The sequence below is a fragment of the Eleginops maclovinus genome, chromosome 24, assembly GCF_036324505.1.
Source record: "Eleginops maclovinus isolate JMC-PN-2008 ecotype Puerto Natales chromosome 24, JC_Emac_rtc_rv5, whole genome shotgun sequence".
NCBI lineage: Eukaryota > Metazoa > Chordata > Actinopteri > Perciformes > Eleginopidae > Eleginops > Eleginops maclovinus.
In genome coordinates this window covers 10365561-10505368 of record NC_086372.1, presented here as the reverse complement: position 1 = coordinate 10505368, position 139808 = coordinate 10365561, and the positions used below count along the sequence as shown (strand labels likewise).

Here is a 139808-nt window from a genome sequence, read left to right as displayed (position 1 = left end):
TAATACATCCATAACAAATCTAACAATATCAAAATTAATCTGTTAGCGTTTTATAAAGACTTTATTTCCTTTTGGAAATCACTTCTATCAATCGAAATGACAATACAAAAACATGTTTTGTATATTAGAAGTAGATGATTTAATTTGATGTATTAGTCTTTATATTAGATGTCTTTCCTGTTCTGATTCGTAAATAAAAATTGAAAAAAATGTATGCACCTGATCGTATTAGTTTATTATGAATATTTGGGAGCCACCACAGTGAAACAGCCCCTTTAGAAACAGTAAGTGTGATTTGATCTCACGCTGATGATGTTATAATACTGGGAGGGAGGGTGTCGGTCCAGCTGTATGAAAGGAACCGGGACTGCATGAGATGAACAATGCTAAAAGAACCGCGGAATACTTTTAAGACAAATTGAGCTTCGATTTTAAACATATGGAGTTTGTTTATATTGATTCAAATGGAGCTGAAAACACATTTCACCCGGACTTCAGCGCTGCTCCTCCTCTGGATCTGCATCAACTCCGGTAAGTGGGAAGGACATTCTCCGCATCTTAAATGACATTTGAATAAAACTGCATAAAAACAGTTTGTTGTTATATCAAGCCTCTCATGTTTCGTGCTTTACCATACCATACCTGTGGTATGAAACACGTTTATGAAATGTACTCAGGAATATATACATTTTACATTTGCAGATACTTTTAACAATCTAATAGTCATATTTTTGAAGTATTGTTCTAAAAAGGGTGTATTCAGTCAAATATGTTTATTCTGTGGTATTCTCGGAGTGATTTTTATATTCCCATAGACTTGGTTGTTCTGCTGCCTAAAATATAGTTTGTATTGACTGATTTATACAATATATTTGTGGAACTCTTCATGGTATTTGCACATTCTACAGTATAACATGGGCACTCTTGCAGTTTTGAACCCCCTTACTATTAAAAAACATACAATTGTATTACTGTTGTGGACAGTCCATCGGTTTCCTGCTGAAAACCATGGCCTCAGATTTGGAGGTGCTGATCCTCTTCCCAGCTGCTTCACACTCAACCACGAACCAATCCAGTGAGTGCTGAAGGTCACAGACCGACGAAGCCATTAGGACCACATCATCTGCAAAAAGCAGTGGTGCAATCCTTAGCCCACCGAACTGCAGACCCCCTCCCCCACGACTACGCCTCGAAATCCTGTCCATGAATATCACAAACAGGATTGGTGACAAAGCGCAGCCAACCCTCACCGGAAATCGGTCCGACGTGCTGCCGAGGACCCGGACACAGCTCTCGCTTTGGGAGTACAGAGATTGGATGGCCCTGAGTAGAGACCCCCTCGCCCCATACTCCCGCAGCACCTCCCACAGTATCTCCCTGGGAACCCGGTCATACGCCTTCTCCAAATCCACAAAGCACATGTAGACCGGATGAGCGTACTCCCAGGCCCCCTCCAGGATCCTTGATAGAGTGAAAAGCTGCTCCGTCGTTCCACGACCAGGACGAAAACCGCATTGTTCCTCTTCAATCTGAGGTTCGACAATCGGCCGGACCCTCCTTTCCAGCACCTTAGAGTGAACTTTCCCGGGGAGGCTGAGTAATGTGATGCCTCTGTAATTGGCACACACCCTCTGATCCCCCTTTTAAAAAAGGGGAACCACCCCCCCGGTCAGAGTAGTTTTTAGGTTGTGAATAAGATGTATAACAGGGACATATAATGAAATATGGAGTTTGTGTGCAGTGATGGACAAAAAGTACATTTTGGGGCGTAAGTGATCCAAAATCTTCTACCTGAAACATCATTTTTTCGGGTATAAATAGTCACTATATTCACAAAAACTGGCATTAAACACCTTTTGGCTCACCGTTTTTTGCACAGGCTAATCCTAAATTGCTTGCTGCTGATGCCAGGTCTCGCCTGCCAGAGAGGAGACAGAAGCAAGGAGAGATTACTGAAAGGAGGATTTCTTTATTCCTTTAACCTGAATGACAAATCAAATTAACACGGACACAAAAGGTTGAACACTTGGAATCAGAGAGGTGAATCTGATGAGTGATGGCTGCCGGGAAACTTGGCTTAGTGTTGATTTTTAAGTTCAATTATCTCTTAGTGACTTTGCTGTGTGGCATTAAATTAAAGTGTAGTCGATCGCAGTTTGACCTTAAGACATTTTATGAACAGTAAAGATAAGATAATTGCTTTTTCTCCGGCGAATAGACACTGATTTGTTCCACTGTAATGTCTGTGGCTTAGCAGAATGAAGGGGAAATAAATTTAAACCTTGGCAGGACAGGAAGGTGACGAGATAAATCAGAAACACCAGTCAAACTAACACGACAGCAGGAAAGAGAACAGATATGCAAAGTTGGAAGAAGGAAGATATTTAAAATACTCAATCCAATTACTAAAAGTAATAAGATTATTCTGTAGGTCTAGCATACACTGAAAACCCTAATAGTAAGAAGGTAATCAGGTTATATGACCTCTATATTATGATACTTATAACCCTTTTTTTTTTACAGGTAACTAGTAATTGTAACCCTCCCTACTCTGTAGTTCTGGTTACAGACCTATGCCTCTCTCTCCTCAGGGCTGGCTGAAGACTGGACTCGTCTTCACATGGAAGATGCTCTCTTCCGGAGTTTGTTCGGACGATACAGCAAGTGGACGCGTCCGGCACGCAACATCTCAGACGTGGTCATCGTGAAGTTTGGCCTCTCCATCGCACAGCTGATAGACGTGGTGGGAACACACACATATCTGTAGATTAAAAAATAATAAGCAATGATTTTATTATGCAAGACTCTATTACGATAGTTACATATGTAACTACGGTTCTATGAATTCTGGATGACTGCCAGACGCAGTGCTTAACACTGAATGTTATACATCTCGAGCATGCGCAGGTCGAGTATTTAATATCAACAAAGTCCCATGTGACCTGGGTTGACGTAGGGCAGCCCCGCCTTCATCAGCCCAAGTCACCACCAGAAATGTCCCAATGGAATCTTCTCGCAAAGATTCCGAGTGACAGAGAACTCTGGCGGTCAGTAAGAATTCATAGAACGATAGTTACGCATGTAACTATCGTTCTATGAATTCTTACTGACCGCCAGAGGCAGTGCTTAACACTGGATGACTATTACCAACATAGTCACGAGGAATCCAGTACCCAACTTACCGGGAGCAGCCTGAGGGTTCCTGAAGGACAGCTGTCGCCACTGTGCAGGACGCAGCAACACTGACCTGGTAAAAACGGGCTAAGGTGCATGGTGAAGCCCAGGAGGCTGCTGCACAAATGTCACTTAAAGGTACGCCTTGTAATGCTGCCCAGGAGGTTGAGACACTCCTGGTGGAGTGGCCTCTAATTTTAAAGGGCAAAGGCAGACCTCTTGATCTGTATGCCTCCTCGATTACCTCAACAATCCACCTAGAAAGCCTCTGTTTGGACAGTGCGTGCCCTTTCTTAGGGCCCCCGTAGCAGACGAACAGGCCATCAGAGTAGTGAAAGCCAGCAGTTGCCTGTATATAATATTTCAAAGCCCTCACTGGGCAGAGCAGCTCTGCCGAAGCAGCTCCCACGTTCTGCAAGCCAGAGGAGTCATAAGCTGCTAGCTCTATGACCTGATTTAAGTGGCTGGAAGGCAGCCTCTTTGGTAAAAAAGATGGGTTAGGCCAGAGTGCTACACCTGTGCCACCCGAGTACCAGCGTATGCACTTTTCACTCACTGATAAGGCGTGAAGCTCACGCACACGCTTGGCTGATGCCATCGCTAAAAGAAAAGCAACTTTTGCCGAAAGCCATTTAAGCACTACCTGCTCAAGGGGTTCACAGGGTGGGGAAAGGAGGGCTTCCAGCACAAGAGGCAGGTCCCATGAGGGAACCTTGAAAGCCCGAGGGGGGTTTCGCCGTTGGGCACCTTTAAGAAATTGACCTACCAAAGAGTGCGCCCCAACAGCCTGGTTATCAACCTTAATATGCCTGGCTGAAATAGCAGCCACATAGATCCCCAAGGTGGAAGCCGAGAGTCCTCTTTCCAGCAACGACTGTAAAAAACGCAGGATTATGGGCACTGAGGAAGCCTCAGGCACTTCCCCGCAAGCCCCACACCGCTCTGCGAATAATTTCCATCTGTTGGCATACAGCGCCCTGGTAGAGGGGGCTCTTGAATCAATGTCTGAATTACCTCATGGTCACATGCCATTAAGAGTGGGTCATGCCCTTCAGGGGCCAAACCCATAGTTGTAGGTGTTCTGGTGTCGGACGGCAGATGTTGCCCCCCAGCTGTGAGAGCGAGCCCTGTCTCCTGGGCAGGCACCATGGATTTCCTTCCAGTAGCCTGTACATCGCTGGAAACCAGGGTCTCCCTAGCCAGTTTGGGGCAACCAACAGAAGCCTGTGGTTGCCTTGGTGAACCCTGTGTAGAGTTGCCTTTATCAACGGAAACGGTGGAAAGGCATAATGGAGCCGATCTGGCCATGGATGGGCCAGGGCATCCTGTCCCAAAGGACTGGTTGCTTCCATCAGTGAGAACCAGAGAGGGCACACTGTCGTGGACTCTGAAGCATACAGATCCACCTCTATGCCATATTTGCCCCATATTGCCTCTACCACCTCTGGGTGGAGTCTCCATTCTCCCGAAGGAGGTTTCTAGCGGGAGAGAAAATCCGCCACAACGATCTGTGGCTCCTGAGGCTGCAAAAGTAAGAGAAGGCCCAGACAAGGAGTTGCCTCGCAACTTGCAATGATGGGGACGACCTCGTGCCCCCTTGATGGTTGGCATGGTAGACAGCTGACTTGTTGTCGCAACGTATCAACACTGCCTGTCTCTCACATATGGCAGGAATTTGCGGCGTGCTAGATACATAGCAAGGAGCTTGAGCACATTTATGTGATGTGCCCTCTCCTGAGCACTCCAGAGCCGCTCACTGCCCTGGGTTGCCATACTACCCCCCAGCCACAGAGCAAAGCGTCTGTCACCACCACCTCGCGGCGTGAGGGGATTGACCCCAGTGTGACACTTCTGACCAGGTACGCACTGTCTCTCCATGGCTGTAATGCGTTTAGGCATCGGCTGGACACCCTGATCTTCCTGGATCTGTGTAACTGTGGATCTAAGTGGAGACTTTGGAATGGCCGCACATGGAGTAAACCCAGTGACACTATTTGTGTCACTGACATCAGCATCCCCAACAGCCGGAGAAAAAGGCTGTGTTTCACCTTCCTGTCTTCTTGAAATTATTTTATTTACTTATCGTTTATTTGGTAGGGACAGATACAATATACATTGACAGACTGAAAACAGCTATCCAATGCAAGTATCGTAGTGTTTATAGCGAATGCTAGTTTGCAACACTCAACCCTAGAAGGGCTTTTATGGAACTAGGAAATTACAACCGTAAAGTAAAATAGAGCTGAAAAGAATACAGCAAGATACAATAATGCATACTTTAGAAATGTTAAAACTAGACATGGGAACATGTTTGTTGTTGGATTAACCAGGATTTGGTAGCTCTCTTAAAAGTGGTGAAGTTAGCAGCAGATTTCCAGTGATCAGGTAGCAAGTTCCAGGACTTTGTTCCTTTCACAGAAAAAGCTGTCTGAGCAAAAGAGGTTTTGCAGAATGGGACCTTACAGTCCTTACAGTTGCCACTGGAAGCTGCTCTGGTGGATCTGCAGCAGCTCTGTAATCTCTGGATGTATTTGCAGAGAGACTGAGGAGCAGGTCCATTTACACATTTAAACTCAAGCTTTACATAATGTAGGTCAATCAAATGAGCAAAACTTAAAGTCTTGTATTTCCTTGAAATGCGGCAGTGATGATACCTTATTTGCTTTTTGTCCAAGATTTTCGAGGCCCGATTGTAAAGACTCTCTATGGATTTGATTACAGACTGGTTGGCCTGGGACCAAGCCGCCAAACCATAGGACAGATGTGAAAGAATCATTGAATTAAGAAAGAGAAAGGCACAGTCAGATCTCAAGCAATGTCTTATCTTAAAACAGCTGAGGTTCGCCTTAATCGTTCTGCAAATCTTTTTCGCAGGACTTTTTAAATTGAACTGAGAATCTAAAATGATCCCCTAAATACTTCATATCTGATACTTGTTCAATGGGCTCACCTTTTATTCTGAGGTTCAGGGATTCTGTTGCAGGTAGCTTTTTGATGGAAAAACAGATGGACTTTGTTTTCTTAGTGGTTCGTGTCAAACGGGAGGCATCAAGCCAAGCCTTTTCTACGTTTTTGGTGAGCTTATCTGCAACAGCATCACAAGTTTTGCCAGATACATGGACGACGGTGTCGTCAGCATACATCTGAAGACCTATACCAGGGCATACTACTGGAAGGTCGTTAATATACAAACTGAAAAGGATAGGACCCAAGATAGTTCCTTGGGGGATTCCAGTCCACGACCCTTTAAATAAGAATCAAACCATGCCAGTGAGAGTTTAGAGAAATTGTACATTGACAGTTTTGAAATAAAGATGTTGTGATTGACGGGGTCAAATGCCTTTTTAAATCCAGGAACACTGCACCCACTGCATGTCCTCTATCAAGTGACTGTTTAATGTTTTCTAATAGCACACAAGTCGCTGACTCTGTGGAATGGTTGTGTCTGAAACCGAACTGTAGAGGGTGCAAATAATGGTTTGTCTCGAAGTAATGTAGCCGTTGTTCTGAGACAACCTTCTCCAACACTTTAGACAGGACTGGAAGAAGACCTATTGGTCTGTAGTTGCTAATCTCTTCAGCATCCCCGGATTTTAAAATAGGAATTACCAAGGCGTTTTTCCATCCAACTGGAAATTGACCAGTCTTGATGGAAATGTTAATAAGATGTGTAAGGGGCGGAACCACGATGCTACTGTGTTCTTCTAGGAATACAGTATCTAGGTTATATATATCCTTAGAGAAAGTGGTGTTTAAGTTGTTCATAGCTTTCAGGACCACTGATTGGTTAACCTCCCTGATAGCAAATGAGTTGACATCTTCATCCGAAGCTTCAACATTCCTGTTAGCATTAGTAGGAGGGAAGTTCATGGCCAGATCTTTAACAGATTGAATGAAGAAATCATTACATTGGTTAGCAACCTGTACAGGATCTGAGATGATGTCTTCCCCAGCTCTGAGTTCATGTTGGTAGGAGACACTGACCTTTGGTTTTTAAAGGTATTTAGTTGGTTCCAGATTATATTACCATTCCCTTTTGCCTCTGATAGAACCTTAATGTAATCATTTGCCTTTGAAATAAGCAGTTCCTAATAACCTGATTTCTCAGCCCTTTGAATAATTTTAAGTCAGTGTCTTTTTGAGTTTTGAGGAAGGTCTTAAGTGCATAATCTCTTCGCTTCATTAACTGACGTACAGTGTCACTTAGCCTTTTTGGCTTTTTACGTTGTTTAATGAACTTGAACAATGCGATCGATAATGGATATCAATTAATTACAGCATTCGAATGAAATTGAGTTGAGTATGGCCTCTATCCGCCTTGGAGCTGGTGAGGCTAGCATTTGGATGGAGTCCAGGGACATGCCCAGGAAGCCAACCTTTTGACTGGGTACAAGACAACTCTTGGCATGGTTGACTGTCAACCCCAACCGTGATACGTGGCCCAGTAGGGCTGTTGTGTGTTGCTCTGCCTGTTCTCGGGTCGGAGCGCAAATCAGCCAATCGTCCAAATACAGGAGGATTTGGATGCCTTTGGCTTGTAATGGGGCAAGCGTCGCCTCTATTCACCTTGTGAAGACCTGTGGGGCTAGAGATAGGCCAAATGGGAGCACCTTGAACTGATAGGCCTGCCCTTCGAACGCAAAGCACAGGTACTGCCTGTGTTGGGGTGCTATTGGGACATGAAAATATACGTCCTTTAAATTGATGGATGTGAACCAGCTTTGCCGTGTCACAGCCTGAAGCACATCTGCTGTCCTCAGAATGTGGAAGGGCAACACTTTTAGAAAACTGTTCAGCCCTCGTAAGTCCAGTATAGGGCGAAACCCACCCTCTTTCTTTGGAATTAAAAAATAAACCCTTCTGCATCGGATGCGCCGGTCGTGTGGTCGTGCGGGATTGATGTGGCTGCTGAGGAGAGTACGAGGTGCTTGGATAGCCACCAGCACGGGCTGGCAGCTGAGCGCGGTTGAGGGCCATAACCATTTGGCGGTCGCTGTCTGTATTGTGGCGTGGGTCTCCGCAAGCTAGCAAACTGCTGCTGAGTCTGGTTTGCCTCGATGCCACGATCCAAGACTTGCTGTGCTGCCGGGCCAACAGCTCCCCCAGAACTACAGGTAGAGTCCAGAGGACTGCACCAGCCATACGTGACGGCGAGCCAGTGTGAGTGTTGACATTAGTCTATGCAGCTCTCTCATTATGAAGGCGAACGCCTGCAGAGATGCGTCATTGAGATTCTGAACAGAAGTATCTGTACTGGAGGACTGGAAGGACTGGGAAAGGGACAATAACAGATAGGATAAAGAGTTCCTTATACGGCCCATCCGTGCAGCTGGATCATAACACTTTATTAGAAGGTCCTCAGTAATGCGACACTGTGGCCTTGGGCAGAGAGCATCAGGCCTCAAGACTTCCTCTGGTGCAACAATTAGGGAGGCAATGGCTAGCTCTATTGGGTGCATCCGGTCCATGCCTGCTGGCATCCTGCATGGAAGGCAAAGCCCTGCTGTCACTTGTGTGGTGAGAGAGGGATTTGGGGTCTGGCCAGCACTTGTGGAGCCTATGTATGGCAGAGAGGGCGGAACAGAAAAAACAGTTTGTGGCGGAACATGCCTAAAGAAAGCGTTAGCTGGAGTGCTTGCCTTTGGGTCGTCATCCAGCCCTAAGCGTGCCAGTGCCATACTGACAATAGTCTTAATTGTTGCTGGGGCAGCCTCTGAGTCTGCCCTAGAACCACTTCCTGTGTGCTGGGAACAGCTGTCAGAAGCATGGTTGGAAGCATCTACTTCTCCCTGTACGGACCTGCCCTCAGGGCGCCCTTGTAGACAGGGAATCTGCGTCCCATTCTAGTGGGGTAGGAGCTTTAGCCTGCGGGATATAACCTGCTGAAAGTTAAGGAGCGATGACTTAATCTCAGAGAGTTCAGATTCTGACATATCCACTTTAGGCTTTCAGTCTTCTTGGCCTTTTTCCTAGGAGGGACCCCCCTAGCTGTGAAGCGCACCCTTACCTCAGTTCTGCTCCAGACAGGGGTAGCTCACAGTCAGCCTGCAGGTCTTCCACCCCAGCAAGTCGGCCACCTTCAGCCCATGTGGCATGAAACTGCAATTCATGCATTGACCGTCATCAACCCCCCCTCAGGTGGACAACACCGAGGCCTGAGGGGCACTCATCATGTCCATCTGCAGCTTGCAGTGCAGCCTTGCAGGTCCGGCAATCATGTGAGCCTAGCAGGGTGGGGCTCGATCTCCGTAGCCTACCCCCTAGTGGAAACCACGGGGCTCTTACGTGCAATAGTTATGTCAACTATAAAAAGGGTTACGCCACCCCAGGTCACATGTGACTTTGTTGATATTAAATACTCGACCTGCGCATGCGCGAGATGGATAACATCCAGTGTTAAGCACTGCCTCGGGCGGTCAGTAAGAATGAAATAGAACCAAGAGTTAATCCCAAATAATTCCACATTTTTTCTCACTGTTTGGCTCCGAAACAGGATGAGAAAAATCAGATGATGACGACCAACGTGTGGCTGAAACAGGTATGAAAGAAAGGATCAGATATCTAACTACAAAGACAGTAATACCACGTAAAAGTCCTACTGTTTGATTTACTGTGAATAAAAGTGTCGTTATACAAAACTAAAAGGACTCATTACGTTTGTTAATGAAATGTTGAATGTGTTTATCATTATGTGCTAAAGATGGAGCTTACTGAAATGTTGAATGTGTTTATCATTATGTGCTAAAGATGGAGCTTACTGAAATGTTGAATGTGTTTATCATTATGTGCTAAAGATGGAGCTTACTGAAATGTTGAATGTGTTTATCATTATGTGCTAAAGATGGAGCTTACTGAAATGTCGTTTTTTATAATAGTCAATCCTTTGTGTTCACTACTTTTGAATTTGGCCGGTCTAGTATGAAAACTATCGCACTAAAAGGGTTTTTCTTTGTCCTAAAATGTGTGTATTTGTTGGCAGGAATGGACTGACTACAAGTTGCAGTGGAGTCCTTCCGACTTCGACAACGTGACGTCCATCAGAGTCCCGTCTGAGCTCATCTGGGTGCCAGATATTGTGCTGTACAACAAGTAAAAGCAGTCACACTCTTTTTGTGTAAAAAGTTACTAAACTTCACATGGACACTAAAGTTTAAATAAGGACATTCTTAACTGTTTCTAGGTATTTTTCGACCCCTAAAAAGCTGTTTATTATCATTTGTCGGATATGAACTCATCACATAAAGCCATCTCAGGAAACTTAAACAGACTCGACTTTGACTGTCTGTGGGTGGAGATGGAATTATCTGTAGTGATCAATTACCCGCTTGATCCATAACAACGTCCTCATCTGCTGAAGAGCGTGAGAGGAGGGGAGGTCACTTATGAGCAGCATTTCTGCATTTCAATTCGGAACACATGCAATGATCCTGTGGAATAAATGACCCCGCTTCTATTGCCTCTGCGCAGCGATGTTACATCACACAGTTTCAGTCTGGTTTCTTTTCCCCCGAGGAAGTATTACTCCTTAGATCTGTCTGGATGGAGACGAAACTTTCTCCTCCTTCAGCGTTTGTGTAAATGAGCTTGCATCATGAATACAAGGCATTAGCATTCAGTGATCAATTATTAAACATCGTGTAAAAGGGGAATAGCTTGAGGTTTATAAATTCACCTTTAGAGTTTGGAGCAAAAAACAACTGAAAAGCACCTCATCAGATTTCAGTTTTTTGTTTCTTTTTCCAGTGCAGATGGAGAGTTTGCAGTCACCCACATGACTAAGGCCCATCTCTTTCACACCGGTCTTGTCCGCTGGGTTCCCCCAGCCATCTACAAGTCCTCCTGCTCCATCGATGTCACCTTCTTCCCCTTCGACCAGCAGAGCTGCAAGATGAAGTTCGGCTCCTGGACGTACGACCGCGCAAAGATCGACCTGGAGCCCTTTGAGAACACCGTGGATCTGAAGGTTTTTGACCTTTTCAGTTTTGACATTTACTGGCCCCTCTTTGCTCTGTGAATCCTCCTCTCATCTCGGTTCACACATGCTTTTCCAAGGTTTTGTTTTGCAGTAGCATGAGACCTAAACACTGGCTGCTTCCTTCTTTAATGTACAGAAAACTTCTCTGTGTGTTGCTGTTGCATTGCAGCACTAATCAGGAGGAAACCAAATGCATGATATTAGTTTTGAGTGGAAACGCCTAACCCTGCAGGGATTTCTCAGGTTTAGAATGCTGAGGTTTCTGAAAAAAAGTTGTGACTTTCAAAGCTTAAAATAATGTTTTTGGCTTAACTTTTGGTTTTTGAATTTCACTTTTCCATTCTTCCTGACTGAGAAAAAGACTTGGGCCTGCTATGACGTCATTTGATATAAATGAATTGCAATGAAATTTGGAAAATATATCTTCCAGGTTCCTATAAGATGAGTTGTACGGATTTCTAGCGCCACTATAAGCTTCCATCTTTTACATTTCTTTGTAAATATCTCAACAAATATTGGAGGAAAGCTGGTACAAACATTCTTGTTTCTCCCAACATGAATAGTAAAGCTTTACATTTGATCAAGGAACATTATCAAGTAGGACTCATCCTCCGTGGACCATGATTGCTGTACAAAATGTCACTGAAGAGTTGCAGAAACAAACTTTTTTAACCCTAAAAGACATATGTAATTCTAGGATTACTGGGAGAGCGGAGAGTGGGCGATTGTCAACGCCGTGGGCACCTACAACACCAAGAAATACGACTGCTGCCACGAGATCTACCCCGACATCACCTACTATTTCATCATCCGCCGCCTCCCGTTGTTCTACACCATCAACCTCATCATCCCCTGCCTGCTCATCTCCTGCCTCACCGTGCTCGTTTTCTACCTGCCGTCCGACTGCGGCGAGAAGATCACGCTGTGCATCTCCGTGCTGCTGTCGCTCACCGTCTTCCTGCTGCTCATCACCGAGATCATCCCCTCCACCTCGCTGGTCATACCGCTCATCGGCGAGTACCTGCTCTTCATCATGATCTTCGTCACGCTGTCCATCGTCATCACTGTGTTCGTGCTCAACGTGCACCACCGCTCCTCAGCGACGCACACCATGCCGCGCTGGGTCAAGAGGCTCTTCCTGTCGGCGTTGCCTCGCTGGTTGTGCATGAAGCGCCCGGCACACGGTGTCAGGCCTGCAAGGTGAGAGAATCAGTGGGCGGCCATGTTAGTTTATTAAAACGTTAGAATATAAAGGTTTTATTTCTTAAAACATAATCTACACAAGGAGCTAGATATTGGTACTTATGGACAAAAATCCTGAGGACCAAGCAAAATGGCACCGTTATGGTTTGATTCATTAAAACATTTCACGCAAAACCAGTTTGAGGAGGTATTTAGTTTTCAAATTGGCAAGTTTACGAGCCTGACAATTGAAATGATGAAACAGCCAACCTTTCTATTTGTTGGAATTTCTTGAACGTGTTGTCACTGAGAATTAAGAAATGTAAAAAGCGGTTTAGCATGAATAACTATGTATTTTGTAGAACAGACAAATCATACACACAATAGTGAAGTTGTTTTAGAGTATTGCAACATATTTAACCTAGCTCCTGATTCAACCTGCATTCACTGGCCACTTTGATGACAGCAGCTTTAGGTACTAACTCAGTCACTTTTAAACTATTCGTATTCGCCTAAGCAACACTCTCGAAGTAAAACATACTTATTGACATGTTTTCTTTTTCAGGCGGCGTCACCTGACCACAGGCCCCGCCCACTGCTCATCCACCTTAGAGTCTGACATTGATATCCATGGTTACCAGAATGTTGGCAGCAGTTGCCGAGGCGGCCAGCATCTCCACTCTTTGGGTACGGGCGAGGAGATTCACTTCTGCAATCTCCACGTAGATCATTTGCAGATTTCCCCTCCTCTCTCTCCATCTCTCGGTTACCTCCTCCTCCCGCAGAGACACCCCTCCCTCAGGGTGGACTGGGAAACCACTCCTGTGGGTAATGGGTCAATCCACACCCCTACTGCCTCTCTCCTGACTCCAGCGGTGGTGTCTGCCCTGGAGGGGGTGACCTACATCGCGGAGCATCTCAGAGCCGAGGACGCAGACTTCTCTGTGAGGGCTGAAACACTTTTCTCTTTCATTGTACCGACGTGTTGGGCTTCTTGAAGATTAATAACAGTCAGAGACAAGCACTGATTGGTTTTAAGGACACGCCCCAGTCACACATGTGAGGGTGATTATATAATCAAGAGAAATGTCCATGTCTAATCTACACCATACGTAGAGATTTGAATGAATATGACACTGACAAAGTGAAACATCAGCTGTATAGAGTTTGTAAGTGGTTTTATTTACACTGTAGGGGTCAAGAAAGGACAACAATGACTAAAGCCACTGCCAACAAAGTGTCAACTAAATAAACCCTCCAACCTATTTTCATTTTCCAAAATCAGCAAACAGTTATATCTCTGTGATATATTGTAAACGTTTAAATCATCCAAATATCCCAAAAGGTATGTCCTTTACACCAACACATTTGAATTAGATAGCACCTTTCAAACAAATGAAAATAAGCATGTCACATATCAAAATGTTTAAAAATCAACACTACAAAAACAGTAAGATATCATTTAAAGGTAATATTAAAACAAGTGCTCATTATAAAACCATGGTGTTATAAGACTGACGATGTTTTAAAAGTCAATGAGAGATCGCTCGAATCCCACTTTACCGTTGTTTGTGTTGACAGGAAGTGATTTGTTTTTCCGTCTCCTTCTTTCGGGATGTGTCCTGCAGGGGAAGGAGGAATGGAAGTACGTTGCCATGGTGGTAGACCGGATCTTCCTCTGGATGTTCATCATGATGTGTCTGCTGGGGACCGTCGGGCTCTTCCTGCCGCCGTGGCTCTCTGGGATGTTTGAATTAAAACACAAAAAGTATTAATTATTCTTCCAAGGTGGAAAGAGTGGCATGTCTGTATGAAAAGAACAAATGTTTCCTACAAAAGAGAGCGTTTTCTTTGTCCTATGTTTTGAAATGTTATAGTTCTGCTTGATAAATGTGTTGATTATCTATCAAATGAACTTAAAGCTGCTATCTGTGTTGCTATCTGTGTCCTTTCTAAAGATATATTTTATTCAGTGAAGAAAACATTTGAAAACTGATGTGTAGAAAACTGGAAATACTGAGTAAAGGATTTACAAAACAACTCTTTTTACGCCACACTGAAATAAAAATCTAAAAGATAAGAACAGATAGGATAAGATAAGATGTACCTTTATTAATCCCCGTGGGGAAATTTGAGTGTTTAAGAAGCAACAGAGAAGGCAAGTTTATTTATATAGCACCTTGTTACGACTGAGAAAACGGGATTGAACTCAAATGCACGACTCACACCGATTTTAACAAAAAGAGGTTTATTCAAACCAAAGATCCACTGTGAGGGACAGAAAACAGCATCAACACAGAATCCTCTTAAAGAGGAACAAACACTGGGAGCAGGAACAAACCAAAGATCCACTGTGAGGGACAGAACAGCATCAACACAGAATCCTCTTAAAGAGGAACAAACACTGGGAGCAGGAACAAACCAAAGATCCACTGTGAGGGACAGAAAACAGCATCAACACAGAATCCTCTTAAAGAGGAACAAACACTGGGAGCAGGAACAAACCATAGATCCACTGTGAGGGACAGAACAGCACCAACACAGAATCCTCTTAAAGAGGAACAAACACTGGGAGCAGGAACAAACCAAAGATCCACTGTCAGGGACAAAAAACAGCATCAACACAGAATCCTCTTAAAGAGGAACAAACACTGGGAGCAGGAACAAACCATAGATCCACTGTGAGGGACAGAACAGCACCAACACAGAATCCTCTTAAAGAGGAACAAACACTGGGAGCAGGAACAAACCATAGATCCACTGTCAGGGACAAAAAACAGCATCAACACAGAATCCTCTTAAAGAGGAACAAACACTGGGAGCAGGAACAAAAACAAAAGACACTAAAACACGACGTGGCTCGAAGCTCTGAGGCGTATTCGTGGCTTAATGACTCCGGTAGAAATTCACCATGAACAAACACGAACTGGCACGGGACAAAGGGCGACGAGGACAATAAATACACCAGGTAATGAGGAACAGGTGGAAACCATCAGGGGCGGGGCGGCCAATCACAGGAGAGGGAGTCTGAAACGAGAGGGAAGGTTCATTCAAAAATAAAGGGAAAAGTCACAAGACCAAAAGACTTCAATAAACTTAACATCATTTCCCAGATATGACACACCTTTCAACACAAGGCAATTCAAAGTGCTTTACAAACATGAAAGACTTTCAGAAATAGTGCAGCATAAACACACTCTACAAAGACAATCAAAAACAGTCATTTCAGAGCAAAGATGATGAGACAACCACAACAGGAATACAAGAATACAAGATACAGGAATACAGCAGTTTATCCTTCAGCAACAGGCTGCTGCCCCCGCGGTCTGTCTCTGTGAAGCTGTCTCTGTCTCTGTGAAGCTCCCTCTGTAAAGCTGTCTGTCTCTGTGAAGCTGTCTCTGTCTCTGTGAAGCTGTCTCTGTCTCTGTGAAGCTGTCTCTGGCTCTGTAAAGCTGTCTCTGTCTCTGTGAAGCTGTCTCTGGCTCTGTAAAGCTGTCTCTGTCTCTGTGAAGCTGTCTCTGTCTCTGTAAAGCTGTCTCTGTGAAGCTGTCTCTGTCTCTGTGAAGCTGTCTCTGGCTCTGTAAAGCTGTCTCTGGCTCTGTAAAGCTGTCTCTGTCTCTGTGAAGCTGTCTCTGTCTCTGTGAAGCTGTCTCTGGCTCTGTAAAGCTGTCTCTGTCTCTGTAAAGCTGTCTCTGGCTCTGTAAAGCTGTCTCTGGCTCTGTAAAGCTGTCTGTCTCTGTGAAGCTGTCTCTGTCTCTGTAAAGCTGTCTCTGTCTCTGTGAAGCTGTCTCTGTCTCTGTAAAGCTGTCTCTGTCTCTGTAAAGCTGTCTCTGGCTCTGTAAAGCTGTCTCTGTCTCTGTAAAGCTGTCTGTCTCTGTGAAGCTGTCTCTGTCTCTGTGAAGCTGTCTCTGTCTCTGTGAAGCTGTCTCTGGCTCTGTAAAGCTGTCTCTGTCTCTGTGAAGCTGTCTCTGGCTCTGTAAAGCTGTCTCTGGCTCTGTAAAGCTGTCTCTGTCTCTGTGAAGCTGTCTCTGTCTCTGTAAAGCTGTCTCTGTGAAGCTGTTTCTGGCTCTGTAAATCTGTCTCTGTTTCTGTAAAGCTGTCTCTGTCTCTGTGAAGCTGTCTCTGTCTCTGTAAAGCTGTCTCTGTCTCTGTGAAGCTGTCTCTGTCTCTGTAAAGCTGTCTCTGTAAAGCTGCCTCTGTCTCTGTAAAGCTGTCTCTGTCTCTGTGAAGCTGTCCCTGTCTCTGTGAAGCTGTCTCTGGCTCTGTAAAGCTGTCTCTGTCTCTGTGAAGCTGTCTCTGTCTCTGTAAAGCTGTCTCTGTCTCTGTAAAGCTGTCTCTGTCTCTGTGAAGCTGTCTCTGGCTCTGTAAAGCTGTCTCTGTGAAGCTGTCTCTGTCTCTGTGAAGCTGTCTCTGGCTCTGTAAAGCTGTCTCTGGCTCTGTAAAGCTGTCTCTGTCTCTGTGAAGCTGTCTCTGTCTCTGTGAAGCTGTCTCTGGCTCTGTAAAGCTGTCTCTGTCTCTGTAAAGCTGTCTCTGGCTCTGTAAAGCTGTCTCTGTCTCTGTGAAGCTGTCTCTGTCTCTGTAAAGCTGTCTCTGTGAAGCTGTCTCTGTCTCTGTGAAGCTGTCTCTGGCTCTGTAAAGCTGTCTCTGGCTCTGTAAAGCTGTCTCTGTCTCTGTGAAGCTGTCTCTGGCTCTGTAAAGCTGTCTCTGTCTCTGTGAAGCTGTCTCTGTCTCTGTAAAGCTGTCTCTGTGAAGCTGTCTCTGTCTCTGTGAAGCTGTCTCTGGCTCTGTAAAGCTGTCTCTGGCTCTGTAAAGCTGTCTCTGTCTCTGTGAAGCTGTCTCTGTCTCTGTGAAGCTGTCTCTGGCTCTGTAAAGCTGTCTCTGTCTCTGTAAAGCTGTCTCTGGCTCTGTAAAGCTGTCTCTGGCTCTGTAAAGCTGTCTGTCTCTGTGAAGCTGTCTCTGTCTCTGTAAAGCTGTCTCTGTCTCTGTGAAGCTGTCTCTGTCTCTGTAAAGCTGTCTCTGTCTCTGTAAAGCTGTCTCTGGCTCTGTAAAGCTGTCTCTGTCTCTGTAAAGCTGTCTGTCTCTGTGAAGCTGTCTCTGTCTCTGTGAAGCTGTCTCTGTCTCTGTGAAGCTGTCTCTGGCTCTGTAAAGCTGTCTCTGTCTCTGTGAAGCTGTCTCTGGCTCTGTAAAGCTGTCTCTGGCTCTGTAAAGCTGTCTCTGTCTCTGTGAAGCTGTCTCTGTCTCTGTAAAGCTGTCTCTGTGAAGCTGTTTCTGGCTCTGTAAATCTGTCTCTGTTTCTGTAAAGCTGTCTCTGTCTCTGTGAAGCTGTCTCTGTCTCTGTAAAGCTGTCTCTGTCTCTGTGAAGCTGTCTCTGTCTCTGTAAAGCTGTCTCTGTAAAGCTGCCTCTGTCTCTGTAAAGCTGTCTCTGTCTCTGTGAAGCTGTCCCTGTCTCTGTGAAGCTGTCTCTGGCTCTGTAAAGCTGTCTCTGTCTCTGTGAAGCTGTCTCTGTCTCTGTAAAGCTGTCTCTGTCTCTGTAAAGCTGTCTCTGTAAAGCTGTCTCTGTCTCTGTAAAGCTGTCTCTGTCTCTGTGAAGCTGTCTCTGTCTCTGTAAAGCTGTCTCTGTCTCTGTGAAGCTGTCTCTGTCTCTGTAAATCTGTCTCTGGCTCTGTAAAGCTGTCTCTGTCTCTGTGAAGCTGTCTCTGTCTCTGTAAAGCTATCTCTGTGAAGCTGTCTCTGTCTCTGTGAAGCTGTCTGTCTCTGTAAAGCTGTCTCTGTCTCTGTAAAGCTGTCTCTGTCTCTGTAAAGCTGTCTCTGTCTCTGTGAAGCTGTCTCTGTCTCTGTAAAGCTGTCTCTGGCTCTGTAAAGCTGTCTCTGTCTCTGTAAAGCTGTCTCTGTAAAGCTGTCTCTGTCTCTGTGAAGCTGTCTCTGTCTCTGTGAATCTGTCTCTGGCTCTGTAAAGCTGTCTCTGGCTCTGTAAAGCTGTCTCTGTCTCTGTAAAGCTGTCTCTGTCTCTGTAAAGCTGTCTCTGTCTCTGTGAAGCTGTCTCTGTCTCTGTAAAGCTGTCTCTGTCTCTGTGAAGCTGTCTCTGTGAAGCTGTCTCTGTCTCTGTGAAGCTGTCTGTCTCTGTGAAGCTGTCTCTGGCTCTGTAAAGCTGTCTCTGTCTCTGTGAAGCTGTCTCTGTCTCTGTGAAGCTGTCTCTGGCTCTGTAAAGCTGTCTCTGGCTCTGTAAAGCTGTCTCTGTCTCTGTAAAGCTGTCTCTGTCTCTGCAAAGCTGTCTCTGTAAAGCTGTCTCTGTCTCTGTAAAGCTGTCTCTGTCTCTGTGAAGCTGTCTGTCTCTGTGAAGCTGTCTGTCTCTGTGAAGCTGTCTCTGTCTCTGTAAATCTGTCTCTGTCTCTGTAAAGCTGTCTGTCTCTGTAAAGCTGTCTGTCTCTGTGAAGCTGTCTCTGTCTCTGTAAAGCTGTCTGTCTCTGTGAAGCTGTCTGTCTCTGTGAGGCTGTCTGTCTCTGTGAAGCTGTCTCTGTCTCTGTAAAGCTGTCTCTGTCTCTGTGAAGCTGTCTGTCTCTGTGAAGCTGTCTGTCTCTGTGAAGCTGTCTCTGTCTCTGTAAAGCTGTCTCTGTCTCTGTAAAGCTGTCTGTCTCTGTAAAGCTGTCTGTCTCTGTGAAGCTGTCTCTGTCTCTGTCTCTGTAAAGCTGTCTGTCTCTGTGAAGCTGTCTATGTCTCTGTGAAGCTGTCTCTGTCTCTGTGAAGCTGTCTCTGTCTCTGTGAAGCTGTCTCTGTCTCTGTGAAGCTGTCTCTGTCTCTGTGAAGCTGTCTCTGTCTCTGTGAAGCTGTCTCTGTCTCTGTAAAGCTGTCTCTGTCTCTGTGAAGCTGTCTGTCTCTGTGAAGCTGTCTCTGTCTCTGTAAAGCTGTCTCTGTCTCTGTGAAGCTGTCTCTGTCTCTGTGAAGCTGTCTGTCTCTGTGAAGCTGTCTGGCTCTGTAAAGCTGTCCCTGTCTCTGTGAAGCTGTCTGTCTCTGTGAAGCTGTCTCTGTGAAGCTGTCTGTCTCTGTGAAGCTCTCTGTCTCTGTAAAGCTGTCTCTGTAAAGCTGTCTCTGTCTCTGTGAAGCTCTCTGTCTCTGTGAAGCTGTCTCTGTAAAGCTGTCTCTGTCTCTGTGAAGCTGTCTGTCTCTGTAAAGCTGTCTCTGGCTCTGTAAAGCTGTCTCTGTGAAGCTGTCTCTGTCTCTGTGAAGCTCTCTGTCCCTGTGAAGCTGTCTCTGTCTCTGTAAAGCTGTCTCTGGCTCTGTAAAGCTGTCTCTGTAAAGCTGTCTCTGTCTCTGTAAAGCTGTCTCTGTCTCTGTGAAGCTGTCTCTGGCTCTGTAAAGCTGTCTCTGTGAAGCTGTCTGTCTCTGTAAAGCTGTCTCTGGCTCTGTAAAGCTGTCTCTGTCTCTGTAAAGCTGTCTCTGTCTCTGTGAAGCTGTCTGTCTCTGTAAATCTGGCTCTGTAAAGCTGTCTCTGTCTCTGTGAAGCTGTCTGTCTCTGTAAAGCTCTCTCTGGCTCTGTAAAGCTGTCTCTGTCTCTGTCTCTGTCTCTGTAAAGCTGTCTCTGTCTCTGTGAAGCTATCTGGCTCTGTAAAGCTGTCTCTGTCTCTGTAAAGCTGTCTCTGTCTCTGTGAAGCTGTCTCTGTGTCTGTAAAGCTGTCTCTGTCTCTGTGAAGCTGTCTGTCTCTGTAAAGCTGTCTCTGTCTCTGTGAAGCTGTCTCTGTCTCTGTGAAGCTGTCTCTGTCTCTGTAAAGCTGTCTCTGTCTCTGTAAAGCTGTCTCTGTCTCTGTGAAGCTGTCTCTGTCTCTGTAAAGCTGTCTCTGTCTCTGTAAAACGGTCTCTGTCTCTGTGAATCTGTCTCTGTCTCTGTAAAGCTGTCTCTGTCTCTGTAAAACTGTCTCTGTCTCTGTAAAGCTGTCTCTGTTTCTGTGAAGCTGTCTCTGTCTCTGTGAAGCTGTCTCTGTCTCTGTGAAGCTGTCTCTGTCTCTGTGAAGCTGTCTCTGGCTCTGTAAAGCTGTCTCTGTCTCTGTAAAGCTGTCTCTGGCTCTGTAAAGCTGTCTCTGTCTCTGTAAAGCTGTCTCTGTCTCTGTGAAGCTGTCTCTGTCTCTGTGAAGCTGTCTCTGTCTCTGTAAAGCTATCTCTGTCTCTGTGAAGCTGTCTCTGGCTCTGTAAAGCTGTCTCTGTCTCTGTAAAGCTGTCTCTGTCTCTGTAAAGCTGTCTCTGTCTCTGTGAAGCTGTCTCTGGCTCTGTAAAGCTGTCTCTGTCTCTGTAAAGCTGTCTCTGTCTCTGTAAAGCTGTCTCTGTAAAGCTGTCTCTGTCTCTGTAAAGCTATCTCTGTCTCTGTGAAGCTGTCTCTGTCTCTGTAAAGCTATCTCTGTCTCTGTGAAGCTGTCTCTGTCTCTGTGAAGCTGTCTCTGTCTCTGTAAAGCTGTCTCTGTCTCTGTAAAGCTGTCTCTGTCTCTGTAAAGCTGTCTGTCTCTGTAAAGCTGTCTGTCTCTGTGAAGCTGTCTCTGTCTCTGTCTCTGTAAAGCTGTCTGTCTCTGTGAAGCTGTCTGTCTCTGTGAAGCTGTCTCTGGCTCTGTGAAGCTGTCTCTGTCTCTGTAAATCTGTCTCTGTCTCTGTAAATCTGTCTGTCTCTGTGAAGCTGTCTCTGTCTCTGTAAAGCTGTCTCTGTCTCTGTGAAGCTGTCTGTCTCTGTGAAGCTGTCTCTGTCTCTGTAAAGCTGTCTATGTCTCTGTGAAGCTGTCTGTCTCTGTGAAGCTGTCTCTGTCTCTGTGAAGCTGTCTCTGTCTCTGTGAAGCTGTCTGTCTCTGTGAAGCTGTCTCTGTCTCTGTAAAGCTGTCTCTGTCTCTGTGAAGCTGTCTGTCTCTGTGAAGCTGTCTCTGTCTCTGTAAAGCTGTCTATGTCTCTGTGAAGCTGTCTCTGTCTCTGTGAAGCTGTCTCTGTCTCTGTGAAGCTGTCTCTGTCTCTGTGAAGCTGTCTGTCTCTGTGAAGCTGTCTGGCTCTGTAAAGCTGTCCCTGTCTCTGTGAAGCTGTCTCTGTGAAGCTGTCTGTCTCTGTGAAGCTCTCTGTCTCTGTAAAGCTGTCTCTGTAAAGCTGTCTCTGTCTCTGTGAAGCTGTCTCTGTCTCTGTAAAGCTGTCTCTGTCTCTGTGAAGCTGTCTGTCTCTGTAAAGCTGTCTCTGGCTCTGTAAAGCTGTCTCTGTCTCTGTGAAGCTGTCTGTCTCTGTAAAGCTGTCTCTGTGAAGCTCTCTGTCCCTGTGAAGCTGTCTCTGTCTCTGTAAAGCTGTCTCTGGCTCTGTAAAGCTGTCTCTGTAAAGCTGTCTCTGTCTCTGTAAAGCTGTCTCTGTCTCTGTGAAGCTGTCTCTGGCTCTGTAAAGCTGTCTCTGTGAAGCTGTCTGTCTCTGTAAAGCTGTCTCTGTCTCTGTGAAGCTGTCTCTGGCTCTGTAAAGCTGTTTCTGTCTCTGTAAAGCTGTCTCTGTCTCTGTAAATCTGTCTCTGGCTCTGTAAAGCTGTCTCTGTCTCTGTGAAGCTGTCTGTCTCTGTAAAGCTGTCTCTGGCTCTGTAAAGCTGTCTCTGTAAAGCTGTCTCTGTCTCTGTAAAGCTGTCTCTGTCTCTGTGAAGCTATCTGGCTCTGTGAAGCTGTCTCTGTCTCTGTGAAGCTGTCTCTGTCTCTGTAAAGCTGTCTCTGTCTCTGTGAAGCTGTCTGTCTCTGTAAAGCTGTCTCTGTCTCTGTAAAGCTGTCTCTGTCTCTGTGAAGCTGTCTCTGTCTCTGTAAAGCTGTCTCTGTCTCTGTAAAACTGTCTCTGTCTCTGTAAATCTGTCTCTGTCTCTGTAAAGCTGTCTCTGTCTCTGTAAAACTGTCTCTGTAAAGCTGTCTCTGTTTCTGTGAAGCTGTCTCTGTCTCTGTGAAGCTGTCTCTGTCTCTGTGAAGCTGTCTCTGTCTCTGTGAAGCTGTCTCTGTCTCTGTGAAGCTGTCTCTGTCTCTGTAAAGCTGTCTCTGTCTCTGTAAAGCTGTCTCTGGCTCTGTAAAGCTGTCTCTGTCTCTGTAAATATGTCTCTGTCTCTGTAAAGCTGTCTCTGTCTCTGTGAAGCTGTCTCTGTCTCTGTGAAGCTGTCTCTGTCTCTGTGAAGCTGTCTCTGGCTCTGTGAAGCTGTCTCTGTCTCTGTGAAGCTGTCTCTGGCTCTGTAAAGCTGTCTCTGTCTCTGTGAAGCTGTCTCTGTCTCTGTGAAGCTGTCTCGGTCTCTGTGAAGCTGTCTCTGTCTCTGTGAAGCTGTCTCTGGCTCTGTAAAGCTGTCTCTGTCTCTGTAAAGCTGTCTCTGTCTCTGTGAAGCTGTCTCTGGCTCTGTAAAGCTGTCTCTGGCTCTCTGTCTGTAAAGCTGTCTCTGGCTCTGTTGCTGCTGTAGCACATTTAGATTCCCCTTCCGTGGGACCAGTCAAAGGATTCTGGTTCTGATTCTGATCGGATAGTCTCCTCATTACTTTTCCTTCCTAGTAAAAGTTGTTTCCCTGTAACCATGCTGCTTCGATTGTTTCCAGTGGGCCCTGAAAGGAGTCAGCTTCTCAGAAAGTCCGAATAAAATCCTGATTTCACTGTCCAGGATGAGGCAGCTCTTTTCTTCACCCAGAAATAAAAGGAGAGCATTGTGTGATGTTGACGCGACATTTTACACAGTCCTTGGTCAAATATTATTTCTTGTATATTTTTATTCATACGGAAGATTGATCAAAAATGAGGAGGAAGTCGTTCCAACATTTAACTTTATTTTCAACGTAATTCAACAATTCAAAGTCAATCTAAATTTGGACTTCCTAACTTTATTCCCAACAGTCTCAACATTTCAACTTCTTTCTCTTCTCTAACTTTGTAATCTGTTCCTCTTTAAGTACAAAAGTCCTCCGTTTATTGGAAATATATAAATACATGCAAAGTCTTTACAAGTGTCTTTGTATAAATGACACCAGAAGTTCACTGGAACTTAAATGACATTTCGGCCCCTCAGGCTTTTCAAAGATCAACTAAGGTTAGTCACAGCGACCGTTTTTGTTTTAAATGACACACCAGAGTCACACACATTATGGTGATTATATAATATGTTCAACTACGGGCGAGATAAAATAAAACCAGGTGACAGAAAAGGATACATTTCTAATGGATAGAAAGAAAAGGTTCAGCTGTGAATGATCATCAGAAGCCCATAGATCACCGTAACACATTATAAAACATGGTAAAACATTAAGAGATGTGCAGACTCTTCCTATTTAGAGTACAGCAATGCTTTTCGGGTGCCATACATGGGGCTGAGCAAGAACACGGCATCGGTGAGGGCTGTGGGGAGGAAAGGGAAGAGCTGGAAGAAAAACATGTCCACGGTGGAGACCAGCAGGTATCTGTATTTTGGCCGTGAGGACGTGATGGCGTGCAGCATGGCGTCGATCACTATGTCGGCATCTTTAAACCCCGACTTGCACGTGGACATGAAGTACTCATTGGCCTGCTCGATGTACTGCCGGTTGAAGTTCTGCTTACGTTCGCCATCAAATTTCTCCCAAATATCCAAACCGTTTTCATCTTCAGGATGTTCGTTGCCTGGCCGAAGTTACCCGGCTGGATGATGCTGACCTGAAAAAAGAAAAGAATATGTAACATCAAGACATTTGCTTTTAGTGAGAGTAACATTTAAGTGTAATGCTATTAGAAGTAGGGGAAAATACAAACTTGTGTCTTGCCAATAGTCATGCTAAATTCTAAATACTAAAAAGGGCTATGGTTGGCATATTATTGTGTCCATCAACTTAACTGTAAACCTATATTTTTATGGGGAATTTTAGATATTTTAAACTATTATTCAATAATTTGTTATATTTTTACAAATTAAAAGTCTTTTCTATTATTATTTGTATAGTTTTCAAAAATAGGAATAAATGCTATTAATTGCTTCTGTTTTCTGAATCATTTTCTGTTTTTATTTGTTTGATTTGGATGCTTCTTTTTTGTAATTATAGCATTTAAACTGAGCATAATACAATACAATACATTTCAATCATCCAACCGGGTCTCCGCACTGCGCTGCCATGGAAGCACAGTGTCCGAAAAGAGCGATCTGTCTTCATTGCTTCTGGTTTCATACTCTAATAAAACTGAGAAATACCCTTGCTATGCCAGAATTCCCAAAGGTTTTACACACACATTAAATTACCTTCACTCCAAAACTGGCCATTTCTACCCGCAGACAATCTGCAAACGCCTCCAGGCCTCTCTTGGAGACGCTGTAAGCCCCCATGTTCAGGCAGGTAAAGAAAGCAAAGATGCTCGACATGAAAACCATCCGACCTGAAACACAAAACAACAACTTCAACTTCACAATAGCAGTACGTGCAAACTGTGCAGGGTTCTTGATATAAGAATGTGGGGTTGAGGTGATATGTGGGTCATTTTTTAAGCTTACCTTTAGCAGCACGAACCAAAGGTAGAAATGCAGACGTAACCCTGATGGAGCCGAACAGATTTATGTCGATCATGCGTTTGAAATCTTCGATGGAGCTCCATTCAATCTCTGCCCAGTCCGTGATTCCAGCATTGTTCACAACCGCCCACAGGCCTGAGGAAGAGGGAACATTGTGCTTCAGAAAGAGAGGATTTGAAGAACGTGTGTAATGTGCGTATGTTTTATAGAGCACTTATTAGAAACCAGTAGACGTGCAGCCACGATGACATCATTCAAAGGACATGGGAGGTAATCATAATGAGACTAAAACCCTGATTCAGAAATAACACTCAGAAAGAGACAGTCATTGTATCAGAATATTTTCGAGCACATTGTCCTGTGAATGAATATTTAGAGTAACTAGAACAAAACAGAAAACGATAGTTATGAATGATCTAATGTCGTGCAATATGTTAGTTTAGGCAGAATTGAGCCTCCACACACATCTGGAGAAAGGTCCTTTTTTATTTACCAGTAAAAAGACGACAGGGTTGTAAAAGAATGTTTACGAAAGAAAAAAAATAGAATTATTTGATAATTCCCGATTCAAAATCTCCTTATGGTTAGAGAGGAATATCTCCTTCAACTGGAAGTAACAAAAGGCCAGTTGAAGTCAAAATTAAACAATATTTGGTCATCTTTTGTTATTGTTTATTAACTTAACTCCCATACACATTCCAGCTGCAAACATTGAATCTTTTGAGAGTTTAATAACCTCACCTTTGTCTGGCAGGTTCCTGAGGACCGTCGTCTTCGCCTGTTGCACCTCTTTGTCGCTGGTGACGTCCAGTTTGAGGATTTTCAGATTACAGGAGCTTCTTTTGGCCAGACTGTGGGCGCCCGCTCCTTCTGGAGCCAGGCACCCTGCGAACACCACAAACCCTTTGTCGTCCAAAACGCGAGCCAGCTGGTGTCCGAAGCCACTGTCGCAGCCCGTTATCAGCACCGCGTAGCCATAACCGTCCTGCACATGGCTGCTGCATCGGCGGGAAACCAGCTTGGCAAGGACGAAGAGGAGCGCAGCAGAGACAGAGGCGATGCCAATGATTTGGCCGATGACGAAAATTGTGTTCATGCTGGAGAAGTGTCTGGAGACTGTCTGACAGAACTGACTGGGCACATTATAACCCCTGTTGTTCATTAAATGTGTGAGGGACGAAATACAATTGGTTCAGCTTTTCATGTGACTACAAAGACACCTCTGTTGTCAAGAAGTGGTGGTTTCTTTTGCTGGAAAAGTTTGGTAAAATGCCCATTTCCCCTAAGAATAAAAACTCTTATCTTGATGAATATGAAAGATTAAACCCTATTAAGAGATGACAGCCATTAGACGTGAGAATTGTGGCATTGCCAAGACCCATAAATGATAGTACTTATTCCAGAACATGTTGGCTTACTCCCATGATCTTTGAAGAGGCAACACTTACACTTTTGATCTTTATTCATGGTTTGGTTCGGCGTCTTGAGTCCAATTACAGGAAAGATTTAAGATATTTAAGACATTTCAGACTTTATTGGAAGAACCATTATTGGGAAGGCTCCTTCCTGCCCCAAAGTTAAGTGTGGACAACAACCGTTTTAGAATAACTGGATCTTGATAACTTTTATGATTCAAATGTTGATTTAACTTTAAAACGGTTAAAAAGTGTATTTGCTGACAATGGAGCGGATGTGTTGTTAGCCTACCTGGCGTTAGCTCAGATTGCAGACGCTAAAAATGACCAGAAAAATGGAGTGAGCTGGTAGCTGGAGAGGTGCCAGTTCTCTTCCTGAGCCACTGCGAGGTGCCTTGCTGAACCCTGAATGTTGCTCGCTGGCGCCGGGTACCTGGCAGCCTCCCTGCTCTGCCATCTCTCCTGCATGTGTGTGTGGTTGCTTGAGCATGTATATCCTCCGTGTGTGTAAAACGCCACAGAGTGGGGAAAGAAATTTCCCTTCAAGGGATCAATAAAGTTAATGTTACGTAGTTATTAAGTGTTACACAACAACTGGAGCCAGGTACTTCCTCATGTCCTACTGCACTATGATTGGCTAGCTCATTGACTTGAGTGGTTTGAATGGTTATGTGGCTCCCTTTACTGCTGTGGTTGTGGGGAAACCAAGTCTGGGACAAGGTTCCTCTTTGGAAAAGAAAGAAAGATGTACTTTTATTAACACCGTTCTGCATCTGACCCATCCTAGTGTTAGGAGCAGTGGGCTGCCATATGTACGGGCGCCCGGGGAGCAGTATAGGGAAGGGTGCCTTCCAGTTCCCAGGCCAAGCCCCTAACCACTTTGCCCCCACCACCCCTACAAACCTTTACAAAGTACATTCTCAATACATAATAGCTGTAGAGCAACCAGAACCAGTCAGATTCCTTGTATTTGTACTTATACTTGGCAAATCAAGCTGATAATGTCTTAAGGTGTTTCAAGCCAGCAATAATTCTAATCAACAGCAGTGTTTATAAAGAAATGCTGGCAGGGAAATTTGATAACCTCATAATGTATCATTGGACTTCACATAACCCCTGAAGCAAAACAGAGGTAGCAGTCATTGATTCAAGATTACCGACTAAACGGCTGCTGTTCTGTGGTTCAGACACAGCAGCTTTGTACAATAGCCATGGACTGATTTTGAAAGATCCTTCTTTGGAAAAGGTTCCCTGTGGTCAGACACTTAGACACCAGGCCTAGGGAGGTTTCCTTCCCCTAAATCTTTCCAAAAAGAAACCAGGGTGGTAACCACGGAAAGCAGGTGATCCCCTTCTTCATCTCTTTCACCACAATCCTGTGATGAATGAATGGTTCCTGGAAGTCGCAGTGATTCGAAGAAAAGCTGCCCACCCTAACGTCATCCGGAATAAAACAGTGAAGCTCAGAAGGCAAAAATACACGGAAGATCTGTTAAGACGATATGGGACTTACTAACCCTTCTACTGAGGAGGAAAAGTATATTTGATCTATGGATTTTAAAAGTATTCTATTTTGCAAAAAATGTCAACTTCTCCACCCATATCAGCAGATTTAATTAATGTCAAAAACGTTTCAGACAAAGACAGCATGGGATAGTTAGAATAAACAGCTTCAGATGTTTTCAGAAGTTTTTAATCTGAATAAATCCCCAGAATGCAGCACAGTATGTTTGAATGTTGAAAATAACAGGTAAATACAGAACAACATGTATAGGAGTGGTCAGCGGTAGGATGGCCATTCCACAGTGTGGTTCTCCCGCAGAGAAAAGTCACATGTGGATTCACAGGAAGAGCCCCGGCGCCCCGTGTGGTAAAGAACAGTCAACTAACATGTGGCTTAATACTCCAAAAGGGAGGAACACTACTACAAATAAGTGTAAAAATGCAAAACATATGTTCCCCTTTTGAGAAAATTGTTATACAGAGGATTCTTCTCTTTAAATTTGGGGTAAAGATAACAGTTTGGAAACTGAAATTGCATAGAAACCAAATATGGAACGAAGAAGTGAAGCCTGCAGAGTTATTGTCCTTTTAGCTTGAGCCTTGTATAAGATCCTTCTTTGTTCTGTTATTCACCTATACGTAGACACATATCCTGTGGATTTATACAGCAGGGTTTAAATATTCAGTGAAGGCTTACTTCCGAACTGCATGGATACACATTGGCTGGCAACGAGAAGAAAAACAACGCGTCTAAATACTGTGGCTGGAGAAGGGAAATCCTGATTGTATATAACTGGATTATAACGTGTGATAGTTAAGATTTATCTGTTGATTAACGGTGTGTAGCATAAACATAAATGCTTCATTATATCAGTGCTTGATCAGGGCTGAGGCAGTGCTGTTCATTTACATATTTATAAGAACAAATAAAAAGCTGCTGTCGGACTCTTGTATGCATAATATGGCATAAGCATCTAATACAGTACTTAAAAACAGTTGTACCAGGGTGGTAGAAATAGTGAGTTACTGTTTATCAAACGTGTGAAACAGTAACCAGCTGAAGCCTTCCCAAAACACAGCAGCCATATTGTCCCATAGTATTCCGGACTCCCTGTTCAGGTTTCCACCTTCCCGAAGGTGCCGTCAGGAGGTCGGTAGTGTTTGGGGAAGGCTTTGAGTTGCAGCGAGTTGAACGCGTACTTACGGCAGCCGACGTTCTTCACCGTGTTTTCCCGCCTGCAGCCCTCACTGAGGAGACACAACCAGGACACGAGTGAGGGCAGAATAATAAACACAAACAATATGAGAAACTATGAAAGGACACTTACTTTGCTGCAGGGTTTCCCAATTATCAACAATCAATGAATTAAAGGAATAGTTCCCCCCCAAAATGATCCGCTACTCACCCTGTGTTACATTATTGACACACACACACACACACACACACACACACACACACACACACACACACACACACACACACACACACACACACACACACACACACACACACACACACACACACACACACACACACACACACACACACACACACACACACACACACACACACACACACACACACACACACACACACACACACACACACACACACACACAGGTGGAGGCAGAAAGGGTTTATTACAGCGTGGCGTTCAGGGACACACTGACTGGAGCAACATGGAGGCACAGGCTGAAGCTTTTTGACATGTAGCTGATAACAGAGGAGGAGCACTGCCAGAGGTTAACGTCTGATTCATTTTTACAAGACAGATATTACAATTCCTGACCTCTTCTGTACAAGTTAACTTTGACAGACTGAAATAAAGCTAGGACATCTCTAAGCTTCAGCTGAAATAAACATTTGAATTCTGAAGGAAAACTTCCTCACAATAACTTGCAGTTAACATCGTTACACACATTGGTTGGTCCTTATTGTTCTAGTAAATACATATCCTTTTAAATCATATGTTAATTGTTACAATTATCAACTAACATATAAGCTCAGTTGTTAACAGGAGGGTTCAGATGTTTAAAGTGCAACTTGAGAATAATGAATGAACAGAAACCGCTGCATATTCAGCTGTGGGATAAAGTGACAGCATGGCCCAAGCATACTCATCACACGTTATAGATGGATATATTCATATATAATCGCTGCTTTGCAAGAAATGAGGACAATATATAGCAAACGTTGAAGGCAATACATAAATACACCGTATGTACAACCATACAAATATATTCATCAGGAATCATAAGAAAGAAAGTAATAGTTCCTGCTGTCTTAGTTATTACACAGCTGTGTACGGGGTTACTCCACCTTAAAGCCAAGTCAAGCATTGATTTGATAGAAAATAATTCCTGTTCCTTCACATCCCTGCAGCTCACTGATTCATGAATGACATATCTGTGTATTAGATGCATTTATAGATCACTTGTTTCAAATATAAGCTTCTGTCTCACAGAGGTAGTTCTCCTAAAGTAATACAAAATAAAAAGTGAGAGTTAAAGTACTTTCAAAAGGGAGTGGGTCCACTTCTGGGAAATGTATTGAGCAATCGAAAGCAAATGATTCGGTGAAATATAAAGCTTATATTCTCAAAGCACTTCACAAAGTCTAGTTCCTCCTTTCAGGTTACAGCACAAAGACATGTATGTATTAATAAGAAGCTCATACATGTTCAATGTTCTGTCCCCGAGTCTCAGTACTGAGTGTAGAGAGAGTGTTGGAGTCCGGGGGGGTCACGAGGTGAGCTCCCACAGGAGGATATTTTTGTCCTGATCCATTTTCTTACTGGGTCGATGTTAATGAGAAGGACGCTTTCATTCAGCTGCAGATTGTTATCTTTCTAACTGCTGAACTTGACCCCTCTTTGCCGTCAGTGGGGTTTGTTAAGAAGTGCTTCACACATTTCTTGTCCTTTTCATTCCCGGACCTGTACTTCAAAATAAGCTTCTTATATTTCACATTAAATATTCAAATATGAGTGTTCAACAGTATTGGGGTTTACACCCTAGCAGCTGGGAAATAAGAGCTTGGCTTTACCGCTCATATATATTTTTTCCACAACAACTAATCACATACAAGAGCTGCGGGAATACACGTATAATACATCCCAAATAGGAAGCGCTATACAGCGGGGTGATGTTAAAGCTGGATAAATATTCGACTCATCGTTAGATTGATTGAGAGAGGTATACAGCAACTGACTTTGATAGTATATTCATTATTTCAGTCACATTTTAAGCAGAAACGCAACTGATCGGATTATTTCAGTCAGTCAAATGTGAGAGTTTGCTGTGTTTCTTTCTTAGATTGGTTAGTAAACTAAATATATTTGGTATTCTGACTGTCAGCACGGCAAGAAAAGCTATTTGAAGGACGTTAACGACAGATTGCTTCCCAAAAATTCAAAACAAGATGCATTAGAGGTGGCCTGCATTTAGACAAATAGGTCACAACTTTCCAGGCTTAAACTCTTTACAAACAAATCCCACACACCTGAATTCTTCCATTAAAACCTGACTTCACGCATTTGGCACAAGCATGGATACATTCCTCATCTGTTTATCTTACAGCTCAAGTGCAAAAAAGAAACATGCTACTGATTATGGCTGCAATTTGAGCCAGCCTCTTGTAAACGGACACACATAGATGCTCTAAAGGATCGCCCTGAATATCCTACATTCAAACATTTGACCTTTGACTTTGTTTTGGGCGACTTTCACTGCATTGTCATGAAAAGCTAGCAAATGTTTATTTATCTCAGAGGAAAAAACGCAGTTTAGTCCTTCATTTATCAGTATTCTGATATATGGGGACACCTTATTTGAGAGATCGATTCCTTTCGACCCCAGTAGAGGCTAACGTTAGGATAGATTTCATCAGGAAAGCATATATTAAGCTGCATGTAAACGGAGTCATTACTGACCCAGATCTAAAAGCAGGAAGACTGAAATAAATAAAAAGAGCACTGCCTGAAAATATATACTGTATGTATATAAGCTAATGTGAGCTTTCTCTTTTTGGCACAAAATAAAAGCTTAGTTTGCTCCACTTCGAGCTAGGTGCAAAAGCACATGGAAGACAATGATAAGAGCGGAAATTAAATAAGATCCTTATTGTCCCGTTACCGTAGCTACGATCACCATAACTCTTTCCTGAAGCAAGATTTATACACACATACTCTGAACGCTAATATACATATTCACAACTCTGGCCTACAGACATAGAAACGTCACTTTGAGTACAGTTTGTTGGTGGAGAATAAGGCAAAGCAACTGATCCTTAATCTCTCCGTCAGAGGGCGATGTAAACGGGTTTTCTTACGTGAGAGTGAAAGACGTTGATTTGATCCAATAAAGTTCTTTTTAGCTACGACTTTGACTGAAGCCACACTAAGCCGGCTGCATTTGTTTGGTCCTTTTTTTAAAGAACAGTCCCCAGGGTGGATGCATCTGGAAACACCAGCCTTACGTTTATGTCATTATGTCTATATTATATTAGGCTGTTTTGCTTAGCTGAAAACAGACCTTAAATGCTGCTAAAGTGTGTAAAAACGAACAGAAATTGTACAGAAAAAGGGATGTTTCTGGAAAACGATAATGCACCCAAAGATAAAATCGAAAGTAGAATTAAGATCACACGTATCCGTCTGGAAATCTGTTTTCAGATTTGGAAGGCTTACTGTCGTGCCGACGCGATGTGATGTGGAGCTTCAAAGAATCAAATATGATCCTGGCTTGTAAGCTTGCAAAAGGAAAAACTACAAAACAGGAAGTGCCCATTAACCACAGAAACAAACAAAAGGGGTGAGATTTTTCATTGATGACAAATGGGGCATCAGGTGGGAAGTCCTTGGTGATTACTGTGCATGCTTAACACACACACACTCACAGGACAGTGGCACAGTTTCAGAAACACCCTCAAGAGTCCGTGTGGAGTATTTCCACGCTTCCACAGTCCGTCACTCTCCCACAGAGAGCAGTTTTTACGCTCAGCTGCAGCGGAGTTTGGCGAGGAAATACGCCACACTGAGAAAGATCCACACCACCAGCAGGTTGGGGCTGAAAGCCAGCAAGGGCAGCGAGTACAGGAGGCTGGGGTCCAGCCGGAGGTCCCGCACCGGCAGCAAGCCGCTCAGGTTCTTCTGGATCACTCCCTCCCTCGTCCCAATTCTGCCGAGGCACGGGGAGGAGGGAGGAGGAGGTGTGGAGCGGCAAAAAAAAGGTTGGATGAAAGGGAAGGTGGTGCAAGAGCGGGAAAGAGTTGAAAGGCAGGTTTAAGAGAGGAAATTAAAAGAGGAAATAAGCAGGACAATGAAAGATGGGGAAAAGCAAGGAGGGAAGTGTGTGTTGCAACAAAGCCCAAATCAAAAAGGTGGCATGTATACATGCACGGTGGGGAAATGGAAAAGTAACAGGTGATACCGGCGAATAATCACAATGACAAAGAAGCCACAGACAGCCGTTTCCATGGTGTGAATATTCATAAGATATAACAACAAGTGGGAATGGATTACAAACCAACCAGAACAGAAAAGGAGCCAAATCATGAAAAAGAGGAAGAGGGAAAAAAAGAGAAGAGACAAAATTAAGAAAGATGTTTCCACGTCTTTCAGAAAAAGGAAAGGAGATAAGTAAAAGAGCTATGGCTCACCATGTTTAGATTATTTATGACATGGGGTGAGGAGGGAGGGAGGGAGGGATACAAGAGCAATGAGCTGGGTTCACTTGGGAAACCGAAATGCAGAAAAACATCCTTTAAATGTAGGACTAGGAGACATTTGGAAGTACCTTGGACTGTACACAGGATGTGTTTGCCAGCTGATCAGAAAACCAACACACTTTTAGAAGTATTGAGTTTTAAGAGAATGCTAACATGCAGTCAGTCTCTGGTTCAGATTGAACTTCACAATGTATTTAAAGGATGCATACATTAACAATAAGCTTCTTATTAAGGGTAAGAGGGGGGACGGAGGGTAGATGTGGAGGAATATCTAACATGCGTCACAGCTCAAAATCATTCCTGAGAGCATGAATAAATGAAGCGCTCTAATGATCAGAAAGCAGTTTTCATGCTCGTCGGCTGATGAGGAGAAGAGGAGACAGGGAGAGGAAACGGTGAAGACACGTCGTACCATGCCAGTATTTGAATGACAGTGCAGCTTTAGAAACACGTCTTTTGTACATGAAACTCCACTTTCAACACATTTCCAGACAAGAACATTCACACACTTGAGTTTCAAATCAGCTCATGGATCTATCTCAGCAAAGTTTGGGGAACATACGTTCCTCTGTTAGAAAGCTCTTTAAATGTTGTCTTCAGATGTTTGCACTGCGTCTTATTTCCTAAATAACGTTAATTCAAATCTGTTGAACACTTGAAAATGTAAATACAGCTAAATATTTTATAGGGCTTTTTTCAAATCTTAGTCATGCTTTCACCCATTTTCTTTCCGAGTCATCTTTTCAAATATGCAACATGTACTTTTATTTACAAAAAGACATTTGTACTATGCATGTATGATTTGGCCATGCTGCAAGCAAAATCCGACAAAAAACTGAAGCACCTTAAGTAAACACGGACTCAGCTGCAGAGCAGAGCCAAGCTAAATGTTTTAATGCCACCTTATTGTAACATCGATGAAGAAAAGAAGGAAAGAAGGAGGCAGCAAACAATAGGTGACGCCGATAGAGCATCAAGTGCTCCGATGATACAGATAAATAAAACACTCTGCCCGCCTGTTAGGGACTCCGAAACCTCACGGAGAAGACAGACGAGACAGCGATGGAAAGACAGAACTAACAGAGCAAGAAGCACTCACAATCCAAAGAGGATCCCCTCACTTTAAAAGCAGCTCTTTAGAACATTGTCTCAAAAGAAGGTGACCTTGCTTTTTGACAAGAGTTTGGTGAAGTAAGCTGCCAGGTGAATGTCAAAAGGTTCAAGGATCCTCTTTACATGAACCGGCAACTTTGATCAGTTTGCTTCACAGAGGAAATCCCACATGGGCAAATCATCGTCTGTGTCTGGATATGTTTGTTTTCCTTTGACCTTAGTGCCTTCAAGAATATTAGGCGTAAAATACTTTACAATTTTTGCCCGTGTGTGATTTGATCATTTTCATTCAGGAACTGTGAGGGCGTCCTACCTGCGCATGCAGTCGAGGGCCTGTGTGAAGACCTGCGGCGCCATGCCGTGCTCGTGCTGCAGGATCAGGCACTGCTCCAGAGTCACCGACATGGCCGTGCGGTCTTTGGCACTTTTGCAGCTGGTGAAACGCACGCCGTTCAGCCGGCGGCAGATCTGAGGCAGAGAGGGAGAGAAGGTGTAAGTGAGGGACCCATAGCGGCAGAAAATCACATATTGAGCGTTTCAAAGGGAGGTTCTCAATTCCGGATTAATTAAATGATATTTGATGAACAAAAAAGCAGAATCTCTACCTCAGCGGCCTGCCATAGGATGTCTACGTTCTTGTTTTTCCGGGCATGGACATTCTGCCCCAGGAACCTCAGCAGCTCAGGGAGACACGTCTGAGAACGAGACCTGGGGAGGCCTGAGGGGGGTTCGGAGATGGAAAATATGGAACAAAGAAGAAGACTAAATTAAAACGAACCAAAGTATCTGTAGAAACAGCTGAAAAAGGATGCTCCTGGCCTTGCTGTTGTCGTTGGTATTTGCTTAACTTTGCACACACTCTATTACTTACAGTCCTCAGGCAGCACTTCTTTGAACTGCTCGTAGTATGAGTTCAGTCTGGAGAGGCTCTCCACGTTAATGATCTCCTGCAGGGATGTGTCTCCAAACCTGAACAACAGGAAGACAGCAAAATGTTTCCTTCGTGGCTCAAAGCACAACATCCTGCTCAAACCTCAGCCCTCTTTTCCTTTCCTCCTCACTCACTTCTCAGCGAGCGTCTGCTGCTCGTTGATGCCGACGTTGAAGTGCACGGGCTGGACCCTCAGCAGCATGCCGCTCTGGATCTCCCGCGGCAAAGCGTCGAACATGGTCCCTGGCAATGGGATGCGGACATTGAAGCCGTCCCGGTTCCCTGTGATGATGGGCAGCATGTCGGGGGCGGAGCTGCCGGTGGCCTGGGTCACCTGAAGTGAGCAGGCAGGGAGGGAAACTAAATAACTTTCAATTCCCGCTGCTACACATTCAACATGCTAATGAGACTTCTTCCTACCTTGAAGGTGACATTGCGGAGATCCATGATGCCGACACTCATGTCCTCCAACATGGCCAACTCCTCTCCTGTGAACACACGTGGGTCACAGTGAGCTCCTGATCTTCTTAAAGGTGTGTTTGTTTATGTGTGTGTCTGTGTACCGTAGGTGCTGAGCAGGGACTCAAACTGAGCGAGCAGGCCGATGGTGTAGAGCTGTCGGAGAAATCCATTGTCACGGAGACAGTTCCTCAGTTTGATAATGAAGCCGCAGATCAGAGCGGTGAGCTGCAACACACACACACACACACACTCTATAATTTGTACAAAATGAAGACGTCTATCACATTTATCAAATACTGTCACTGTTTTAAAAGTTACTGTACTGGGAGATACAATACTTTTAAACGATATTTCATAATTCTTTCAACCCTTTTGCCTACTTTAACTACGTTGCTCCAACATCCTTAGAGGTTAAAACACTCCACTTCAAAACCAATATTCTCACGGCTGTCCAAAGGAGGCAGGAGAGATCGCATGTCTACAATATCTACAGTAAACCTGCTGAATAATATAGAACTGTTACTGAAATTCTTATTCTTATTCTTTAGTAGGATCCCCTTTAGCACTAGCATAAGCGTTGGCTATTCTTCCTGGGGTCCTCACACACACACAAAACAAACAGTAAACAAAACAAAAAGCAAAATAGAACAACTCATTTCCTCATATGAACAATGGTCATCATCACAAGGCCAACCCACAGGCAGTTACATGTTACTCTGTAATGCTCATAGAATGTTTGAGCAACCTTTTAAAATGTACTTGAGAATTTTCCTGGATTATGTGGACTGGTAACGAGTTCCAGCTGACCATGGCTCTGAACATGACTGTTTTCTGTCTGATATTTGATCTAGGTGTGGGTCATACGAACCTTCTTTCTATTGCATGTCTTGTGTGATAGTTATGTTGAGTGTGTAATATATGAGGTAAGTGTGTCACTGTAATATTCCTGTAAGTGGACCTGTCTGACACTCAACCATTTAAGGGTCTCCAACATTTCAGTCTCTCTGGTTCTGTAGGAGTACTGCAGTGCACATCGTGCTGCCTTATTTTGAGCTACTTGTAGTTTGTCTAGATCTTTTTCTGCAGCACTAGACCAGATAACAGAACAGTCATCAAGCTGTGACAGAACCAAAGCATCTAGAACTTGTCTACTGACATCTTTTGGCAAATATTTTACAATTCTTTTAACAAGTGACACACTTCCCATTTTACATACATTATCAATTTGTTTAGACCAAGATCATTTTTGATCCAGAGTTATACCTAACAGTTTCGTTTCCTTGACCTGTTCAATTTCAATATGGTTTAAATGTAATAACAACGTAGGTTCACCTTTTAACTGATGATTTGATCCTATTATTAAAGATTTAGTTTTCCAGCATTAACTTATTATTTATGACCCACTCTGAGATCTGTTCTAGATCCTTGTTCATACAGTGACTCAGCTCACTTGTAGATGAAGCTGCTCCATATATTGTCGAGTCATCTGCATACATTACAATTTTGGATTCTTGTAGCACTAATGGTAGATCATTTGTAAAAATAGAAAATAAAAGTGGCCCCAAAAACTACCCTGAGGAACTCCACAAGTGACTGACTTAATCTTTGACAAACCTCCATTAATAAAACAGTTTGACATCGATTGGTCAGGTAACGTTCTACCCACCTCAGCGCATTCAGATTAAAGCCATATTGTTTAGCTTGTGCAACAACAATGGATGATCAATGACATCAAAGGCAGAACTAAAATCAAGTAGTACTGCACCCACTAACTTCCTATCATCTACCTCCACCTTCCAGTCACCGGTCATCTGTGTTAAACAGTACATGTTGAATGGCCCGGCCGGTAAGCGTGTTGGTAACCAATGTTAAGATTGTGACCTTAAAGTGTTTTTGTATTTGGTTAAAAATGATTCTCTCCATTATCTTTCCTAGTGCTGGTCACAAACGTATTGGGCGGCTATTTGTACCAGAAAATGGTCCAGCTGGATTTTTTGCAAGTGGAATCATTTTTGCTATTTTCCACGCCTGTGGGCAAACACATGTTCAATACTCACATTGATGATATAGCAGATAGGCTCTGCAACCACATCAGCAACATATCTAAGAAGTGTTCCATCTAAATGATCCACACCTGTTTCTCATTACATTTACCCAGTAGACATTCAACATCTGCAATTGTCACTCTCTCTATTTTAAATTTACAGCTTCTTATTTTCCATAATAAATAACAAGCTGCTAGACAAAAAAATCCCCTTTCTTTTTTGAGTGTTGGCTCAGGGAAATTAATCGTCTGCAGAGTGGGAGTGTTGAGGGTCTGCAGGTTTCTTTCCTGGCTCTTACTGTCTACAGTTAGCTATAGGCACATGAATACTTCATACTAATATGTGACAGGTGCACCCTCCAGCTGTGCAATATACAGATTTATGAACTCTTCCTCGATTCCCTGGCTGTGAGTCGTTCCAGCAGGTAACTGTGTGCCGTGTGTTAGTGCTGACCGTCTGGCAGAAGACCACGTCGCGGCGGTACTGCAGCGACAGGTCCATGGCTATCGTGGGGGCGCTGTCCTGCATCAGGAGGAACACCATGGACTTTTTGGCCTTGTCGCTCATCATGGCGACACACTCGGTGAGGGTGGTGAGGAGCGGGTACAGCGCCTCGCTCCACTCGCCTGGAAACACGCAGACACACAGAGCGTGGGCGTGAATACATTACAGAGGTGAGACTAGACACAATGCAATCTGACTTTATTGAACTTAATGGGATATTAAGTTCATTCTCATTAGAACATTTAGGGATTGTTGGGACAGAAACAGAAAACAAATGAAACAGAAAAGCAACAGGAAAAGCAAACGTGGAGTTACATAATGTCAACTTTAAGGGGTTTTCTGGGTAGAGTGCCTGATTTGATTGTTTGATGGGAACATGTTCAAGCTAAACCAGGATGGTAACATGCTCTTAAAAAATGTATTGGGATACAACATTAGGTGGTTGCATATTCAGCAATCAAACAATAAAATGAGATTGGTACTGGGTTTTTAGCTAATAAAAACATCTTAACAAGACAATTAAAGAAGGGAAATGACATCATGCCCTAATCCCACACCATACTCAAATATTAGCTGTTGAACCAGAGTCGCAGAGAAGCATGGCACGGGGGCAGCTCTTACCTGGGTACGCCTCCTCCACACAGGGGCTTCCATCTGAAGAGGGGACGGAGGTGCAACATGCATGATTAGCTGCACTGCGAGCCACGGGGCAGCAGAGACACACACACACACACACACACACACACACACACACACACACACACACACACACACACACACACACACACACACACACACACACACACACACACACACACACACACACACACACACACACACACACACACACACACACACACACACACACACACACACACACACACACACACACACACACACACACACACACACACACACACACACACACACACACAGATAACACTCTAAACCAGGGTCACAGATCTAACAACAGCCTATGTTTTTGAAGCTGGATTTGTTCTAGTTTTTAAAATAAAGGTGCTTAGTGGTGGCCTGCTGAAGCCTTTCGGAACTGCTAGCACCATTTTGAAGTGAAATTCTGGATAGAAATGTGACCCTGGTTCAGTGCAACATGTAGAGTAAGCACAAAATCTCAGATCCAACCGCCGGCTGCGTTCAGTCACGGAGCAGCACTAACAGAAGCAAAGCTAGAGAGTAAACATGTCCTGCTTTACGCTACAGAAATGCTGCAACAGTGTGGACAAACCAATGAGACAACAACAACAAAGACTGCACACTTAAACAAACTGCTTCACATTAGACCGGTTCCTCTCATGATAGGTTACAGATGAATAACTAGAAAACACATTTAGAATCCTGACATTTTGAATAAGAATAATAAACCTACAGGTGTGTTGTGCAGAGGAGAGGGCGGGCAGAGAGGAGGAGGTTGGTGGAGGTGAAGATGATCGTGGAGGTGAGGATGAGGATGATGAAGATGGTAAAGAAGCAGAGTCCTGTGATGAGCTTCTCGGGTTGATCCAATAAGCTCGTTTTGCTCCTTCATCTTTTCAGTCACACACAACAATGTCAAGTAATGCTCTTACATGCAGCCAATGTGCACTGTTGTGAATGACTAATATCTGAGGGTTTTTAGAGTAATGGTTTTTATTCGTCGTAATTAATAATTATAACACATTAAAAATATTACTGAGCAAGCCAATTAACCAAATGTGAATAGATAGAGAATAGTTTGGCTTAGACAGATTTAACCTACAAGATTGTCAGATACAAACCAAGCAAAACACAACGTATTTGTCACATTCTTCAGCCTAAAAGCTAAACAGAAATCCAAAGAATTAAACTAATTGAAAAGTACATTTGGGGTGTGTGTTACCTTTCTTGCTGGCACCTCCCTGTAGCTCAGTGAGTGTGCTGTCCTGACTGCCGACACTCGGCCTCCTCTCCTTCTGCAGCAGCTTGTCCACACGCTGGATGATGCACTCCAGAGATTTATCCACGTTCACCCAGACCTTCTCCTAAAACAGCACAGACAAGAAGCATCGTAATCCATTTTTCAGAGCCGTGCAAGAAAGGCCAAAAGGACTAATGGAGTAATTACAGCAGGGAGAAGAACAGAGCTTGAGGGGAGAGAAGATGCATGAGAGATGAGATGAATCACCTCATCATGCAAATCACGGCGCACGCCACAGTTTTTGCTTGACAGATTTGATGTAATGCAAGCGTAGAGCTCTATTACATCACTACAAACTCTTGTCTGTGGCTGCCTGGGGAAACAGAGGCCAACCACTGGGGGTTTGGAATAATTATGTCACATTTACAACTGTGTTTAATAGTTCACAGGTTTACAGGTTTACATATATGCATGTTCTTGCGCATTAACAAATAAGGTTACTCATTAATTGACTATTATATGAATAATACACAACTAAATCCTTTGCTTTTTGTTATTCCCAATGAACTCACCCACTCCTCTTCATGCCAGTCCACATGCAGCGAGGACCGGCTGTTGCTGCCGCTCCACTTGGCGAGCAGCGTGTCCTGGTCGTTGCGCAGGACTACTTGTTCCGAGTCGGCGGAGGGAGATGCTTTGGAGGCGATGTACTCGGGCCGCGCTGCGTTCAGGGCCTGAATGGCTGATGCCAGCAGCTTACAGTCGCAAACGGTTACCAACTGACGTGTCTTAGAGGAAAAGGCACATTTCAATTCTCAGAAATAACATAAAAGCACTCACAATAAAAAGGCAGTTCTCCCTCAAATGTTTCTCCTTACCTAATGCTTTATTTCTAAAGGCCTCTTTTTCAATATAATGGAACTAGATGGCGCCACAAGGAGAGTGATTTTGAAGACGAACTGTCCCTTTAAGCGCTCAAGAATGACAGATTTAGTAAAGTACCTTATCAGCCAGAATAGCGAGCGTCCTCTCCAGTCCGCTGGCAGATCGGTCTTTGGCGGCTCGGGACAGCCTCTCTGCGTAGTAGCTGACCTGCGTCTTCAGTGTGTTGATGTGGGCGATGATCTCTTTGGCTCTGACTATGTCCTGGGGCATGTAGACGATGGACTGCGAGCTGGAGAGGGCGCTGCTTAAGAAATCAAAGACGTGTGTTCTTTAGCAGAAGTATGCTGATGACCCTCTCCTATATGAACTGTTGACTAAAATAACAATACCCTTTAAATGTCTACTAACAACATAGCCTTAGCATGCACATGCCTATGGTTACCAATGGCTTAAGGGCTTCAGATAAACACAACATTACATTTCAAGTAACGAGGGGTCACTTTATAAATTCAGATAGACCTTCAAGAGAATTTAAGTCATTTTAAATAACGCTTCGATGTTGGCTTTATGTTTTCTGAATTTATAAAATGAGCGATATTTTAACAAACTTTGTGTGCTGTGTTACAAATATGTCAGTGTGCATTGCAACATACATTGAGGTTATTTCAATACTGTTCATACCAAATGCATCATGTGACATTCATTCAGCCTAACCTACTGACAGTTCATCCAAAATGTTTGAAACTTATTTCAAAAAACAGTGAATGTGTTTGTTGTGGAGGTACACAGCAGTGAGAGACAAACAGCGTACAAACAAATGAGGACAAGCAAAGCAAACTCACCCTTCCTCCTCATATACGCTGATCAATAAAAAGTAACAGAAACAAAATTACGAGGAAGCCGTGGAACTGAAGAGTTAAAGAAACAATGCATTTGTGTTTTTGAGTAAAGAAGAATACAGGGAAGCCAAATCAAAAAAAGATACATCCACACAAAATCATTTCTTATGGAGCAAAGGTTTTAAAAATGTCCGTAAAAGAAGGAAAACAGAGCGGAATCTTTGCTATTAGGGGAAAACATGCAACTGAGTTTTGTTTGTCCTTATTGTTAATGTTCTGTCCCCTCCAAACTTACTGTTTCTTGGCCTCCTCAAACCTCTGGATGAGTTTCCTCAAACCGTTGTTTTTGAAACCCTGGCAGTGAGCCGCCGGCGCTCCGATCGTTATCACATCGTACGTGTGTTCTGGGGAGGAAAGAATCTCACTGTATTCAAATATGAAATTCATATTGAATATAGAATATATTTATATTGTAGGTAAAAATGTCTCTTATTTATTTAGTTGATAATAGTTTTAAAATAGTTCTGTTTATGTATGCATTAATCAGACTCCGGATACTTTGTTCATCCAGGGGGGAAGCACAGTAAAAATAATAAGATAAATAGAATTACATCTGTTGTGTAAGCATAGGAAGCTGAGGCAAAAATAAATGAATAGAATACAAATATTTTCAAACATAGGTGCAGATGAGTTTTTCCATGTTACTCTGGAGGATTTATGTCTCACCGAAGCCCAGCTGATCCTGCACCCTCATCCTCTGAACGTGGAGGTTTGTGGGCATGAACTCGAGCTTCCTCTCCGCTTTCAGGTTGCTGGCTTTGAACGATGGACCTGACGTGGAACACACAAAAACAAGAGCATGGAAAAAAGTGTGACCTGTGGCGAACAGATATCTGTAGTGTTTTGTTGAAGGCTACGGAGAAACGTCTAACCTCTGTAGTTGTTGAGGTCCGACAGTGTTTCCTGGTATGTGAGTATTATGGACTGGTACTGAGAGACAATCTGTCGCCGCAGATTCTCCCAGCAGGGGGACAACTCTCCCAGCTCCTCCAGCTCACACACCCTGCAGAGGAAGAGGTTGAATAAAAATCGGCATCACACAACGCTTCTGATAAGCATCTGAAATGTTCCTGCTTTTCAGTTAGAGTTCATATATCTGGAACAAACTCCCAAAAACTGCAGGTCTGTTGCAGTACCTGGCTGCGTCCTCCTCCAGAAGCAGTTTGACAAACTGTCGGGGGATGTTTAACGAGAGGACGCTCTCGGCCATTTGCTCCAGCACCCGGAGGTGGTTCCCATCAGTCGAGGGGAAGCGGTACATCCTGGACATGGTGCCTCCAAACACTGGAAAATTGAAAATTAAATTTGCCTTGAATAGATTACGATGAATCTTTTATGATGTTGTTCTAGTTCTGCTGACAACTTTAGATGAAATAATATGTTTATTAACTGAGCTGTTCTATATAAACGCCTCAGAGGCAGTGAGGTAACCAGCTGAAATAAATGACACAAATCATTTAAAGAAAACCTCACCAAAACGATCCCACACAAAGCTTATTGTACCCATTGGTGTTATTTTTGGATGTGCAATCTATCTCCGAGGTAAACAGATCTGTCCCACTCACTGAAGACAATCAGTATATTTCAGCTGGATAATCAGATTCCTGGTCTGACGGATCGGTAAACATGGAGCCGTGCAGGCGACAGAGGTGGAGGACGGGAAGAAAGGAAACCATTTTTTTATAATTCTTTGGTGCACTTGTAATACTATGCTCATCTATATTTGTGGCAGTGTGGGATCATGAGAATAAAAGCCTTCACTAAATACAGATTTAAAGTCCTTTTCACATGAGTTTTGGGACTGCTGCCTGGATGTTGTTATAGCTGTCCTCTTGTCTGTGAGAAACATGTTTCCCCTTTGGATTATCTGCTTATGGCAAACGTTTGAGGTCATAATTATCATTTGTTTTAAACTAGTGTTTGTAAATGTCATACCTGAGCGCAGCAGGGGGTCTTTGCATAGCGAGGCGTACTTGATTCTGACTCCCATGGACTCTGTGAGGCTCTCATCGACCGGCAGTACCGTCTGCAGGACACACACACGAACAGGTGTTACACAGAGAGTCAAAAAGCACCTTTATCAGCCTGTACACTCCTTAGGCCTACACTCACAAACCCAATCCACACACACATGTCCTGTAAGTGCCCTGTGGGGCTGTGTGACAACTTTATCGTGACATATACAAGGTTAAGTGTCTTTTGTTGAATTATAAACCACTACACATAAACACAGACAAACAGGAAACACATTTTTCACATTAGTCGAGAGAGGATGTCCGTCAACTGCCGGAAATCTGACACTAACACGAGAAAAAAGACCTGAAATAAAGCATCATCTGGTCTGTTGTTTTCCAGGCACATGGGGCCAGCAGACAGAAATGAATCCTTATCCATTTCAGATTTTATTCCAGCTGAGGTTCAAGGTTGAGTGTTTTTATGTTTCTTAAAATACAGAAATAAACGGTTTAACCAAATGCTCCAGGAGGACCGTGTCCCTCACCCGCCCGTTGATGCCGTCTGGCAGCCAGCCGGCCGACAACCTCTGATCTGCTCTGTCCTCCATCTGCCAGGCAGCGACGGTGATGTTCCCCACGCGCTCGTTCTCTGCTGATCTGTCCATTCAAACACAGGTACAATGAATTCATCGTTTACTCTTTACTGTGAAACAAGGGTGAAGACAATAAATCAACAGGGATGTAAAGCAAAAGTACCAAAACTATATCATAGAAGAACGCACTTCATTTTTGTTATTACTAAATGATGAATCAAATCACAGTATGTATCAATGTCTACATTTTAGTTGTTTACCCTTTTTGCATGTGTGTGCGTGCGAGTGTGCGTGTTACCTCAGTTCAAGCTGCAACCTGTGGCTCTTCTCTTGCAACAACTCCTTCACAGGAAAAAGTGCCGAGCCCAACATATACATCTGGAGCCAGAAAACAATGGTCATTTCAGAGGTTTTCCTTTACTAATTCCACCTCCAGAAAACAGACACGTATCATTTTGCTGAGCATTAACGCCACCAACACTTGTGTTGCATAGCAGAACTTCAGAATCGTTTAATCCAAAGAAGACACTTGTGTCTAAAAGTACTCAGATTTAATGTGTTCCCATTGTAAAGCATTACATCTGAGGACCCTGTGAGTAAAGAGCTGCCTCTTCGTACCGTGCCCTGCGAGCGGTCCTTGACGTCGTACACGGCGAGCTTCACCTGCGTCTGCTGGTTGATGTTGGACTCCTGGAAGAAGGCGATGCTGCTGAGGAAGATGGGGTTACTGGTGCCCTGCAGACAGAGGCAGTAACACATCAGCATTACTCAAGCCTCCGTTTTTATTCAACTTCTTGTGCTAGAAACGTGGTATTCATATCTACAGCAAAACAAACATTAAGGCCGTGTAGGTGGATACAATAAAACCCCTGTGACTTTAAGAGGTTGATAAGGCGTCCAAAGAGTCTGACCTCTATGACCTCGGTCTGGGCGTGTTTGGTCCAGAAGGCCTGCGGGGGTGTCGTGCAGCTCACTGCTACAAAGCTGTTTGGTTTTCTGTCCAGAGATGGAGTCATCAGGTCTGTGCAAACTGGAGGAGAAGCACTGCATGAGCCAAGCTGCGCGCCATACTTTTTATACACATGAAGCACTTTTATATTACTTCTTTTAACATTGAGGATTTCAAGTTGCTCTCATCATCTAAAAGCCAAAATGTGTGTGAATGTTACTCACCCACGCTGAACTCAAGCACAGGCTCATCTGGGTCCTGACTGTTTCCTGGAAACCAAACCAAAGTCATTAGATATTAAAGAAACATTTGGAAATAAATCAGCTTTTTCAAAGACTTCTCAAGGGCTGCAGGTACCCTAAATGTAATCATGTGCAGCACGGATTCATATTGATGAGAGCAGTAGACCACCATGATGAAGGAGATGCGTATGATTCATCACACTGTGATTGTTTAGAATGTTCCTCTGAGCTATAAGCACTGCAGACTCTTAAACTGACTCTGATATCCACTGGGATATGTTAGCATATATGACATTACATCACAGTCCTCTGGACTCATTACGCTCCCGTGGTTAAAGGGGTGATCTGCTCCCACACAAGTGTAATACTCAGCGTGTGTCAGAGAGTCCTTTTAGATTTAGTGGTGCTGCAAGTGGCTGAGAAAATAACCTGCTCCTCACCAGCGAGAGCGAGTCCGATCATCTCATTGGACAGCTCGAAGGTGCTGGCTCGGTACACCGACCACGGCCTCTGGATCCGGGAGCCGCGCTCTCGGACCCCCGCCATGCCTGTCCGGGAAGAGCGGGCGACGGCAGGAGGCCTGAACACACACCCTCACACACACCCTCACACACTCCCATGTGAGGTGCCCCTCTTCCTGCGTGGATCCACAGCTGCTCCAGAAAGCAGCGTGTCCTCTATGAATAAGAGCGATACAATCAAGCAGGTTTTCAGATGACATTTTGAAAAGTTAAACAAGTTATTTTCTCAGAACTTAATAAAGAGAGGAATGAAGAATAAGAAACCGGTTGTTATCCATCTGTAAGGCAGCCTATTAAAGAAATGTAAATATATGAATATTAATAGACTGTAAAAGAGAGGGCACGTGTGTTTAGCATGCAACTGAGCATCAAAGGTGTATGTACAGCATGCGTCAGTGAAAATAAAAAAGTGTGTGCGTGTCATCCCACATAAAACTTAGAATTTGCACGTGCCTGTTTATTCTCAGCATATCATGATGTTGCTAAGAGACTGTAGGTTTATCCTTTAAGTCCTCCACATTGTTTTTGTATTCCTGCTTCTCTTCCTCCTCATTGTCCCACTCTTTCGGTCCCTCCTCTCTGTCCCATTTTTTGAAGAGCAATTAGCCTATTTGCAGCAATGGGACAGTATCTATGTCTATCTTTGGTAGCTGTGTGCTCTTTATATCGTAGGAAAATGTGTTGAATTGATTTAGGTTAAGGTTGGAAATAGCCCATGCCACAGATTTAGCATACATTCATGGCGTCTCCAAAAATGAATGATATTTATCATACGGTTTAAAAACAGGCCCACAGAGGGATCTCATTTTTAAAGTGGTTCTGGGTTACTGTTTGACGGACCATATATGTGATACATGGCCCACTTTGGTCAGCTCAGATGCATGCGCATCCTGCATGAAACAACAAAACTGGGATCGACCGAAATGTAAAAATGCAGGGGGAAAAATAGAAAAGCCTGCAGTGAAGGGAACGTCTTGTTGTTTGTGCAACAGCATGAGCTGTGACAGTGCTGGAGGCCCCACAGACACTCAGTCATCAGCCTGAAGGGCCTTTTAGATGAGCGCCAGAGTGTTGATGAGCGCTGACACTGGCATGTAAATGCAAAACAGCTCAAAAATAAAATGATAGCTTCCTAAAAACAGCAGGACAGAGTTTATGATTTTAATAAGATAGGTCAGAGGGACAGCTCAAGGTAAGGGATTGATCACTGAATATCCCTTAATTGTCATTCTGTTTTTTTAAGATAACAAATGTCTTCCCTTTCTCCCTTTTTTAAAGTTGTTCATGTTATTGTTGTATAATTTGTTTGAATAACGGTTACTTTTTATTTGTAATGTATTTATTTGATACTTTTTATAGTAGAATAGCTTTTGTTGCTTTTGATTATTCAAATTAAATCATTTTAATTCATGAATAATTTATAATAATATTTATAATTTATAATAATATTTATAATTTATAATAATATTTATAATTTATAATAATATTTATAATTTATAATAATATTTATAATTTATAATAATATTTATAATTTATAATAATATTTATAATTTATATTTATAATAATATTTATAATTTATAATAATATTTATAATTTATAATAATATTTATAATAATATTTTATAATTTATAATTTATAATAATATTTATAATTTATAATAATATTTATAATTTATAATCTTTTATTTTTTTATTTGTATTTTATTCATTTTTATTATATTTCATGAAATTAAAATAAGTGTGCTATTCTTCCTTACACGTTTGCATTGGTGCTAAACATTATTATGTTTTTGTTCATATATTTAAATTATCCACGATCATGAGCAGTACTACTGTGACTTTCATTCCATCTCCCCATGTATAGTTACTGACCTATGCACATCGACCTGTCCATTAACATTGAAATTCAACTGCTCATCCTTGTATGCTTATAAAGATATGAATAATCAGATCTGTGTGTTCATTAATGTGGACTGCCAGTCTCCTCCAGCTCTGTAATCATGTAAGAGTTTGGAGGACAGCAGAAGAAGCTGTTGAGCTGAGTCATGGGTATAAAGAACCCTCGATAACCATGTTTACCACAAAGAGTTTCACATTCAACACAAGACAGAAACACAAGCTCTGTATGTTTCTGTAGCTGTTGTGTACTTGTCTGCTGATACAGAGACAGTCAGTCTGTCTCCCCGTCCCTCCAGATGTATAATCCCCAAAAATACACACACCAGCGCTTAGCCTGGTTCCTCTAATGTTGATACATCAGCCAAACTCTGCAGCACAGCAAAACTGCCCTTAAAATAAGTCTATAAAGTACAAGTAATGCAATTAAAATGCTACAGGGTATTTTGTTTTCCAGGCTTTGATACCTGCCTGATGCATTTCTTGCGCGGTTCAAACACATATCGTGAACACCTGCAGCAACCAGTGCAAAGAATTTGTGTTTTTCTGAATGTACTCCAGGAAAATCCCGATATCAATGCATCTCTGGCCCTAAACCAAGAAGGATATTTCCAGTGCCTCAGCCAACTGGAGTTACTTTTTCCACTCCTGAAGCCAAAAAAACACTATTGTTTGAGGGAATTAAGTCGAGCACTTGCTTCCAAGTTTCCTTATCAAAAACAGGTTCTTACACATCAGTCCACGCTTATTACGGACATCAACTTCCAGACCAAGTGAACATGTCCCAACTAATTATCGTCTACATTGCATTTACTGAGCTCAAATCTATAACTGCATTGTTATGCCTTTGTGTTTGAGCCACAGGAGGTGACAGATTAACACCTCAAATCAATTAGGTATTTCGGCAGGCATTGGGAATTTATTGTCTTGCCAAAATTAAAGAATCAAACAGGAGGAAGTGGACCTCTTCTCTGGCAGCTCAGAAACTCCACTGAGGGGAAAAAGCTGCCATATAAGGCAGCTCCAAATTTAGCATGGCGTGTGAGTGAATGTGTGTGTGTAGGTTTGTGAGTCACATGAATTAGGGCACAGAAATTCTGGGCCAGAGCTCCTCACACATAAAACCAAATCCGGGATTCATAAAGTGGATTTTAGCTTATTAATAGGGGAATAAACAAGCTTCAACATTCATTAAGTTAAGAAAGTACGCATTTACTCAGTTTCTACTCTTATCTGGAGCCACTTTGAATGCACAGGTCATATGCTTTTACCTTTCATCTGGTATTTAAAGGTGGCAGCGACTGTCCTCTCTAGGAAAAGCATTGGATGTTTGGGTAAAACGTATAAAAACTGCCAACATTTTTCTCACAAGCTAGCTGTAACTGGAGCTCCAAGTGCTGAGAAAGACCATGTGATGCCAGAGAAAGCTCCAGAGCAGCAACTGAACGGGAAATAGTTTTTAAGGTCAGGGATAAACTTTTACTCTGTTTTGGAGAGCCGTGACGAATGACTTGTTTAAGTTGGAGGACTCACGACTCAATTCCTCAGTGCGGAGACTTCCAAACATTTGAGCGTGTTGTGAAATCCGATATTTAAAGACAAGCCTTAAGAAGGTGAGCCACTTATAGCCGACAGTATCCTGTGTGAAAGATCATTAAATGTAAGTTACATGAAGATCATGTAGGTCCTAACACAACGCCCCCTGATTTGTGGAGGCGTCAGGGAGAAGTTACAACTTAGTTGAACTCTTTACACCAATTGTTTGCCTTGCAGGCTGTGCTCACATATTATAAGCACATGCGTGTGGTTGTGTTTTAAGCTCCTGTCTTCGTTTAAAGACACAGAAGGTGAAAGTGAGACAGAGCATGTGAGAGTGAGAGTCTTGTTAACCCTACATGGTGAAACCCAGTTTTACAGCTTCCTCCTTGCCAGGAGGCCTTTCACACACTGAAGACAGGGCATCACACCACACGTTTCTGAGAGAGAATGTGTCGGCCCACATCTCATAGCTAAGGACTAAATGTGGTTTTTACCAGGCGTTTTTCACACAGTAATAAACAGCTGATATACACATGTATCCATTACCACATTTATACATCAGCAGAGGAGGCAGCTGATGGGGAAAGCTAAAGCGGCACAAGAAATAAATGCATTTACAAATATAACAGCAGTTCATTTCACTGTTTTTGCTACAGATAGACGGGAAACACTGAAACACACTGCTGTACAGATGATTACTGTCCTGATTATTCCATTATAAGACCGGTCCAAGATGACGTTTTCAAAGTCCTGTGAAGCAGTGAGGGTCATTTTACCCTATATTTAATACAAACCAAACAATTAGACTGTGATATGTTCTAGTTGCAGCACTGGTAACATACTATTCTGAGAGTATATGGCGCCCCTGATCATTTTCTACTTACAGTTTATTAATGGGGTGAAGGAGAAGTGATCCAGAGTCACTGAGGATGAAGCAGAACTTGACAATCTGTAAAGACAAAAACAGCGCTATACATTTATTAGTACGACTTGTGTGTGCAAACAGTTAATAATGTCTTCTATAATTCATTACAGACCTATTGTTTGTCTGTCCACATAACTGCATCTTTGTGGGACATTCAGTTGAACGTCTGTTGTTGCTACAACAGTAACAGAAATAAAAGCTAAAGCGTGGATCAGTCCAAAGCTGACTGGCCCACAATTACAGTGGTGTTCCCTATTAGTGTGTGTGTGTGTGTGTGTGTGTGTGTGTGTGTGTGTGTGTGTGTGTGTGTGTGTGTGTGTGTGTGTGTGTGTGTGTGTGTGTGTGTGTGTACCCGGTGTGATAGACATTAGAATAAAGCATGAATAATTTCTTTAGAGGGACAGAGCAGCTGTAACCCTTTCACACAAAAATGAGCATCGCCCACAGCTTCAAACACAGGACGTGTGTGTGTGTGTGTGTGTGTGTGTGTGTGTGTGTGTGTGTGTGTGTGTGTGTGTGTGTGTGTGTGTGTGTGTGTGTGTGTGTGTGTGTGTGTGTCTTGCTCAAGTTAGCATTACTTCCTTCTGTTGTCTCAGGAAGTGTCTAAACGAGTCGGTCAGGCTGACAGTAACCTTCAGTCGGTTTTGTGTTGCACACACATCTGGCTGCGCATTATGATCTGTGTATTTGAACAGTAATGGAGGACGTAGAGCTGTATCTTAAGTACAATAACTGATAACACACTGTAAAAACACTGTTACAAGTAAAAGCCTTGAAGATATCGCATAAGGTTATGTAAGAACAGAGCCGTTTAAGATAATGTGCCATCTTGTCAAAGCTGTTGTGTGGGAGGGTGGATATTTGTCTGTCATCACAAGGGGGCAGCCCAATACGTGTCAAAAGATGTTACTGCTCTGATATCTTGCTGCAGTTTCTCAGCCTTTAAGGAGAAAGGCCATACATGTGTTTCCAAATCTCTTACAGTTGGTGTTATTCAAGGGTAACCTGAACACCCACATCTAGCTTGGCAAAATGAGCAGGTCGTTGGTGTGACACGGCGTCTTTGTGAAGCTGGATTCACCATTTCTTCGTAGCATTAGTATCTCAATGAGAAAGTTTATAGAATCTTCATTTGGGTCGAATTTGTCCACCCCTTGACCAAGGAGGTCAAGGGTCAGAGGGCTTTTCTCACCAAGCACCCATCATTAAAAATGAATACACTTTCATGGGAGTATAAAAGCAGAGGATTCATTTCAGACAGTAAGTGCCATATTTCACTTGTCAGGATGTTCACCTGCATTTATTTTACAAATGTAACTTATCAAACCACAACATCTGCAAACAGCTGTCAGAGGCTGCAAAATAATCAACATAGCAATATTTGCAGGTGCCATAGTCAAATGATGTCCTCTCAGATCCTTTCAGTATCATTTTCCAATTCTAATTGAAAATAATAATGCTAAATGATGCATATCTCCTATATCAGTCTAAAATAATCGCAATTAGTTATTTTTGCCGAATCATGCATCCTACATCTGTCCAATAACAGAGACCTTTAATAACTAACTTAGAGGAAGGAGAAACTAACAGATTCCCACTATGACAGCATTTTAATACAAAAGTGGACCAGAATAAACCTGCTTCTGCATTCACTGGAACTTAGTAGAAGTGTCTTTACATGGTACTGAAAATGTTCCACAGCACAGAATGTGTTGCTAAAGAAATTCCAGGATTGGTTAAAAGATGACCTATTAGCATACAGCATGATTGTGCATTTTCTCTCAAACACCCAAACCCAGCTAAGATGTCATCCTCCAGACCCAGGGTCACCGTGATGATCCGGGTGATGGCTGTCAAAATGCCGGTTAAACAGATGGGGGTTCACACACACCTACCCGAGGACGTCTGCTGCAGATGGATGTAAACAAACTCACGCTGCAGACGGCGTCACGAGGCACAGGGACTGCAGCCAGCCCTCCCTTCTTCCTATTCCTCTCTCTTCCTCACCCATAACCCTCCAACAGCTCGCTGCTTCCCAAACGCGCATGCCAATTAACTCTTTGTCTGCCTGGTCTGCAGCAAAAACAGCCTCTTCCAGTAAGGACTGAAGATAAAACAGGACTAAACGGAGGACTGTTGCATTAGTTTTAGCCTAGCTTTAGCTTAGCTGGTGCCAGCTTCCAGACAAAAGACAACTTTTAGCAATAATTTGACTACCTTTACTTCCAAATGTTCAATGTGTAAGTGAGGCAAGACACACACACTATAACCTGTCTACAGATTGATGTTCATCAGGAGCTCTCAGCACAGAATCAGAAAACAAATACAGCTGGACTTACAGCAGCTATCTTCTGCAGTGGAGGTGGATCGCACACACACACACACACACACACACACACACACACACACACACACACACACACACACACACACACACACACACACACACACACACACACACACACACACACACACACACACACACACACACACACACACACACACACACACACACACTTTGAGGCCTCTCTTTTTCCCCTGATGCTCATCAATATTTAATCTGGGTGTTGCATCAGAGCTCGCAGCATCAGTGTATCTGTTGGTCAGACCCTCTTACCACTCCTAAAGACGTCTTGGATGTTACGCAGCTTTTACTAATAACTAACCATTGATTGATTTATTGATAATGAAAGTAATTGTTAGTTGCATAATGAACTTTAATGATCAACTTTTTGAGATATGCGTTTGCACCTTCTGAGTTTAATCTGATGAGACTGATGAGTAACAGGCGATGTATTTTAGGTGAGGGGAATGACACACAACTCGTCATCACTGATCTGATTCCCCACGTTATGTCAGCTTTGTGCTTTCTCTTCCTCCATCTTTCAAAAGCCGACGAGCAATAACAGCTCGCTGAAGATACACGGTATGACGAGAGCAAGAGATGCAGAGGAAGACACAGATAAGGAGGAATCCTCAGGAGTCTGCTCGACCCTCCAGAGCTGAGGGGGAGAGTTTGATGAGTCACCACACACACACACACACACACACACACACACACACACACACACACACACACACACACACACACACACACACACACACACACACACACACACACACACACACACACACACTTTTTTATAATACCTGAAAAATGCTCAGCCAAACTCTTCATCTCAACTTGCCTGTTCTGACCAAACTAGCGAGTAAGTTATTAATTACAATTAATCCAAAACCATGTTCCTTACATTATTCTGTGGCAGGACTTCAAACAGCTAAGCCACTGATATCACCTCCTCCTGCGTTTCTACAGGAATGATTGCTATCCACTGTGTAGCCTAATTTATGCAGGAGGAACTGATAGTAGTTGGGATTTCCAAGACTGAGTGTACAAATATTCAGATAAATTGCAAACAGATGGTGCGTAACAATTACGGAGACTTAGTTTTGAATTTTTGTAACTTAGGTTTAGAACAAGGGATCTCAAAATAAGTGACTGCTGGGTTGAATTTAGGGTTAGGAGAGAGGGACCCTACACGAATAGCAGCCATAGGTATGTTATAATCCGCTAACATATGACTCTAGATCAAGCTCGGGTCATATGATGACACCTGAGGCAGCTCTACTCTGAACAAAGGCGGGGAAATTAGGCTAAAAGCTCCCAAAGCTATAGCTTAGATTAATATTCTGTCACATGCTGATCCAATCGTATGATTTCAGGCTTTAAAGAAACGATGTAAACTTGACAAAGGTGGCAACAAACACCTGTGTTCATCATTGATTCATCTGCAGGATATTTTCTAGGTGACTTGCGGGGATTATTTAAGGTTCTTTGTCAGATTTGTCAGTAAACATATTTTAATTTCATATTTGAAAGGCTGACAGACAGACATCATGTTCTGTCATTTCTGCACTCAAAATTACTTTACTGAGTACCTTATGTTTAGCAAATATAGTAACCATTAAGTTGACTTATTGCTGCAGACCTAAACTTGGCAGAACGTTGCTTCCATTTGCGTCTTGGAAAACATCTAACCCTCAAGTTTGTTGGTTTGCCTTACAAAACTCCCACCTGAAGCCACTTCCTGAATGAAAGTTTCACAGTAAGGGCCTGACTTTCAGGCAGGCCACTCTCTTCCCCCTTAAAGAGCACCACCAGCTCTTGGAAATCGATGACCTTGGCTCCTGCACAGCAAAACTCAAAACCACTGTGATGGTTAGGAGAGAGACTGCAGTGAAATGTGTGGACAACATGCAAAACTCAAATGTCTGCAAATCCAGTCAGAATACACACACACACACACACACACACACACACACACACACACACACACACACACACACACACACACACACACACACACACACACACACACACACACACACACACACACACACACACACACACACACACACACACACACACACACGTGTGTGACTTGTAGGCTTGGAGCTGCAACATCACTGCAATGCCACAACATCAGCAGGTCCAATCATGATGTTCACACACTTGAAGGAAATTGCACCCTTTCCTAAGTTACGTACTGACAGTTGTAGTCAGCTGTACTTACATTCTTTCTGTCCATGTTTATAAGTTACGAGGTAACAAAATATGTTTAAAATGTGTTCAGTTTATCAACATACGTAGTAACAAAACTAGACACAGCTACCGTTTCCGAACTTACCGGAACACCAACAAAGCTGCAACCGTTAGCTCATTACCCGACGATAGCAGTCATTACTTTACGTATTTTAGAATTACAATTAACCCTAAAGTCGACACCTACCTATGCAGTTGCGTATGGTGGGGAATTGTCCTTTCCTGGATAAAAAGGCAACTGTTGAGAGGTGGGTGTCCTCAAACTGCCGCACTGTCTCTGCTTCTTTCTGGGTACAGCCGCAGCGTCTGCCGTTGGCCACGCCCCCTACGTTTGCACGTTGCTGTCGTCATCACGCACACACTACGTAACGTTTTCAAAACAATAATACATGTTTTTTTACACCTAACTTTTTAGACATTCTTTTTTGTCCAATTCTCTTGCATTGTTTACGCTGATAATAACGATAGCAACTTAATAGTTGTATTATAAATAGCCCCAAATTCTTGTTTATCATTTCACTGCAAGAAATGCAATATCATATGTAGTACATGACACGTGCAAGTATTCATCCTTATATTAGTTTAATAATACTCGAGGTTGCTAACAGAAGGGATGATGGTAACTGTCATACTAATCAAACAGGAGCTTATTCAATATCTGTGATAGAGCCACTGTTCCAAATCAGAGTGGCCTTGTATTGCCATCGTGTGGGGTGTATATGGTATTACAGGGTTTAACCACATCTATTAAAGCTGTGCAGAACTACTGTACAGTGGCAAGAAAAAGTAAGTGAACCCTTTGGAATAACCTGCATTTATGCATGAATGTGCTCCAAAATATGGTCTGATCTTCACCTAAGTTACAACAATGAAAAAACTCTTCTGATTGAACTAATAGCACATAAGTGATCATTTCCCTTGTGTCTGCAGATTGTGAACCCCTGGCCTAGATTTGAACAGAAACTAACTGAGTTAGCAAAACTTGTTTTAATCATTGAAACCAGATTATAAGTGTTCTAGCTTTTTTGACTTAATAATAATCACTTTTTAAAAACAAAGCTGACTCCTAACAGGGGGCGTTTCATTGGGTCCTCTATTAGTGGATATGTTAACTGAATCACCTGCAGTGGTTAGTTCAGTTCTCTCATTTGACTTTAATGGGCTCCTCCCAGAATAGGCAGGGCACACAGGTGATGTGACAAGCAGGTTCTTCAACACTCTAAACCAGATCTGAGTTACGCCTCAAACAGGATTATGTTTAGATTGTATTTCAGAAAGACTGTCTTCTTCTTTTAGTGGCTACAGACTAAACAACAGAGATAAGACACACGGGAAACATTTCCGATCTGTGGACCAGTGGAAATGGGTACCTCTGTTTTGTGTAGAGCAGGGATCCAGAGAGGAGTCTCCTGCATGCTTCTGCTGATGTTTATTTTCTGTACTGGAGGGATATGTGAGCTCCAGGAGTCAAAACCTTCACGGCCAACCAACCTCAAACCTGTAGAGAATGAATTCAACCAGCCCCAGGCATACCCAGAAGAGGAGAGGGCCAGCCTTCCTGTGTTTACCATGGACTACCCCCGGATCCAGGTCCCCTTTGAGATCACACTGTGGGTGCTGCTGGCATCATTTGCCAAAATTGGTACGTGTGGATGAATCACTTTTGTTTTGTGCATAAACTAATAGGTTTGTTTCAGGATCTGACAGTGGTGGAAAGTTACTACGAAAACAAAAGTACATGTAATCAAAAACTGCACAGGACAAACTTTTGAAATCCTTCTATCATGTGCTGCTAGCTCATACTTGAAATGCACACATTATACTTTTAAGTGCACTACATTTATTTGATGAATAAAGTTACCTAACATATTCAGATTGATTACACAAAATGCATCAACAAATGTTTATTATAGGTTAATAACATTTTAGGAATGCCAGCTCCACCTTTACACGCTTTAAAATGTTGGTGATGAACACATTCTGTCAGGAGTACATGAAACATCATTTGAAATGGCCTGAATGCACTGATGTAAAGTAACTAAGTACATTCACTCAAGTACTGCACTTAAGTACAACTAGAAGGTACTTGTACTTTACTTGAGTATTTCCATTCCATGCTACTTTGTACTTTGACAATTCAGAGGTAAATGGCATACTTTTACTCCACTATATTTATTGAACACCTTTAGTTACTTACTGTACATACTGCATACATTAAGGCTGGTACCTCTATGCTTTCCTTTAAGTAACATTTCGATGCAGAACTTGTATTTCTATATATTTATCTAAGTTAAAGATGCAAGTACTTCGTCCACAACTTTGCAACTTTGAATAGAAGCAGTAGATATTTTGCAGCACCCTTGAGTTTGGGGTTAAAGGTCAACACATGAGTAATCTGTTCTCTCTATCTCGTCAGGTTTCCACATTTACCACAAAATCACCATCTGGATCCCGGAATCATGCCTCCTGATCGCCATAGGTCTGATTGTGGGTGCCATCATGCACGCAGTGAAAGAGGAGCCCCCCGCAGTCCTTACCTCCAACGTCTTCTTCCTCTACATGTTTCCTCTCATCGTCCTCGACAACGGTTACTTTATGCCCACAAGGCCGTTCTTCGAGAACATGGGCACAGTCCTGTGGTACGCCGTGGTGGGGACCCTGTGGAACAGCATCGGTATCGGGCTGTCCCTGTTTGCCATCTGCCAGTTTGAGGTGTTTGGAGTTCAAGATATCAACCTACAGGTCAGTTCAAGCCACAGTGAAAGGTCAAAGGTGAACATTTTGGGCGAAATGTGTGTGAAATTCATGCATGGGAAAAAGAATGTTATCACCAGCAATGCAGCGCTTCAATTATGCTCACTTTTGAGGGGAATTCAGTTTACCTCCCTCTCAGGTAGAGAAAGTTGCATTGTCATCTTTAATAAAGCTGGTGTTCCCAATGTGTTTTGCCCAGGACCCTTACAAATAACAATAGATATGTCTAAATTGGTATATCAGTAACCCCCCCCCCTTGCTTGATCTAAATACTAAAAAGACATTGAGTGAAAGTTTGAAAATAACAGAGAAATCCCCAAAAGAAAAATAATGATTTTATTTGAATTAGTGGATTCAAAACGTGTCTTGAGGAGAGGCCTTCTTTGATATGTCCAAGATAATGTTTTACACTCTTCTTCTCTGCAGGAGAATTTGCTTTTTGCCTCCATCATCTCGGCCGTGGACCCCGTTGCTGCTCTGAACGTGTTTGAGGACATTGGAGTCCACGAGCAGATATATATAGTGATTTTTGGAGAGGGACTGTACAACGATGCTGTCACTGTGGTGGGTTCAGGAAGTGTGTATTCAATATTTAAGAAAAATAAATTGTTGGGTCATTAGTGACTTTACAGCAAAGAGCTGCAGCTGGATTAAGTATTATTCTGATTAGATGAGCTTAGGAATAAACTGGTGATGTGAAGGTTTTTGTTTTTTGACTCTCCAATGTTGTTTTCTTTCCTTATTATATTATCCTTATAATATTTCAAGGCTGCTTCATTGGATTTGTTGGACTAACTTGAATGTTCATACAGTTCCCGAGATAATGATATCCTCGGGGGAGTTTAAGGCACACTGAATGTCGAAATGTGTGTATGTGCATGTCATCAACTGTGTTATCTGACAATAACAAGTCTGAGTAGCAGTGTGACCGTGCGTGTGAATGAATCTCACAGCTTCTAAACCTCTGAACTAAAGAGAAACACTTTGCAAAAAATCCCTCAGCCCAAGTGTGATCTTTTTGTGGAGGGAATAAAGGCTACACGTCATAATATCATTGTTGAGTGGAACTTAAGCATAATCAGCTGCCTTTCTTTTGATTCTACTCCAATTTAACTCAACACTGATTTTGCACAGAGGTTGCACCAAAAAGAATAGTGTGGAATAAAAGGGTTTCCAGTGCACAGACACAAGTCATATTCAGCCTGACCTGAACGAGTTTCGGAGTATATTAGGAGTGGTTGAACTTGCAACAGTTGTCTGTGAGCTCTGTTTGTTTTCCTGATGTCCTCCATTTGTCTTTTTCTCTCCAGGTTCTTTACAACATGTTTTCCTTCCTGGCCGACATGCAAGTAGTTGAATCCACTGATGTTTTTCTGGGGGTGGCCAGGTTCTCCATAGTGGCGGCCGGAGGCATCCTCTTCGGTCTCCTGTTTGGATTCGTGGCTGCGTTCACCACGCGCTTCACTCACAATGTCCGTCAGATCGAACCCCTCTTTGTCTTCATGTACAGCTACCTGGCGTACCTGGTGGCAGAGTGTTTTGCCATCTCCAGTGTGTTGGCGTAAGTAGGCCACTCAAGAGGAGAATGATTTAGATTTTCTCTAAAATTGATGACATTACATTTTGCCTTGAGTTTCCTTATGATAGTCAGCCATGTTTTGTCCCTCTCTGCAGCATCATCACATGTGCCATCACCATGAAGCACTATGTGGAGGAGAACGTATCGCAGAAATCCTGCACCACCATCCGCCATGTTGTGAAGATGCTGGCCACCGTCTCCGAAACCCTCATCTTCTTTTTCCTGGGTGTCGTTACAATAACCGAGGAGCACGAGTGGAACTGGGCCTACATAGTGTTCACGCTGCTGTTTGCCTTCATCTGGAGAGGGATTGGTGGGAGACTTAAAATCCATTTGAAAACTCTCCTCCTGAATAAGTGTTGTTTGTCAATTTCTCTGAATGTCTTTCAGGCATCCTGGTGCTGACCCAGATCATCAACCCGTTCCGTACAATCCAGTTCACCTTCAAGGACCAGTTTGGTCTCGCCTACGGAGGCCTGCGAGGGGCAATCTGCTTCGCCTTGGTCTTCACCTTGCCCGACAACATCAACAGGAAGAACCTGTTCGTCACAGCTTCAATTGCCGTCATTTTATTCACGGTGTTCTTACAGGTGAGCCTCAGAACCTTTAAATTCTGCATTTATGTTCAAAGTATGTATGAGCTCTTTCTGTAATAACTTGGACAGCTGATTGTTTCTGTTTTTGCAATTTCTTGCAAGTGGAAACCTCTTGGTGTGAAAACTGAAGCTAATGAGCATTCGGTTCCATCACAACATTACAATTAACCCTCACAACAGTTGTGACGTTGTACATTTAAACAAAGGCAATCACACATTTCAAATAATTTGACATTATGTCACGATTTTTAGGTGGGAAATCTCTTACATACAGTCTATGGTGACAGCACCAAACATGAGTGGCAATAATGTTGTTGTTTTTCAAACGTATTTTCAGGGCATCAGCATCCGTCCCATAGTAGAATACATGAACATCCGGAAAACCAACAAAGACCTGAACACCATCAACGTAGAGGTTCATTCCAGGGCAAGCATTTCCTTTAGGAGATTTAAATAGCTATTTTTAATTCTGTCAAACACCACATGTTTTAATGATGCTACATTTCTGTTTCATGCAGATGATGGAGCACGTTGTTTGTGGTATTGAGGACCTGTGTGGACAATGGAGCCATTATTACTGGAAAGACAAGTAGGATCTATCTGTTCAACACCCTCGTACTTCCTTTTGTAATTGTATTAAGTATTTATTTGGGTCTCATCCACATTCATCATTCATTCGCATATTGGCTGTTTTAATTTCTTTGTCTTTTGTAAGGTTTAAGAGGTTCAATGATCGTGTTTTGAAGCGCATCCTGGTCCGAGACAACCGGGCTGAGTCCAGCATCGTGGCTCTGTACAAGAAATTGGAGCTGCAGAATGCCATTGGGTTGCTGGACTCACCTATGGGAGACCTCAGCGCAGCACCATCCATCGTTTCTCTGTAGTATGTTCAACAATGTGTCTTTTATTACTCAAACGGATGTAATGTCTTGCCGTAAAGTGGAACAGTGTTTTTCCTCCATTAAGGGAATGTTAGCTTTTATTACGTTGCTAGAAATAAAACAGTTCCAAGTTTTCACAACCCAACAGCTAGACTTACAGTGGGGCAAAAAAGTATTTAGTCAGCCACCAATTGTGCAAGTTCTCCCATTTAAAAAGATGAGAGAGGCCTGTAATTTTTATCATAGGTATACCTCAACTATGAGAGACAGAATGAGAAAAAAAAATCCAGGAAATCACATTGTAGGATTTTAATGAATTTATTTCAAATGATTGTGGAAAATAAGTATTTGGTCAATAACAAAAGTTCATCTCAATACTTTGTTATATCCCCTTTGTTGGCAATGACAGAGGTCAAACGTTTTCTGTAAGTCTTCACAAGGTTTCCACACTGGTGCTGGTATTTTGGCCCATTCCTCCATGCAGATCTCCTCTAAAGCAGTGATGTTTTGGGGCTGTCGCTGGGCAACACAGACTTTCAACTCCCTCCAAAGATTTTCTATGGGGTTGAGACCTGGAGACTGGCTAGGCCACTCCAGGACCTTGAAATGTTTCTTACGAAGCCACTCCTTCGTTGCCCCGGCGGTGTGTTTGGGATCATTGTCATGCTGAAAGACCCAGCCACGCTTCATCTTCAGTGCCCTTGCTGATGGAAGGAGGTTTTCACTCAAAATCTCACGATACATGGCCCCATTCATTCTTTCCTTTACACGGATCAGTCGTCCTGGTCCCTTTGCAGAAGAACAGCCCCAAAGCATGATGTTTCCACCCCCATGCTTCACAGTAGGTATGGTGTTCTTTGGATGCAACTCTGCAGTCTTTCTCCTCCAAACACGACCAGTTGAGTTTTTACCAAAAAGTTCTATTTTGGTTTCATCTGACCATATGACATTCTCCCAACCCTCTTCTGGATCATCCAAATGCCCTCTAGCAAACTTCAGACGGGCCTGGACATGTACTGGCTTAAGCAGGGGGACACGTCTGGAACTGCAGGATTTAAGTCCCTGGCGGCGTAGTGTGTTACTGATGGTAGCCTCTGTTACTTTGGTCCCAGCTCTCTGCAGGTCATTCACTAGGTCCCCCCGTGTGGTTCTGGGATTTTTGCTCACCGTTCTTGTGATCATGTTGACCCCACGGGGTGAGATCTTGCGTGGAGCCCCAGATGGAGGGAGATTAGCAGTGGTCTTGTATGTCTTCCATTTTCTAATAATTGCTCCCACAGTTGATTTCTTCACACCAAGCTGCTTACCTATTGCACATTCAGTTTTCCCAGCCTGGTGCAGGTCTACAATTTAGTCTCTGGTCTCCTTTGACAGCTCTTTGGTCTTGGCCATAGTGGAGTTTGGAGTATGACTGTTTGAGGTTGTGGACAGGTGTCTTTTATACTGATAACGAGTTCAAAAAGGTGCCATTAATACAGGTAACGAGTGGAGGACAGAGGAGCCTCTTAAAGAAGAAGTTACAGGTCAGTGAGAGCCAGAAATCTTGCTTGTTTGTAGGTGACCAAATACTTATTTTACCGAGGAATTTACCAATGAATTCATTAAAAATCCTACAATGTGATTTCCTGGATTTTGTTTTCTCATTCTGTCTCTCATAGTTGAGGTATACCTGTGATAAAAATTACAGGCCTCTCTCATCTTTTTGAATGGGAGAACTTGCACAATTGGTGGCTGACTAAATACTTTTTTGCCCCACTGTATTATTGCAGTCTATCTGCTCCATAACTGCATTATTGCATAAGCTAAATGCATGAAACTAAATCTAATTTGGGTCCAGCTAATGTTCTGCTTCTCCCATCTCCCATCAGATGAATATTATCCCAATTGCCCATCTTAATGGATGGATTTTACATTTCAGCAGCTTTCACAGTTTATTGCTCTCTCCTCCTTCTGTCAGTGACGAGAGAATGGAATCGTCTCGGCCCAAGAACAACTTCCTGGCTGCTGACGTGAGGAAAATGCACAACATACTGTCAAAGAACATGTACAAGATCAGACAGAAGGTAAGTACACCTGCTGAGAGACAGTTTTTGGGGTGAAATACATTAAGGCTGTGTTGATTTAATTCCATTTGAATGATCAATGACTGCATCTATCATGAACAATAACACATTTCAGACTTTGGATACAAATATATGGTTAACATGTTTTCCAGACAATGGCGTACACCAACAAATACAATCTGCCCGACGACACCCAGACCAAGGAGATCCTGATTCGCCGCCATGCCAGCATCAGACGCAGCCTGCGTGCTGAAAGTTTCCGTGAACTGGTAGGTTTGGAGGACATTAACTTTGCTTTATTGTCCGCCTAGCCGCTTAACATTAACTCTTCCCCCTTTTTCCAGCCTGTGCAAAACATTGCCAAGTCTCAAAAGTACTACTCCCTCCAGCCTGGAGGTAGTCTGGAGACCGCCTTTGTACGAAGAAGAAGTCATGGTGAGTTTAGACTGTTTTACACCAAGCAACCGTAGCAGTTAATTGACCTTCAACCATTCTTACTCCACTGGTTTCCAAAATAAGTCACAAAAATTGCTGACCTTTGTTTTCTGACATGTGGAGGTGGTGACATGGACCTATCAAGCCGACCTCTGTCCTCTGATGTCTCGCCACGCTCCTCATCCCGCTCTCTACTCCCAATGAGGAGGCTGAACACCATCAAGGAGTCTGGAGGAGCAGTGGAGCAGCCTGCTGTTTCCCCCCAAACACACACAGATCAGATAGACGGAGATAAAGACCCCCATGAACCCATGCAACCTCCCCAGCTGCTACCACCGAAAGGCTGGGTACAGGAGGACCACAATGGGGAAGGAAACCCTCTTATCAGACACCTGCCACAGGGGTCTTGGGGGTCAGTGAGATTATAACCGCTCATAAAGAGCTGCCCTGGAGGAATACGTAAAAAAAACACAACAATTGTATTTATTTTTGTATATGGTTTTTTATTGTTAGTTCTATTAGTCAATTAAAGGGAGTCAGCAAAGTCAATGTTGCTTGAAAATGTACTGTCATAAGAATAAATGCAACACGTATCAATTTGAATGGCATCTGTTTACTGTCAGGGTTGGGGAAACAGGACCCAAGTGCAGTAAATCCAGGGGAAGCAGGTAAGGGTCAAAAACAAAAAGCGAGCTTTATTCCAAAGCTGTTGACGAAAGCACGAAGCAAGGGGAACACAGGACATGAAAAACTTAGCTCCAGACATGAAGGGCGACAGGAACAGGCAGGTATCATGGACAAGATCAGGGAAGAAATGTCGATGACCGAACAACAGACAAAAGGGAAACAGGGACTAAATACACATGGGTAATCACAAGACCAGAGACAGCTGGAAGGGGGAGGAGAAACACAGGGGCAACAGGTGAACACAATGACACAATCAGGCACAGGAGGGAAACGCAGACAGGAAGTGAAGCTTAACATGAAACAAGAGGGGAAAACATTTCAAAATAAAACACAACACAAAGACATGACAGACACGATACAAGGATCATGACAGGTGGTCTGGAGGAGGGACGCATGACCAAGGCCAAAAGGGTGGGTGGAGGTGGTCCGGAGGTGGGATTCGGGCAGGCGCCCCGGGGGCAAAACAGGACGAGGAGGGTGTCTCTGCAGACGGCCCACGGGCAAGGCAGAGCGTGAGACAGAGCATGGATAGCGCTTGTGGCAAGGGAATTCCGGAAGCATGGGCGGAGACAGGGGCGGAGGCAAGGGCATAGACCATGGTGAGGGAACTCTGGAGGACGACCTGGAGGACAGTGGAATAGCTCCGGAGGGCGGCGAGACAGTTCCGGAGGACGGCCTGGAAGGTGGCGAGACAGCTCCGGAGGATGGCGAGACAGCGCCGGAGGACGGCCAGGACGACGACAAGAGAGCTCCGGGGGATGGCCAGGAAGGAAGCAAGACTCCTCTGGAGGACGGGCTGTAGGATGAACTGGAGGACGACGACACGCCTCTGGAGGACGGGCTGGAGGACGTCGGGCTGGAGGCCGGCGGGACCGCCCCGGAGGAAAGTAAGGAGCACCTGGAGAATCAGGCGGCAGGGCCACCGAGGAGACAGGAGCACCAGTCGGAGGGACCCCCGACGGGACATGAGCTTTTGTCGGCGGGACCCCAGTTGGTAATGGCATCTGCGGGACCCTCAAAGAGGCAGGAGATGGCTTTGGCGGGAACCCGGTGATACTGGCGTCAGCGGGACCCCCGAAGAGGCAGGTGCAGGGGCCGGCAACACCACCGATGGGACATGAACTAGAGTCGGCGGGACATGAGCTTGAGTCGGCGGGGCCCCCGACTGGACAGGGACATGGGTTGGTGGGACCACCAACAGAACAGGTGTCAGAGGGACCACCGACTTGACGGGGTGAGGAGTTGGCGGGACCCCCGGCGGAACAGGTGACAGCGGGACCCCAAACAGAGCAGGGCCGCCGACAGGGGCATGCGAGGCTAGAGTCCACTGGACAGGCCAGGCCGGAGTCAAGGATGGAGTCGACAGGACAGGGGAAGCAGGAGTCGACAGGAGAGGCCGGGCCGGAGTCGACAGGACAGGGGAGGCCGGAGTCGACAGGACAGGGGAGGCCGGAGTCGACAGGAAAGGGGAGGCCAGAGTCGACAGGACAGGGGAGGCCAGAGTCGACAGGACAGGGGAGGCCAGAGTCGACAGGACAGGGGAGGCCAGAGTCGACAGGACAGGGCCAAAACTTGAGCCAGAAGCATGGCTGCAGGAGGCGTGGCTGCAGGAGGCGTGGCTGCAGGAGGCTTGGCTGCAGGAGGCGTCACTGCTGTGACACGAGGTTTAAGGATAGGGTGCAGGCTTTCTGGGGAAGTGAAAAATGTCCTTAACCCTTGTATTATGTTGAAAAAAAATTACATTGATTATGTTGCGGGTCATTTTGACCCATACTGTGTAAATGCACTCAAAACAGTCAAGAAAACAGGTTAAACCAATAACAACTTTATTTTAGATTACACAAACATTTAGAAAAGTGACATACAATACATTTCTAATTCCAACACTATATTTAAGAACTATTTAGTCTAATCCTCTTGTCCTCCTCCCGGGTCAAAATGATAATTCTTCCCTGCTTCTTTCCTCCTGCCATGCTCTCTCCTTCCTTCTTCTCATCCTGTTTTCCTTCTCTCTGTTCATCCTCCTCTATTCCCTTCTTTTCTCCCTTCCTTCCTTCCTTCCTTCCTTCATTCTTTCCTCCTTCCTTCCTTCTTCTCTTCCTTCCTTCCTTTCTCCCTTCTTTCCTTCCTACCTTCTTTCCTTCCTCCCTTCCTCCTTCCTTGACCAAAGAAAGCACAAGGGCTACGTTTTTCCCTCTTCATGAACACATTTCTTTTTAACTTTGACTTCAACTGTAACTTCATCCCAGCAAACTTCAACTTTTCAATGTTCTCCACATGATGGACAGAATGTTACTGTGTGCTTCCTGCAGATGTAATTCTTGCATTTCACACAAGAGGTACTTGTTTTACTGTCCTCTCGGGAGGGACAGACCTGGCATCTTTTCCTTTTCTTTCCACCTGTGTCCACTGGATGTTGGTTGGGTGAGGTTGGGTTGGGTGAGGCTGCAGGTTGGTCGGGTGACCTGAGCTTGACCTTTTCAATGACAGCTGCAGCTGCTGGGGATCGAGCTGGCCTGGCTCGCGTCTGGATCTTGGGAGTGATAAGTGCTTTGCCGAGTTCTTCCAGGAAAAGCCGACGTCTGTACAATTTGCCGGCATTCCATTTCTGGTTGATTGCAGTCCACAGGACATAGGCATTGTAAGCAGACATGTCCACAATGTTGTAGAAAATCACCAAAGGCCAACGGGCTGTCTTGCGCTGGCAGCTGTATGTTGCTGTGACTTTGTCCAGATTGTCAACTCCTCCTTTGGTGGAGTTATAATCCAGGATCATTTGTGGCTTCATGTCTTCTCTTGTGCTCAGGGATGCAATTGTACTCATTACAAGAACATTCTTGTTTCTCTTTGGGCAGTATGAAACAACTGTTGCTTTCTCAGTGAAAGCAAATATTGAGGAATGCAGAGGTCTGCCCTGCATCTTCAGAATTTCAGTGGGAAGTTCTGGCTTATTTCTTCTGACTGTTCCCAACATGGTCAGCTTTCTCTTCTGAAGTTCATCTCAAAGGCGGTAGGATGTAAAGAAGTTGTCACATGTGATGTTATGACCTTGCAGCCCTTCACTCATTTCCAGCACCACACGCATCCCCTGATTCTTCTCAGATGTTCCTCCAGGTAGCTTTCCAGTGTATACTTGCATATTCCATGCATAGCTGGATTTTGCATCACAGGCTGCCCATATTTTGATGCCATACTTGGCGGGCTTGTTGGGCATGTACTGTCGGAAAGGACAGCGCCCCCTGAATGGAACAAGGCGCTCATCTACAGTAACATGGGGACCAGGATTGTACAACAAAGGTAAAATTTCAACCCATTTATCCCACACATCTCTGATCGCAGCTAGTTTGTCTCTTTCACGTCGACCAGCTCTGGTGTCGCGGTTGTCAAAGCCGATCACACGAGATATCATGTGGAATGTCTCCAGAGACATTGTTGCATGAAAGATTGGCCTTCCATTCTCTTCATTCCATAGACTTGCAGTTGTTTCTCCCTTTGACCTGTACACTCCAGCTAATAACAGAACTCCAATGTAAGCATGCAAGTCAGTCGGATCCAGTGGTTTCCATTTCTCTTGAAACACACGTCTCCCCTCCAAGTTGGTCATTTCCAGTATAATCCTCTCTATTGGTGAGGATATGAAGAGCTGAAATGCTGATTGAATCTCATCAACTCGTGTGACAGCAAATCTTGTAGGACCGGGAGTCATTTTGACCACATTGGAAGATGACAGTCTGCCTCGGCTTGGGTGTGGTGATGTTGACCATTTTATATTACCGTCCTTAGATGCCCATGTCCCCTCTGTGGATGATGATTGCTGCATTCTTTGGTTTTCATCTGTTGGAGGAACAACGGCAGACTCGTCCTCTGAATCCTCCTCATCGTAGGAAAATTGACAATCTGGATCAGCAATAACATTGTCCTCTGTCTCTGAAAGATCCTCTGGTTCTGAAATATCTTCCTCTACATCACTATCCCAGTTCAAAATCTGTGATAAAGCCTCCTCAGCTGCCGTCCTCCTGGAGCTCATTTTTGGTGAGTTTGTCAAAGAGATGACATGAGAACAGTGACAAGGACAAGTGTGAGAAAGTTCCCTCTCTTCACACACCTGGCTCTGGGTCTCAGAGGCAATCAATATACAAACAATTGTACATCAAAGTAAAAAGTACATCAAAGAGACATGTTTATTTTGGATCTGAACAGCTATTTATCCATATTAAAGGGTCTGGGTCAAAATGACCCGCAACATCATCTTTGTATACAAACTCTGCACAGACATTCCACTACACATCAAAGTGTCCAGATTTTACACACCAGTTCATGACCCTAGATGATGAAAAGTCACCAAATTTCATCAAGAAAAAGAAAGGATAACCAGTACTTTGGTCAACACAAAAACTGAAATGGGTCAAATTGACCCTTAACATAATACAAGGGTTAAATAGTCCGGTAGTGAGCTTTCTAACCATGGCTTATCTGCCAATTCCCGGCATGCACGAAGAAGAGCCACATCCTGAGCCTCTTTAGAACCTGCTCTCCTCCACTCTCCATAAATACATTAAATCTGGTATGAATACTCCACAATAAAATCCTCAAAAAATACTGCTGGATCCATGTCGGGTTCGGTCGTTCTGTCAGGGTTGGGGAAACAGGACCCAAGTGCAGTAAATCCAGGGGAAGCAGGTAAGGGTCCAACACAAAAAGCGAGCTTTACTCCAAAGCTGTTGACGAAAGCACGAAGCAAGGGGAACACAGGACATGAAAAACTTAGCTCCAGACATGAAGGGCGACAGGAACAGGCAGGTATCTTGGACAAGATCAGGGAAGAAATGTCGACGACCGAACAGACAAAAGGGAAACAGGGACTAAATACACATGGGTAATCACAAGACCAGAGACAGCTGGAAGACACAAGTGGGAAAACATTTCAAAATAAAACACAACACAAAGACATGACAGACACGAAACAAGGATCATGACATTTACCTTATACAACTTAGAGGTACTCATTTTGGATGCCAGTATGATCTGATTGTACTCTGGTGTATATTTTGACAACATAAGGAGCTTTGCAGAGTCCTACAGATGTCACAGAATAAACATATACAAACCAATGATGGTATTATACTAATAGGAGCAGCTTTTTCAATCATCTTTCTTTGCTGCTTGCTACACTTACAAACCATGTCATCATTGTGTCTTATTTATTTCTTCCTCAGTTTCAGATATAGATCCAGTCAGAGTACCGGATGCATTGGGATGTGGAGTAATATTACACGTTTGTTTTTTACCATTTTAAAAGCACATCTGAAACCAGGCAGATGCCCCGCAGCTCTCATTACACTCAGGATGGAGGACACGAGCACTAAACACTCTCCGTCCTCGTTTGTTTTAACGTCCTCTTTTATTATTCCATCCGACTGTCTGACAGCCGTCTACAGCAGGCGTCGGATTTCAAAGTTTCATCATCATATCTTACTATCTGCCAGGAACTGAGAGATAGAGCTGCGAGGTATTTGATAATCCTGTTTCTAAAATGTGCATCAAATAATCTGTATTCCACTTCACATTCAGCACACAAGCTGCATTTTTAAAACCACTTCCCAACTAACTTACATCATATTTAGGTAAGAGTGGTATTTTATTATTGAACTTGGTTCAAAATTTGAGTCAAAAACGTAAATATTTTTATTTTAAAAAAGGGAAAACCTTTGCAAACGATATAGCAAAAATATTACGGCGACAACTAGAAGTTCAAATGCAAGATAATAAGCATGCTATGGAGCACATATTAGCATACAGTTAGGGTCAAAAACAGACCAGATGAAATGTTTGAATGAAATACAAAAATCAGTATAGCAAGTTGCTGCATTAAATCAACACAGATCATCAAAGCCAGTATGCTGTATATCATACCTGCTTTTCCCTTTAAGCAGAGAAAAAGTCATGTTCTCGAAATGACGGGCACCCTTTCCTGCAGATGTAATTATAATGTCCTGTGGAGATCGTATTGAAACGCAGGAGACGTTCATTACAGTTGAGCACACGAATGCGTGTCTCGCAGAAAAAGTTGCATGAAAAGAAAATCGGGTCTGTGCTCACCTAGCAGATCCAGCATACGGTCCATGAGCTCAGACGGTTTGCTGTCACCCAGTCCCTGAAGGGAGAAAAGCCTGCTGGCTCTCTCAGCATCTGACAGTTCAAAAGTGTTCAACAGGTGGGCTTTAAGTGATGCATACTTCTCAGCTGCGGGAGGATTTTTAAGGAGGCTCACCACTCTGGATGCTGTTGAATTTCCAAGAGCTGATACAACGTAGTAGTAACGTGTAGTATCAACGGTGATTTCACGCAACGCGAACTGCGCTTCAGTCTGGGCAAACCATGCTGTTTGAGGGTAACAGCGTTCACCGTCATTTTCGTGCCGTGTTGTGTCTCTGGATACGTCCAGCAAACAAACGTCGGGGTCACCAGTGTGGAGATGTACTGAAACGCAGGAGACGTTCATTACAGTTGAGCACAGGAATGCGTGTCTCGTTTAATCACACAGTCAAAGTTAACCAAACAAGATGGCGCTGTCCTGTAACCCAACCAGCATGGGCTCCACGTCATCGGAAACACAGATTCATTAAAGGGACCACGATCCCTTTTTACAGTCGTACTTTCAAGCATAAACCAACGGTCATACTTACAGGCATGAAACAACAGTGTGTAGAACCACACTTAAGAAGGAGGTGAATTCTGTATATTACATTCACTACAGTCCTGGCATTAGAAGGAACGTTTCATGAAGTGAAATGTAAACGCTTCCTAATGAGACTTTAGAAGGCACTCGTCTTCATCACTCTCTTCCTGCTTAGCTGCTCGTATCAAAGATGTTCCTCTGCGATTAGATTCCTTATTCACTGAAAATCACCACAGTATCAAAGTCACAGTTTAATGCACGCAGTGGAGAGGTGGCATGATGGTGAGAAATGCCATCCATTTAAATAAAGACGGATTTGGTGTGTGCTAGTGCTATGGCTGTCTCTCTTCCCACAGTCTGGTTTTAGAGATGCATTGCTCTTACGGAGCGTTCCGACTCAATCTCCATTCATATTAAAGGCCATTGTTCTTGTCTTAATTAGTTTTGTATTTAAAGGTTTTATGCTCAGCAAAGTTCTGCAGTTTTCAAAACGCACATGGCGAACAAATAACATCTAAACACAGAACTAGCAATTTCACATCGTCATATTTACGGCAGCTATTAATCAAAGTCATTCAAAATAGAAATAAAATCAATCAGTTTAAAGCATCTGTCGTAATGTTCCGCCTGCTTACCTTAAAGAAGACAACCCCTTAAAGATTTACCATAACTTCACTTACTGAATTAAACTACCAATAAAATAAAGGGCAGTAAAAATAAACCGGGTTGATGATTGCTTCCGATGATAGACAATAAATATAATTAGTGGCACGGGAAAATACAGCCAGCTTATCAAACATGAATCAGGGTCATAACTTTGTAATAGAGTCTGGGACAGTTTGCCCTTTATCCTAAATACAAACTTTAAATCATTCTTACAAACTATAGGATCGCTTTGATTTCAACAAAATGAATGTTGTCAGAGACTATAGAAACACACCGTGATATTCCTACCGGTGCCAATAGATCTAGTTAATTAATAATGCAAACTGTAATCAACAAATCAACCCTGTTTGCTGAGATAAATTCCCCCTGCAGTACATCAAATAAATAAAGGGAGCTCCACTAACCCAGATAGATGCATTATAATAATGTATTTTCTGAAAGGGGCAATAGTAGTATTGAGAGGATATCATCAGGAGGAAACTGTATTCTACACTATTGTATCCCGATAAACAGTCAAACATGTTACATTATTGGAATACGAATCTTAATTTGCTTTCAACTGATTCGTTTATCATTATTTTATAACTATTGTATTTATCTATGTTTGTTTCTGCTGTTCTTTTTCTCTCTATTTATCTCCTTCTCACTTCTGTTTCTCATTCTCTGAAAAACATGTTCATATAATATTTTGATATTTGAGATGAATGGAATAAGAGGTTTCTTTGAGTTGCTTTAATCATACTGCCTGGAAAGAAATGAGTTTTCTGTTATGAACAACGATCAACAAATTAGGAGTAAAATCTATGATTGGTTCTTCCTGCATTGCACATTTCTCTACTTGATGCTTCCAACGTTCACTCATCTGTCCAAAGACCTTCCATCCAAACACTAACCCTCCTGCAGCTGTAAGCCACTTATGAATAAGAACGCTATCTTCAGATGTGAACAGGCTCAAACCAAACGCCTGCAAATACTTTCGCCTGGAGCACATTTGCATTCTGATGAAGGAACATGTTGGTACGTGGGAGGCACGCTGGCAAACATCCTGGATTATGAACTGTCTGTCAGCAGCACACAGTGAGAGAGAAGAAGAGAGAGGAGGACAGCATTTATTTCCAGAGAGAAAGAAAATAGATGTTTGAATTCATTGCCTATGGTGAGGATACAATGATGACCAGCATTCTTGAGTTATAATCATCACTTGGGATTCTATTTGATCAGAAAAACGAAGAGGAGTGAAGATGAACCAAACTGCATCTGTCTCTCATCAGATTGAGTGTCAGCCGGTCAAGGATAGTAAGGTAGGAAGCATTTGTCCATGTTGTATTTCCCCACTTCTCTGCATCACAAACACAACATAACAAAGTGTCCACTTTACATGTTCACACTGACCAAGCCTGAAATCAGTGGTTGCATCCATCAGGATAGAAAACCATTGTTTTTTTCATGGCTTTCCGAGTATGAAAGGTAGGGTTTGATATCCAGGTTGCATAAAGTTTGTGTGCAAATGCCTTTTAAAACCGTTTTGAGATTTGAGATGAGTAACACTTTCTGCAGTCTCATGTCTCTCATGTATTACAAACATGCTTAAAAGGCACTTCCATCTGCCTTACACGGAACGGATGCTCAGAATGCGTTTTAACAATAATCATTACATCTCTCTCCATTTCTCTGAAAGCATCAACATGTTTTATGGAGTCTGTTTCATTAACCATTATACCGTCATCACTGCGACAGTATTGTGCATGTTGCCGTGTAGTGCTCTAAGAGTATAAGGGTGCATCTATTTTACAACACACTTTATAAAATCATTCCAATCCATCATTTCTTTTTGCACATTGCACTCTAACGGTAGTACAGGAGTGTCCAAACTACGGCGGGGGGGCCAACTGAGGCCCTCAGCAGAGTCTAAAAGCATAATTGACATACATCTTATTGATTTTGCTCACTTATAACTTATCTTATGAGGTAACATACCTCACCTCTAGTGAGGGGCCAAGCCCTTTGTATGTTTTTCTGTATGTGTGAAAAAAGTCTGGACACCCCTGCTGCCTAACCCTAACCCTAACCCTAACCCTAACCCTAACCCTAACCCTAACTGCTCATAGTATTCCTATACTGGTTTAAAAAGTCACTGTATGCAGTTAGTAATGCTAAATATTCAGGGCAAACTTTTGGCAATATGCAGTTTACATGCACTAATGTATCACACACTTTAGTGTTGCAGTGTATATGCAATACCTTTGACATTACTTTCCTCTCTTCAAAACCCCATTTCACACACGCTAGCTGTAAATGTGGGCCTGAATATATGGAAGCTTCATACGTATCAAATTCTAAATTTGAGTTTGAAGAAAAACTCATTTAAAAAATGCTTTTGGCGATCCTGACATTCTGTGACATCATCACATTCTGTGACATCATCACATTCTGTGACATCATCACATTCTGTGACATCATCACATTCTGTGACATCATCACATTCTGTGACGTCATCACATTCTGTGATGTCACAGAATTTGGGATGGCTTTGAAGTGTTTTAAAGAGCTTTTCAAGTCAGATGAATCAGTTAATTGTTAACTGTTCAACAAAAACACAGTCATGAATTCACAAATGCGTCGTGCAGCTGGAAAGTATACCTTTAGAGCTTCAGAGATGATTGAAAGGGAATCAAAGCAGGTTGATAAGAAGTTTGTCGCCTGCAAAGAGGTGTTTGTGCCAAAGCCCCCAGTGGAATTGGAGGGAAAAGACAAGAAATCAGTCAGAATCGAGGAGCAGAGAAAGGTGTTGCTAAAAAAAGCTGAGGATAAAATGAATGATCAAAACCGGGCACAAAACCACAATAGCATAGATAGTGGGTTGAGGAAGAAAGTTATAGACAAAGAAAATGAGGAACTTATGGAGGAAAAGAAAAGGCAACAAGAGTTGTCTGACATTCAGAAATCCAAATACGCTGACATGGTGCGGGCTCAGTGTGAAGACGATATGAGAAATGATTTGGAGATATGCTGTAAAAAGCAGTTAGAGAACCGCATGGCAGCAGATTCATGGATAAATGAGATGAGGGAAAAGGACCAGCAGAAGCTCAAAGAAAAGCTGGAGAAGCAGAAGGGATCAGAAAGACGCCGAACACTCGAAGCGCAGTATAGAGAGGAGGACAAACAGGAAGCATTGCAAAAAGCACATAAGAATAGGATAAAAACTAAAAACCATCTGGAAGAAATCGCCAGAGTGGAATATCACAAAGAGAGGAGAGCTGAAATGTCAAGGGCAGAGGTCGAGAGAGTCAACCGTGATTGGATGGAAATAGATTTGAGAAATCTGCAAAGAAAAAGGGAACAAGCAAACAGGAGGTCAGCACATAGAACTGATTTATGGAAAATTGTGGAGCCCTTAAAGAAGGAGCAGGCTACCACGACAGCTCCGAGGGAGCAGAGAATCCCTAGAGACATAGAGGCCACCCTAAAAAGACTTGAGCAGCAAGACCTTAAAGAAAAGGCTGCAGCTCAACAGGCTATCGCTACAGAAAGACAGAGACAAATACAGGACAAAAAGCTCAGACAAGAGGCAGAGCACGAGAGAAACTTAAACTGGTTTCAGTTTAATATGGAGAGGGATAAGATCCACCTAGAGCTAGATAACATGAAGGCCAAAAAGGCCAGGGAGGACAGGGTCGCAATGGATAAATGCAATGAAATTTACGGGGCACAAAAGCGTGCCCACCTGTTAGCGCAGAAAAAGGAGGATGAGCGTTGGGGGACTCCTGCTGGAAGGGCAGGTTATTTCAGCATGTTCAAGCTTTGATAGATGAGTGTGTTTTTTGTTCTGTGTTATATTATTTATGTTTGTACTTAATACTTATTTTACTCGTCCAGTAACTTGTTATGGATGGGACTCCGGGTTTCATACATTTAGTTTATCTTTATAGCAAAAAAACAATAAGTAGAAGGTCCCGTGAAAAGGGGGGACCACGTATAAAATGTTGTGTAAGTCCTACACCATGCAACTGATTTGAATGTAAATGCCCTCAAAATAAAACTGAAAGTCTGCACTTCAAGCACATATGGAGTTTTTAATTTCAAGTCCATTGTAGTGCACAGAGCCAAGGTAATGAGAACTGTGTCAATGTCCAAATATTTATGGACCTGACTTAATTCAGTGATTGATATGAAGTGTTTGGTACCGTTGTTTAGCTTACAGAGTCAAACTTTTAAACAGTATGTGAGAAAGTGACATCAACTCTTATCCTTTGTGAAGACAAAGAATCAGATTAGAGGTTTCTAAAGAGCGGAGGGTTGGCTCCTCACCTCGGTGACCTCTTAGTTCCTGCTCTCAGACTCCGCTTTAGTTCCTGCTCTCAGACTCCGCTTTAGCCTCTAGGTCTTTGGACCCTCTTTCGTCCAGCCCTCCCTCGAGACACCTCCTGCAGCCGTGCTGAAGAGACCGAGAAGATGCAGATGAACTTATATATTCAACAGTCGGGTTTTCATAGTTGTGCTTTTCCTCCCGCGCTTATAAACATACGCATTATTTATAGCAAAGAAACTCTACGAAGTATCACGTTCCATTTGTTGTGATATGATGTGTTTGGTGTGTAGCTTACAGAGTGTAGCTTTTATATATTTTAGGTTATTTACGTTTTTTTGATTTATAAAACACAATTAAATTATATCTTCCAGCATTTAGAATATCTATGTTACAGATGTATTCTCTTACTAAAGCCGTCTATTTCCCGTCTGTCCGTCCTGGGAGAGGGATCCTCCTCGGTCGCTCTCCCCGAGGTTTCTTCCTTTTAGCCCCCTTAACTGTGGGGTTTTTGGGGAGTTTTCCCTTGTCCGATGTGAGGGTCTAAGGACAGAGGGGGTCGTGTTCATATTCTGTACAAACTGTAAAGTCCTCTAAGACAAATGTAAAATGTGTGATACTGGGCTATGTATCCACTATTAATGACATCAAACCAAATAAATAAACCTGTTCATCTTAACGTTTCTGCCCTCTATGCCACAGCTGTGATTGTTCCGTTTACAGATATTGTTCGTGTTGAATTCAATGCTTTTATTTCTCGGGGTCAGTGAGTCACACTGTGCCTCTGAGGAATCATGTTAGACGGTTTTGAAACACAATTTCCCAAAGCAAGGTCACTGCCGTGAGATTCTCCAATCCTTAAACAAGGTGAAACTGCATTCCTCCAGGATATAGCAAAACACCAGGTCCAATAGAAAGTATTCATGCTCAAGGTAGTTTTATCCTCTCCTGAAAGGAAAGAAGACAACGCTAAAATGGGTTGAGAAAAGAATAGCATCTCATGTTACAAACTCAAAATGAAAACGCCATCCTAATCTAAGACACTGCCTTGTGGTTGTATGCCTTCTGTGCAAAATGTTGTTACTTCCTATTACACATGTAAAAGATTAGCCTTTGACCATCACATTGTGGTCACTGCAAGAGGATGACTGAAAATAAATAATAAAATAGTGAAGTGTTGCTAAGATACCACATTCATGAGACTGTTCCTCCAGAGGGACTTTCTATCACTGTTACACTCAAGCTTCTATTGGCTAGCGCTCCAACACAACAGAGCCGGCCAGATAACCAATCAGAGCAGACTGGGCTCTGGTTTCAGACAGAGGGTGAAACGAGGAGCCGCTTGAACGATAACACGTGGAGACATGTCCCGGTAGAGAGGCTCAAATATGAACCTGAACATGAGCAGAATAGAGCCTCTTTAAAGGCTTTACCACACAGATGACTAATGTGTTCATCTTTAAGTGTGAGGAAACAACTTGGAAAAAGAACCAGCAGGTGTTCAGTGAAATGCTACTGGTGCCCAGTCTGAGCTGGTCTAGTGTGGAGCAGGATAAAAAGCAGAGAGACAGATAAGGGGCGGACTCTGACAAATAAAAGCTTTTGTCCTAATCACGATAACCTCTCTGATCCACGGCGTCCCTCTTGGAAGTTACATGTCAAGAAGACTGTAAAGAACTTCCAGTCCTTTTAAAAGGATGTTAATGCCCCCTACCCTGAAGCCCATAATACGCATGAATTATAAACCAGTAACCTCGAAGGAAGTCTACATCTGGAGAAATGTATTTGGGCCTTTCTGTTCTTTTTCTGTTAGTTCTTTTTCTGTTTGTTTTTCCATAACGAGATTTGAAAGCGGTAAATGAAGTTACTCACAGCTTTATTCGTCTTAACGGCTTAAATTCAGACGTGCTTGAGTTCGCTGCATCTCCTCCGGTTCTGCAGCACCTCACACTTTAATTTGAATCTGTCTGAGCAGGTGGAGCTGACTTTGAACTCCTGCTGTACGGCACACATGACATTGTGGATTGAATCCCTCCCTTTGGACAGAAGATCCTCTGGGGGCTTTTCCTCTCTGTCTGTCAACCCCGGTGCTGCTCACAGATGATTTATAGATGTCGTAAAATGTGTAATCTTCTTACAGGGAAATGTAAGATATTTGAACAGCAGGATTATGGTGTGTCACAGGTTGGGCCTCTCAAAAAGGAAAACCCTAAAACATGCTACGTTTTTGGAACTGCTTTTGCAAATTTGCATGGCTGCCGGTATGAGTTGTCAACTATTTTGTCTAATCATGTTGGCTATCCTCTCTGCACCTGTGTGTAAAAGGCATCAATATCAAAAGGGTCTTTGTAGCTCTTCAAATACTCAAGAAAAGGCTAGAATTTCTCAGCAATTACAAAAAAGGTTTGTATTCTTTATTGAAGAGTGAATCAAAAGTGAACTATTGAGACGGCCTGTTTCTCTTTGTTGACACTGAAGCTTAATGGGCCTCAGTGTCATCCCCAGGCAAATTCCCCCTGACACAGGATAGGATTATCAGACTCCAAGTGAATCTAGGTTGGCTGATTCTTTACTTGTGAATGACACATATTTTTGAGGAGTAAAATCAGAACAGAGGGGCTTCGTTAGTGTGTGCACGTGTATGTGTGTCAGACGTCTGTTTACTCTGAAGAGAAAGCCAGACGGAAAGACGCTGGTGGCAGGAGCAGGAGCGAGGCTGTTGCAGAGGGAATGCATTCTCATTGCTTTTGGACTAAATTGCCCATTTGGAGATTTGGATGATTTGAAGGAAGAGACGTCAACACGATGGACCCAGAGCTCAGGTTCCCGGAGGTGAGGTGTCAATACCTGTCAATAGTTATTTATAGAAAGCACAACAGTGTGTGTCTCTTGGCAGGTGTCGAGTGAGTGTTGGGACATGTGGGCCTTCAGCAGTGGCTGAATACTTTATACAAAAACATCCTGAAGTGTCTTCACAGCCGGGACGTCTAAAGAGAGGAGTGACGTTCCTGTTTTATCTTAAAGTCCCAGGAGTGTGTGGGTCTTTAGAAACAGAAACACATCCTGTGGGATTTGAAGTGTGTTGTTGAATGGGCTGTAGGGGGCATAACCCATTCTTAATTAGGTTTGGAGGAAAACTCTCTCCTGGATTACAGTCCTCCCACACGATCATCATGAATTTGGTGATGTGTGGCAACAAAAGTTCATGTTTTCATTTGAAATAAGTGCAATTCAGTCAATGGTAGACTACCCAACAGAAGAACAGGAAGTTATTGGTATGTTTGTAATGTAGGACTGCAACCTTTTTTTTAACCTAACCTGCTTAGTTATCAATTATCAGAAGTTTAAAATGTCAGATAATAGGGTAAAAACATAATGAAATCTGCCCCTTTTGTAACCTTCCTTGTTAATTTGGATCCTGGAGGTCAAACAGACATCTGCAGTCACACGAATATGACTCAGGAGTCTCTTCATTCTGAGACTTGACATGGGGAAAAAACCCATCGGCACAATTCACAACCAGCAGTTGGCTTTTTGACAGTGAGGGTCTGCAGGCTGGTAAATGGATTCATGATGAAACCCTGGCCTTGTTTTTTCTAGGTCAACATAGTGGATCTTTAACCCTCAAGTGCACAGGATTGGTTTTTGTTTGCGTATCCTTGCTTCAGAAAATATCCGATTTCCTCTTTATAGTTTAGATTAGAAAGAGCATTATCATTATCACTCACATGTTGTGCAGATACATGCTTTCATCTGCCAGGTGCACTACACACTCCCACACACAGCTTATTGTATTTGTGCTGTTTGAAATTTTGCATTTCTATAAATGGATACCAAGGCCTTGAAGGGATTTATTCACACAGTTTAGTGTTCGAGGCCCCTTTCGCTGCCAACAGCTCTGAAATACAAATGTATGTTCAAGGAGAAGACTGAATTTCCTCCATCATATACAGCTTGGTCCTTAAGGTGTTCTTTTTCTTATATTATTGATGAAATGTGCTTTTATTTTATTCACTACTCCACAAACAGACAGAGGGTGAAAGGAGGTATGCAGCACAGGCAGTCTGAGAAACATAAAGAGCTTTCTCAATATTAAAGCCGGGAGACATGTCCCAGGAGAGACACAAAATACAAATATGAACCTGAAATGATCACACCAGGGCCCCTTCAACAAGTCACCGCATGGAGGCAGCATTGTTCTGAAATCTGGAGTCACAACAAGAAAGAAAGGAGTACCCTTTAGAAGTTACTTTAGGAAAAGACAATCCCAGCAGCTAAAGTCACATTAAGTTATATAACTGAGTGACATGCAGTGAAGCACTTTACCTTCTACACTCTAACTGGCTCTTATCAGGACTTCACCTCACATCGTTCAGGGTCAATTAAAACACTGAGGAACCTTTCTGTATCTTCTCAAGCAAACCTCCCCGACACAGAGCTGCAGACAGTGGGTTAATTACATTCACCTATCCTCCCAGGTGTACCTCAGCACTAAGTAGGCTGCAGAAGTTAAACCAAAAGGTGTTTTGTATAGAGGAGGAGGAGGAGGAGGAGGAGGAGGAGGAGGAGGAGAGGAGGAGGAGGAGGATATTCCACAGTTTAGTTTCCCGGTAAAACAACTCGGTGTTGCTGCCGCTGGTAAAGCCTGAACACAGTGGCAACAACTAAAATAACAGCTGGATAGGATGCCCCTGGGATCCGATTGGCCAAAAGGGTCCCAGTACAAATGAAATACCTGAGAGGGGTCTTGACACAGCCTCGGGTTGTTGCATTTGTTTTTAGATGAGGTGCAAGACAACCTTGTGTTTGACAAGAGGAAAGGAGCCATAAAATGAACTGTAATGCACCAAACAGATAAACATGGTGCTAAATATGCTACGTCCCTATCCAATAAATCAAGTCACAGTTGCAATAAAACACATCTCTAATCCTGCATATTGAGTCTAACGCATGAGTGTGTGTGCACACTGACAGGTGCACAAATATGCACTGCAAACAGGCACAAATGCTATAATGTATGTACACACAAGCCAAAATATGTTGTGGTGTGAGCATTTCTTCCACAGGACGTTAGTGAAGCTCCAAAATTCCAGCAGAGGTCAGAGAGAGAGGGATCATTTCCATGTGGTCTCTGATTCCAGTCTGTAAATATTTAATGATGAAGAGAGTCCAACACGAGCTTTGAGTATATTTCCCTCCCCATCCCCCCCTCCTCCACAGCTTCCATCATCTTCACCCTCCCTCCCTCCCTCCCTCCCTCCCTACACTCTTTATTTCTTCCCCTTCCCTCGCACCCTGCTCGCTGACCTCTAGCGTTTCCTCCGGTCTCCATCAGAGCTCAATCTCTTCACATTTCATCAAGCACACAGGCTTATTCACAATGTTTATTCAATACTATTCTCCCCTGTACTCAGAAGAGTCACACTGGATCCAAAGAGGTATTCTTGACGTTTCTTTTATACAAACCACTTACAATAAGTGTGATTTAAAATAAACAAAGCTTTAAAAGGAATGATTCATTGTACTGCACGTATGTTCCATATGTGATTCTGAAATTATTCTGCATAATACTTATAATGTACTTTTTACCATGTAACATTTTGAATGCAGGGCTTACAGTATTTCAACACTATAGCACTTCAGTTAGTCAGCTCACATGTTTCATCAGTATGTTTATTAGAAACAGTGTATAGTGTACAGTAGTATATTTGAGTTTGGCATCTAGGCTCGGGCCTCATCACTCCACATATTAACATAAAACATTAAGTGATGATTAGATAACTAACCCCGGAGTCTACAGATGGAAGCTGGGGAGGAAGCTGGGGTGGTGGTCGGGCAGGCGAGCATCGCAAACGTGAACGCCGCAGCAGCAGCAGCAGTCGCAGCAGCAGCAGCAGCAGCAGCAGCAGCAGCAGCAGGGCAGCAGTAGCAGCAGCAGCAGCAGCAGCAGCAGCAGGGCAGCAGTAGCAGCAGCAGCAGCAGCAGCAGCAGTAGCAGTAGTAGCAGCAGTAGCAGATGCAGCAGTAGCAGGAGCAGCAGGGCAGCAGTAGCAGCAGCAGCAGCAGCAGTAGCAGCAGCAGGAGCAGCAGCAGCAGCAGCAGCAGTAGCAGTAGCAGTAGCAGCAGCAGCAGCAGCATGGCAGCAGTAGCAGTAGCAGTAGCAGCAGCAGCAGCAGCATGGCAGCAGATGCAGCAGTAGCAGCAGCAGCAGCAGCAGCAGTAGTAGCAGCAGCAGCAGCAGCAGCAGCAGCAGCAGTAGCAGCAGCAGCAGTAGCAGATGCAGCAGCAGTAGTAGCAGCAGCAGCAGCAGTAGCAGATGCAGCAGCAGTAGTAGCAGCAGCAGCAGCAGTAGCAGATGCAGCAGTAGCAGCAGCAGCAGCAGCAGCAGTAGTAGCAGCAGCAGCAGCAGCAGCAGCAGCAGCAGCAGCAGCAGCAGCAGCAGCAGCAGATGCAGCAGCAGCAGTAGTAGCAGCAGCAGCAGCAGCAGCAGCAGGGCAGCAGCAGCAGCAGCAGCAGCAGCAGCAGCAGTAGTAGCAGCAGCAGCAGCAGCAGCAGGGCAGCAGCAGCAGCAGCAGTAGCAGCAGCAGCAGCAGCAGCAGTAGCAGCAGCAGCAGTAGCAGATGCAGCAGCAGTAGCAGCAGCAGCAGTAGTAGCAGCAGCAGCAGCAGCAGTAGCAGCAGCAGTAGCAGCAGCAGCAGCAGCAGGGCAGCAGCAGCAGCAGCAGCAGCAGCAGCAGCAGCAGCAGCAGCAGCAGCAGCAGCAGCAGCAGCAGTAGTAGCAGCAGCAGCAGCAGCAGCAGCAGGAGCAGCAGCAGCAGCAGCAGCAGTAGCAGTAGCAGCAGCAGCAGCATGGCAGCAGTAGCAGTAGCAGTAGCAGCAGCAGCAGCAGCATGGCAGCAGTAGCAGATGCAGCAGTAGCAGCAGCAGCAGCAGCAGCAGTAGTAGCAGCAGCAGCAGCAGCAGCAGTAGCAGATGCAGCAGCAGTAGTAGCAGCAGCAGCAGCAGCAGTAGCAGCAGCAGCAGCAGTAGCAGCAGCAGCAGCAGCAGCAGCAGCAGCAGCAGCAGCAGCAGCAGTAGTAGCAGCAGCAGCAGCAGCAGCAGGGCAGCAGCAGCAGCAGCAGCAGCAGCAGCAGCAGCAGCAGCAGCAGCAGCAGCAGCAGTAGCAGCAGCAGTAGCAGATGCAGCAGCAGTAGTAGCAGCAGCAGCAGCAGCAGCAGCAGCAGCAGCAGCAGTAGCAGATGCAGCAGCAGCAGCAGCAGTAGTAGCAGCAGCAGCAGCAGCAGGGCAGCAGCAGCAGCAGCAGCAGCAGATGCAGCAGCAGCAGTAGTAGCAGCAGCAGCAGCAGCAGCAGCAGCAGCAGCAGCAGTAGTAGCAGCAGCAGGGCAGCAGTAGCAGCAGCAGCAGCAGCAGCAGCAGCAGCAGCAGCAGGGCAGCAGTAGCAGATGCAGCAGTAGCAGCAGTAGCAGCAGTAGCAGATGCAGCAGCAGCAGCAGCAGATGCAGCAGCAGCAGTAGTAGCAGCAGCAGCAGCAGCAGCAGTAGCAGCAGTAGCAGCAGCAGCAGCAGCAGTAGCAGCAGCAGCAGCAGCAGCAGCAGCAGTAGCAGATGCAGCAGCAGCAGCAGCAGCAGCAGGGCAGCAGCAGTAGAAGCAGCAGTAGTAGCAGCAGCAGTAGATGCAGCAGTAGCAGCAGCAGTAGTAGCAGCAGCAGCAGTAGCAGTAGTAGCAGCAGCAGCAGCAGCAGCAGCAGCAGTAGCAGTAGTAGCAGCAGCAGCAGCAGCAGCAGTAGCAGTAGTAGCAGCAGCAGCAGTAGCAGTAGTAGCAGCAGCAGCAGCAGTAGTAGCAGCAGCAGTAGCAGTAGTAGCAGCAGTAGCAGTAGTAGCAGCAGTAGCAGATGCAGCAGCAGCAGTAGCAGCAGCAGCAGCAGCAGTAGTAGCAGCAGTAGCAGCAGCAGCAGCAGCAGCAGCAGCAGTAGTAGCAGCAGCAGTAGATGCAGCAGTAGTAGCAGCAGCAGCAGCAGCAGCAGCAGCAGCAGTAGCAGTAGTAGCAGCAGTAGCAGCAGCAGCAGCAGCAGCAGCAGCAGTAGTAGCAGCAGCAGCAGTAGTAGCAGCAGCAGTAGATGCAGCAGCAGCAGCAGCAGCAGCAGCAGTAGCAGCAGCAGCAGCAGCAGTAGTAGCAGCAGCAGTAGATGCAGCAGCAGCAGCAGCAGCAGCAGCAGTAGCAGCAGCAGCAGCAGCAGCAGCAGCAGCAGCAGCAGTAGTAGCAGCAGTAGCAGATGCAGCAGCAGCAGCAGCAGCAGTAGCAGCAGTAGTAGCAGCAGTAGTAGCAGCAGCAGCAGCAGCAGCAGAGCTGACTGCCTGAATAGCTTGCAGGCTTCGCCCCATTTGTTGGAGGGTAGTCACCACAAAGATCCCAATGTAAAATAATCTGAGTAGGGCTTGGGTCTTTCTGTCCTTTTGGGGACATCTGGTCCCCAGAAGTGTATTTATTCAAATGCTCCCATGTAATGACTGATATCTGCAGGCTGGTTTGCCTTTTCTCTTCCACTCCCGCCCTCTGTATTCTTGTTCATTTCACCACCTCCTGTCATCGTCATTATTTCGGGATGGTGTCCACAGAGTGTGTGTCTTCAGGGCTTTCTGTGTGACACCTATCAGTTTGCACCCAGTCATTTGGAAGCCGGAAAGGCCAGCTGGTTACTGATCTGCTCGATTGTCTCGCTTCATTCCCCGTTCTCCAATGACACGCACCGCGATAATCCTATAAGATATTTCCAAGGCGTAGTCTTATACGAGAGATCACAGAAGAGCTCCCAGTCCCTGAAGTGATACTGTAGGAGTAGAGTGACATCATCCGGGGTAAAAATAACAAAGTGCAAGACACTATTTCACTATGGGAATATCACACTGCTGTAAACACCAGTAGGTATCATAGATTGTGCATTTTAGGCTCATTTTGTTGTTGTTTGGCATTAAATATATACTGATTTGTATACAGTTTGGTCAAGTCCTTCTCCTAAAGTGCATCAGCATTTCTTTAGGATTAATTAAAACCCCAGATTTTGGTTTAATTATTAACTAAAGTAATGAGTGGTTTCAAACTGCTTTCATTTCCTGTTGCAGTTTTAATTAATGAGGGACTTCAATTGTGATGGTTTCATGATGAGGTTTTATAATAGATGAAGGCAAACTTATTGATCCCCAGGAGACATTCACAGGCTACCCAGCCGTATATGAAGTCATTCAAATGAGCTCCACCTTTAGCATCAGCAGCATTAAAATGAATGCATCAAAGATTATAATCCCGTATTAGAGCATTTTAAATCCAGGGCTCTAAGCTGTACTTAATTCATTGATATTATTAGTTATGTTCTACTCGATAGCGGGCTGTATATGTCTTCTTTCGGAATAGTGTAACAAAAAAGTCATGGTGTTGATTTGACCAACTATTGACATTTGTGTCAGTACATTCTCCTGAAGTCACCCAAAATGTAACATTCAAAAGTGCCTCATTTACATATTTACTGATACAATTGCAAAAAACGTCAGATATGTATCCAGTACTCAGACTTGTATCCAAAATGAGCGGAAATAGGTTATGCCTAATTTGCATATTTAAACATAACATTTGAGATAACTTGTAATACAAAAGATATTCATCCTAGTGTAGATGTGTGCTTAGTTATATAGTAGTTGCAAATGTTCCCCATTCACCTGTAGGGTCTAGATTCACTTCAGTGTTCAACACCTCGCCGGGCTCTCTGAGCAGACCGGTTCAGCACCATGGACAGCGATAGCGCCAGCTCCTGCATCATGATACTGTTTGTGCAGGAAAGGAGAGAATCAAAGAGACACTAGACTTCCTGAAATGAGCTAGAAGTGTGCATTTTAACACCAGGATGTTTGCATTAGTTATCACAATAAAAGCCAGCTATTTTTTTACATCGACCTAAAACAAGGTTTCTGTTCTCCGAGGAACCAGCTAAACATTGTGGAAGTCAATCGTAACTGGAGGGCAGAGAAGCGATATCCAACACATGACACAGGGAAGCAAATCACGAGAAAAGCGACGACGAACTGACAAGGAACACAAGGGAAAGCAAGATTGCATGCACAGGGACTAATTACAAGACACAGCTAGTAACAACACCAGGAGAAAGGAAATGTTAAATAAGGCAGGAGAGCAAACACACAAACTGAGATGTTTGCATGATTTTAAAAACCATATCTCAGAAGAAATATCAGTGAGTGAACCATCTGCTGGTAAAACAACTCTCAGTATAGAGCTGAAGAAGAAACTACGGTTAAACACAAGGGGTTTGTTTTGAAAGTGAGCACCGGAAGTGAAGTCCCTGCCTTACTGATTGCAGCTTCATGCTCGTGCTTCTAAATTGACGCGCGGACAGGTTTGGATGTTATTACCGCGAGGAGAAGCTCCGGGGCTCCGGTACGATGACTGCTTCCAAAGAAGAGCCAGCCAAGAAGAAGGCGAAAGAGTCGCAGCAGGATGAGGTATCCCGAATCACACCAGGACATGCGTTGTTTACCTAGCAGGGAGGAGGAGATGCATGTTGGACATCAGGGGGAAACTGGATGCGTTTCGCTGGTGCTGCTGCTCGCTTCGAGCAGGATCATTCTAGGGAGAATATTAAGGATACTGGCTGATGGTGAAGTCAAGCCTTTTTCTAGATGCTTCCTTTTGTAGAGGAATTATGTCTCGATGCACGCAGTTCATACAGAGATTATTAGACTATTTATAGCATTTCCAAGACTGCATGGTAAATATTTGGGTAAGTTTCCTAAGTGTCTTTGTGATCGGGAAGTAGCTCCACTTTTTCAATCCATGGTTGCTTTTTCTTCAGGGATCAGCTGTTGTGGATTATTTTGTGAGTGTTTGATTAGTGTTAGCAGAAGCTCCATAGTAATATACATGTATCAACAGTTTGGCATAGTTAAATCCAGTTGAGAAGAATTATAACTCCCACTTCTTCCGGATTAAGCAATGTTATATGTGACCTCCATCTCACACAGTCTTTCTGTATTTGAGTAAATATCTTCTCAGTTTGAAGAGCTAAATAGAGCTTTTCTTTGCATGTCTAATACCCTTTTATAAGAGATGCTGTTCAGTAAAACTGTTGAGTCTTTTTAAACCGAGGTTGGATTGGTATAAACAGGTTTGGAGATGTTCATGCTATACAATAGATCGTCCTTCATGGACCATCGACAGCCATCTTTATGTCGTTCATCAATGTCGTTTATTGCCCTTAATATGCATGTGTTTGATCACCGAATCAACTGCTTTACTTCAGTGTTGCAGGGAATTGGTCTGCTTAAGCTATCTTACACACACACACACACACACACACACACACACACACACACACACACACACACACACACACACACACACACACACACACACACACACACACACACACACACACACAGGGTGTAGCTTTCTTTGCACACCATCGACTGCTCTCTGAGTTTGAGTTCAACATCTCAGAGCTAATTCTCTGCATGTGTGTGAATCAGCTCCTCCTGCTTCATTAACCCATAATATATTCCTCCTTCTCCAACTGTACATTTGAAACTGATTTCTCCGGAGCATCTTCTCTTGATTATTATAATTATTCAGTGACACTAAAGTCCGTAGTGTGAGAAGGCTGGACTTACTGTATAGTGTGTTTCTCAATGTTCAGTATCTTTGAAACCAAAAGGATTCAGTCGGTTTCGAAAGACATAATACAGTTATTGCATAGCACTATATTTAGATTACTTTCTACAGATCAAACACAAAATGCCAAAGGAAAGGGCACCAGAAGAACGCTAACCTTCGCCAAGGCTTACATAAAGAAAAGAACTGGGAGTTTGCCAATAACTCCTAAAACCAAGTGCAATGTATAATAATGTCATTAAGTGAACTACTTGTGAAACTTCTTGGTTAGGCTTAGAAAACGTCATACTTTGGGTTTAGCAAAGGAAAGACAGTCTGAAATGGTACGTGACGTGGTGATGTAAGAATGTATAAGAGTTCAATTAAAACAAGTCAACTTTAACTCTTTAAAAGGACTTGCGCTCTGCGCCATCCTGGGTGATAATCTCACATTTCTTCTTCTTCCTTAAACAGATGTTTAATATTAATGAGTTCTTCCTTGGTTCATGCTCACCAACTTCATGAAAATTGTGGCTTTAGCTTTTCCATAATCCAGAGGAGAAACAGAGGAAGCAAACCGAACAACATCTGAAAACCAGTGACAACAATCTAGGTGTTCTAGGTTTTGTTGTTTGAAAATGGCTTCCAATCAAACCTAAAAGTCCAAATCTCCGCCTCTTTGTGCATTTTTCTACAATGACAAATCCTGTCCATTGAAAGCAACATGTGTTTCTGGCTCACCTCTCTGTAGAAGTGGAACAGAGGGAATAAGTGGTTTGTCTGCTGAAGTCACTTTAAACCTGACAGAGTGATGTGTGAGAGGCTTCACACTGTCTCCTTTGATGCATCACTCTGTGTTTTTCTCAAGCGCTGAAGAATGGTGAATTAAACACCGTGTGACAGCTACCTTTTTCAATTCCCCGCAGTGCCGCTGCAGGAAACCTCGACCGTGCTCGATTTCTCCCAAAATCCAGGGGTTGGTCTATAAGCCTTCCTTGCATCATTTTCACTGTTTGTAAAAGTCTGCAGGTAGCTTTCATCATCCTGAGCCTGAAGAGGGAACATTCCAGAGAAATGATGTAGCCCAGGTCAGAAATGTCATCAGTTTAAAAAAAAGGCACAGATTTTGACATCTGAGAGCTTCAGCTAAGACTGAAAACAAAAAGCAAGGGTCAGGGTCAAGTCTTTCTTTGGGCACAAAAAGCTCTATCCTCTGACGGCTGTTCATCATGTTTCTGTATAGACAGGATGAGCGTTAATACTCTCCTTTCACTGTTCAATATGAGAAAAGCTGGACTACAAAAATCAATTAATCTGCCAACGGCTACTTAAGTGCTGTTTCGTCTATCCCATTAAAAACATGAAATATCGCCTCAAAACATTTCTGCTTCTGCAGATAATAGGAAAATAATGGTGTTGCTGTTTTGTTGCTTGTTATTTTTCTTAGAATATTATCAGGATTTTAAAAGATGGTTCACAGGCTGCTATTTCGTGGAGCTGGGGAGAAATAAAACAGGATAGCTTCAATAAATATTGACTGTAAAAACTGAAAGGAAAAGAAGGAATGCATAAGCCAAAGTCACACAAGCAAATATGTTTTCAGCTTCACCTTTTATGGTAGTTGGTCATTTAAGAAGCTGATTTCTTAAAATTGTGTTAATCTTTTATATGTTTTCTAAAATGTCCTTGCTTTTGAGTCCAAGTTGACCTTAAATAATCATTAAATGCCATGTTTAACATCGTTTGCTAACGTTAGCTTAATAAAAGTACATCAACGACAGACGTGCAAGTTTGTATAGCAGCTGAGTCACAAAGCCACAATGCTAAGTTCTTCTTTGTGTGTGTGTGCAGGAGTTTGTGGATGTCAGCCCTCAGCAGAGGAACTGGAAGGGCATAGCCATCTCTCTGCTGGTGATTGTGGCCGTGTGCTCACTCATCACCATGTCAGTGGTCGTCCTCACACCCGGTAGGCATGATAATCTTCAGCCATTTACTCCCTTGTTTGTCCTAAAGCTGTAAAAATAGACTGGATTTGACTGTACAGTGTTTTCTCTTAGCTGAGCTCCCTGAAAACAACAAGTCCAGGCTGACTGTGGCGGATCTGTACAAACAAGAGTTCAGCGTCCACAACCCTGAAGCCACATGGATCAGCGGTAAGTTCACGGATGTAACGGCAAAGACTAAAACAGTGCACTTGGTGAGGGGCAGATCTCCCAGTCACACTCAATTGTCCCTCCCGGCTACCTTTCAGTTGAAATGCCAGCATTTACTGGCATTTTTAAGCAAGTACAAAGGCCTGAATGTGGCCCTTAACAGACTAGAACACTTGTTTTTAGTATTGTTCTACGCCAGAATGCCTTTTGCTACTGAAGCAGATGTTGAAGTTCTTTAAGAAAATACGAAATGTTAGGCTGTGTGCGGACGTACAGACATATACACACACACGACCAAATATGTCACCGAATCCTCAAATATTAGCTTAATTCATTTGGTGTCAGGGCATTCTCATACATTATCGAAGCTAGTAATGTCTATTTGTGTAAAGTATATCTGGCGTGTAAGGCAGGCAAAACATTCTTTCAAAACTTGAGTTAATTACACACTTAAAGTGCAACTTACATGGGACTTGATAGCATTTCAGAAGCCTGAAAACAACATACAGCATGGCAAGGGTTACATGTGGTGACATTACCCAGAATCCATTTCAACAGGCTCCTTATAACAGCTGTAAACATTTAGCATCCAGCTATACGGCCATCTTAGAGTTACCAAAACCAAAGAAAGAAAAGATGCATTTTTGTGGTGAAGAAAAAGTCCCTTTTCCTATAACTTGCAGTGCATTCTGGGTATTTGTGACTTACAGTCACTGCTTAAGAAATTCCAATTTCACAAAAGGGACGTATCCTTTCTTTCTTAGTCAATGTATTTTTATTGAGGTTTTAAACACAGACATAAACAACACAGACATAAACAACACAGACATAAACAACACAAACACACAACAGCACAAACACACAACAGCACAGACACACAACAGCACAGACACACAACAGCACAGACACACAACAGCACACTCACACAACAGCACAAACACACACACAACACAGACACACAACAGCACAGACACACAACAGCACAGACACACAACAGCACAGACACACAACAGCACAAACACACAACAGCACAAACACACAACAGCACACTCACACAACAGCACAAACATCCACAGTGATTACCCAATGACATCACATCTCAGTCAGAGCCAAGTGGCACCGTCAGCTGTTCTACATAAGGAATAAATGGACGCCATGCTACATCAAGTTTCCCCATTGATCCATTCAGTGTGTATCTCAGTTTTTCAATCTTAAGGAAAAACATAACACCACAGATCCATCTACCAGACGAAGGCGGGCGGTCACTTTTCCAGTGTCAAAGAATGAGCCGCCTCGCTAGGAGGGAGGAGTACGCCATACCATTTAATTGAGGCTTTCGTAGAGGGAGATCCTCCATTGGTACACCACAAACTCCAATAAAAGGACAAGGATGAATAGTGAAGCCTGAAATTGCTGAATATACCTCGGATATTGAGGACCAAAATGCTGTTAAACTAGAGCCTGACCAGAATGTATGATAAAGAGTGGCAGGTGCTTGCTTACACCTATCACACAGAGGACTAACCCTGAAAAGACGTTGGATAGTTTGACCTTGGACATATGAAGCCTATGTACAATTTCAAACTGAATAAGGCTATGTCTCGCACAAATGGAGGAAGAGTGAATTCTTTGAATGATGCTGTCCCAGTGATCCTCAGATAGATTTGTATTCATATCCTTTTCCCAGTTTTCTTTTATGATGGAAAGGGAAGAACTTTCCATTTCAAATATATTTGTGTTTGTCTGGGTTTCAAGGATCAAATCAAGCGGTGATTTTGGTGGTAGTGAAGGAAATTGAATAAAGCAATGACGTACAAAATGCCTGAATTGTAAGTATCTGAAAAAATTATGAGATGGCAAGAAAATTCCAGTCTAACCTGATCAAATGACATGAAGGTGCCATCCTTGTATAACATGTTTATACTCGACACTCCATTTTTGAGCCACTGAGTAAATGTATTATCCAAAACAGAGGCAGGGAATAAGTGATAGGCTGTGATGGGAGAATAAGGGGGGGGACATAGTCTTGCTTTAAATGGTGAGGTTTATGAGAGCACTTATTGTGAGAAGAAGTTAATTGAGGGTTCACAAAGTAAAATATGATTCAAAATCCACTGGGGTGTTTTTCCGTTAACGTGACAGTTAAATCATCATGCAGGAAGTGTCTGCAGAGAGGGAGAGACGGAGGTGATGGAGCTCAGGAGGAGGAGAGGACAGCATGACATTGTGAAAGAGTGATGGTGATGTAACAGAAGAGAAAAAAAGAGACTTTGAGAAGAAAGTAAGAAGCATGATGAGACATTTTAGGAAAGAACTCGAATTTGGACAGAACTAGTGTTGTAAAGCTACTAGATATTTAAATGAATGCAGTTGAAGAACTTTCCCTCAACGAAAACATCTTCTATAATGAACAGAATTAACCAACTCCAGTGATCAGATCAGAATCCTTTGATTGGTCCAGCTTTACAGAGCCAGAGACAGCTTCACAGAGCCAGAGACAGCTTCACAGAGACAGAGACAGCTTCACAGAGACAGAGACAGCTTCACAGAGCCAGAGACAGCTTCACAGAGCCAGAGACAGCTTCACAGAGACAGAGACAGCTTCACAGAGACAGAGACAGCTTCACAGAGACAGAGACAGCTTTACAGAGACAGATTCACAGAGACAGAGACAGCTTTACAGAGACAGAGACAGCTTCACAGAGACAGAGACAGCTTTACAGAGCCAGAGACAGCTTTACAGAGACAGAGACAGCTTCACAGAGACAGAGACAGCTTCACAGAGACAGAGACAGCTTTACAGAGACAGAGACAGCTTCACAGAGCCATAGACAGCTTCACAGAGACAGAGACAGCTTCACAGAGACAGAGACAGCTTCACAGAGACAGAGACAGCTTTACAGAGCCAGAGACAGCTTCACAGAGCCAGGGACAGCTTTACAGAGACAGAGACAGCTTTACAGAGACAGAGACCGCTTCACAGAGCCAGAGACAGCTTTACAGAGCCAAAGACAGCTTTACAGAGACAGAGACAGATTCACAGAGACAGAGACAGCTTCACAGAGACAGAGACAGCTTTACAGAGACAGCTTCACAGAGACAGCTTTACAGAGCCAGAGACAGCTTTACAGAGCCAGGGACAGCTTTACAGAGACAGAGACAGCTTAACAGAGACAGAGACAGCTTTACAGAGACAGAGACCGCTTCACAGAGCCAGAGACAGCTTTACAGAGCCAGAGACAGCTTTACAGAGACAGAGACAGATTCACACAGACAGAGACAGCTTCACAGAGACAGAGACAGCTTTACAGAGACAGAGACAGCTTCACAGAGACAGAGACAGCTTTACAGAGCCAGAGACAGCTTTACAGAGACAGCTTTTCAGAGCGAGAGACAGCTTCACAGAGACAGAGACAGCTTTACAGAGCCAGAGACAGATTCACAGAGACAGAGACAGCTTTACAGAGCCAGAGACAGATTCACAGAGACAGAGACAGCTTCACAGAGACAGCTTTACAGAGACAGAGACAGCTTCACAGAGACAGAGACAGCTTTACAGAGACAGAGACAGCTTTACAGAGACAGAGACAGCTTTACAGAGCCAGAGACAGCTTCACAGAGACAGCTTTTCAGAGCCAGAGACAGCTTCACAGAGACAGAGACAGCTTTACAGAGCCAGAGACAGATTCACAGAGACAGAGACAGCTTCACAGAGACAGAGACAGCTTTACAGAGACAGAGACAGAGACAGCTTCACAGAGACAGAGACAGCTTTACAGAGACAGAGACAGCTTCACAGAGACAGAGACAGCTTTACAGAGCCAGAGACAGCTTTACAGAGCCAGAGACAGCTTTACAGAGACAGAGACAGCTTCACAGAGACAGCTTTACAGAGACAGAGACAGCTTCACAGAGACAGAGACAGCTTTACAGAGCCAGAGACAGATTTACAGAGACAGAGACAGATTTACAGAGACAGAGACAGCTTCACAGAGACAGAGACAGCTTTACAGAGCCAGAGACAGCTTTACAGAGACAGAGACAGCTTCACAGAGACAGAGACAGCTTTACAGAGCCAGAGACAGCTTCACAGAGACAGAGACAGCTTCACAGAGACAGAGACAGCTTTACAGAGACAGAGACAGCTTTACACAGCTTTACAGAGACAGAGACAGCTTTACAGAGACAGAGACAGCTTCACAGAGACAGAGACAGCTTCACAGAGACAGAGACAGCTTCACAGAGACAGAGACAGATTTACAGAGCCAGAGACAGATTTACAGAGACAGAGACAGCTTCACAGAGACAGAGACAGCTTTACAGAGACAGAGACAGCTTCACAGAGACAGAGACAGCTTTACAGAGACAGAGACAGCTTCACAGAGACAGCTTTACAGAGACAGAGACAGCTTCACAGAAACAGAGACAGCTTCACAGAGACAGAGACAGCTTCACAGAGACAGAGACAGCTTCACAGAGACAGAGACAGCTTTACAGAGACAGAGACAGCTTCACAGAGACAGAGACAGCTTCACAGAGCCAGAGACAGCTTCACAGAGACAGAGACAGCTTCACAGAGACAGAGACAGCTTTGCAGAGACAGAGACAGCTTTACAGAGACAGAGACAGAAATCCACCACCAGCTCCTGGGTCTTCCCTGCGTTGAGCTGGAGGTGGTTCCTCAGAGGATGAGGTCCTGCGTCAGCTCCCAGTACTCCCTGTCGTCCTCATTGGAGATGATGCCGACGATGGCGGAGTCGTCAGAGAACTTCTGCAGGAGACAGGTCGGCGTGTTGTGGGGGAAGTCTGCAATGTAGAGGGTGGTGCTGGCCCCCGTACTGCAGATGATGGTGTCTGATTGACACTCCCTGGTCCTCACGTACTGTGGACGGTTGGTGAGGTAGTCCAGGATCCAGGATCCAGGAGGTGAGGTGGTGATCCCCCCCGAGAGCTGCAGCTTGTCTCCCAGGAGCAGGGGCTGGATGGTGTTGAAGGCACTGGAGAGATCAAAGATCCTCACAGGGCCCCCAGCCTTCTCCAGGTGGGAGAGGGACCTCTGCAGCAGGTAGATGACAGCGTCATCCACCCCGATGTCAGACTGGTAGGCGAACTGGACCTGCTGCCTTCCGTGCCTTACACCTCTGCAGCTCCCTCCTCAGCTGGTTGGTTGTGAGGGACAAAGTGCCGTCAGCAGGCGGGGGGTTTGTGGGGGGAGAAGTTACAGGGCTAGTGTGGAAAATGTCTGTGAGCTGATGGTTGGGGGCTGGGTGGAGGTGGGAGAGGTTACAGGCCATTTCCAGGCAGTGGGAACAATGGGGGGTGCAGCAGGGGGGAATGTGTCGGGGAAGGGGCTCCTGACTGATCAAATCTATTGAAGAAAATGTTCAGGTTGTTTGCCCACTGATGGCCCCCCCGGACCTGGGAGTCTGGCCCTGTGTAGCCAGAGATGGTTTTCAGGCCTCTCCAGACTCGGCTCAGGTTCCTCTGCTGCAGCTGTTCCTCCATCCTCTTCCTGTAGCTGTTTCCCCTCTCTGATCTTCCACTTCAGTTCCCTCTGTACCACCTTCAGCTCCTCTGTGCTGCCTGATCTGAAGGCCCTCTTTTTGTCCTTCAGGAGAGCCTTTATCTCAGGGGTAATCCAGGGTGTGTTGTTTGGAAAACACCGTACAGTGGGTACGATGTTTTCCTCACAGAAGTTGATGTAGTCCGTTATGCAGTCAGTCAGGCTGCTGATGTTCTCCCGTGAGAGTCAGTGAACACATCCCAGGCAGTAGTGTCGAAACAGTCTCTAAGGGCCTCTTCCGACGCCTCAGACCACCTCTTCACGCTGCGTGTGGGCACCGGCTGTCTGTAGACCAGAGGTTGATACACGGGCAGGAGGTGATCTGCCCAGGGGAGGAAGGGGTGATGAGCTGTACGCCTCCTTGGTGTTGGCGTACAGTAAGTCCAGTGTTGTGTTGTCTCTGGTGGTGCAGGTGACATACTGTTTGAATGTGGGCAGAGTTTTTGAGAGAGAGGCATGATTGAAGTCCCCAGAGTGTCCGGGGTTAGCTCCGTTAGCCACGTCTCTGTAAACACCATGATGCTGCTCTCCCGATACCCCCTCTGATGCCGGGTCAACGCCGCTAGCTGGTCCATCTTGTTAGGGAGAGATCTTACGTTTCCCATGATGACGGAAGGAAGGACAGGTCTGTATCGTCTCCTCCTTGCTCGCAGCCTTGCCCCGGTATGGCGTCCCCATCTCTTTCTCCTCAGCTCGCGGGGAAGGGTTGCCACTCCGTGCGGCGGCAGTTTGCACCGAGTGGATCAGTCGTCACAGAGCTAGGCAGCGCTGACTTGCTTATATTGTCTGATAAATTCCAAGATGGACATGATCTTCCTACCAGGGGAGGAAAAACAAGATATGTGGAGTAAAAAGTTCAGAGCATTGTGGGAAGTGCATTAGCAGAAAATGAGAATCTCTCTACCTGAGGTTTCATTCCACCAAGATATATGAAAAGCATTTATTCACCGGGAAGATAGTCTGTAAAAAGGGAAGGAAGGGTTTTATGCAAAGCTTTCTCCTCTTCAGTACAATATCTTTGGCAGAAATACTTACATATAGCTTGGACTTTTTGTGGCATCCATGATGCATTCAGGGTCACATGCACGTTTCACATCAACATTGGATGATTTAAGTTTGCAACCCTTTAAGGGGTTAAAATGAATAAACAAGGAATAGAAACTAAAATACAATAATCATAAAAAACTTAAATGCAAATCATTTAGATTCAACCAAAATGATAATGAATGTAAAGGTCTGCTATAAATACTTAATTCAAATGTTTATTTAATGCTTGACATCAGTCTGTTATTCTTCACCACCCTAATGTGTGTACACACAAAGTCCTGCTGATCTGCAGATTCAAACACAGATGGCCTCGCAGTGTCATGTTGAATCAGGAACAGCTTGCAGTGACTCGGGGTCAAACATCCTCCCACAGTGTGATGAGCCATAGTTCATTAATAATAGTAAACCAATTAATAATCAGTGCTGATTTATAATGCCGTGCAATGGTCAGTTGCAGACCTTGCACCGCTGTACACATTCAGACCACTACGATCACTAAGAGTATCAAAAGCAATCCAGTACAGATAGATCTATAGAAGAACTATCCAATTCTTTTAAATGTTCTTTAACTCAGAGTGCACCTTTAGCTACACTCCTGCATTAAAGCAGCACCACTTGTGTAAATGAACCTCAACATGGAGCCAATGCAAATCATGTTCCTTTTTAAATTGTAATTAAAAGTCTTGTATCCTAAAAGCCGTCTGAAAACCAAGTTATGTTACTTCCTATAAACATAAGGAAATGAATATAAGCCATGTCTGCTAGAAATTAGGTTTATATATCATTACTTTGCAGAAGTATATATGCTGTTTTTAAAAGATCAAATTCCACCTTGGTTGGTGTTTAATTCACCATAATTAAAAATGCTTTTTTATTGCCAACTGGAATTGTGTTTACCCTGACAGAGATTTCTACTTTAATATTCTGCTTGGAGCAACAAAACCACCATGAACATTTAGTCTTTGTTCCACTCAAGGTTTGTTTCATTCTTAAAAGGAAAATTAAAGGAAGTGTTTATTGTTATTTAACCCAATCCTCAATCTTTTCCTTGACCTTTTCACCAAAGTGCCTTTTCATGTGGAACGTAATTGGAAAATAAATCTGAATTGTTAAATCATCACTCTTAGGGAGTGACTCTTGTTTTTTGTACTCTTTTCTAATTTCTTGCAGGACAAAGCTGGTGATTTAAAATAAACCAGCAGAAAGTATCATTATTGATGCACACCCACAAGTCCTTGGAGATACAGGAAAAAAAATGGAGTACATGTGCGCACTCGCTTGCCTACAAAATGATAAAAGGCAGTACATCCAAAGCTCTCCAGACATTTTCTCCTCACAGCAGGAGAAACGTTACTTCCCCTTGAGTTCTCTGACCTTTCTCATCCACAATCTCCCTGCAGGCCACTTGGCCAACACCTCCTCATTAAAGCTTCCTCACATGTTACAAAAGGCGGAGGTGTTCCAGCATGAGTCTTGATATGTGACCGAGCGGTTTACTGGGTCGCCATGCAGAGAGCAATCACTCCTCCACATGTTCCGGCTCGTATACAGGTCTTAAAGTGGAGCATATCAATGTGTGTTAGCTGGCGTCCTGACAGCGTGACAGATTGTGTTTACATTGAAGGAGAAAAAAGGGGGAGAGAAAATAGCAGCTGTGGCTGGAGGAGACGAATAGAGAGACGGTTTGTTGTCACATGACAGTCAGAGTATATGTAATATAGTATTTCCTTTAGGCTCAGCTTTCAGACAGAGGGTGAAAAGAGGAGCTGCAGCACAGGCATTATAAGAAACATAAAGAGCTTTCTGAACATTAAAGCATGGAGACATGTCCCAGTAGAGATGCTCAAATATGAACTGGAAGATTAGCCAAATTGGGTCCCTCAAGTATAAAATCTGACTACTTCTTCCACCACTGAAGAGGGCTGAACTGTAGCTTTAACGGTCAATTCAGGGAAGTGGAGGATTAAAAATAACACCGTTCTAGAGACTGGATGTGATCCCCTGCATGCTGCGTCCTTCAGCTCCACAGGGAGATGATACTAATGACGCGTCCTGTGGCCTGTTGCTTTTCATTATGGGCTCAGGTCAGGCCGGCCTCTGTCACACTCACACAGTCGTATGTTTCAGTGTGCTTATTGAACTCCCTAAAGACTGGGACACACATTTGATCTCAACAGGATTTCAGATCACAAGTTTCACCCAATTCTTCGCCTCATTAGCGCCTTAAGCTCACAGGACCTCGTTCACTGAATTTGTGTAGTTTTTTTTCAAAGTCAGATTCACTCCTGCGTCCTAAACTGCAGGTTGTATGCACCTGTGTTTGTCATGATAAATCCCAGTGTCCTTGCATATTAAAAAAGCGTGTGATTCTTCTTGATTAACGCCACGCCAATCCCAGCAAGAGTATGAGATTGCGGGGACAAAAAAATGTAAAGAATTAAGTCAAGAATACCCAAAGGAAAGTGTAAAGAGGGTGGAGCGTCACACTTTAACATCCATCTGCAGGAAGAGAACGCCAAACAAGTAAACCAATGTGTAAAAGGACACTAAATATAGGATGCATTTAGTGTTCCTGTGTTAGCATAGTATTTATCCATTTTAAAAGAGGTACAAATATCAAGTAATTATGTTGTAAAAATACAGTGGAGGAAATAAAAGCCTTGATGGACAGCACAGAGGGCAGGTGCTTCCTGTAGTTGGTCTCCAGGTCTGCTCACATCTCAGGAGGGGGTTTGGTCCTCTCCTCTCTGCAGATCCTCTCCAGATCCTTCAGGTTTGGAGGCTGATGCTCGGCCACTGGAAGCTTCAGCTCCCTCCACAGATGTTCTATGGGATGGAGGTCCGGAGACTGGCTAGGCCCCTCCCTCACCTTAATGGGCTTCTTCTGTAGCCCCTCCTTAGTTGCCTTGGCCGTATGTTTTGGGTCATTGTCGTGCTGGAAGACCTATCCATGTCCCATGTTCAGTGTCCTGGCTGAGGGAAGGAAGTTATCAGCCGATATTCTGCAATACCTGGCCCCCTCCATCCTCCCCTCGATGCGGTGAACCGCCCTGTCCCCTGAGCAGAGAAACCCCCCCCCAGAGCATCATGTCTCCACCTCCATGCTGGACGCTGGGGATGGTGTTCTTGGGTCATAGGCAGCATTTCTCTTCCTCCAAACACGACATGTGGAGTTGATCCCAAAGATCTTGATGGGTCTCATCTGAGCTCCTCCCCTTCTCATCAGCCTCCTCTGGACCCTTCAGAGGATCGCTGGCAGACTTCAGACGGCCTGTACATGTGCCTTCTTCAGCAGGGGACCTTGAGGCGCTGCAGGATTTGAATCCATTACAGCGCAGTGTGTTACCAGTAGTGTTCTTGGGGACTGTGGTCCCAGCTGCCTTCAGATCATTACCCAGTCCCTCCTGTAGTTCTTGGCTGACCCCTCACCTTTCTCAGGATCACTGATCGTGGAGCCCCAGACCGAGGGAGATTGGTGGTCAATTTGTGCTTCTTCCATCTTCTAATAATCAGACCAGGTGTCTCTCTCTCACCAGGCTGCTGCTGGTGGTCTTGTCTTCTATCCCAGCATTGTGCAGGTCTACCATCTTGTCCCTGATCTCCTTACAGATTAGGTTCACCATGATCACAGACCTGTCTCTGGTCCTCGTGGAGAAGTTGTAATCTGATGTATTGACTGTGGACAGGTGTCCTTTATCCAGGTGCTTGGTGTGATGCCTTTTCTTTTGTAAGAACTGCACAAGAGGGATTTTCAGAAGACATTTCCTCTAAATAAGTTTTGGTTAATGATGTCCAGTGATTTGGTTTCCATTCTAGCAACTTATTTTGGTAAATCACTCCCCAAAAAAGGATTTTCAGCACGCAGCCTGCGGCTATTTCCTGCAGAAACAGCTCCTGCATACAGCTACCTGCTCAGTGTGCAAATCAGAAGCTTCTGAAACACCATCCCTCAGATCATACAAGTCATGAAATGATGGACTGCATTAGTTAGCTGTTAGCCGAAGGCTGCATTACATCACCTGGGAGAGGGAGAAGTGGCTTGTTTGTGTCGCAATAATGATTTTTTTCACCCTGCAGGGTCAGCTGCCCCATTACTTCTGTATTTAATGTATTGATGATACAGTTTGAAGATTACCTTCTGACATGTTGTGTGGCGTAAATCTAATGTAGACCGGCTGTGACAACAAGTATGATTGAAAATGTACCGCGGGGCCTCCTGGTGGTGGTTGTATTTTAAACACATACCTAATGGAAATTGCTCCTTCTCAAACTCATTTCCTCTTCTCCTTTAACATCAGTCACACAATATTTAACAGCACAAGAGACACTTGCCGAAGAGAGGCTTGGGATGTGGAAACCACGTCCTAACACTTCAGAACTAAATATTATAAGGGATAATTAAGATGTGAGATTGCAGCTCCTCCAGTTTAAAACCAGAGCTGAATCTCATTATGATGATATTCCCGAACCTGTCAGGTAACCAGAGCAAAACCATCCAGCACATCAGCGGCTAAATCCGTTTCCTGAGTCACACAGCACGCTTCTGCAGAGGGACATTCAGAACACAGAAGAGAGATAATTGCAAATAAATCACATCCTGAGTATTGGTATTGTTGGGAGTCTCCTGAGGGGGAAGAACCACATGTTTGAACACCTTGTTTTAGTTTTTAGATGAAATTGTATTGACTATCTTCCTGTGAGTTTAGATAAGATTTGATTCAGTAAGCAGACTGGAAACAGATTGAAACTGCTAGCCTGGCTCTGTCCAAAAGGTAACAATATCCACTGACAAGCACCCGTTTATCTCACTAGTAAAGTTATCTAAAGTCAAAACCACATGAAACGTGCTATGTGCACTCTAAGAAAAGTAACATGATGCCCTTTATATGTTTGGATCAGGACAGCAAAATGGGTTTTTCTACATTAAACTTCAGTGTCAGTTATCTTTAGTGGACACCATGTGTTCTCAGATAGAACATCTGATATGGGCTCTGATATGAGCTCTGATATGGGCTCTGGGCTCTGATATGGGCTCTGATATGGGCTCTGATATGGGCTCTGATATGAGCTCTGATATGGGCTCTGATATGGGCTCTGATATGGGCTCTGATATGAGCTCTGATATGGGCTCTGATATGGGCTCTGATATGGGCTCTGATATGGGCTCTGATATGAGCTCTGATATGAGCTCTGATATGGGCTCTGATATGGGCTCTGATATGGGCTCTGGGCTCTGATATGGGCTCTGATATGGGCTCTGATATGAGCTCTGATATGGGCTCTGATATGGGCTCTGATATGAGCTCTGATATGGGCTCTGATATGGGCTCTGATATGAGCTCTGATATGAGCTCTGATATGGGCTCTGATATGGGCTCTGATATGAGCTCTGATATGGGCTCTGATATGGGCTCTGATATGGGCTCTGATATGAGCTCTGATATGAGCTCTGATATGGGCTCTGATATGGGCTCTGATATGAGCTCTGATATGGGCTCTGATATGAGCTCTGATATGAGCTCTGATATGAGCTCTGATATGAGCTCTGATATGGGCTCTGATATGGGCTCTGATATGGGCTCTGATATGGGCTCTGATATGAGCTCTGATATGAGCTCTGATATGGGCTCTGATATGGGCTCTGATATGAGCTCTGATATGAGCTCTGATATGGGCTCTGTTATGACCTCTGATATGAGCTCTGATATGAGCTCTGATATGAGCTCTGATATGAGCTCTGATATGGGCTCTGATATGGGCTCTGATATGGGCTCTGATATGGGCTCTGATATGAGCTCTGATATGAGCTCTGATATGGGCTCTGATATGGGCTCTGATATGAGCTCTGATATGAGCTCTGATATGGGCTCTGTTATGACCTCTGATATGAGCTCTGATATGAGCTCTGATATGGGCTCTGATATGAGCTCTGATATGGGCTCTGATATGAGCTCTGATATGAGCTCTGATATGAGCTCTGATATGAGCTCTGATATGAGCTCTGATATGAGCTCTGATATGGGCTCTGATATGGGCTCTGATATGAGCTCTGATATGAGCTCTGATATGGGCTCTGATATGGGCTCTGATATGAGCTCTGATATGAGCTCTGATATGGGCTCTGTTATGACCTCTGATATGAGCTCTGATATGAGCTCTGATATGAGCTCTGATATGGGCTCTGTTATGACCTCTGATATGAGCTCTGATATGAGCTCTGATATGGGCTCTGATATGGGCTCTAATATGGGCTCTAATATGGGCTCTGATATGGGCTCTGATATGAGCTCTGATATGGGCTCTGATATGAGCTCTGATATGGGCTCTGATATGGGCTCTAATATGGGCTCTGATATGACCTTGCACTTTCACTCTTCTTACACTTAAGATCCAAAGTGTTACAAACAGTTATTATTTTTGTTAAAATTATAGCAATCACAATATCCATGCTGAGTTGTCCAGCATCTTTTTATTGTACTACTATGAAGGCAAACATAATCAAACACATCTGACTGTTAACTCTGCAGGGTCTGCTGGGCCGTGGTGCAGAAACACAGTGTTTTATATACACAGCTGCGTTTGCTTAATACTGATTTTCTTGCATCATGTCGTTACGGATGCCTCAGCGACTCTTGAATCATACAATAATCTGTCAGCGGAGACGATTTCATTATATCTTATATCTATTTTTACATGCTGTGAATTATTCACGGAGCGATTGTGTTTTCTTAATGTAGAGCCGAGCTTGTTTAGATTAAGCCATGGATGAAGGAAACATCCAGGTACTTACATAAGAGATGGTGTGTGTGTGGCATAGTACGGCTGGGTGCTTCAAGCTACTTGGTCTGTGATACATGATTGCTAATGAGGTTTGCACAAACAACAGGCTACATCTTTAGCATTGACCCATATGAGGCAGGAATGATGCATTATTCATGAGAGAGAGAGAATGAGAGAGAAAGAGAGAAAGAGAGAGAGAAAGAGAGAGAGAGAGAGAGAGCTCAATGAAAAATAGCAATAAAAATGAAGACAAAATGAGATGAAATATAAACAAAGCACATAGATATAAAGTAGGATATTATGTACATTAGGTGTTAGAGGAATGGAATATTGAATAGGAGAAATGTGAAATGAACCTATTGAAGAAGGTGTTCAGCTCGTTAGGCCTCTCCGGGGGCCCACAGTCAGTTTTCAATGTTCATTATATTTGCCTTGGTTCTACAATGTTGATTTTCATTAGAAGAAAGACGTGATATTTATTGGCGTCTAATAATCTCTTACTGGAAAATGTGCATATTTATTTTCCAGCGGAGGAGAAGCAGCGTTACGTGACAAAATCAAGTATTTTAGGATTGGATCCATAGTTCTGCCAAATGGCATACTAACCCGCTTTTGTCGACATTTTGATTGACCATGGATGAACAAACACCAGGTACTTACTAGAGGTGTGAGCTCATAGTACGGCGGTGCTTCAAAGCACTGGCGAACATGATTGCAATGAGGTTGACACAACAGACGACCCGGCGTGCATTTATCATGAGAGAGGAATAAGAAAATGATGTAAATAGAGGAAAGAAAGGAGAGCTAATGGAATGCAATTAATGGACAAATGAGATGAATATCAAGGTATCAATGTAATATTATTATATTTAAAATGCATTTGAATTTGGAAGGAATAATATAAATGTTAGTCGTTAGCTACGGGCCCACAGTCAGTTTCAATGTTCATTATATTTGCTTGGTTACAATGTTGATTTTCATTAGAAATAGACGTGTATTTACTTTCAGCAGGTCTAATAATACTCACAAACACGTGTAACGAAGGGCGAGCTTTCATTTATAAAAAGGCTGTTAACAAAAATGCAGACAAAAGGTCAAACTAAGGAAAAGTATCAAATTAAAACACGGGACAAACCAGTGGAAGAGGGAGGCTGAAAAAGGGAGATCCAAAAGGGTTCAGGGAACAGGCAAACGACCAACAACCACGACGACACGACAAAGAGCACAAAGGAAAGCCCAGACTAAATACAGAGGAGGGTAATCACAAGGCAAGAAACAGCTGGGAAGGGGGAGGAGACACACAGGGGCAACAGGTGAACACGATCACAGACAGGAGGGAAACTAAAGACAGGAAGTAAACACACAAGACAGGAAGTGACAAAACAAGATACATTTCAAAATAAAAGCGTAAACTATAAATCCAACAACGCGTTTGACTGGCTCTGTTTTCCAGGAAGTAGGTCTAAACCCGTAAATGTTGCTTTTATTTGCTTGTAGTTTTCTCTCAAATAGAGACGTTATATTCATCGGTATCTTTTTATCTATGAAGTCCTTACTAGAAAACTACCATATAACCTTATATCCACCTTTTAATTGCTTTCTATTAGACCAGCTATACTGACTGCTGCTTTTTCCAGGCACTAGGTTGAAAAATCTGCTTTTAATTGGACTCCTGGAACACTTCCTTAAAATCACACACTTGCTCTTCAGGGCAATTTGATGTTAAAGCGTATCATGCTCATATTTCAGTTCCTTTTTGCAGAAGAAGAAAGAAAATCACAGACTCTGATTTCTATTACATTGGGGAATCAGAGTCTGCCTATCAATCCATGGGGAATGTTTGTTATTCACAACAACACACACATAACCATTTAGCCAACACACACACACACACACACACACACTCATGCAGTCCTGGCTTTCTCTTAAAGGAATCGATTCATCTTATTCTATCTCTTTCTGCAAAACATGACTTTGAATGATTGAATCAGACTCTTTCAAATACTGAACATGCTTGTCACACTGAACCAGAGGCAGCTGTGCTCCTCACTGTCCTCTCTTTGAATTCCTGAAATTCATTTGGAGTGAATTTTCAGCTGATTGCAGGGGAGGGAATCACTCAGTGCTGCACGAGAACGGGCAGCTCTCATGCTTGAATTTTCATTAGGTGTTGAAAGCTACATGTGTCACATCAGAGTAAAAAGAACGATGATTGGCTCACGTGCACGATTCATACATTGTACCTCTATAGCCAGAGATGCTAAGTCCAAGAAATAAACGAAATGCTTCCTACCTGAGCTTTCCTTAAGTCTTCACTTGAGTGCCTTCCCTTTTGATCTTCTTTCAGGAGATTTACTGGCGGCTAATTGGAAGAAAAATAAACCCAAAATATGTAAATGAATCTCCATGTGTATTACTCTGGTTGCTCTTAAGAACTTCTTTAAAAGACTGTATACTTCCTCTGTTGTCCTCTGTCTTTTGTTGTCCAAAATTGTAAATGACATTTCCCTGTGTGTCTTTCACAATCTGAGCCGATGGATCCTGGCATTGTCCTCTTGGAACATGCCCGCTCCATCAGGGGAGAAGAAACCCACTGATGGAATAACCTGGTCCTTCAGGATATTCAGGGAGTCAGCTGACCTCATTCTTTGGGTTGCTGAACCTAGACCAGACCAACTGCAGCCCCCCAGATCATAGCCCTGCCCCCCCAGGCTGGTACAGTAGGCACTAGGCATGATGGGGGCATCACTTCAGCCGCCTCTCTTCTTACCCTGATCCCCCATCACTCTGGAACAGGGTCTGGACTCATCAGACCACACCTTCACCAATCTTTACGCTCCCTACCAAACTGAAGCCGATTAGCTTCACTGAGAAGTGGTTTTCTTACGGCTACCCAGCTGTTTAGTCCCACTCCCTTGAGTTCCCTCCGCATTGTGCGTGTGAAAATGCTCTCTCTGTCACAGCTAAACTTAGCCGTGAGTTCTACTGTTGTTTTTCTACCATTAGATTTCACCAAACGTTTAAGGGATCGCCGATCACGATCATTCAGGATCTTTTTCTGACCTCACTCCTCCCTGGAAGAGGATGTCCCCCACTGTCCTTCCAGTCTTTAATAATGCGGTGGACAGTTCTTAACCCCATTTTAGTATTTCAGTAATCTCCTTAGATGTTAGCTCTGCTTGATGCCAATAATTTGACCCTTCTGAAACAGATCACCATCTTTTCCACGACCACAGGACATGTCTTTCGCCATGACTGTTGAACAGATGAGAAGCTCCTCTCTGCATCAGTTAGGGTTCAATAACTTGCTGCCAGCTGAAACATAATCACCCCTGCAGTAATTATCCAATGGGAGGCTCTATCCTATTTGCTTAGTTAAATCCAGGTGGGGACCCTTTTTGGCCGGGCAGTGTATATTCTCTGTCTGATAGTTGATCATTCCAGGAACCTCCCAATGACATGTGTAACGGGACACTTAATCATTGTAAGTATGGATATGTGTGTGTTTTCTCCCTCAGATTCAGAGGTGGTGTACAGGAACCGCGACGGCCACGTTATCAAGTTCAACTTCGCCTCCAACGAGACGGAATTCATCCTGGCCAACAGCACGTTTGTTAGTATTTTTTTACTCCTTTTTCTCCTTATTTTGTTCTTTCAAATTGAGTTTTCTTTAAGAATTAAGGTAGATTTAAGGAAGTTTTAGCTGAGGCATGTTTGGAGGCTGTATTTCAGAGGAGAGCATTTGGTTACTGCCATTTCAGCAATAGGTAAACATGAAATAGAGCAGATGAAACATTATAAAACTCTGTATATGATTAAGTTCAATCTTTTCTGAAGCCTAGCTAATACACAAGCAGCATATTTACCCATTAATTTAGTGAGACATAGGATGTTCTGCACCTGTTTTGTGCAGGAATATCCGTACATTAGGCATATGCATCAAAAATGATGAAAGTACTCAGATTACCTTTTAGAAAAACTCAAGAGCCCTAACCCTGTAAAAGATCAGAGACTCAACAGAGAGAAGGTGTGTGGGAATAAAACACATGTTGGACTAGGCCTCTGATATGTTGCTGCTAGCTAGTCCTCAACACAGATACAGGCACAGAAAGGGATCTTCTTCTCGTCTTTGTGGTGTGATTGGATCCCCGGAGGCTGCAGGAAGCATGTTGGAGCTGCCGGCTGCGCCTCATCACGCTGCTAGACTCACGATGTGACAGTATCCTGCAGAGAGCGTTGTGTAGCAGGAGCTTTAATGCTGCTAAATCTCACCTCGTCTTACCTCTACGATCATCAGGAGGAGAGCGAACCGCATGAAATAATATTCTAGATGGGTGCTTATGCAATCAAATAATTTCTTAGCTTGTCAGATCAACTTCCTGTTTGTCAGGTTTATAAACTCTGAATATCCTGCTTCAATGTGTAATCTAAAAGTGAGTGTGTATTAAAAGCCTTTTGGCCTCTACATTAAGCATTGAAGGCGGTTGGCTCTTATCCTTTTGCCGTTTTTTTGACTGAATTGTTGAAGCATATAATGGGATTTCATGGGGATTTTGGGCCATGTTTTTAGTTACTAAATGCAATCAAAAAGCAAAGGTGGCCTCGATGTTTAAGAGTTGACCCTTTCAAAATATGTAACTGGAAATAGCTGAACTTTCAGGTTTCATATCAGTATTTAGTGTCTCTACTGTGTCTCCAAAAGCTCTCTGTTTCTCATACTGCCTGTGCTGCAGCACGTCTTTTCACCCTCTGTCTGAAACCAGAGCGCAGTCTGCTCTGATTGGTTAGCTGGCCGGCTCACTACAGGAAAGGGAAAACGCCTAAAAGCAGAATGTATAAAAACAAAATACACACTCAGACTCTGACTCCAAGATACCAAAGGACCATCACTTTTAAATTAGTTGTGGCTTCTGGGTCTAAAACATCTTTCAAATGCCGTCCATAAAAAGTCTCCCGTCCTCTCTTAGAAATGTCAGAACCTGCTGGGGCTGCTCGTGGTTTTACGGCCTTTTGCTTGCTAGATTAGTTTCTGCCTGCTGTCTTTTTTTTTGTGGTTGTCATGCGGATGAATGCTGGAAATTAGAAGGATGTTGTTAGCTGACCCAAAAAAACAATGTAGTCCGTCCAATATAAATCCCTTTCCGTAGAGAGATGCAAAACAGTTTGTATGTTGCCTCAAGGTTGGCAACTATACACTTACATATAGTTTTCCAGTTACTTAAGCACTTTATTTTGTGTGACTGAATAAATGTCCCTGAGGGTTCAAAAGGAAGGTGTTTACTCTGTGAATGGCTCTGCTAACTATTTCTCTTTTCACTTAGGTGGCCTTCAAGGTGGTGAAGTACTCGCTCTCTGCAGATCTGAAGTACGCGCTCTTCGCTTACGACGTCAAACAGGTGAGTTTTAAAAGAAAAACCACAGTTTGTAAATCAACATTTTAACATGAAGGATCACAAAAGCCTTGTTTTGTGTCCACACAAGCTGTCAACGTTACCAGCCGTCCTTTTTGCGTTTCTGTATAATTCCTGCCCGGCTGTTATTTACATTTTTCATGTGCAAATGCCGAACGGACTCGCATGCAAAACAAACCCACACACATCCTGTCTGTGCGTCCTCAAGTTTGTGATGTGCTTGTTTTCATTCATAATTACGCTCTTTTGTTCTTTGAAGAGCCTTTTGCTGCACTGTTTTCTTAAAATTGGAATTGAATTGGAAAGATTGGCTCTGCTGCTTTCTGGATAATTGAAAGTTGCGAGGCCACGTTCACTGCTGGTGAATCCTTCACACAAGCACAAAACAAATTCCACCACCTGCACCAAACAGGTGTGGATGTATTTGTGGTTTGGTGCATTTTCCCTTTTTCTGTGTGTGTCAACATGAACAGCTCATCACGGTCGAAACCTCTTATCCAGTGTTTGCAAACAGAAGCATCGAGACTGGTGTTACAAAACTAGTGTGTTTGTCCTGCAGTATAGGATGGATGCATATTGATCAAAAACACCCCTTCTGTACTTTATTCAACATTTAGTTTCGTATTTTGTGGATTTTTGGCCCCAAAAGTGAATCTAATATCTAAATCCCAAAGCAGCACATGTCTGAATACGTGAAATGTGTATCTTCAGAGGTTTTCTGTTTGATGTAAAGGAGTCTACATATTTCATTCAGTTCAACCATGCTTTAGAGAAGAGCTGGAGAAAGCTGATGCATAATATATATGATACATACCGTCAGACAAAGTGGATCCCAAAGCTACACGTCAATATACATACATATTCTTTTTCTTTTCATTGAATCATAAGTAATACAGCTGAATGGACATTGTCCTTGGATTAAGTACAGTCCATTTAGCGTATTTGAGAAAGCTGAAACGGCCATTAAATGATACATGTGTATAATACACTTTTACCATGAAAATGTCTGACGCTGTTTTGTCGTTCAGCATTCACTGAAAAGAGAACCTTTGTTATCCATGAGTCTTATGTGTTATTGTCCTGCTTTTGCCAGTGTTGAGCTGCTCCAGCTGCTTTGTCTCCTCATTAGGAAGTCTTACTGTTCCTCGTTTTGCTGGCTTAACATATGACTGACATTGCTCGCAGTTTACCGAGTTTAATTCTGGTTGCAGACGTACAGATATTCATACACGTCGTCTTACATCGTTTACAACATTTATACCAGGTGAGTTATTCCCTTTACTCGCATGCATGCACACAGTGGCGTTCTAAAAACAGCCAGGGTTTTGTAACACTGTTTTTAATCTGCGTGTTTCTCAGGGAGGTATGGGAGCTGAATCCTCCGGAGGTGCACAACGCGGTGCTCCAACACGCAGCTTGGGGAAAACAAGGACAGCAGCTGGTAAGTGTTGCTTTAAGTGATCAATTCTTTCTATTGCTTTCCATGTTTTCCTCTCCTTACTGCGTTTTTTATATGAAATCACACTTCCTCCTTACTCTGGAGGGATGTCTTCTCTGTTGACGTCTGCTCTGCTCTGACGAACTTCCAGCTGTGACAGTCTTTACATAACATTACACTCAGGATGCCTCCGCAGACTTGTTGGCTACGTAGTGACAGATGTTCCTGGAATAGCACGACATGCACTCAATGTATTCCATTATTGTTCATTAATAGCATTACTCACTTCAGCTAGATTGATTGGTGTGCAGCAGGTCAAATCACTTCATACATTCCTTATATAGAGTTCCTCTGCTTCATATCCAGTTTTTAGCCTTCAATACTTTGCTTGTTTTTACTGTTGATGCATATTTACAGCCTGAATGCTGTTATTGTCTTTCTTTAGTTTGCTTGTCGTCGGGCATTTGAATATGCTTTAAGACTTGCATTATGTTTCTTTACTCTGACTCTTGTGTTTTTGAAAATAATGAACTATAATTGTTTAGTTGAGCTGGTATTTACGTTGTGTGTTAGATTTCTCTATACTGTGTGATGAGACGGTTTGCTCTGTGTGTACCTGCAGATGTCCCTGTCAAATCATCCCTGTTTTTGAGATGGCTTTCAATACATGGATATTGTTTCATAAAGAATAATAATAATGCTGATTAAAACAATCCCACATTCAGATCCTTCCTGTAGGTCAGTGTTGCAGTTTGATGCCCCTATCATCTGCTCGGTGTGTCCTTTAGTTTATTCCGGGTAAACTTTCTCAACTCCAAATGTGTGCTCTGTGACTAATGGGTATTCAGAGCAGAGCAGTGGAAAATAAATAACTTCACAAAACAGGGAGAAATTAATTCAGGTGATCCTGCAGGGTGTGTTGGGCTGATCCTGTTTGTATTTGCAAACGCAAATATTAAAACAGCGATGGGAGAGGAAGCGCAAACATGCACGTGGAGATACAGCGAGGCCAAACAGACCTCATCAGAGAGGGACCCTAAGAGAAAACTCGCTCAGCAGAAAGTACCTGCCACGACTAATGAAATAAGCTGCATCATGCGTTATCCCTCTCTCTGCAGATCTTCATCTTTGAGAACAACATCTACTACCAGTCCGATGTGAGGAGCAACTCCCTGAGGATCACCTCCTCTGGACAGGAGGGGGTCGTCTACAACGGCCTGGCCGACTGGTTGTACGAAGGTGTGTGATTTAGTGGCTCGGGATGTAATGTTTTGCCTCGTCACTTCAGCAGTTTGAAAGATTTGTTTTTGCTTTAAAATGAATCCATCAGAGCAGACTAGACGAACTCTGCAGAATGGCAATGAGAAATCAAAAACAAGCCTCTACGATCCATTAAGTCGCTGTGCAAACATTCAGCGATGTGGGGGTGCACAAACACAGATGGGGAACATAGTTTCTGTTTGTGGATGAACTGCGAGCTGCGTTTCCTCTTTTTAATTAGCATTTACTTTAGACTGTAGCCACAGCGGACGTTGGGACAGGGAAGGGAAGAAAGAGCCAGTAATTTCCCTCCTCGTGTTTGACATTGTTTTTGTTACAGATTGAACAATGTGCACACTTTTACTTTAGCCTGAATACATGTTTCATTGCAGCGTTTAGCTTACTTTTATCATGTTATTATTTTCTCCTGCTCACTTTAACTTGTGTTTGTATGAAAGTAGCATTATTTATTCTGAAGCTGAACTACAGGTGCAGAGAACCAGCAGAGTACTGTACTGAGTCAGAAAGGGTGTTTGAACGACACATTGAGAGGAGCGTGGATTATTTGTGTCTTTTTTCTCATCAGAGGAGATCCTGCACACTCACCTGGCTCACTGGTGGTCTCCTGACGGAGAGAGGCTTGCTTTCCTCTGCATCAACGACACGCTGGTTCCCAACATGGTTCTCCCCCAGTTTACCGGCAGCACCTACCCCAGAGGACTCCAATACCCATATCCTATGGTGAGCCTGCTGCAGGTGCACTGTGTGTAATAAAGTCTGTTGAACATACGTCAGGAAAAAATACAGATGTCACGTTGTCTGCTCACTTTGCAAGCTTTAACTTTCATCAACTACTCAAAGCTAGGTTGGGAATAAATTCAAGTCAGTGAAATGACACTGCTGTTGTTCATCATGCAAGTACACGTGTTTGTCTGCACCTGTGACTTTGGTGAAGATCAGATCCCTTTTAAAGACCAATTCATGCATAAAAACAGGAGACTCTGAAGGGTTCACACTTTCCTATCCACTGCAGGCCGGACAGAGAAACCCAGAGGTCAAGCTGTTGGTGGTCAACCTGTACGGATCGACACACACTCAAGAACTGCAGCCTCCTGATCAGCTGAAACTCAGGTAACACACACACACACACACACACACACACACACACACACACACACACACACACACACACACACACACACACACACACACACACACACACACACACACACACACACACACACACACACACACACACACACACACACACACACACACACACACACACACAGTCTGACTCCTGTCTTTGCTCCTCTGCAGTGATTTCTACGTCACCATGGTGAAGTGGATCAGTAATACTCACCTGGCAGTTCGGTGGGTCAACCGCTCCCAGAATGCATCAGTGCTCACAGTTTGCGACGCCACCATCGGAGTGTGTGTGCAGGTGGGTGATGTGCTTCAGAGGATGGGGTCAAAGATGGGGGAAAATGACCAGTAATAAAAAGTACTTGATTTAAATTCCTAGGTACTAGTACTGGTTTAGCGTTAGGCTACTTCGGACTGCTACTACTCTAAAAGTAAACACTGTACTTTACCCAACCATAGTTATGAGGAGCATCAGAAGATGGAGACACTGTGGTCACAAAGAGATGGACATGGTCAGCAACAACTTTGAACTTCACCAGGTCGTCTTGACCATGTCTGCATGCCTAAATGCAGTGAGTTGCTGCCATGTGATTGGCTGATTAGATATTGGCGTTATCGAGCAGGTGAACAGGTGTACCTAATAAAGTGGCCATTGGGTGTATCTCGAAAGGGTACAAACAGAATAGTGTTGCTACTTTTTGTTAAGTAAAGCATCTGAATACTGCACAGACATGCATAACATAAACACAACAGTGTGTGAAGGACAGACCCTGAGCTGCTGCAGAAGACAATAGACCACATTTCCCTTAAAAACAAATGGTGGTTAGGGTTAATGGCATTACTCGTTTGATCAGGACCCCTTCAAAGCATAGGACATGGGTGGAATGTGCTTTACAGCTCTCAAGATCACGTCTTTATTTCATATCATCCTTTTTGAAGCTGTATTCCATTTTCTCCTGCTTAATTCAGAGACAGGAGGACTCTTCAGGGACATGGCTGTCCTTTCAGGTAAACCTCAATACAGACATTTCTCATAACAACAATAATGTTCCGACTTTATATCCTCTCTGCAATATGAGGTCCATTATTAGGGGGAGGGGGGAGGGTGCAGCAGGAAGCGTTCATGCATAAAGTGTGTCACCTCCGTGTGCAGGGACAGGAGCCGCTGTTCTCCAAAGACAGGAGCAGGTTCTTTCTCTCTCTGCCTGTGAAGCAAGGAGGGCAGGGAGACTTCAACCACATCACAATGTTCACTAAGAAGGTGACAATAAAGGACTTAAATCGACCAAGAGATGGTTGTTCCTTTCTCCTGTTTCCAAACCTCTGATCCATTTCTGTTTCAGTTACGAAGTGACAAGGATGAAGTTCGGCACTTAACGTCAGGGGACTGGGAGGTGACAAAAATCGTAGCCTACGATGAAAACAACCAGATAATGTAAGACATGCATTTAGTACACAGAATTGCATCAGCACTTTCTGTAATCACAAGACACAGTGCTGTCTTTTAGGCAGATGCTATATGTTTGAATACGTGTGTATGTGCAATATGAGCTGCAAATATCCAAATGCATTTATTACAAAAGGCGGTTTTAACAGTAAGACATGTATGTTGTCGAGGCTCTCATGCAGCATCTACAGTATGTGCTTTCCCCTGGTACAACACTGCTACAAATTCAGCTGTATTTGGTTTTACACAGGTATTGCCTCACAAGCTGTATGCATAACTGTATGTGGGGGGGTGACACTGTACGCACAGAGGCTATTGATGCAGATGTGTAATGGATCTAACCTTGTCCTGCTCTGCCTCTGCAGATACTTCCTGAGCACAGAGCACTCTGCACAACAGAGACATCTGTACAGGTAATAAGCCCTCCATAGATCCACCCTGTGTGTTCTTTCATTAGACCCTTTTGTTTGTCAAAGCACATTATCTTATCTCTTAAAGCGTGTCAACCCTCGGCCTGTTCTCCCGTCGCTGCGTCACCTGTGGACTGAAGGACGAGTGCTTGTTTTTTGACGCCGACGTCAGCCCCGACATACAGCACGCCATCCTGCACTGCAAAGGTCCGAGGCGCTGAAGAAATATGCTGTTCCGTGTGTTTTCATTACCACAGCACTTACACTGCTCTCTCCAGAAAACTATACAATTGTAGCTGCTGCTTTGTAAAAGCCCCAGCCATACCTAAATTCAGCATCAGGAACACGATTCATCCCAGAGGAAGATTCAGTTTCTTGACAGTTGTTGCATTTCATAATGAAACTAAAAGAAGTACTTAGATGAGCATCAGAAGTAAGACATAGACAAGATATAACATGAGATTTTAAATTAAAAAGGACCAATAAAAGAGATCAAAGATGAACCTAAGACAAATGTTTGGTGGAGATCCAGCCTTTTTGTTCCATTTCATCCTGCTACTAAATACATGACGTAATTATGGGCATACAATGTCAAGAATGCCCAAATAAGTCAGATATATATCTCCAAAAACAAAATGCATCAAAATAGCGTAAAATAAAGGCAGAGATGTCTCAGCGCTTCATGCACTCAAGCATCCACACTTAACATGTATTCCCTCCCTTTGCAGGACCTGGAGTTCCAGCTGTGCTGCTCCTCAGTTTCATCGATGTTAACTGTGAGTCTTCTTTATTCCCCTTCTTATGAAAGCATTTACGTGATGTTTGCCTAGGAGGGCAGATGTGCTTTTTATTCTCTGAAAGCTAAACAGTCTGTATGAAAACATCAGCAGCTGTTGGACTCCCTGCTGTGCCAAACTGTATCACACTTATTAACCACTATTCATGTCTTGCATATTCTTTGATTTTAAAAGGTAAATTAGGAGAAGATGCTCACAATTTAATGAGAAATAAACCCTCTGAATATATTGTGAGATTATAAATTCACACATGATTTGTTGTTGCTAGTTTTTCTTTAAAGTAAATTAGGATGAAAAGAGACAAGAAATGCAAAGGAAATCTGTTGACAGATGTAAAGGAAAGTGCTGATACATATATATATACATATATATATATGTATATATATATATATATATATATATATATATATATGTATGTATTGATAACTGTGCTGTTGTACATATGGTATAGAAAACATGCCTTGGAGTGGATTCGCGGTTATCAAACGGAGCCCTGGCCTTTGCTGCAGCCTCTGGATGAAGTGCTGAATATTTAATGTGAACTTTTGACTTCATTTTCTTGCTGCTATGCCAAGAGGAAACATGCACAGGCTTGAAATTAACAAATATATGCTGATGTTCTTTTTTGTATTTCACAGCGTATTTCATCTTGGAGAACAACCTCCCTCTGCGTTCCGCTCTAGAGACCAAGAAGAGGATCCAGACTGAAATACGCATGATAACGAACGACAACTTTGGTACAAATGACACCCGCACTAATTAATAATATGAATGTTTCTACCTTTTTCTTCTCCCGTCTGTCCTCTGCTTCACCTCTGCTTGAGTTAATGTTTGTGTCGTCCTCAGCGCTGCCTCTGAAGCTCATCTATCCTCCCGACTTCTCAGACTCCTTCCTCTACAGCCTCCTGCTCATTGTGTAAGCCCATTCCACTTTATTACATTTACATTTTTACACCATCCACTTCTCCAGCGGGAGCTTCAAAGGACGGCTGAAAGTGAAACTCCTCACGCCTCTGCACCTGCAGGCTGGGAGAATGAAGTACATTTAATAAAACAGCAGTTCTAAATGAAAGTGCATTTCAGATGAGAAAACATTGTCCTATCATTACAGTCAATATCCTTCTTAAGTACCAACGTATTATCTGCAAGAAGCACTCTCTGCAGGAGATGTCCTTCTTCCATACTGCAGTATTTGGGAGGTCACCTTTAAAAGGTTCCAAATGACCTTTTGACCTTAGTATAACTATTGGAATAATGAATGTCATTCAAACGTTTCAGGACTCTTCTTACAAATGCTTGAACTGAGCAGCCGGCGTACAGCCAGATGTTGTTAGCATGCCTCCGGCTATCAGGCTAAAAAGTCCTTTGTCTAGCCAGGTGAATATATCTCAGGTGAATATATCTCAGGTGAATATATCTCAGGTGAATATATCTCAGGTGAATATATCTCAGGTGAATATATCTCAGGTGAATATATCTCAGGTGAATATATCTCAGGTGAATATATCTCAGGTGAATATATCTCAGGTGAATATATCTCAGGTGAATATATCTCAGGTAAATATATCTCAGGTGAATATATCTCAGGTGAATATATCTCAGGTGAATATATCTCAGGTGAATATATCTCAGGTGAATATATCTCAGGTGAATATATCTCAGGTGAATATATCTCAGGTGAATATATCTCAGGTGAATATATCTCAGGTGAATATATCTCAGGTGAATATATCTCAGGTGAATATATCTCAGGTGAATATATCTCAGGTGAATATAACTCAGGTGAATATATCTCAGGTGAATATATCTCAGGTGAATATATCTCAGGTGAATATAACTCAGGTGAATATATCTCAGGTGAATATATCTCAGGTGAATATATCTCAGGTGAATATATCTCAGGTGAATATATCTCAGGTGAATATATCTCAGGTGAATATATCTGAATATATCTCAGGTGAATATAACTCAGGTGAATATATCTCAGGAGAATATATCTCAAAGTTTCCATCTGCAGGGTCCGTGACCTGGTGGGTTCGTTCTACCTTACGGTTCACTGGATCTACAAAACTCCCTCCCTCATAAGACTCAAAGAACGCACCACAGAAAAACAGAACTTAAACACATGCAGAACTAATCAAAGGACAAGTCAGCCGGGGAGGGAAAACACAAAGACCCCAGGTGAACAGAATCAGTGATCAGACAGGGGGGACACACTGAGACAGGAAGCAGACAGACATGAGACAGGGGGGACACCTTTCAAAATAAAACAGACTGTGACAAAATGATAGTGTGTGTGAATCATCACCTCAAAGGGAAATTAAGAAAGGGTGTCTCCTCACAGCGGCAGTTCTCCGGGGGAGCAGGCGGTGACAGAGGAGTTCCGGCTGGACTGGGACCTGGGGCTGGCGGGATCAGAGCAGGTCATTGTAGCACGACTGGACGGCAGAGGGTCAGGGTTCAGAGGTCAAAGGTACTGACACCTAATATTCAACATGGTTCTGGGAGTTAGTAGGTTCTCTTTTGTTTACCCTTATCCCTGCCACTTCCCAGGGTTCTGCAGCAGCTGCACCAGAGACTCGGAACGGTGGACACAGACGACCAAATAGCAGCTCTGCGGTATGTACAGCATGTAGTGTAAGAAGCACCATTATTAATGGGGTTTGAATGCTCTAATTCAATCTTCAGGATTTCAGAAACACAATTGTTAAATAGACAAAACCAATGTGTGTGCACCAACAGACGTCTTTGACAGCAGTGTCTGAGCAAGTGATCATGAATAGGAGCAGCACACAATTACAATCTCCCTTAATGTATTGCTCTTAACGTCTTATTGTTCCCAGAGCAAACAAAAGACACACAAGTGCACGCCTTGAGTTTGAAAGGAGATTGCATCAATTTTGATATTTGTTCAATCAGCACAGAAAGGAAATCGATGTTTGAATAAGAAAACTTGGTGTCAGTTATTATACCGTACTTTTTGAAGAAGATCATTTCACTTCAGTTTGAAAAGACTACTTTTGAAGAACTACTTTTCTTCTTTTTATCGGCCTCTTTTGTTCAGGTGGAGCAGGGCAGGTAATACCCAAGTGCAGCAATTCACTTTATTCAAGGCTACACCCATCGAGAACATCTCCCTTTGTAAACTCAAAGAAGCCACCAACAGAAACCCAGAACTTAAATACAAACAAGACCAATCTAGAAGATGAGGCGCAGCTGGGGAGGGAAAACACAAAGGCCCCAGGTGAACACAATCAGTGATCAGACAGGAGGGAGAACCCAGAGACAGGAAGCAGATACAGACATGAGACAGGGGGGAACACCTTTCATAGTAAAACAGGAGAACAGACAGACCGTGATACTCAAAAATAAACAGGTTATGAAATGTAGGATACTCATATTAACAGCTCTATTGGAAATGAGTTTAGTCTGCAGAAAAGCTACAATAAATGTACTTCCTACAGTATGTGTGTTTACAGATGGAGGGCCTTTTGATTGTCAAGTGTTATATCTGAGAATTCAACAAGAGTGTTAATCCAGCTGCAAAATGCACATCAAATATGCAGTTTTTAAGTTATAATATCACACAAGTTGGTGCTTTCTTCTTGATTATTTTTCTAGTAACTCCCTCTCACTTGTGGATATGACCTTTGACCTCCTTGCTGTTGAACTCTTGGTGATCTGTGAATCGAACCCAGCATCTGAGTGTTGTTGTTTCCTCTGTCTGCCTCAGGTACCTGGTCAAACTGCCGTTCATCGATCACACTCGAGTGGGAGTCTTTGGAGAGGTTTGTCCTGGTTATCAATCAAAACGTTCAGCCTCAAAGTGAAATTACGGCGACGCATCAGGGCCATCGCAGGTCTAACAGAAGAATGATGGAGCTGAAAACTGAGCTTAAAGTCCTGCAGAATATTCTCTTTAGCTTGAAGTGTTTCATTATGAGAGTCACAAAATGAATATTCTGAGATGATAAAGTCATACATTTGCACAGGAACTCTAATCCCAGAAGGCTTCTATCACTTTCAGTTCTTGTAAATGTAGGACTTTAATCTTGAGCCCCTCCACTGCATTCCTTTTTTGCGTTTAGCCTATTCAGGAAGTTCTACACTGAACGCAACACTTTGTTTTTGATCAGAGATCGGAGACTTTTTGTGTGCACACCAAAGTCTATTTCTCTCAAATAATGTTCACTAATTTGTCTAAATCTGTTTTAGTGAGTACTTCTCCTTTGCCAAGATAATCCATGCACCTCACAGGTGTAGTGTATCTGATTAGACAGCAGGAGTGTGTCTTAGGCTGGTTACGATAAAGGCTCTCTATAATGTGCACTTTCATCTTGAGTAGAGACATGTATTACTGTAGGTAAGCACTATCATGCTGCAGCATGAGGTGCTGGTGGTGGATGAGTGGCACAACAATGTGCCTCGTCACGGTCTGTCTTTGCATTCAGAATGCCATCAATAAAATTCACCTGTGTTCGTTGTCCATAACGCCTGCCAATACCGTAACCTGACGCCGTAAACGCTGTCTGCCATCTGCCCTGCGCAGTGGAAATTCCTTTACATTGTCAGCATGACAATTGCACACTCCCTCAAACCCTGAGACATCTGTGGCCTTGCGCTGTGCTGTGACAGCCTCCGGCACACCTGTGCAATAATCACACTGTCTCATCAGCATCTTGATCTGCCAGTGAGGTGGACGCATCATCTCGGCAAAACAGACTAACAGACTTAGACACATTTGTGAACAATATTTGATAGAATAGGCCTAAAGCAGCAATATATTCAGCGCATATATACTGTGTATCTTTCAGGAGGGCCTGATGATCTCTTGGCAGGGGTTTGCTTAATATAGAGAAGTATTTACTTAAACAATGTGCAGATTGCAGAAGCCTGAATACTGACAAATGGTATGTATTCATCTAATAGAGATTATAGTTGTACATCTTGACCATCCTTTTACCAACAGGACTACGGGGGTTACCTGGCGCTGATGATGCTGAAGTCCACAGAGAACCTGATCAAGTGTGTAGCAGCTCAGGCTCCCATCACTGACTGGTCCATGTACGGTGAGCAGAGAACCTCAGATTAAATCACACATCTTCTGTTCTTTAATTCACACGGCAGGGACATGGAAATATTCATTACTCCTGCTGCTGCAGCGCCGCGGACGTCTTCATCCTGCTGTCTGTAATGTGACTTTAATTATCCGTGCACGCTGCTTTCAGGGAATTCAGGCTTATTGAATTTTTGGGATGAAAAGCTTTCTTCATGTCTGGCAGAGGTGACTGAGGATAAAGCCGTTTTCATTTAGAGAACACACATTTGAAAGTCTTGTAATCTGTGAACAACTCTTATGAAGAGTCAGTGTTATTTAAGTTGAAAACCTTTGAGAAGATGAACTAAAGCTCTAAAACATGTTTTTATTTAATAAAATCTTCAAACGACTCACATGTAACCTCGCTTCTTTTCCAGCTTCTACGTTTTCGGAGAGATACCTTGGCTCACCTTGGACTGAGGAGAACAAATACCAAGTGAGCGTCTGCTTTTTATTCACCAAATCGTATCTTTTGCAGACCAATAACATCAAAATAAAACAGTTGGGGTATGATTACACCTCCTAAATCCAAATATGTCATCATCATTGGGCTACAACTTCACCTCAATGCATTTTCACCACCGATAACCGAATACATTACGTGACATTTGAAAGGTTGACGATGGATAGCAGCAGCATGCAGTCACTATACATTTACACCAGGTGCCCAAAGATGCCTTCAAAATAAAAGCATCAACTCCTTTAACTAACTTAAATATCACAAAGTCAAACCTTGACTGTGCAGAGAAAATAAAGAAGTCTTTTCGATCTGCATCTCACTTTCACTTCACCACCACACAATGTATTACAAATAAGCAAAGGGTTCATATTTTGTGAAGTGAAAACATTATTTATCCGTTTTACATCCCTGTGAATCATCTTGTGACCTCTAAAGTTTATCTTGCAACTGATTTAGGGAAAGCCAGAGCCCATTAGAAAACCTTTGCAACATATTTATTAGAACATCAATTTGACCTCGTGTCTTCAATGGAGCCGTCACTCAAAGGCTGCTGCTGTCCACCATCATTCAGAAGTCCTCGCAAAATGACCCTCTCTTCCACTAAATCCCCTTTCTTTATGGGGAGGTACAGACCAGCCCAGCTTGGTGAATGCTCTGGTTCACTTCACAAACAAGAGTTTAAAAATAAAGAAGGACATGTGGCTACAAGCGTTTCAGGCCACTCTCCAAAGATCCTGACACAATGGGGAACACACAAACATGCGGAGGAACATGCCAGAGGTGTAGGCTGAACGGGGATGACACAGTTGTCCTCTATGTGAAGGTTGCAGTGTTTCTCCTCCAAAGTGGGTTGCCTTTAACTGGGCCGGCTATTTCGGTGACTCGCAGCATGTGGTGGGGGGGGCTGCTTTTTAATGACATCCAAAGAAGAAGAAATGTGGCGCGAGCTGATCACACAATGATCAGCGGGACGTCTGCCGCTGTCCTCTGAGACTCAGAGAGGAGCGGAAGGGTTATTAAAGGTCCGGTTTTTGATGCAAGTCTGGAACATTTCCCCCGTTTGGATCCCAGCTGGGCGGGGAAAGTGAACGATGAGGTCGAGATATCTTTTAATGTAACAGGTAACATCCAAACTCCCCTGAGTGAAACATCTGAATGCAATCTGGCTTCTTGCTGCAGAGGGACAACACACTCTCTTTCTCTGTAAATGTGAATTCCATTTCTGTCTCTCTTCCAGGCGTCTAACGTCCTGACCAACATGAAAAGTCTGCAGGGAGCGACTCTGTTCCTGGCTCATGGCACAGCTGACGGTATGCACATCGGCCTCTATATCACCACCCATAATGAAATGGTGTATTTTCTCACAGTAGCTTGTTATGTGTGTAGCTGCTGGCTGTGGCCCTGACGAGCCGGCTCCTTTATATCCAGCACTGTATTTAACCCTTGTTGACAATCACTTACAGACTTGTTTTTCTCCACAGCAAACATTCACTTCCAGCACTCTGCAGAGCTCATCAAACACTTAATAAAGATCGGGGCCAACTATACCATGCAGGTAAAGACTGTTCTCTCACAAAAAGAACAAAAAAACACTTCAGCGGTGGCTGGAGAACAAAGGGAAAGGTCTCTCATGACCAACTTAAGCAGGTTTGGTAGTTAAAGTCTGCTTCCTTTATGCAGGAGTTCTAAAGAACAGACTTGCAAGTCAAACATCTACAAATGATCAACATTCAAATAAATCCCACCTTCTTGACAATCTGCTATATTCATGTACATGCTCCAATGTAAGTGGATGCTGTGTTAGGCTTTCTCTCTCTTTAATATCATATACATTTCACTGACAAACAAAGACATCTGAAGAAGACTTTAAGAAACCGGGACGAAGATAATTGCAGTCCTGATCCAAAATCAGGACTACTAGTTCCCTGAACTCAATGCATGGGTTTTGGTTTTTCAATGACCTTATTTGTTTACTTATTCACCTGTCATCTTGTTTACTCGGGACAGATTTATCCAGACGAGGGACACTTCCTGTCGACGCGCAGCCGGATCCAGCTGACTCACTCCCTGGTTGGTTACTTCAGAGGCTGTCTGATCGACGCATCATTACTCAGCCAACAGAGGAGCGATGAGTGAGAGGAACCATCGTGTGTGTGTGTGTGTGTGTGTGTGTGTGTGTGTGTGTGTGTGTGTGTGTGTGTGTGTGTGTGTGTGTGTGTGTGTGTGTGTGTGTGTGTGTGTGTGTGTGTGTGTGTGTGTGTGTGTGTGTGTGTGTGTGTGTGTGTTTTATACTTGTAGCTTGATGGACAAAACAAGCTCCTTCCCAACATATCAGATGTAGTTCAGTCGCTCATCACCTCAGTGGAACAGAGCTCCTACAGCCCGCTACGTTAAGTTTGAAAACCTGGAATATTTATTGGTTTATTGCAATTTATTTAAACTCTTATGGAGATTTGGAGGATAATGGGATTAAACCAGATGTTTAATCAATGCCACTGCACTCTCCAAACTGTGAAAAGCTCCTATTAGCTGTCGTAGGATTAGAAGAAACTCTGAAGTGTTTCCGCTTTTTCTCCCTGCACATTTAAAGCAGCTTTGAGAAACTTGGATCAATCTGATTCGAACAATTGGCTTCAGATCTTAAGTATTTCTGCTCGATTAAATAAGCGCACATTCTAAATGCACAGCGTTACACTTTTTAACACATGTCAGTGTCTGAGATTTCATTTCAGTTCCTTATCAATTCATACCAACGGGTTTCTGGTCAGCCTGAAGGGGCCGGGCTGAGTTGTTCTGGTCCCAAAGCCCAAAACGGTCCTTTTCTATTAGCTTTATTATATTGTTGGTGAATGCTCTGCCCTGTTTAATGTTTACCATAGACACTTTACAAGAGATGTGACTCATCTTTCCTGTCATACTCAAATAGTTGCAGGGTACTATGTGCCACTTCATTTTCTATGCTTTTATATTTGCCACTGGTCCAAATGGGTTGAAACGAACTGCTATCTTTGACAGAGTATTATTTTTGCTTTCTATACTCAACCTGAAACTGATGTTCTACTTTCTGAATTAAAATCTCTCTGGATGAATTACATGAAGTGCAATTGCTCTCCACCTGTGCATTTCCGGCTGCTTATCCTTTACGTATTGCAATAAAAGCCTCCTTCAGTGTCACGGCAACACAAAGCCATAGTGAGAGAGCGTTCACCGCTGTGACGTGCAGGACGCCTCTCTGGTGAATCACAGTGAAGAATGCTGTTGTAGAAATGTAGGTAGAGTTCTAGGCTGCTATATTTGAGTCCACGTTAAAAAGAATATGATGTGAAGTTGTGGTTATTGTTTCTATTGGGGTTTGTCCTGTGAATCTAGCTCATTCTTCCTGGAGGGGGAAACACTGTCGGTGAATAAAGAAAAGCTTGTTGTTCTTTTTGCTGTTTTAATATTAAAGAACGATGACTGAGCCATGTGAGTCTTATTCTTGTAGGAGGTGGGAAGAAGGGAATGTATCTATTAAAACATTTGGTATTTGCCTCTCAAAAATGTCCCAAGAAATCTCAGGATGCTGCCAAAAAACGTCATTTAAATAAATAATCAAATGTAGACGTTTTAACTTTCAGGTCCCAGCTGAGAGAAGTCTTATGGACATCACTTCCCTGTATATTTCCTGTGTTGCTGTAATGTTCTTACGTCTAGTAAAGCGATAGTTCTGATATATTATCCGGCTTGTGCACTCAGCTTGAGGTATTGATGGTTTATCTAGGACATGTTCACCAAACCCCCCTCAAACCCCCTCTGTCCTGACTCCTGACCCTGCTACGGTTTTGCGTTGGTAATCAGCACCTTCTACTTCCTTTTGTCACCAACTAGTTATTTTTAAACCCATAATTAGAAGAAACCGTCATAAAAGAGGAGACATTTTGGTCTTTCTGCCCTTCATGACCTTTATAAATCCCCTGTCCACGCTGCCTAGTCTCTGCTCAAACTGAGCCTTAATTACCTCAAAGCAATTACAGAGCTAATAAAGGCCTCCCCCGCTGAGGATGGGAGGGAGACGGTCCAGCAGCCGAGACAGACACTGAGAGAGACCTGAGACACAAATGGAATTCTGTTGACTATAATCTCCCTTAAATCAGACTGTAGTTCCCCTGCAGTAAATCCAGCAGCTACCCTGCAGTAAATCCAGCAGCTACCCTGCAGTAAATCCAGCAGCTACCCTGCAGTATACAAAGCATTCAAACTAGCTGCACCTTTACCAGCTCTGAGAACACTTTAATGATCAATCATTATAAAACAGATCAGAGATATTATTCTGAAATGGACCAATCAGACAATGACTACTTTTACTGTCACTACTTTAAGTACATTTAGAGGAGAGTACTTTCTACTTTCACTGGAGGAACATTTAGAATACTTTCACTGTGACAGAGTATTCCTACACTCTGGTACTTCTACTTTACTCAAGTACAAGACCTGAGTACTTCTACTTTACTCAAGAACAAGATCTGAGTACTTCTACTTTACTCAAGTACAAGACCTGAGTACTTCTACTTTACTCAAGTACAAGACCTGAGTACTTCTACTTTACTCAAGTACAAGACCTGAGTACTTCTACTTTACTCAAGTACAAGATCTGAGTACTTCTACTTTACTCAAGTACAAGATCTGAGTACTTCTACTTTACTCAAGTACAAGATCTCAGTACTTCTACTTTACTCAAGTACAAGACCTGAGTACTTCTACTTTACTCAAGTACAAGATCTGAGTACTTCTACTTTACTCAAGTACAAGACCTGAGTACTTCTACTTTACTCAAGTACAAGATCTGAGTACTTCTACTTTACTAAAGTACAAGATCTGAGTACTTCTACTTTACTCAAGTACAAGATCTCAGTACTTCTACTTTACTCAAGTACAAGACCTGAGTACTTCTACTTTACTCAAGTACAAGATCTCAGTACTTCTACTTTACTCAAGTACAAGACCTGAGTACTTCTACTTTACTCAAGTACAAGATCTCAGTACTTCTACTTTACTCAAGTACAAGATCTCAGTACTTCTACTTTACTCAAGTACAAGACCTGAGTACTTCTACTTTACTCAAGTACAAGATCTGAGTACTTCTACTTTACTCAAGTACAAGACCTGAGTACTTCTACTTTACTCAAGTACAAGACCTGAGTACTTCTACTTTACTCAAGTACAAGACCTGAGTACTTCTACTTTACTCAAGAACAAGACCTGAGTACTTCTACTTTACTCAAGTACAAGACCTGAGTACTTCTACTTTACTCAAGTACAAGACCTGAGTACTTCTACTTTACTCAAGTACAAGACCTGAGTACTTCTACTTTACTCAAGTACAAGATCTGAGTACTTCTACTTTACTCAAGTACAAGATCTGAGTACTTCTACTTTACTCAAGTACAAGACCTGAGTACTTCTACTTTACTCAAGTACAAGATCTGAGTACTTCTACTTTACTCAAGTACAAGACCTGAGTACTTCTACTTTACTCAAGTACAAGATCAGAGTACTTCTACTTTACTCAAGTACAAGATCTGAGTACTTCTACTTTACTCAAGCACAAGATCTGAGTACTTCTACTTTACTCAAGTACAAGACCTGAGTACTTCTACTTTACTCAAGTACAAGATCTGAGTACTTCTACTTTACTCAAGTACAAGACCTGAGTACTTCTACTTTACTCAAGTACAAGATCTGAGTACTTCTACTTTACTCAAGTACAAGACCTGAGTACTTCTACTTTACTCAAGTACAAGATCTGAGTACTTCTACTTTACTCAAGTACAAGATCTGAGTACTTGTACGTTTACTGAAGTACAGGATCAGAGTACTTGTACTTTTACTGAAGTACAGGATCAGAGTACTTTTACTGAAGTACAGGATCAGAGTACTTTTACTGAAGTACAGGATCAGAGTACTTTTACTGAAGTACAGGATCAGAGTACTTGTACTTTTACTGAAGTACAGGATCAGAGTACTTTTACTGAAGTACAGGATCAGAGTACTTTTACTGAGGTACAGGATCAGAGTACTTGTACTTTTACTGAAGTACAGGATCAGAGTTCTTTTACTGAAGTACAGGATCAGAGTACTTTTACTGAAGTACAGGATCAGAGTACTTTTACTGAAGTACAGGATCAGAGTACTTTTACTGAGGTACAGGATCAGAGTACTTGTACTTTTACTGAAGTACAGGATCAGAGTACTTGTACTTTTACTGAAGTACAGGATCAGAGTACTTGTACTTTTACTGAAGTACAGGATCAGAGTACTTGTACTTTTACTGAAGTACAGGATCAGAGTACTTTTACTGAAGTACAGGATAAGAGTACTTGTACTTTTACTGAAGTACAGGATCAGAGTACTTTTACTGAAGTACAGGATCAGAGTACTTTTACTGAAGTACGGGATCAGAGTACTTGTACTTTTACTGAAGTACAGGATCAGAGTACTTTTACTGAAGTACAGGATCAGAGTACTTGTACTTTTACTGAAGTACAGGATCAGAGTACTTTTACTGAAGTACAGGATCAGAGTACTTGTACTTTTACTGAAGTACAGGATCAGAGTACTTTTACTGAAGTACAGGATCAGAGTACTTGTACTTTTACTGAAGTACAGGATCAGAGTACTTTTACTGAAGTACAGGATCAGAGTACTTTTACTGAAGTACAGGATCAGAGTACTTTTACTGAAGTACAGGATCAGAGTACTTTTACTGAAGTACAGGATCAGAGTACTTGTACTTTTACTGAAGTACAGGATCAGAGTACTTTTACTGAAGTACAGGATCAGAGTACTTTAACTGAAGTACAGGATCAGAGTACTTTAACTGAAGTACAGGATCAGAGTACTTTAACTGAAGTACAGGATCAGAGTACTTTAACTGAAGTACAGGATCAGAGTACTTTAACTGAAGTACAGGATCAGAGTACTTTAACTGAAGTACAGGATCAGAGTACTTTTACTGAAGTACAGGATCAGAGTACTTTTACTGAAGTACAGGATCAGAGTACTTTTACTGAAGTACAGGATCAGAGTACTTTTACTGAAGTACAGGATCAGAGTACTTGTACTGAAGTACAGGATCAGAGTACTTTAACTGAAGTACAGGATCAGAGTACTTGTACTTTTACTGAAGTACAGGATCAGAGTACTTTAACTGAAGTACAGGATCAGAGTACTTTTACTGAAGTACAGGATCAGAGTACTTTTACTGAAGTACAGGATCAGAGTACTTTAACTGAAGTACAGGATCAGAGTACTTGTACTTTTACTGAAGTACAGGATCAGAGTACTTTTACTGAAGTACAGGATCAGAGTACTTTTACTGAAGTACAGGATCAGAGTACTTGTACTGAAGTACAGGATCAGTACTTCCCCACCCCTGCATGCTCCTCTCCTCCCTCCTGCAGTAGCACTGTACTGCCTTCTTGTGGTAAAGTCCCAAACATTGAAAGTATTCAATAATGATACGCTGTAAAATTAAAGTACAAGTCCTATTTTTCTATGCCTAAAATATGGGAGTTTTGGGCTGCAGGTCTTCGTGGAAATGATGGAAATAGAAACCGTAATGAGTCTTCAGATAACTGTACTTTGAGAATGCAGGTTGTAAGTATGACAGACAGGCCGGACGGTTGGTGAAGACAGCTTTATTGATAGAAAAGTTAAGGCATGTTTTCTCTCGGAGAGACATTTCTCCACAAACCAAACTCAATGTGTTGCGGCAGAGACATTAGTGTTAGAAGTCTTTAAACTGCACATGAACACTGACTGCTGCTGAGGAGAGCGAACACCCTGACCTGTGACCCTTTCATTAAAACGGCTCTAAGCATACAGTAATACTTCTGGAAGTTAATACTCCTCGCCCTCTTCGTCCTCTTCGCACGAGTCGATGCCGACCTCCTCGTAATCCTTCTCCAGGGCTGCCATGTCCTCTCTGGCCTCTGAGAACTCTCCCCTCCTCCATGCCCTCCCCCACGTACCAGTGCACGAAGGCCCTCTTGGCGTACATCAGGTCGAACTTGTGGTCCAGGCGCGCCCAGGCCTCTGCGATGGCGGTGGTGTTGCTCAGCATGCACACAGCTCTCTGCACCTTGGCCAGGTCTCCTCCGGGAACCACGGTGGGGGGCTGGTAGTTGATGCCCACCTTGAACCCAGTGGGACACCAGTCCACAAACTGGATGGTGCGCTTGGTCTTGATGGTGGAGATGGCCACGTTCACGTCTTTAGGCACCACGTCTCCACGGTACAGCATGCAGCAGGCCATGTACTTGCCGTGGCGGGGGTCGCACTTTACCATCTGGTTGGATGGCTCGAAGCATGCGTTGGTGATCTCGGCGACGGTGAGCTGCTCGTGGTAGGCCTTCTCAGCGGAGATAACCGGGGCGTAGGTGGCCAGGGGGAAGTGGATACGAGGGTAGGGCACCAAGTTGGTCTGGAACTCGGTCAGATCCACGTTCAAGGCGCCGTCAAAGCGCAGAGAGGCGGTGATGGAGGACACGATCTGGCTGATGAGGCGGTTCAAGTTGGTGTAGGAGGGACGGGCGATGTCCAGGTTCCTGCGGCAGATGTCGTAGATGGCCTCGTTATCAACCATGAAGGCACAGTCCGAGTGCTCCAGGGTGGTGTGGGTGGTCAGGATGGAGTTGTAGGGCTCCACTACAGCGGTCGACACCTGGGGGGGCGGGGTAGATGGCGAACTCCAGCTTGGACTTCTTGCCAAAGTCGACAGAGAGGCGCTCCATCAGCAGGGAGGTGAAGCCGGAGCCAGTTCCTCCTCCGAAGGAGTGGAAGACCAGGAAGCCCTGCAGCCCCGTGCACTGGTCAGACTGAGGAGAAGAGTGGGAGAAGAGACTTAAAACAATACTTCCCATTAAGGGTTTTTAAGAACATCAAATGCTGCTGGAGTGTCATCAATAACGGCTTTAAAACATGAGTTTGAGCTCTTTTCTCACCAGTTTGCGGATCCTATCCAGCACAGAGTCGATGTGCTCCTTCCCGACGGTGTAATGACCGCGGGCGTAGTTGTTAGCGGCGTCTTCCTTCCCTGAGATCATCTGCTCAGGGTGGAACAGGCCGCGGTACGGACCGGTACGCACCTCATCTGAAAGGGACAAGAGCATGTTAACACCATATTAGGGAAATGGATAAAAAGGGACAAAAGCAAAGAATAAAAATACTGTTCAATACCAGCAGTACCATTTCACTCAACCATACAGACATGAATACATGCCCACAAAAGGAAATCTCATAGTTAACTTACAAAAACTAATTGCTGGATTGAACTTTGGGCACCATATAAGTACTTCTCGAAGACATGGACCTAGTTTTCATAGGTAATGATTAGCTGGTTTTGTTTCCTTTAGCTTCCATCTCCTGACATCTAAAAGGTATGTTTTAAAGCTGCCTCTTCATGTCTTCCTCACTGAAGCGTGACTAAAGTGTCACCACTTCTTCGGCAGCTGTGGAGAAAGACCTCCAGCTCAGGTTGTTGCAGAAGCTTAAATTCCTCACCGATGACGGTGGGCTCCAGGTCGACGAAGATGGCTCTGGGGACGTACTTCCCGGTGCCAGTCTCGCTGAAGAAGGTGGTGAAGGAGTCGTCAGGGCCTCCAGCCGCTTTGTCAGCAGGCATGCGGCCGTCCTGCTGGATGCCGTGCTCCAGGCAGTACAGCTCCCAGCAGGTGTTGCCCATCTGGACTCCAGCCTGGCCGACGTGGATAGAGATACACTCGCGCTGTGGAGGGGAGAAAGGAGCTTTTTTAAATACACTTCATTATTTATTCTATTCTTTATTATAGAATATTATTCTCTACATATTGGTGTTGTTATCTTTAAGTTACTTTATTAAACACAAGTAAAAATCTTAATACTTTTTTGATTTGTTTGTTGTATTTTAGTTAAACCGTGTTGCTGGATGGCTTTAGGCAAACGTTTCAGTTCTAACCTGTGTTGACCTGCTGCGAATGACATTGAAGTGCCAAAATGGGTGGAGTCCTGACTTCTTCTACATCCTGATTTCTGTATATTTGAAATCTGCTTTTCTGCATCGGCCAACTTAACAGGGAACTGTCCCATTTCCTCATATCCTCTGCAATAGGATGTGTCAGTGATCTAAAAACGGCAGCGGTGGTGATCAACATGGTCTTGAGAAGAGACTCTGCAGCTCCCACGCCCTCCCAAAGTATTTCTAGTGTCTGGTAAAGGATGGGGGTGGGGGTGGAGGCAATGCATGCATGCCGAGGACGGGGACAGGTTTGCTCTCATCAGTTAGGGAAATGTGGCGTCAGGATGCTACACCGGGTGTCATGTTAGCTAACCCTTCACAGGAGGAGATTGAAAGGATAGAAATGCAAAGGTTTGGAGGAGCAGGAAGCAGAACTCAGATTAGCTGCTGCTGATTCTGAACTGCTCGGGAGTGTTTGCAGTCTGTCAGCTGTAACATGAGAACAACATGGACTTAAGGTGATCTCAAACTTGTGTGTAATACCAACAATAACTAGCTCCATGTTTCCATAGAGGCAGCAGCTGATCTCTGACCTCATTAGGAGAGGGATTGTAAAATATTTGTGTTATTTTGAAATTCCTGTGGGGCTTGACAGAGCAACTGGTCATGTTTTCCAGCGCCACTTGCAGAACAATGTGTCCGCCCTCCTTCACAAGATGCCTCACTCTTTGCTGTAAGGCGTAGCAATATAATACTTCAGTTTAACCATGCCTTCACTTCAACATTATAGGGATTTCAATCTGGCTGTATTTTCTAATGCAAGTACGTTTCAATGCTAAGGCTGGTGTACTTTGATCCTCCAGGAGTTTGAATGCAGCACTTTTACTTGTCTCAGTAATACTTTTGTTAAGAAGAGTTATCCACGTTTTCCCTAAATGGTTAAAGGTGTCAGCCTTCTGTCAGATCTGTAGTACTCAATCAAACGACCTCGCTGTGGCTCATTTGTAGAACAGACAACCAGGAACTAAACATTTAAGCCTCATAAAAAGTGTTTTGGCATTGTGGGCTTTTGTTTTGTTCCCTTAACCTCCCCTCCCCCTAAAGCAGCTTGTGAGAATGGGGTCACATGGGAGCTATTTAGAGTGGAGCTTCACACAGACTTCTGTTTTTACTGCGGCTTATATTATTATGATAAACCGGAGAGGGCTTCTTCATTATGAGCAGCTCTAAGGTGCATTTACAGCTGTTAGAGAGTTTGTTCTCTGCGTTGTATGTCCATTTTGTAAGCCAGAGCGCTTGGACAGGAAGTGGGAGTGTGCTATTGGTAAAAGCGTGGCCTCGGAGGGCTACACTTCCTGGAAATGGCGGCAAAGTAAGTGACTTCCTGTATCTTGTCCTGAAACCACGTCACAGCTGACGTTAGGGCTTAAGCACGAGAGGGGGAACACAGTGGAGCATTGTATGGCCTGTTGTGCAGAAGCAACATATTTTTAATTTTCCACTTGAAAATGGGCCACATGGAGAAGCGTGCTAACGCTCTAACATGTGTTTTCACACAAAATGTGACTAAATGTTAATATAAATGGATCTGGAATTAGAGATCCAATTTCCATCTAAACCCACCCATTTCATTAAAAAGGGAGCCACTCCAAAAGTGTGGTGTGACTTTTGCCACCTCCTCTTTTTTCATGTTTCACAAAAGGCCCAACAGGAAGTGTCATCAGACTGAAAGCCATTTGGGGAACCAGACTTTCCTCAGAGTAAACCTTCAACTAACGTTTTTTCCACTCCCTCTTCACTTTTCAAACATTACGCCACCGTGTTTGCTTAGGGAACACAGTGAAGAGGAACTCGTGCTGAAGACTTAAGAATTGTTAGTCCAAATGTTGATCCATAGCTCCCAGGCTTGACCGTCATGTGCCTGACCTCAAGTTAAATCAAAACGCTACTTGATTTTCTTTGACTCTGCTGGGAGATAATCTCAAAAGCTAATGCTTGGAAAGAGCCAGCTTCAGGAATGCAGCAGCTTATCAGTGCGATGGCTGCCGAAATAGAAATGTAAAACACACAGGCGGCCTCTGGAAGCCACATCAGCATTCCCAAAAGCAGCCGGGCAAAAAAGCACGCCCTCCAGAGACAGACATATGGAAACACTTAACCTTTACTGGAGCCTGGGTACATGTTTCCACTCTTTAACTTTTGGATTCTTAACATTTAAAGAACTTTTAAGGTAGTGTCGAATGACAAAGAGAGTTTCAGTAGCAGCAGGACACTGAAGCAGAACAAATGGTTTTTAAATCAGGATGTGACAGATTTTGGAGGGAAAGTATGCAGAAGCAACAGGAGAAGTATGATTCTAAGTTTGCACCTCAGATTCTCACATGAAACACAACAATGACGCTTTTCTTCTGGATGTTAGTCATGAATACTCACCATTGTGCTGTGTGGATTGTCCTTAAAGGAGGAGAAGTTGAAGGTTGCAGAATCTCACAGGAAACCTATAATGAGATCTCTGTGAGTGAAGTGAGGGGAGTGTGAGACACACACACACTTATATAAATTCACAGTGGGGGGAGGGGAAGGAGGAGGAGGAGCTTCAGACAGCTGCAGCTTTGTCTTTTTCAAATGGTGTCCCCCAGAACTTCCTGTTTGACCCTTTCAGAGTAAAAGCAACACATGATCTCTGGTGAGGTGTATTGCCTCTTGAGGAAATTGATCAATATACTATAACGAGTTATTTTACTTAATTCTATGGAACCTGTTCTTATCTCAGCAGTATGTTTAAGAGAGAGTGGAATATAGTACTTTTAAATCCTTTTTCCCACATGTTCTATGTAAAACCATTTGATCCTCAAAGGATGGTTAAAAGAGTAGAGAACCTAACAGCGATGGTGCGGGTTTTTCAGATCCTGCATCTCAAATATTATTAAGTAAAAGTGGAAAAACATGGAGAGCTGCTTTGATGTGTTTAAAGACCTAACAATAAGTAAAGTTACAACACTAAATACTGAAGCACGGACAGCACGTCTCCCACAGGTTCTTACTTTGTGTCTCTGATCGTCATATAGTACTTTAACTCCTGTAAAACATGCATTCACTTCCTGCAGCCCTTTTATAGCCGAATGAAAACAGACCATTCAGAGTATACACGTATTCTACAACAGTAAAGTAGCTCTGCAAACATTACAAACCGTGGAGGAGCTTCGAAGACAGACAGGGTGTGTCCCCGCGTTGCATTATGGGAAATGTAGGATCCAGGGTTTTCCGGGTTTTTTTCTGACGTTTTAAAATCTTTATAAATTCCTACAATTGTTATTCAAATGTGGGTTGCTCTAGTTATTTAATAGTAGTAACTAGAGCAACACATGTAGTAGAATAAAACATACGTGAGGAAATGAAGAATGTACCCTGATATCCATCAAACCTTTAAAAACAAACACTTTATTATTATCACCTTTTTAGATATTGATGGTTTTGTTAGTAATTGTGTTGAATTAAAATTAGGATAAGTTATATAATGTTCTTTTAGTGATTTAAATCGTAATGCCTGGTACAGCCACCAGATAGCGACCTTGTCTTGTAATTGCGTTCCATACTGCTGAAATGCTCCTGTGTTGTACTCAGTTTTATACAGTATGATGAAGATATACAGAGGCCTGTATCAACAAGAGCAGGTCACAGTTTGTATTTCACCATGTTCAAACCCTTTTGATTTGATTTTGACAAAGCAACTTGAACTTGTACTGAACTGAATACTACACCAACGTTAACCTAAATGAATGTGTGTGTGTGTGTGTGTGTGTGTGTGTGTGTGTGTGTGTGTGTGGGCAGAGGACCACAACAAGTACATCAGTGTGAATTCACTCAATTAAATCTAAACATTTCCTGTTTTAGCAAGCCACAGTTTAATAAGACCCTTTTGTCTGTACAGGGCTGTGCCTGGGGGCAATATTCCAGTGAAATAAGTGGCCTGTTGAATATGTACATGTCAGTGAAACGTTATATTTGCTAAATCTTGTTTCATTTCTATGTATCACTATTTGTGTTTGCTTTGGACTCCGAGCTCCTTTCTCCTTTGTTGAATCAATAAATACGTTTTCAATTTGAGTAGCATCTAGAGCTGCACCGCATGCTTTGTGACTTCAGGTAAAAAGGGAATAAAGAGGGAAGTGTATTTGGAAAAGCATGGCAATAATTTCTCTCACATTCAGTGTTCAGCCTTCTTCACTGTCTGTCAACCTGAGCTGTCCATCAGTCTTTGCAGGAATGCAGAGCTGCTGCAGAGCCTCAGAGGCCGGGGCCCCTCGCACCGGGCCCTCGGCTCTGAATGTAAACGTTCTCATAATCCTCAAACAAACCCCTGAGTCTTGCAGCCTTCAGAGCCTCCCCCCCCTCAGCCCTCTTCAAACACTCCCTAAGCATCTTTTCTTTTGGAGAGGAGAGATGGTTTGGGATAGACAGATAATGGAAATCTTTTTCAAGTGTTGTGTTTCGACTTCTCCCCTCGGAGGGCCACAGATTATTTCTATTTACTATCTTCCTCACAGCGCTACTTTCTCTTTCCCCTCTCTTCTCCTGGTTGTTTGAGAGCTTTTATTTTGCCGTACTGTTCTGCAATGGCATTTATTTGTTTAAAAAAGGGGCAATACACGTGAAGAAGAGCACACTGGGATGCAGATTAGATGTAGTGAATATTCCTAACTACAGTTCATTCTCCAGGAATCAAATTAGGTCAAATTAAACTGCTTGTCCAACTTCAGGAAAAACACGACAAACTAATCTCAAAGGCATTTAAAAAGATCAGATTAGAACTGGATTTTACTCTGCCGACACTTTCTTATCATTGCTTGATTCGGTGTTTCTTTTATCGGTTCAACCTCCAAATTTAAGCTGCAAAATGATGATAAAAACAATGTGAAACTTTATTTGATGTACCCTTAACTGACTTTGCATCAGGCAAAAACCTGGGAACATGTATGTAACTGTGAATGCAAATGACTGTTTGTATGTTGTAACTTTAAGTATGCATAAAGGCAGAATATGTATCATCATTGTGTGGCTGCAGTGTCATTCAGAATCCTTTGAAAATAGCTGTGATCAATGATTGCATGCATATCAAATCAAATCTGTGGCATGACAACAGGAATGTGTTTAGATAATTATTCATGGTAGGATTTGAAGGAATTTGACACAGAGACACTTCTGACTGCATGTGCTGGGTGGTGTTGCAGCACAGAACAGACAGCAGGCGCTGCTCAGAGTCAACTGAAGCTCACGGGATTTCATGTCCTGAAGAAGAAGTGAAAATGTTTGTGGGTAATCACATGTTTCTGCTCTGAGACAGAAAGCAGCACTTAAGTCTGCAGCATGGTCTCCATTCATGGTAAATATGTCCAGAGATTTCTAAGATAACGTGAAAGTCTGCAGTATTCCTTTCTTCACTCTGGAGGGAAAGCTCAGTGAAATGTTTGGAAAGCACAGCTAAAGCAGGCCCGTGTAATACGTGTTGCACTGCCATTATTTATAGTGCAGATCACAAGTTTCTCATGGTGCTCTGATGCACAACATGTTGCTGCTTCCCAAATGGGATCCCTTCCAATGCTTGTGTGTTCTCTTCAAGAAGCTTTGGAGGAAGAGTTTCTAGGTGCACCCTTCATCCTGCTTTAACACCAGACCCTGACTGCTGTCCTCAACCAATCAAGTTCTTGGGAGTCACTCTAAAATAATTGATGAACAGCGATGGTTATTTAGTTTATGGCCTACAATATGCGACACTGACGTACGACTAAGACTTCCTGGGTAAGTTTGGTCCTTGTAGGCTACCTCTGCACACAGACAGCCCCACCATCCAAACTGTAAAAATCCTGATAAGTGAAAGTTAATTGCCATATAGGTTTTCACAAACAACTAAATAGCTTTTTTTGTGGGGAAAAACAAACACAGCGTAAATAGCAAGTTCTGTAAAAGTCATACATTTGAAATGAAGCATTATAAATGTACATATTCTTTGTTGAAGGATTTAGGAATGACCAAATGTTTAGAGCATTAAAAGAAGAACACAATGTGTGAAAAAGTATGATGAAACATGATACACCAGAACATTCAAACTCACCTGGAAATGTATACAAATATCTGCTTTTTAAATAGAAAGGAAGAAAATGCTATAACTGAATATGCATCAGATCTGAAGTGTAGGACAGTCAATAGATATTCTTTGTAGGAGATGCACAAATGTTGATGAAGGACAGTATTTCTATCCCTGTCTTTGCCAGTATTAAAATCAGCTGGTTTAGCATATTCAACTTAATCACATAAGTCACACTCCCAGCAGAACCTGTGCACCTAAAGCTGCTTGTTGTTTAAAGTTCTGATAGTGTGACCCGGTGAATCCCCTCCTCACAAAATTGCAAGGTTAGTAGCTGAGCTCTGGATTAACTTTAGCACACTGAAGTGATTTTTGAAGTTCCTGAGACGTCTCCTGAGATCCTGTGTGTGGTTCCTGTGCTTTCTCTCAGGGAAATAATCCAATCCACTGATTCAAGTGTTTAGACAATGTTAGCTGTTAGCAGGGAATGCTAATCGTTGATGTAACTCAGGAGCTCCCCGAAGGAGTTCCCCTTTTGGAAGTAAGGACATGTAATCCCTTCCAATAATTGTGTGTTCTCTTGAAGAAGATTTAGAGAAAGAGTTGCTAAGTGGACCCTTCAATATCCTGATATATATTTAATAACCAGCCATAATGAGCTGGTTTATTAGCCTGGAATAAATACATGTTGAAGATATGAGATAAAACTTCCTAGTAAGTGACTTTATTAGGAGTCCTCTACTGAGAGCTATGTTTGATAAATGAATGTCTGTTTTTAACATTACAACAAATTCAGTATGCTGTGAGAAATGTTACACATTAAATAGTGCTCTTCAACAAAAGCATTGGTTTACATCATCTCAATATTAAAATCAGGATCTCTGGTCTATTTTAACTTGCCATTCCCAATGGGAACAATATATTTGAGGTATCTGATTGATGTTTGGATAACACACTGATTTCTGGAAGGATATGAGTATTGCTGTTTTGGAAAGTCTTCAATAATGACCGGTTAAAAGGATAATACAGACAATAAACTGCTGGAGGTTTAAATGGGCATTCTCAATTCCGGACGGCCGTCATTCACAACAGCTGGGGAGCATTTGATGAGTAATCTGTAATAATCTGTAATGGATTACATGTTGAAATTAACCGGGGGTCCCTGCCTGTAAATCCGTCTTGATGCCGGTGGTCTCTGGGCTGATGGTGATAAGGGTTAAGCTGTATTGAAGCTGGATGGATGCAGAGATCAAAGTCTGCAGCCAGAGCCTCAGAAAAAATCCCACAAGTCGTGCTCTCCAGATAAAAAAGAAATACTTACGGCCACAACCAGCCGGAGGGGCAGGAGGCTGCCAAATCTCCCCCAAACAACCTGTTTCTGGGGCAAGGTGTTGATTCTTCGGGGTCTTTCTATTGGTGCATGCAGTCTTTAACTGTGTGCATTCAGGGAACTAAGGTATGCAGTCTAGGGCTGCAATATCCAAATCAAAGTAAGACAATGTAACACTTCGTCCTTTAATGTCGCAAACAATATCCCCATTTGGAAGAGAAGCAGTATGATCACAGTTAGTATTTGTTTCCACACTGTGCCGTCCATCACTGTATTCTGTCCATGAATCTGGACTCCTGTGCTTTACAATATGTCACAATTGAACACCTGCTGCTCTAACGGTCTCCGGTCTTCTGTTTTTCAGGATTGCCTGCAGATGTCTCCACCCTGGCTGCAGGGATTTGCTCCATCCACCTGCAGAGAGGTCCAACACTGATGTTGGGGGTGACGAGACTCTCGGTCATCCCTAAAGCTGCATGATGGAGCAGGCTGAAGTCAGGAATATCTGCAGGTCAGTCAAGTTCTTCCACACAAAGCTGGGGAAATAGTGACTTTCAGAGCTGCCTCAGCAAACAGGACAGGTTGTTGATACATTTGTATGAATGAAAACGTAAACTAGCAATACGGAAAGCATTCAAAATGGTGACTATCCAAACACACAGTCAAATATGTAACATTTCAGCATTCGAATGTGTAAGAGATGTATAGACCCTATATATAATTTAGAGTTTCAATGGGAATATTTCTGGTTTCTTTCTCCTCTTCGAAAGCAAACATCAGCTTAAGGACGCACTCTGAAGAAGTACAAAATTAACTGAATTGTGGACGAGGCACAAAATGGATAAGGAAGTTCAGAATCTGTGACGGAGTTAACGTATTAAGTTTCTTTCCAGCTTTGGTTATTTCTCTCAGCCCTTTATGGTACTCAATGGAGTCTTTTAACATCTTTCATATTGTGTGCCGTGAAACATCTGATATTCCAGTATTACACTCCCCCTCCACCTGCCAATCACCGCCGTCGTCAGAATACATTGGACGTTTATCCGATGCTGCTATCGATTCATTTCTATCTCTGCCCGCCACGCTGCATCATTGAACAGTCTCCGCCATCGATCCGCACGCCCGTTAAAACCTCCTTGGGAACATCATCCTTTTTTTTCTTTTTATAAGACCTTTTTCAAATCCTAAAATCAATCCTCTCTGCCAGATAGAAGATGTCACATTGTTGCAGACAAGGATGAGGCTGAGTACAAATCAGCTGGGATGATGTATAATGATTTAATTCCCCCTGATGATCCGATTTCACACATCTCACTCCTGTTCAAGCTTCTGTTTTAAGGGTTTGGTTGTTACCCCAAAGTGGATTTTAATTTAAACCACACTTAGGATGAACAGCAGCTGTATTTTGACATATTTCTTCATGCAACCTCTGAATTCTGGGGCCATTATCTTTCATAGCGGCAGCAGGAAGGGACTTCTTTAATGCCAGACGTCACCTAAAGGGCTGCAGAAATGTCACGCAGCCAGCAGGCCATTAAACGCAAGTCTTGCACATGATGCATGAATTATGGCGGCTTTTTTTGCTAAACAACGCCTGAAAGATATTGAGTGTTGGCTTGACCTTTGACCTTGACTCATATATATGCATGCACAAATAGATTTCCACTCGTCCAACAGCAGACTATGTTCATCTCCCTCCAAAA

At 43.3% G+C, this 139808-nt stretch overlaps 5 protein-coding genes and 2 pseudogenes across 13 annotated transcripts; 3 read left to right on the top strand and 4 right to left on the bottom strand.

The window, feature by feature from the left end:
* Positions 1-2602: 2602 nt before the first annotated feature.
* Positions 2603-14340, top strand: LOC134860950 (neuronal acetylcholine receptor subunit alpha-2-like). The gene is made up of 7 exons (XM_063877847.1): positions 2603-2743; positions 9668-9712; positions 10154-10263; positions 10918-11137; positions 11847-12350; positions 13099-13275; positions 13960-14340. Exons 1-7 carry the CDS (start codon positions 2621-2623, stop codon positions 14104-14106), a joined length of 1326 nt encoding a protein of 441 aa, XP_063733917.1. The 5' UTR covers positions 2603-2620; the 3' UTR covers positions 14107-14340.
* An 8777-nt stretch (positions 14341-23117) lies between these two features.
* On the bottom strand, positions 23118-27862 carry zgc:113142 (uncharacterized protein LOC503524 homolog). Its single transcript, XM_063877846.1, is given in 5 exon segments — positions 23118-23908; positions 23911-23965; positions 24543-24676; positions 24792-24944; positions 25551-27862. Coding segments are annotated over 5 exon segments (1071 nt in total). The 5' UTR covers positions 25972-27862; the 3' UTR covers positions 23118-23600.
* Positions 27863-27901: 39 nt separating this feature from the next.
* LOC134860947 (inositol polyphosphate-4-phosphatase type I A-like) lies at positions 27902-55722 on the bottom strand. Of its 8 annotated transcripts, none has more exons than XM_063877837.1 (26): positions 55599-55722; positions 50768-50832; positions 46368-46604; positions 45910-45954; positions 45648-45766; positions 45355-45471; positions 45035-45114; positions 44689-44800; positions 44124-44214; positions 43325-43472; positions 43061-43191; positions 42855-42959; positions 42424-42532; positions 41407-41593; positions 40977-41192; positions 40387-40528; positions 39898-40056; positions 39132-39164; positions 38460-38632; positions 36063-36186; positions 35920-35987; positions 35634-35833; positions 35440-35537; positions 35174-35286; positions 34882-35036; positions 27902-32905 (listed from the first exon to the last, which is right to left on the bottom strand). In XM_063877837.1, the coding sequence occupies exons 3-26, from the start codon at positions 46471-46473 to the stop codon at positions 32725-32727; spliced, it is 3012 nt and encodes a 1003-aa protein (XP_063733907.1). In that variant the 5' UTR covers positions 46474-46604; positions 50768-50832; positions 55599-55722; the 3' UTR covers positions 27902-32724. The 8 variants fall into 8 exon arrangements, with proteins under 8 accessions (XP_063733907.1, XP_063733911.1, XP_063733909.1 ...); XM_063877841.1 differs by having other exon boundaries at positions 27902-28975; XM_063877839.1 differs by having other exon boundaries at positions 41407-41590.
* A 929-nt stretch (positions 55723-56651) lies between these two features.
* On the top strand, positions 56652-64322 carry LOC134860617 (sodium/hydrogen exchanger 2-like). The gene is made up of 13 exons (XM_063877380.1): positions 56652-57053; positions 57828-58153; positions 58592-58729; positions 59476-59726; positions 59840-60057; positions 60135-60334; positions 60678-60767; positions 60859-60929; positions 61056-61223; positions 63179-63284; positions 63437-63553; positions 63629-63719; positions 63843-64322. Exons 1-13 carry the CDS (start codon positions 56774-56776, stop codon positions 64145-64147), a joined length of 2361 nt encoding a protein of 786 aa, XP_063733450.1. The 5' UTR covers positions 56652-56773; the 3' UTR covers positions 64148-64322.
* Positions 64323-66114: 1792 nt separating this feature from the next.
* LOC134861186 (piggyBac transposable element-derived protein 4-like) lies at positions 66115-68433 on the bottom strand (annotated as a pseudogene).
* A 4405-nt stretch (positions 68434-72838) lies between these two features.
* On the top strand, positions 72839-124164 carry LOC134860735 (inactive dipeptidyl peptidase 10-like). Of its 2 annotated transcripts, none has more exons than XM_063877523.1 (27): positions 72839-73052; positions 89559-89673; positions 89765-89860; positions 106769-106863; positions 108572-108646; positions 109873-109925; positions 110021-110102; positions 111218-111338; positions 111946-112100; positions 112393-112490; positions 112680-112803; positions 113475-113513; positions 113659-113766; positions 113849-113940; positions 114318-114365; positions 114451-114569; positions 115091-115138; positions 115798-115896; positions 116006-116075; positions 117504-117632; positions 117713-117778; positions 118893-118947; positions 120129-120228; positions 120635-120693; positions 121955-122027; positions 122199-122272; positions 122725-124164. In XM_063877523.1, the coding sequence occupies exons 1-27, from the start codon at positions 72993-72995 to the stop codon at positions 122851-122853; spliced, it is 2382 nt and encodes a 793-aa protein (XP_063733593.1). In that variant the 5' UTR covers positions 72839-72992; the 3' UTR covers positions 122854-124164. The 2 variants fall into 2 exon arrangements, with proteins under 2 accessions (XP_063733593.1, XP_063733594.1); XM_063877524.1 differs by lacking the exon at positions 72839-73052 and adding an exon at positions 86424-86563.
* Positions 124165-128377: 4213 nt separating this feature from the next.
* On the bottom strand, positions 128378-133383 carry LOC134860736 (tubulin alpha-1C chain-like; annotated as a pseudogene).
* Positions 133384-139808: the final 6425 nt, after the last annotated feature.

Bases quoted from the DNA above. Each gene is read 5' to 3' on its own strand.
- LOC134860950 (XM_063877847.1), top strand. From the start codon at position 2,621: ATGGAAGATGCTCTCTTCCGGAGTTTGTTCGGACGATACAGCAAGTGG. The intron at 9,713-10,153 runs GTATGAAAGAAA...ATTTGTTGGCAG, and splicing joins CCAACGTGTGGCTGAAACAG to GAATGGACTGACTACAAGTT. The intron at 10,264-10,917 runs GTAAAAGCAGTC...TTCTTTTTCCAG, and splicing joins GATATTGTGCTGTACAACAA to TGCAGATGGAGAGTTTGCAG.
- LOC134860947 (XM_063877837.1), bottom strand. From the start codon at position 46,473: ATGGCGGGGGTCCGAGAGCGCGGCTCCCGGATCCAGAGGCCGTGGTCG. The intron at 42,960-43,060 runs GTTAGACGTTTC...GTTCCACGTCAG, and splicing joins GGACCTCAACAACTACAGAG to GTCCATCGTTCAAAGCCAGC. The intron at 32,906-34,881 runs GTAGGACGCCCT...GTGCCTCGGCAG, and splicing joins GCCCTCGACTGCATGCGCAG to AATTGGGACGAGGGAGGGAG.
- LOC134860617 (XM_063877380.1), top strand. From the start codon at position 56,774: ATGGGTACCTCTGTTTTGTGTAGAGCAGGGATCCAGAGAGGAGTCTCC. The intron at 58,154-58,591 runs GTCAGTTCAAGC...TCTTCTCTGCAG, and splicing joins TTCAAGATATCAACCTACAG to GAGAATTTGCTTTTTGCCTC. The intron at 63,720-63,842 runs GTGAGTTTAGAC...TGACATGTGGAG, and splicing joins TGTACGAAGAAGAAGTCATG to GTGGTGACATGGACCTATCA.
- LOC134860735 (XM_063877523.1), top strand. From the start codon at position 72,993: ATGAACCAAACTGCATCTGTCTCTCATCAGATTGAGTGTCAGCCGGTC. The intron at 89,861-106,768 runs GTAAGTTCACGG...TTTCTCCCTCAG, and splicing joins TGAAGCCACATGGATCAGCG to ATTCAGAGGTGGTGTACAGG. The intron at 114,570-115,090 runs GTCCGAGGCGCT...CTCCCTTTGCAG, and splicing joins CGCCATCCTGCACTGCAAAG to GACCTGGAGTTCCAGCTGTG.